The 144,179-nt window shown below is 31.1% G+C and overlaps 10 protein-coding genes, 5 non-coding genes and 1 pseudogene across 17 annotated transcripts in view; 6 read left to right on the top strand and 10 right to left on the bottom strand.

Annotated features, from left to right (window-relative positions):
- The window catches only part of LOC114378069 (probable leucine-rich repeat receptor-like serine/threonine-protein kinase At3g14840), a 13,427-nt gene extending 3,095 nt beyond the window's left edge, over positions 1-10,332 (bottom strand). The window contains exons 1-19 of one of the 2 annotated variants that reach the window (XM_028336586.1): positions 10,039-10,332; positions 9,405-9,576; positions 8,020-8,091; positions 7,865-7,933; positions 5,487-5,558; positions 5,327-5,398; positions 4,973-5,044; positions 4,804-4,875; positions 4,654-4,725; positions 4,509-4,580; positions 4,279-4,350; positions 4,038-4,109; positions 2,726-2,788; positions 2,492-2,557; positions 2,371-2,406; positions 2,226-2,266; positions 977-1,350; positions 664-859; positions 422-568 (exon numbers count right to left, since the gene is read on the bottom strand). In XM_028336586.1, coding sequence (XP_028192387.1) covers positions 422-568; positions 664-859; positions 977-1,350; positions 2,226-2,266; positions 2,371-2,406; positions 2,492-2,557; positions 2,726-2,788; positions 4,038-4,109; positions 4,279-4,350; positions 4,509-4,580; positions 4,654-4,725; positions 4,804-4,875; positions 4,973-5,044; positions 5,327-5,398; positions 5,487-5,558; positions 7,865-7,933; positions 8,020-8,091; positions 9,405-9,576; positions 10,039-10,135 — 1,909 coding nt within the window. In that variant the 5' untranslated portion in view covers positions 10,136-10,332. The remainder of the gene's footprint in view (positions 1-421; positions 569-663; positions 860-976; positions 1,351-2,225; positions 2,267-2,370; positions 2,407-2,491; positions 2,558-2,725; positions 2,789-4,037; positions 4,110-4,278; positions 4,351-4,508; positions 4,581-4,653; positions 4,726-4,803; positions 4,876-4,972; positions 5,045-5,326; positions 5,399-5,486; positions 5,559-7,864; positions 7,934-8,019; positions 8,092-9,404; positions 9,577-10,038) is intronic. The other variant, XM_028336585.1, reaches the window with a different exon arrangement.
- Positions 10,333-12,793: 2,461 nt separating this feature from the next.
- On the top strand, positions 12,794-13,712 carry LOC114379052 (annotated as a pseudogene).
- A 1,133-nt stretch (positions 13,713-14,845) lies between these two features.
- LOC114378068 (probable leucine-rich repeat receptor-like serine/threonine-protein kinase At3g14840) lies at positions 14,846-28,522 on the bottom strand. The gene is made up of 24 exons (XM_028336584.1): positions 28,257-28,522; positions 27,905-28,076; positions 26,988-27,059; positions 26,548-26,616; positions 26,375-26,446; positions 26,186-26,257; positions 25,539-25,610; positions 25,366-25,437; positions 25,190-25,261; positions 25,036-25,107; positions 24,839-24,919; positions 24,332-24,403; positions 23,983-24,048; positions 20,995-21,075; positions 20,875-20,907; positions 20,518-20,567; positions 18,059-18,435; positions 17,535-17,730; positions 17,318-17,443; positions 16,904-17,022; positions 16,569-16,779; positions 16,208-16,445; positions 15,834-15,984; positions 14,846-15,472 (listed from the first exon to the last, which is right to left on the bottom strand). Exons 1-24 carry the CDS (start codon positions 28,354-28,356, stop codon positions 15,074-15,076), a joined length of 3,045 nt encoding a protein of 1,014 aa, XP_028192385.1. The 5' UTR covers positions 28,357-28,522; the 3' UTR covers positions 14,846-15,073.
- Positions 28,523-33,701: 5,179 nt separating this feature from the next.
- Positions 33,702-46,385, top strand: LOC114378174 (probable LRR receptor-like serine/threonine-protein kinase At1g53430). The gene is made up of 24 exons (XM_028336721.1): positions 33,702-33,916; positions 38,620-38,803; positions 39,278-39,349; positions 39,944-40,015; positions 40,443-40,514; positions 40,594-40,665; positions 40,817-40,888; positions 40,980-41,051; positions 41,158-41,229; positions 41,357-41,428; positions 41,507-41,578; positions 42,284-42,355; positions 42,502-42,567; positions 42,720-42,779; positions 42,857-42,895; positions 42,986-43,032; positions 43,203-43,573; positions 43,700-43,895; positions 43,980-44,117; positions 44,465-44,577; positions 44,701-44,911; positions 44,991-45,228; positions 45,412-45,562; positions 45,868-46,385. Exons 1-24 carry the CDS (start codon positions 33,802-33,804, stop codon positions 46,237-46,239), a joined length of 3,021 nt encoding a protein of 1,006 aa, XP_028192522.1. The 5' UTR covers positions 33,702-33,801; the 3' UTR covers positions 46,240-46,385.
- A 10,206-nt stretch (positions 46,386-56,591) lies between these two features.
- TRNAW-CCA lies at positions 56,592-56,665 on the bottom strand. Its single transcript has one exon. It is a non-coding gene; the product is annotated as a tRNA-Trp (tRNA).
- A 3,917-nt stretch (positions 56,666-60,582) lies between these two features.
- On the top strand, positions 60,583-60,654 carry TRNAR-UCU. Its single transcript has one exon. It is a non-coding gene; the product is annotated as a tRNA-Arg (tRNA).
- Positions 60,655-64,176: 3,522 nt separating this feature from the next.
- On the top strand, positions 64,177-76,866 carry LOC114379978 (probable LRR receptor-like serine/threonine-protein kinase At1g53430). The gene is made up of 24 exons (XM_028338839.1): positions 64,177-64,404; positions 69,088-69,274; positions 69,697-69,768; positions 70,354-70,425; positions 70,853-70,924; positions 71,004-71,075; positions 71,227-71,298; positions 71,390-71,461; positions 71,568-71,639; positions 71,767-71,838; positions 71,917-71,988; positions 72,694-72,765; positions 72,913-72,978; positions 73,131-73,190; positions 73,268-73,306; positions 73,397-73,443; positions 73,613-73,983; positions 74,110-74,305; positions 74,390-74,527; positions 74,875-74,987; positions 75,111-75,321; positions 75,401-75,638; positions 75,822-75,972; positions 76,279-76,866. The coding sequence occupies exons 1-24, from the start codon at positions 64,290-64,292 to the stop codon at positions 76,648-76,650; spliced, it is 3,024 nt and encodes a 1,007-aa protein (XP_028194640.1). The 5' UTR covers positions 64,177-64,289; the 3' UTR covers positions 76,651-76,866.
- A 10,142-nt stretch (positions 76,867-87,008) lies between these two features.
- On the bottom strand, positions 87,009-87,082 carry TRNAW-CCA. Its single transcript has one exon. It is a non-coding gene; the product is annotated as a tRNA-Trp (tRNA).
- A 2,771-nt stretch (positions 87,083-89,853) lies between these two features.
- LOC114379979 (ATP-dependent Clp protease proteolytic subunit) lies at positions 89,854-92,239 on the bottom strand. Its single transcript, XM_028338841.1, has 2 exons — positions 91,857-92,239; positions 89,854-91,080 (listed from the first exon to the last, which is right to left on the bottom strand). Exons 1-2 carry the CDS (start codon positions 92,219-92,221, stop codon positions 90,855-90,857), a joined length of 591 nt encoding a protein of 196 aa, XP_028194642.1. The 5' UTR covers positions 92,222-92,239; the 3' UTR covers positions 89,854-90,854.
- Positions 92,240-92,500: 261 nt separating this feature from the next.
- Positions 92,501-92,572, bottom strand: TRNAQ-UUG. Its single transcript has one exon. It is a non-coding gene; the product is annotated as a tRNA-Gln (tRNA).
- Positions 92,573-95,542: 2,970 nt separating this feature from the next.
- Positions 95,543-95,614, top strand: TRNAR-UCU. Its single transcript has one exon. It is a non-coding gene; the product is annotated as a tRNA-Arg (tRNA).
- A 3,534-nt stretch (positions 95,615-99,148) lies between these two features.
- On the top strand, positions 99,149-111,760 carry LOC114380406 (probable LRR receptor-like serine/threonine-protein kinase At1g53440). The gene is made up of 24 exons (XM_028339442.1): positions 99,149-99,364; positions 104,048-104,234; positions 104,657-104,728; positions 105,314-105,385; positions 105,778-105,849; positions 105,929-106,000; positions 106,152-106,223; positions 106,313-106,384; positions 106,491-106,562; positions 106,691-106,762; positions 106,841-106,912; positions 107,618-107,689; positions 107,835-107,900; positions 107,970-108,029; positions 108,107-108,145; positions 108,236-108,282; positions 108,452-108,822; positions 108,950-109,145; positions 109,230-109,367; positions 109,716-109,828; positions 109,952-110,162; positions 110,242-110,479; positions 110,664-110,814; positions 111,124-111,760. The coding sequence occupies exons 1-24, from the start codon at positions 99,250-99,252 to the stop codon at positions 111,493-111,495; spliced, it is 3,024 nt and encodes a 1,007-aa protein (XP_028195243.1). The 5' UTR covers positions 99,149-99,249; the 3' UTR covers positions 111,496-111,760.
- A 2,441-nt stretch (positions 111,761-114,201) lies between these two features.
- Positions 114,202-120,671, bottom strand: LOC114379942. Its single transcript, XM_028338785.1, has 8 exons — positions 120,134-120,671; positions 119,480-120,099; positions 118,176-118,415; positions 117,610-117,699; positions 117,171-117,320; positions 116,927-117,051; positions 115,784-115,913; positions 114,202-114,629 (listed from the first exon to the last, which is right to left on the bottom strand). Exons 2-8 carry the CDS (start codon positions 120,044-120,046, stop codon positions 114,504-114,506), a joined length of 1,428 nt encoding a protein of 475 aa, XP_028194586.1. The 5' UTR covers positions 120,047-120,099; positions 120,134-120,671; the 3' UTR covers positions 114,202-114,503.
- Positions 120,672-122,520: 1,849 nt separating this feature from the next.
- On the bottom strand, positions 122,521-124,580 carry LOC114378115 (protein TIC 20-IV, chloroplastic-like). Its single transcript, XM_028336660.1, has 3 exons — positions 124,248-124,580; positions 123,566-123,651; positions 122,521-123,234 (listed from the first exon to the last, which is right to left on the bottom strand). The coding sequence occupies exons 1-3, from the start codon at positions 124,319-124,321 to the stop codon at positions 122,606-122,608; spliced, it is 789 nt and encodes a 262-aa protein (XP_028192461.1). The 5' UTR covers positions 124,322-124,580; the 3' UTR covers positions 122,521-122,605.
- A 1,519-nt stretch (positions 124,581-126,099) lies between these two features.
- On the bottom strand, positions 126,100-130,405 carry LOC114379308 (BES1/BZR1 homolog protein 4-like). The gene is made up of 3 exons (XM_028337948.1): positions 129,607-130,405; positions 126,811-127,556; positions 126,100-126,490 (listed from the first exon to the last, which is right to left on the bottom strand). Exons 1-3 carry the CDS (start codon positions 129,820-129,822, stop codon positions 126,487-126,489), a joined length of 966 nt encoding a protein of 321 aa, XP_028193749.1. The 5' UTR covers positions 129,823-130,405; the 3' UTR covers positions 126,100-126,486.
- A 9,097-nt stretch (positions 130,406-139,502) lies between these two features.
- LOC114379307 (BES1/BZR1 homolog protein 4-like) lies at positions 139,503-143,550 on the bottom strand. Of its 2 annotated transcripts, XM_028337946.1 has the most exons (3): positions 143,055-143,549; positions 140,006-140,778; positions 139,503-139,894 (listed from the first exon to the last, which is right to left on the bottom strand). In XM_028337946.1, the coding sequence occupies exons 1-3, from the start codon at positions 143,268-143,270 to the stop codon at positions 139,879-139,881; spliced, it is 1,005 nt and encodes a 334-aa protein (XP_028193747.1). In that variant the 5' UTR covers positions 143,271-143,549; the 3' UTR covers positions 139,503-139,878. The 2 variants fall into 2 exon arrangements, with proteins under 2 accessions (XP_028193747.1, XP_028193748.1); XM_028337947.1 differs by lacking the exon at positions 139,503-139,894 and having other exon boundaries at positions 140,002-140,778; positions 143,055-143,550.
- Between the last annotated feature and the right edge of the window lie 629 nt (positions 143,551-144,179).

The raw sequence follows: 144,179 nt of genomic DNA, 5'->3' as shown, positions 1-144,179 counted from the left end.
GAGTGTTACAATTTCCTTAAAATTAATTATACGAATTGGTGAATGATCATCTATCATTTTGTTAAAGATCATCATATAAAATGGTAAATGTGTTAAATGTTACTATATATTAACGTTGTATATCAATTATCAAGTATAAGCATTAACATATCTAGTTAATCCATAGTTTAAATCAGCCCAAATTTGAAAATTGGTAACTATTATTCTTGAGTACAATTAAAACAAGAAAAACAGTTAAGCACTAATAAACAATAATTGACAAAATTATTGTTAAAAATAAAACAAAAAGTACTATGCCCTCCCTTCACCTATAAATTTATGTTACATGCTAGCAAAATCCTAATTAGTGCAAGAAACTTCTTGAAAGTTTGAGCGAAAGAAATTAGTGATGATGGTAGTTATAGAGCCTTTTAGTTCTTACCTCTTTCTAATGAACCTTTCCGTCCTAGACATCCTTTCCACCAAGCTATACCAAATATTATGATGATAACAAGTGCTCCAGTAACTACAATTGCAACAATAAACTGCACAGGCGTGCCATCTCTATTTTCTTCTCGAGGTGTAAAGTCTGTTTCATTATGACAAATTGAATTTGCATATACAATATTAAATCAGATAAGGGTGATAGTCGAAGAAAAATAACTACAAAGAAGTATAACTTACCAGGGTCAACAGATATAGCTGATATAAGAGGACCATGAACTGATCCAAATGGGATACCGGTTGTTCCTTTACCGGCCCATTGCAAGCGAATCTCTAAGGTACTGATATTAACAGTAACATTGAACTTTTTTATGATTGCCTTACCAACTCCTCCGGCTTCTTTTGCAATATTAAAATCCTTCACCACCAACTTTCTCTGCAATACTTCAATACATACACGAATGGTTCATGATGGTTTATAATGATCAAAAGGTATGTAGTTGTTCAATATTAAACATATGGTTGACAAAGGTAAAATGATGAAACCATGCACCTGAATATAGATGTCAAATACACGTCTTCCGAGGCTGCTATACGTTTGATCATCAGTGAACATAATTTCTGCAAAATGAAGACTTACTGTGTAGCTTCCATTTCCCATGCAAAATGCATAATACGTGAGAGAAAGGGCAGAAACACGTGCATCCATATATAGTTCACCATTGTCCATAGCAAGCTTAGTTGTATTAGACCAGGTATAGTAGTCTAAACGACTGCTATCAAAGAAATGACCAGTGTTGCTAAATACCCAATTTGATCCGGTTCGGCGAAATCTTGCTGGTCCAGCTTCTTGTGAATCATCATCATATTTCATGTTTCCATTAGAAATTAACTTTCCACCACAGTTTATATGAAGAGAGTACCAAGCTGGGACAACCATTAAAGGGTTAAGAGTTGATATTGGGAATCCAACACAATAAGAACGTTACATTATGAAAAACAAAAACATTCAAACACATATTACTTTTCCACACTTAAGTATCTAACTCTCAATTTCTTTTTCCTCTTAACAATTAAGGGGAAAACTAGGGAGTCTCATTGGATGATATAAATCTTCGGAATGGGAAACTGGTAGTTTCTTATTACTAATTTTCAATATGATATAACATACAAAAGTTGATGTAAGATCAGTTCTAGACAATTAGAACCAATTTCATGAAAAATAAAATAGGAAGATGGTTAGTGATATGTGATTCACTATTGAAATAAAATAGTAAATTATATTATAAAATTTGTACTCTTGCAAAAGAATAATAAAAAGAAACAAAGAAATATCTCAAGCATGAAACCCATGTACACCAAGTGATATGAAACAGTTTTGGGAGCATCTGCTTAGTTCTACAACCAATACTTGTACATTTTTAACTATATAAATTTTCCAGGATAACAAACGATGGAAAACCCTTTCAGCTGATATAACAAATATCAGAACAAAAAGTACACATCAAATCCAATATTATAAATTAAGACAAAGTCCCTAAGAGTTGTAAGTGGGTTTGAATCTCCTTGTAAATATAATTTATAGGAAATCATTAAAAAATATTTTCAAAGAAGGGGGAATATGAAAAAATGCAGCGTTTACGGTCATCACTGGTGAAATTGTTCAAATAATTGCAAGCATGGTTAGAAATGATTATTTATGGAAAATATCATATCAACATATAATCATAAAATTGAACATGTTCAAATGATAAAGCATTAGCTAGATATCAATGTTAGAAGTTTATAACTTATTAACTTACTTTTAGGACAGTTACTGTTTCCTAAACATGGAATCATTCCCCTGGGAAAATAATGAAGTAGGCGTAAGTCAACATAATCACATTTAACTAGTAAAGGTTATATACGCAGATAAAATTAATTTAGCATGAGTACTATAAAACTTACAAGTTCTTTCCCTTCAAAGATGATGCAAACAAGTTCCTAAGGCACATAGTAAATTGTCAAGGCTCAGATAATATCTCAAAATTCCCAAAAAAGAAAAACATGCAGATGCAAGGATCCTTACACGCTTCCTTGTTGACATGTCAATTGCTCAGGGTTTTCGATCGTTAAATTGTTATATGAAAGATCCCTGTATCAATTTATGCATGTTTTTCAAAACCAAAAATGAAACCAATAATTATATGTAACACTTGTGGCATAGAAGAATCATAAGATTATTCATATGGCAATTTTCCATTCAAAAGATATAATTTAGTTCAATAAATCATATAAGTTGCTCTTCAAGAGGATTACTTACGTGTAGTCTGGCCTATCTATCCAATTGGGCAGTGGTCCAGTAAATAGGTTTCCAGTTAAGTATCTAGGTAAAAACAATATAAAGAAGTCAATTTATTAGAGAACTCATCAACTAATCATAAATCATCAACATGATAAACACCAATAAGCTAAAACCTATTCCTAAATAATTTGGATGGTTCCCAAAGGATGTTATTGACTTATATGGATTGATCATAGGATTCAGAAAGAGTCTAATTGAGTCAAACTTAGTTCAATTCGACTTGGATTAATAAAAAATAACTCAACTTGCAACTTGATTTAGTTTCAATATAAACTTATATTTTTTTTTCGAACTCCATTTAATTCAAACTTGCAAGCAGTTCAGTTCGTTGACTTGAATCCATTTAAAATTATAAATAATTTATATGTTTTTATTCATTTATTTTGTACAATAAAATTAATTAAAATAATTATATCAATTTAATAATGTAAAATATATTATTTAATATTATATATCTAGTTAATTCATGAAATAATTTATTAGAGCTATACGTAGCTCACCTTTTAATTCAAGTTTAGCTTATTTTGTTCTTATATCAAATTCAACGAGTTAAAAGTTGAATTGAGTTTCAAACTATGTTAGAATTGATTCCATTGTGAGACCAAGTTGATCATATAAATAGTTTTTTTAATAGATTATCTTTTTTAATTCATTTTCTTAGTGAAAAGAATGAGTCATGATTCTCCTAAGGTACTCGTAAGAATACAATTATATGTTAATCAGAACTATAAAATAAAATATATTGATTGATAAACAAATTACCTTGAAATGAAAACAGATGTGTAGAGAATTCAAATAGATTTACGTTTCTAAATTTCCAATTATATCTCTACGTGTGTATCTAAAAAAACAATAATGCATTATAAATTTACAAAATTCTTGCCATTTTGTTGCAAATTAAACGAGTCAACCTTGTCTTGGTTAATATAAATCAGACTATTTTCTGCTAGAATCTTTACCAAACTAATTGATTTTAGATGTTTAGTTAGCCATTTCAGTTGAAACCTAAAGTTAAAACTTGCTTTACACGAGTAACAAAGATTTAAAAAAAGGTTTTGTTGATTCATTCGTCTGTTTCCATTTTTCGTGTTAGAATCTTCTACTCATCATTTGATTCATTGGAATTATTGATGGCTTTCTATAAGGTCTTAGGGTAGCACCTGAAATGTAAATCCTCACTAAACTAAAGGCAATAGATAAACTTGAATAATACCACCCAATTATCTAACATTATATGCATATCAAATTGGAAATAAAGAATATTGCTTACAGTAAATTTATATCGTTCAGGCCACCCAAGGTTCTCGGAATTGATCCAGTTAATTTGTTAAAACTGAGATCTCTGAAAAAGGAACAATTCCAGAACAAGTATTATATTAGAGAGAAAAATAATGGCATCGAAACAACAACATGGAAATGTTTAGTCCCTAAAATTTTGTAATGAAAAAAACATGTTGATACTCTTCACCCAAAAGATGAGTATAATTGAAAAGAAAATAAGCATCACTTACAATGATCGTAAAGTAGTCACATTTCCAAGATATTCAGGAGCCATTCCTACAAGATTGCAACTCCTCAATACTCTGTGAAACAATTTAACAACATGTAAATATGTAGCAGCAAAAAGGAATTAACATCTTCTATTTCCTTATTTCTATTTCTCAGAGCATTTCATTGTTGAGGCACTAACACAATGAAATTGAGAAATTCTAGTAATAATCCAAGCATTAATTTAACTCACAGTGTTTGCAAACTTGTCAAGTTTTTAAGCTGGGGAAATAGAGAATCCGGTCCTTTCAAGTCACTAATTCTCCTGCATGGTGAGGATACACGAGAAAATTAAATTTTGAAACCTTGATTGCAATCAAAACACCATGCATACTTACAAGTCAGTGAGGTTGTTTAGGAATGAAATTCCAGAAGGAATTGGTCCACTAAAACCACTCCCTTGCATCACCCTATCACAATTAAAAACCATTCAATAAAAAAACCAATAAATAAATAGATTTAAATTTCATAAGAAGAAAGATACATACAGTCTCTCTAAACTTGTCCAACTTTGCATGAAATTGGGTAAAGTTCCAGAGAATTGATTGTCGCCAAGTCGACTGCATTATAAGAGTGTATGCAACAAGGAAATGTTAGTTTTGCTATGACACATATTATAGTGAAATGAATTGAGTATAATAAAGGAATGAATCTTACAGTTGCTTTAGTCTAGTGAGCCTGGAAAATGTTGCAGGTAAATTTCCGGTAAAATAGTTGGATGTAAGAAGCCTGTAAGTAACATTGAAATTAGAATATAAGGCGTAGGGATTAGGATTATCTAATGAGTACAATGCACTTTTAAAGTGTTTATCAAATAAAAGCAACTCAATAGTAAACGTGTAAATTTGGAAACTATTTTCCCATTAATGAGTATATAAGCACTTTGAATTGAAGAGAACAAACCAAAGGCATAGAATGCAAACAAAATTAATTTTATTTATGAACATAAAATATTTGATTTTCACTAGAAAAAATTAAACCACCAAATAAAACACATAATTAAAGGCTTACAGTCTTTCAAGTCGGGGGAGATTCCCCAGCTCAGGAGGAAGTACTCCAGATAATTGATTGAACTCTAGCACCCTATGCATTTCAAGTTGAAGATTGAGTTAGCAGAAGTTTTCATAAAATCGAAATGGGAAAATTTCTCTGTGGATGACCAGAAACTTACAAACTTTTCAGTGTGGTGATGTTTCCTAATTCTTTTGGGATTGAACCTGTTAGCCGATTTCCAAGAATGGAACTGCCACAATTAAGAAACACGCATAACTAGTTTAACGTTTCATGAAATCAGTAGAAGAACATTTAAAATATAAACATAAAAAATTAAATATGTTTCTAATTCCTATCTTAATATATATAAATCCACTTTTCTTAAACATTTCTTACTTCCTGAACGAGATATTAGTTCTAACCTGCCATATTGAAATTGTAACTCTTCATATTAAGTGCTAACCTTTTCATTCTACCAGCGCTTATTATGTTTGACTTTTGGTACACAAGTTTAATGCCTCTTTAACTACATAGATCTTCCGCTTCAAAATCAGTCTATGCAACCCATGATTAATCTGATATTTCTCCATTTTCCTTCTTTTGATATTTCTTCATTTTCCTTCTTTTGATATTTCTTAATCAGTCTATGCAACCCATGATTAATCTGATATACGGTAAGGTGACGACCCTTTTTCTTCAATTTGATGGAAAACCAATCGTCATTTCGTCTTTGCTGCCAATTAAATTGTGATTAAAATCTGATTTAGGGTCCTCTCCGTACTCATGTTTCCCAGGTTTCTTCCATTTCGACTTAAAAGGTATCATTGACTTACTGATTTCGTGGAAAAAAAATGTGTGCAATCTGTCTTTTCTATCCTCACATTGTCGTTATATGTGATTAAAATTTCTCATTTGATTTGAATCAGTAATGTTCTTTACTCCTCAAAAGGTATTTTTTTTATACTGCTTATGTGATTTTATCTAATTAATATGTCTGTGTGTACTCTCTCCTTTGATCAATAGATGAACCTCTATTAAGTAAAATTGCCTTTAATTATTCTAATACAACAGAGGTCTCATTGAATAATTAAAATGAAGGGATTGGTCTTAGTTTAGAAAAGGATTAATGCAGCAAGGGAACCAAGGATTGGTTCAAACACACTAAGGATTTTATCTACTAATTGATAGGGTAAGAAAAAAAATGAAGGGATTTTTCTTTTTTTTTTTCTTGCTGATTGTTTTTATTTCTAATAATTTTGGTCAACGGTTCACTATAGCTATGGTTTATTTTATTTACGAAGTAATCTTATGATATATTTTATTTTAGTAACTTCATAATATTTTATACTGGACACTCATAGTGGTGATTGATTGGCGGTTGTCAACGGGTCTTTGCTTGCCTTATGGAATCTCATTGCAAATTTGGTTATTTTTACTGAAAAATTATCAGGACCGGTTCAAGACCATTTTTTTTTTTTATTTTGAATTTCTATTACATCTTGAACTTCCACGGTGCCTATTCAGGAAATTGCATTTTCTTTTCTCTTTAAATCATAAAAGTGTTTAATTTCTTAATGACATTTAATTATTTTTTTCATTTTCATTAATTTTATCTTTTTTTGTTTCTGATACAGACAGGTAGAATGTGTTCGTTACAAGGACTCATAAGGAGAGTTGCAGTATTGATTTGATTGGAAAATACTAGTGGAAATTGAGAATTAAATAATTTTCTTTTTAGTCAGTCAAGACTTGCTTGCAACCTGATAAATAAATACCTGAGTATTGAACATGTTCCTTAATTTTTTAGATAAAGGTTTTTAATAAATAGAAATATTAAAGAAATAAAAAAATGGATAGATTTCCCATAAATAATCTCATTAATTAAACCCTTCAATAATTCCTAATAATAATGCAAGCTAACACTGTGATGCTACTAATTTATTTTCTATATATTGGTCTGTTGAGATGTTTTGAATCTTTGATTAATCCGATAGTGTTGTATTTAAGTCCAACATCAATGGTGCTGGGTTTGATGAGCTACTCTTAAAGTTTTTAGATGAAGGTTTTTTTTGATAAAAAAAAATGAGTATCGGGATAGTTCCGATTGACTATTTATAATCATATGTTTCAGACAATTGATAGTGAACTTTTTACTATTTTAATACTTAATATCTTATTTACAAGCCCATCCCACCAGTCCAAATCTAGTAAAATAGAATAATGTTCACTTATAGAAAATAAAAAATCCTCTCCTTTTTTTTTTACATTTTGTTAATGCTTTTTTTTTTTACATTTTGTTAATGTGTTTATATGCTTAAAAAAATAGAATCGTTTTATTCCTTCATTTATGATATATTTACTACACATAACACAATTCCACAGAAGAACTAAAAGGAGAGTTTTTTTGAATCCTATACAATTACTAAAAAATATTTAGCCCATGTAGAATCATATTAGACCCATTGCACCATTTGCCAGAATAATACACTAATGATCATATGTAACAGTAAAATAATCATAGGAAATCAAAGAAAGAATGAGAGAAAGAGAGAGTACATGTTGACAAGATTCATGGAGCCCCATTGCGAAGGGATGGTACCATTAAGGTAGTTGCGGGAGAGGTCACTGTGCCATATTGAAATGAAAGAATCAAAAAAGTAAATAATGATGGTAAGAACATGCAAATTTAGTGTGGGTTCAGAATGACATACATTTCTTGGAGGTAAGGCAATCTCACCAGCTCAGTTGGGAGTGTGCCCGAAAGATTTTGTGACTTAAGAACACTGCATGATAATTATTGATCCAAATGAGAAAACCATGACTATAAACATAGAAATATATATTATAAGTTTGTGTAACATAAAGAAATTTACTTTTTTTCCCTTTTTTAGGAATGTCTCCTCAAATGATTATTGCACATGTGCATTGGGCTTACAACCACATACAGTCAGAAGTTAATGGGCCGTGATGAAACGAATCCGGAAGTTGATATTGGCCCAATACCATTGATATTCACTCTTACAAAGTGGCTGTAACTTTTCTTTTCTTCCAAAAATGTTCTTCGCATCAAATCACATTTCCGTTATAGAATATAAACCATTTTAGATTTTGTATGTGAAAATGTGTTTAAGCTTTTACGTTTGTTTGCACCCCCACACTAGGTACAACAAAAACAGTACAAAATCTGAAACATAATTATGTTTTGGTCTCAGATTTTTTACGTGGAATCCCATTTCCGTTATTAGTTTCAACTTAAAAAATAATTTGAACTAAGAGAGAGTGATGGGTTTGAAGCAAGGGATAAAAAAGTCTTTTCCATGGGTTTTAAAAGTTGTAGGGATTAATAGTAATTTTTATAGAGGTCAATAACAACTCCCAACTTACAATTATGATTGAATAAATCTTACTTTTTTAAGAAACAATCAAGTCTATTTGAATTTTTTTTCTTAAATATGTTTTTTTTCTTGTAAGTTAGCGTTTTTTTGTTTTTTATTCCTATAAATTCATTTTTTTAATTTTAGTTCCTCTAACTTAACATTTTTTCAATTTGGTCCCTATAAAATGTTTTTCTCATTTTTAGTTTTTATAAATTTATATTTTTTAAATTTTAATCAATATAAGATTATAATTTTTTATTTATAGTTCTCATAAGTTAAGTTTGTGTTTATAAGAATCAAAACTAGAAAAACATAAATAAAATATGACTAAAATTGAAAAAATATAAACTTACATAAATTAGAATTAGAAAAATAAACTAACAAACACAAAAAAAATTATAACATAGACAAAAAAACATATTAAAGTTTTTTTTTCTTTTTATTTACTGATAATTTAAATATAGACTGTTTTACATAATTCATCTTAGTATTGGTAAATCTAACGCCTTGCTCCAATATTATTCATTATATATACATATCTGATTTAATCAGAAAATTCGGCCTGTTTTTGGTTTATCTTTAGCACCACTAAAACCAAAACCAAAACCAAGATAAGGAAACAAAAACAAACCAATTGCAAAACTCAGGCTGTAGGTGAGACTCCAAAGCAGGGCTTTAACAAACTCAAAAACACACACACACACAGATCAGAGACTTACATGCTAACAACATGGCAGATACTGGCATTTGCAAGGCAAATGCAGGTGACAGCATTTTCAAATCCCTTCACTTGAACAAATGAAGTCCAATTACTTTGCCCACTGCATGGATCCACACTGAAATCCCAATTCTTCTTCCCAAGTGTCCTACCTATATCTTTCATAACTTGCACTGCATATCAAAACCAAACACCAAATTAATGCCACCCCTATAATGTTCTTTTCTGCATTTTCAAATTGATTTTTCTCACCCGTGTGAGAATTGAGATAGGCCCAATTTAGATAATTTTTTCAATAAACAGTTGTAATCAAATAAAATGAAAAAGTGAAGTCAACTAAGCTCATTTCATAATTTAAAATTAATTTATGCATAAATTAATTTATAGAAATTCTATTATTCAGCTTTTTCAAAAGCTAAACCATTAGGATCAACCTAGTGTTTGTGATAATATATATGCATGGAATTATAGATTTGAATATCAGTATGACTATTTGTATATATAAAACAAAATGTTTTTCCAAAAGTTGATTTTAACTTGTATAAACTAATTTTAATTTTGAAAATTTCATGCAAACATGAACATGACCTTTCTATAATGTGTGTGCATATATAAAGTATGATAATATTATGTACCTTCATCTTCTGGCAGAGTAGCTCCCCTAGCCAAAGAAGAGATCAAACAAAAGGCAAGAAACCAAAGATGGAGATGTGGAGAGGAAGTCATGTTCATGATGATTGCTGGAAGAAGCTTTAGATTTGAAAGCTTACAGAAGATTAATTAAGAAATTAAGCAGCTAGAGATAATGATTATATATAATAATGTTGACAGGTTAAAGAGAAATGCCCACAGAAAGAGATAAATGAGGCCAGCTTGTTTGTGTGAGAGAGATTATGAGTGAATGTGCAGACAAGTCAATTAGATATAAAATATATGAAAGACTAGATAGCCAGCTTGTGTTTAGATATTAATTAAATGTTGAATAGAGAAGACTAAGGTTTCTTGAAACTCATGCTACGTCGCAACTTGAGTTAAAAATAAGAATGTTAATGAAGTATAAAGGAGGTTTCACGTGTAAACCTTGAAATATGTGTTAAGTCAGAATATTCATAGCAATTTAGTTTAAGTTTATCGGCAAGTTGCTTAATTTGATACTAATTATCTTGTCTCTAATTACAAAAGTCGACTTTGTTAGGTTGATTTCAATTTTTAAGTAGTAATAATTTAAAGTTGGTAAACGAAGTCAATGAAGTAAGAAAGGAAACAAATCAAATCAAGGGGAAGGAAAAAAGAGAAGCTGGAGGTCGTGATGATAGAATATTCACTACTAATTAAGATGTTTCTCGCGAAACTAGCTACAACGTCTATAAGCATAAAAGATTGATTATAGTCTTTTTTTTTAAATAGGTTTAAATATTCTCTTATATATATCTAAATTTTATATTTAATATATGTTAAAAAAAATCTGTATTTCTTTAGTTGAGCGATTAAATAGTTGATAATATAATTTGTGAGGATTTAAAGATTATTAATATTTATTTTAAATCAAATTTAAATTTTTTAATGGTTATTGTAAAAAATAATTAAAGAAAAAATAAATAAATAAAAAATTGAGAAAGTCTTCTCCTTCTCCCTCTTCTTTGGCGACCAACCCCTCTTCTGCACCGCTGCCTTCAACAACTCCGCCACTACCGTGGGCTTCCGAGAACTGTTGTGGGGCAGAAACGATGTAGGACGAAGAAGATGACGGTGTTTCTGATGATGAAAGGAAGAAATAGATGGAGGAGAGCAAGGGCGCTTTGGAGAAAATCGTGAACTTTGGATTAGGTTAAGCAATGCAGCAATCCGGGTGCTGCTAAGGGAGGGTTATTAGGATGATTGCGGCTGCTTCTCAACTCTTTGAGTCATGGAAGCCTATGTTGCATGAGCAAGAGGAGATCAATAAGAGGGCCTGTCATGAAAATGAAATTTGTCGCCACTATATGAGTAATCTCCCCTTTCACTTCCACCTAACCTAGAACCTAGCTAGAACCTAGAACCTATAAGAGGTTTAGGATCAAGCTCAACCTCAACTATGGTCTCCTCACAATAATTCTCCAAATCCCACGGTGGGGGCGGAGTGGGGGCCCACATCGGCACTGGCAGAGACGTAGAGAACGTGGGAGTGGTTGAAGGCGCCCACAGGGAGGAAGAGGTGATCATGGAACAAGAGGGAGAAGTAAAAAACATTTCAAATGTATAATTTATTTATTTTCTACTTTAATTGATTCGAAAATATTAAATTTGATTTTAAAACAAATAAAATTTAAAATAAAACTTTTCATATATTAAAAAGGAGATAGAAAGGAAAAATTTATAAAGAATCAAAATTCAGTTATATATTAAAAATGAAAATATATTTAAATTTTTCTAATATTTTGTTGTGGATAAAGCTTAGACTGTTTAGCAATCTTAGTAATAAAATTTAAATAATAAATTATTATAATGGTGCTATGTTCTGACCATCTATGACTCAAATTTAAATAAAATTAAGAATTTTGTGAGCACCTAATCAACATTCAATACAAATAGTAAATGTCTCAACTTAAACAATTAATCTATGAATTGAATTATAGAAAAATCAAATTAATAAACTCAGATAAATAAGAAACTAAATTTGCAATTAAATTTTTATTTTAGTTAAAGAAAACTGTGATTATTTTTTTTTTTGAAAACATGATATTTTCATAATCAAAAGTTATCATATAAATCTTCAAGATATAAAGATCATCAAAATAAATTTTATCTTTCTATTTCAATGAAATTTTCTCTGTAGGCACATTCAAAGAATCAAACCTCGTCAACATGAATAAAAATTTATGTTTGAAGAATTTCATAATATGTAAACATTCTTTCTAAGATAATAAAAATTTAAAAAAATACTTATTTTTTCATAAATCAAACTAATAATTTCTAAAAGGATTTTAAAAATATTTTTCAAAGCTTATCCAAATGCTCCTTTGTTAATTACATTTTGTTAAAGATAAGAGTTTTTTTTATCATTAGATAAGAGAGTTTAAAAATGCAAATTTAAATTTTAAAATTGAATAAGGATAATATATGTTAAGAAGTAAAATTTGGTTACGAATTTTTAAATTAAGAAGAGGATAAATCTTATCCCATCAGTATATTCTTATTCTACCTATAAAAATGGGACATTTGTAAGTACCATGGCGATGATATAAGATAAAGTAACTAGTTGATTAGATCCTACTAACTGATTTTAGGATAGATGAGAAGAGATAAAGGTGAAAGGAAGTTTTATCTTCAGGTTTGCATCAAGGGTTTCTAGATTTAACAAAATCCTAATTATATTAAGAGATCATTGTTCTCATAAGAGAGTTATTAATTATGGGGAAGTTATCGATCAAGTTGCATGATAAGTGCAGGAACCGCAAGGAATCATCATGGCCATTAACAAAATGTTTTCACCATGGTGGTCGAAAAGATGCAACTGTGAGGAACGCACAAGATCAATGGAATGTTGACTTCTCTAATCTCTTCATCGGGCACAAATTTTCTCAGGGTGCTCATAGTCAAATCTATCATGGTATATACAAAGAAGGAACATGTTGCCATTAAATGGGTGAAGCTACAAGACAATGACGAAAGGGGAACTCTCACATCCCTTTTGGAGACACAATTTTTTAGAGAAGTCACACATCTACCTCGTCTCCACCATCAAAATGTTGTGAAGTACGTAGCCGCATGCAAAGACACACATTTTTATTTTATTCTCACGGAGTATCAACAAAAGGGTTCTTTAAGGGTGTATTTGAACAAGTTAGAGCACAAGCCAATTTCTTCGAAGAAGGTGATATCTTTTGCTTTGGATATTGCACATGGAATGGAGTATGTACACGCACAAGGTATCATTCATAGAGACCTTAAACCGGAGAATGTTCTTGTTGATGGGGAGTTGCACCCCAAAATTGCTGATTTTGGCATTTCTTGTGAGGCTTCAAAGTGTGACTCATTGAGGGGTACTTACCGTTGGATGGCACCAGAGATGATCAAAGGAAAACGCTATGGGAGAGAGGTTGATGTGTACAGTTTTGGGCTTATTTTGTGGGAGCTTGTGAGTGGGACAGTGCCATTTGAGGACATGGGCCCATGCCAAGTTGCTGTTGCGGTGGCAAATAGGAATTCAAGGCCCATTATACCTTCGGATTACCCACATATTTTAGTTTGTATAGATGGAACCATGAATGTAGTGCAAAGGCATTGTAGCGAGGATCATAGTCATCTTTTTTTGATGGAAGGATCATAGTCATCTTAGGAATGATTTTCTTAATTTGTTTTATTCAAAAGATTGGTCATGTGTATTAAGTAGTGGCCTGGCTTTTGTAATTTGTAGTACAATCATTATCTAGATATTTATTATTATGTTTACTAGATTTTTTACCCATAAGATGTATGGGAGAAAATACTTTTGGATCGTTTATTTATATTTTTTGTATTTTGAAGATAATAAGAATGTTAAAAATTATTGATAAATACGCATAAGGTAATATGAACAAAATATATCTATTTTATATGGCATGTGTGTTCTTGGAATTTTTATCATAGAGCCTAGTGTTTCACCATCTTCAAACAAGTAAGTGATTTCTATGTCATCAATTCCCCCTTTATGTTTGAAAACGTTATACTATATCCCTCAAACCTTACACTAACACTCCCTACAAGGAGACAAAAGTAATGATTAAAAAATTAAAATAGGTGATGCTTGTATAATTACACTAAACCTAAGAAGGTGTTGTTGTAATTTGCTCAATTTTAGTTATATAAGTAGTGGTCCTGAGCACGATCAAGATGAATGCCCAAGGCCTATTTTTAGAGGGACACCAGAATTTTTTAATTAGTTTATATAAATATTAAAATAAAATTTCAAACAATTTTAAAATTATATAAATAATTTAATATAAAATTAAAATATTTATCAGTAATTTTTTTAAGGAAACAATTACCCGTCATTAGGGAATCAATGGATGATATTTCCAGTCCTCAACAAAAGTTCATGATGCAAAAAAAAAAAAAAAAGTCTACCCACAATTTGAGAAAATGAATAATCAACTTATGTACAATGTTGAGCGGAATAGTGTGATATATTATTACGTATATCTATGATCAATCTTTTTAATAAAAATTAGTTATCAATAAAATTAATAAATATTTCAGACCAATATTATAATAATTAAAAAAAGAATAGTGTGATATATTATTACGGATATCTATGATCTTTGTACTCAGAATTTCTAAAATGTATATATTGGAGAATATGAAGACTTATTTAGGCTTTATAAAAAAAAAATTTAGGGAATGGTTTTCCTAAAATCAAATATTAAAAGAACAAAACATGTGAAGCATGCATCAAAAGAGAGAGAAAGAAAAAAAAAAGTCTAGTTTTAACTCTAAAAATATAGTAAGCACTGGTGAGAAGCGTTAGAACTACTACATATAGACTTGTTTGGTCCCACTAAAACCGCTAAGTAGCTTAGGAGGAAACGGATGTGACTTTGTGATACTTAAATATATAACAGTTATGCATGGAATTGTGCTTTAAGAGGAAAACATGGGAATGAAAGAACAAAGAATAGCACCTAGATATATAGGTACAATTTATACATACTCCTAATTTCTTTTCTCCCAATAGGAAGAATCAACGTGGACAGGATATAGATCTGCAGCTGATGAAGATGAAGCCATCCATGACCCATCAATTGATAAACTATGACTTTCTGTTTGTGTCTCGTTTCTCTCATTTTCTTCTATTTGAAAGTAATATTGTCGCATTGCCTCTAACTTCATTTCATCCATTATCTCAGATGGATCTGAAATAAATTCTGGAATCATAGTTCTTCCTTCTAGTATACTAAGCACCGATGACATGGTGGGCCTAAGGTTTGAAGTGGCATTGGTGCATAGGAGAGCCACTTTGATCATCATCATTACCTCATTTTCATTTAAATTTGAACCTAACCTTCTATCAACTAGCTCCATTAGGTTACCTTTCTCTTTCAATAAATGTGCCTGTTGAACAAAATATAGAAATCGGTTTGATTTGAGAGTACTTCACAATTGAAAAATACTTATAGTTGATCGAGCAGGAAGTATGTCAAAGTGTAAGTTCCTAATTAATTTGAAGATTCTTTAGAGTAGGAAGACATTTTCTATATTTGTGTTTACAAAAGTCTATAATTTTGAAAAAGAACGGAAGACTGTGGTTAGGTTAATTTCTTCATGTTAGTAGATATTATGAAAATCATGTTATGTTTGAATAACATATTGCTTTATTTAAATTTCTAAAGTGATCTTAGATGATACAACATTCACAGCGCAAGTTGAGCATATCATATTTTTTTTTTCCACATAAACAGAGAAAATAAGTTACCCAATCTAGAAGATGCAATGCTTCTTGCTTGGGTCGGTGGATGGTATTGCTCTTTCCAGATACAATTTCCAAGGCAACCACTCCAAAACTATACACATCTGCTTTGTCTGTCAAATAACCATGCATTGCATATTCTGGAGCCATATATCCACTACAAAATTGAAATACAACATCAGATCAAATTCTTCAAATCATATATAGTGCTTAGATTTCACCCAAAATAAAAACAAAGTGCTTAGATGCTTTTTTATTTGAAATATCATAAGTTGTTCAAATTGGATTTGATAATGTTTGTCAATGTTCATTCTTTTTTTCAAATTACTTTTTAATAAAATTCACAAGATAAAAAAGTTTGAGAATTTAAATTAACTCACTAAGTCCCAGCTATTCTTGTGCTTATATGAGTATTGTCCTCCTCATCGAGCTTGGCTAGACCAAAATCAGATATTTTTGGATTTAAGTCTTTGTCTAGTAACACATTAGTGGCCTTAATGTCCCTGTGAACAATTTTTAATCTTGATTCTTCATGTAAGAAAGCCAAACCTCTAGCAATACCAAGGCAGATCTTGTGTCTTGTTGGCCAATCCAATTTTAATCGAGATTCTCCACTACCTTCGTAAAGTAAACAAAAATTAGCTAGATAACAATATCATTTAGTCATATATATGTTAAGATTGAAAACTAAGTCATATCAAAAGCAATCAAATTAATTGATTATGTAAGACAATTGTTTACCAAATAAAGCTTGTGCAAGGCTATTGTTTTCCATATATTCGTATACTAACAACAATTGATCTCCTTCAACGCAACAACCATAAAGTTTAACAAGACAAGGGTGCTGCAAGGCTGAAATCAAGCCTATCTCATTTATAAACTCACGATTTCCTTGCTTTGACCTAGATGAAAGCATCTTGACAGCTATTATCGTGCCATTTGATAAAATGCCCTGCATTTGCAAAATGTTATATAATTTTTATGAATTTCTAAATTATTTAATGATTCATCTACACAATTACCATAGATCAATCACAATAATTATAAGGTGTTATATCTAATATCTTGTAGGATACCTTATAAACAGGACCAAAGCCTCCTTCTCCAATCTTGTTGGAAATATCAAAGTTGTTAGTTGCAACTTTGATTTGGTGCATAGTAAATAAACTCGTTTGCAGATTTAAATCCTGTAACTCTGACAATAGAATAAAACCGAATGAGATGTCTTATGTATCTTGAGAAAATCTTTTGTCATTGATAGTCTTGAAAAAATATACATCATTTTAGTTACCAAAAAATATACTAAGTTGGAATAAAAAAATTATCCATTTTTTCTTTTATCTTTGGTATCATAAGTAGATGACACAAATAAAGATTTAAAAAAAAAACTGAATTATCAAAATTTAATAGAAAGCTAGAATTAAGGGAGAACTAACTAGTAAAATTAAATATATTTTATAGTTGGTTACTTTATTCTAGATAATCATCACCTTTTGCTAATGAATTTCTTTTCCTAATATAAATTCTCCAGCAAAGTACAATTAGGATGACAAGAACAATTGCAGCAACTACTATTCCAACTACAACCCCTGCAGACATGCTGCCACCTGTAGAGTCTATTTCAGCATTGCACAAGAGCAATTAGTGTCATTTGATACTTCAAATGTAAAATTAGAAGAATAAACTCAAAGAGACAAATCAACTAACCACGAGTGACAGATATAGCTGATATAAGAGGACCATATATTGATTTATATGGGATACCATCTGTCCCTTTCCCAGCCCAATAAAAGCGAATCTCTAAAGAGTTATTATTCACATAAGCAGGAAATGGTATTTTAATTTCCTTTCCAACTCCTCCTGCTTCATATGCAATATTGAAATCCTTCCATACCAGTTTTCTCTGCAATATTTCAAATCCAAACCCAAATGGCTTTTCACTTTTATAGTTTTAAATATATGCAGTCTAGATTCTATTGAAAATAATATAGTGACTAGCGAATAATTCTACAAGTCAAAAGCACTATGTAGAGCCAATTTGATCTACTTATGTGATGTGATATTCTATATGTTTACATGTACGTGGCAAATTAAGCTTGGATTTATATAAAAGCCTCACGAATTAAACAATAGAAAACGATTAACCAGTTGGTTAAAACTTAAAGTCTTCATTCTCTATCAAATATGTTGCTGACCAAATTAGAAATATGATTAAATTAACCATACAATACCTGAATGTAAATATCAAATATACGCCTCCCTAGGCTCTTATATGTATCATCATCAGTGAAAGCTATCTCTGCAAAATGGAGCGTGACAGTGTAGTCTCCATTTTCCAGACAAAATCCATAGTAAGTGAGAGAAATGGGGGACACACGCGCGGTCTTATACAAGGCATTATCGGGCATAGAAAGCCTAGTTGTATTTTGTTGGATATAGGTTTCTGAGGCATTGCTATTCAAGAAGTGACCAGTGTTGCTAATTGCCCAGTTTTCTCCCACCTCTTTAGATGTTGATGGTCCTAATGAATCTGAATCGCCATCATATATTATACCTTCACTGCTTGTCTCTCTTGCACCACCACAGTTTATATGGAGAGAGTTTAAGACTGTCACAAAAAAGAAAAAAAATGTCAGATTTCAGAAATCATAAATGTTGTATTGACCAAAAGTTATGTTAGTTTGATAAATTTCTCAACAAATACTTATATAAGAAAAGAAAAGAAAATGAATAAAACTTCTCTTGTACATTAAAAACTAACTTGATAGAGTTAAGATGATTGATTCCACAACAAAATTTTGATAAATATTAAAATATTACATGGAGCTTGCTGCATGTGATTTAATATCTCTCTTGGTGTAAATCTAGTTGGAATTATTTGAGATATTTTGATCTTTGCAAGTTTTCAAACTTCATAAAAAAAAATAGTGTATATGATATGTAAAATGATTAAAATAGTTTTTAAAATTAAAACGTTTGGTAAGATTAAAACATTTACATATTCAAGGAAAAATCAAGTGTCTCACCGTCACACAAATGAAAAGTTTGATATGTTCGCAATTCTTTTACAAAATTCTAGGGTGAAATCTGTTTTCTACAATTAAACATTTGTATTAAAAAAAACAAACTTCACCCTAGAATTTGTCAAAATTGCAAGGTCTACATTCAAGAAGTTTTTAAAATTATTTTAAAGAAAATTAAATCTTTGACAGTAAAAAAAATAAAATAAAAATCAAACTTATTATAAAAGAAATAACATAGCATCGCCACCTAACTAGAAGAGTGGAGAGAAGCTACGAAAATTGAATGCAAAGATTGCAGCTCTAAAATTATTGCACTGCCTGACACATTTAGAACTTGGAAGCACCATCATTTTTCCTAAGCAATTAAGTTCTAATACTTTATTGTATTACTTTGTTGTTGAGCCTTCATATTTTGTTGTTTTGTTTTGCCTATAAAAGGCCACCTCTGCCCTCTGTAATAGTTTGCAATGACATTTTTGAGTGAATATGAAATTGAGAGATTGAATTGGAACTCTCTTCCTCCCTTTGAGTGTGTGTATAGTGCTAACTAAATTTCTTCTTCTTCTCGATCTCTATGTTTTCCGCTGTCTGTGTGGGGTTTCTATTTTGTTATCTCACGCTGATACTTCTCAAATAATATTGCTTATGTTTTCACAAAAATGATTGTGCTAAACTGAACTCTCATTGAAAGTAACTGAATGTCAAACTCATAATAGAAAGTCCTGTAACTACACAAACAGAGTTCATAATAACTTTTTGAATGGGGATAAAAACAACAACTTATTTTTGCCTTTAATTTCACTTTGGCAAGGCTGTTTAAATCCTTACGCTTGTAAGCATGTCTTTAATTTTATACCAACATATATCCACTTTCTTTCATTTTCAATGAAATAAAATGAAAAACATTGCAGTAAAAAAAATTATATTTGCATTAAATGTATTGTTCAACCCTTAACTAAAATTCTCTTAAGAATATTGAATTTCACTTCAACAACTATAAGAAAGACATGAACTATAAATACCAAAAAGTGAAGGATCTAAGGTAGGATTATCTCAAATTAATGCATTGAAGTATATCTTTTGGGTGATTCTTTTAAATGCCAAAATGTGATTATTTTAAATGACATGTCAATTTTTAGTGGTGGGACAAGATTTTGGGCACACTCAAGACAGGTCCTTTGGATCCTGGTTATATCCGCCCTTTCCCATCCTCCCCCACTAAAAATAATTATTATTTTATCATAATATATTTGTATATTCATTTGTCTAATTTTAAATCTAAAACTAATTTTAGTTTCCTTTAAATTGAATATGTCATCAAAATACAATAATTTATAGCATAAACTCAATCTATTACAATAAAAAAAATGTCAAATCTCATAAACATCAAATAAATAAAGAAAATATAATTAATATATCTTTTGGGTTCTAAGTACGAAAGCATCAAGACATGCTCATCCTCGTTTTCATTCTTGTTTGAAAAAGTTGGATAATTCCTAATATTCGATCAAAGTATATATTCTCCGTCAAAGTCAGATAAGTTTGGATAGATATCCATGGATACTGGGATATGCGTTAACGAGTTCATATGCTTAATAATAACAGTTAAATTTAAAAAAAAAAAAAAAAAAAAAAAAAAAAAAAAAAAAAAACTTAGTTATACTTACTTCTAGAACATGCATATTTGTTTGCCATCGGACGACAGGGAAGAGGTCCACTGGAGGAGGAATATTAAGGGGAGAGACCAGACCAAGTTAGCATAAAAACCATGAACCATAAACTTGTTTAAAATTAAAACCAGTTTCAATCCGATTTATGAAAAATCTAAACCAGCCTTTTTGAAAAATATTGGATTGAATTTTAAGTTTAAATAAACTTCAAACTAGCTAGTTTTACTCAAACGGTTTAAGATTTTTAAAAATCCAAATCAAACTTCCACGCACAAAAACTGACAAGGGAACAGAAAAGGACACGTTGTGTGAACTGAGATAAGCTTTCAAGCTTAATGAAAATATAATACTTACTTTTGGCTCATTGGAAAGCTTGCAAACAAGTTCCTATGACATATAAGATATGGTTAACACTTGCACATATAGCTTGATAAAACTACCAAAAGAAGAAAAATGAAATACTTGAATTCTTACACTTCTGTTCCGGTGTGTTGAGCCTGTGGGCATGTTTGTTGCGGGAGGGTTTCATTGCTGAAGTTGTTATATGAAAGATCACTATGCATAAAATGTAAAATTGCTATTAGAAACTAATTGATTAAGATAAAACAAAATGTTGTTGACAAAGCATAGAAACTAGAAAGTGACCAAAAAAGTTATTAACTGGTATAAAAAAAGGTATCAAATTTTTGTGCGCAACAGGTTATGGTGTGACATCACATAAATAACTCAATGAATTGCATGACGATTGATAGTTATGAAGTTGAGCCAATTGGTGCATGATTGTATTTTCATCAAGCTCCCAACAAATGTGTGTTCTTTGATAATTTTTGTCAAGCTCAAAATTAAGTTTTTTTAAATATTTTTTTTCTATTAACAAGTCATTAGTATGAGTATTATTAAATTTGATTTTTTTTTAAAACAAATTATTGAATTTAGAAGAAAGAACCTTATACTCTAAAGATGATTAGTCAGATTCTCTGACAAAAAATAGGATTAATAAAGTCAATAAATACTTTTACTTATCAATAATATAATAATAAAAAAATACATTCTTCTCCTTTAATTATGGGATCAATATAATACACTTTAAACTTGTATTAATTGTTGCAACTTCTAATTGGTGTGTTTTAAACAATAGTTATTACTTTGGTTAGATTTTAAAATAAGTAACATAAATGTGTATTATGCATAGTTTAATTATGAAATGTCATGTGATTTATAGGATTACATCAGTCAATCAAATTTGAATTTTATTCTCATGGCAAATTTTATATTATTATTTTAATTTTTAGTTTAATATTTTATTAAAAGATCATTTTATTGTCGATCTTCCTAATTCAATCCCTAATGTCCACTCTCACGATAGGCTCTTCCAATCTCAATGCCATCCTTTCCTCCTCTCGCGTCCTTTCCTCAATCCTTTTTTGCATTTGCTGTTGTTTAGCTTCCTGCCTCGGATTTTCTCTCTTGGACTTGCTATTTTGTTTTGTTTGAACACTTCTGAATTGGACAATGCAATGCGACTTCACAGTCTTTTTTTTTTTTTTGGCTCTTAAAAGAAAGGAATGAGCAAAGAAGAGAGGGCAAGTATCAGTTATGAAACCTGGTGTTTGGTTAATAAGCTTATCAGTCCAATGGAGAATTTGGAAGTATATTCCCTCAATTTGAATATTAAGACTATAATAGCAAATTAACGAAATATATTTGGCAGATACGTGCTAAATAATCTCTTTCCCATACCATGAAATTATGGGAAAGAGTGATCGAACGGAGATTAAGAAAGGAGACTCAAGTTACTGAGAATCAATTTGATTTCATGCCGGGAAGGTCGACCATGGAAGCGATTTATTTATTACGGCGGGTGATGGAGCAATATCGCATGGCCCAACAAGACTTGCACTTGATTTTTATTGACTTGGAGAAAGCGTATGATAGAGTGCCTAGAGAGATTTTGTGGAAAGCTCTAGAGAAGAAAGGGGTTAGAGTTGCATATATTCGAGCTATCCAAGATATGTATGATAGGGTATCGACTAGTGTTAGGACACAGGGTGGAGAGTCAGACGATTTTCCCATCACAATTGGTTTACATCAAGGGTCAACCCTTAGCCCCTACCTTTTTACCTTAATTTTGGATGTCCTCACGGAACAAATCCAAGAGATAGCGCCGAGATGCATGCTTTTTGCAGATGACATAGTCCTCCTTGGAGAGTCGAGGGAGGAGTTGAATGAGAGGTTGGAAACTTGGAGACGAGCTCTAGAAACACATGGCTTTCGCCTAAGCAGAAGCAAATCGGAGTATATGGAATGTAAGTTCAACAAAAGAAGGAGGGTTTCTAACTCAGAGGTGAAAATAGGAGACCATATTATCCCTCAAGTCACACGGTTTAAATATCTTGGGTCTGTAATACAGGATGATGGGGAAATTGGAGGGGATGTGAATCATCGCATTCAAGCAGGATGGATGAAATGGAGAAAAGCATCGGGGGTGTTATGTGATGCAAAGGTACCGATCAAGCTAAAGGGAAAGTTTTATCGGACTGCGGTAAGACCGGCGATTTTGTACGGAACAGAATGTTGGGCGGTCAAGAGCCAACATGAGAATAAAGTAGGTGTAGCGGAGATGAGGATGTTGCGGTGGATGTGTGGTAAGGCTCGACAGGATAAAATTAGAAACGAAGCTATTAGAGAGAGGGTGGGAGTAGCGCCTATTGTAGAGAAGATGGTGGAAAATAGACTTAGGTGGTTTGGGCATGTAGAGAGAAGACCGGTAGACTCTGTAGTGAGGAGAGTAGACCAGATGGAGAGAAGACAAACAATTCGAGGCAGAGGAAGACCCAAAAAGACTATAAGAGAGGTTATCAAAAAGGATCTCGAAATTAATGGTTTGGATAGAAGTATGATACTTGATAGAACATTATGGCGGAAGTTGATCCATGTAGCCGACCCCACCTAGTGGGATAAGGCGTTGTTGTTGTTGTTGTATAGTTTGTAAAGCAGAGTGTTTTCGGATTTTTGGCAGTATATACGTGTTTAAATGATATTCTCCCCAAGAGATTAATTGGATATTTATGAGGGCAGCATTAAGCTTGGAAGAGCCTATTGTGAGATCGAGTGGAGCATTAGGGATTGAATTAAGAAGATAAGGGATAAAGTGATCTTTTAATAAAATATAAAATTTATTATAATAAGGTCTTTAGATTTTTTTTAATCAAAAAAACAATTCAAATTTAATTGGCTGATGTGATTGAATTATTTATATGAAATTTTATGATTGAATTATGCATAGTACACATTAATATAACTTATTTTAATGTTACATTGAAATAACGGGACGAGAAATTCAACATTTTCAACACGAATCATTAGATAATTAAGCTTAAGCTAATATAGAATCCAAAACTAGGAATATGGAAATTATTTAATTCAACAAAGCATTTAATTAGGGTTTGAAATAAAACTCACATGTATTTACCAGCATCTTCTATCCAGTTGGGTACAGGTCCAGTAAACAAGTTTTCAGTAAAATATCTAAGAGGAACAGTAAAAAATGAAATGATAAATAATAAAGTAAATATTAAAGTACAAAAATTTCAAAATAAATAGAAAACATTTTGAAGTAATGACATGCCAAAATATTACTATTTTGATCATGGAGTGCTATTTAATAGTGTTAGCCAATTTCAGAGACACCAATCCATAATTATCTTCTGTAATAACTTTTTAATTAAGAATAGGAAATAAAGTAAGAAAATATTACATCAAAATAAAAATAAAACTAATTTTGAAACTAATTGACATAAAATTTTCTTACATGTAGGTCAGGCTTGAAAGATTTTTATAGGTTTCCAGAATCTGTCCGCTTAATTTGTTAAAGCTTAGGTCTCTGCAAGAGAAATATTATCTGAAGTTAAGAAATGTTGAATAAAATAAATAATAAAACATTAGTACATGTTTTTTAGTCAACATTAAGATATTTGATGAACATAGCACATGCCCGCATACTATATATGTCTCTTAAATCACTAAAAATAAATCAAAATGAAATAATTTTCATAAACTTACTGATTTAGTTAACCATTCGTTGAACTAAGTCAACTAAGCTACTCTTTTCAATTACTTTTATAAGTTACAATAATCTGGTAGACTATTTCAAATAAATCCAATATTTTAACAAGATCAACGCCAGCAAATTTTACAAATTGAAGTGAAGTTCATATTGAAAACAAAAGTGTGACGAGAGCCCTTAATACCTCAAAATCTTATTATGGGGAGTGAAAGATCTTAATTAGGATGGTTAAAAAACGGTAAAAACACTTACAAAGTTCTCAAATCTTGAATGCTTTTCATGTTCCCAAGATATGGAGGTAAGGTGTCATTAATATTGCAACTCCTTAGTATCCTACGAGATAAAATCAAATTTGTGAATTCTGCAGCAAAATTATGTAAATATCTCTTCATTTTGATGGAGTACTTAAATAAGTGAAAAAGTAACGGAAGCAATTAATTATAACTCACAGCGTTTGCAATTTTGTCATATTATTAATCGGTGGAAAAGTAGAATCAGATCCATTCAAGTCACTGATTCTCCTGCATTTAATGGAAATATACAATAAGCTAAGAAAGCAGTTTAATTTTAAAATCATGTTTACTTTATGAATACTATACTTACAAGTCTGTTAAGTTTTGCAGAAATGAAATTCCAGAATGAATAGGCCCACTTAAACCACTCCCTTGAATTGATCTGTAAAATAACAATACAATTGCCGCAGATATAAAGATGAACAATAGAAGAAGTATAACAACACATGACCGATGCATTTGGGTCCAAAAACAAATGGTTCGTACAGTAAAACAAGATTTGTCCATCTGTGAATAAAATCGGGTATCTTTCCAGAGAAATTATTGTCACTAAGCCGGCTGCACATGTAAAGAATGAAGAGTGTAAATGAAATTCAAAGAAACTAATTAAGGGAAACAAAAAAATTCAAAGTAAAAACACCATAAAATGGGAAGCTTACAGTTCTGTCAATGTTGTAAGTTTCGCCAAAGTTTCAGGCAACTCTCCGGTAAAGTTGTTAGACGTAAGATGCCTGTTGCGACAACATATTTTTAACATGAAAGTGCCAAAGAATTTCTTAATAACATTGATATTTAAGATAAGTAAAAAAAATGGTATGGTGATATTTTTGCCTTTTTGGATACTTTTACAATCTTTTGGTACAGTGAAAACGTTAAAATATTGATATTGTGGAATATAAATAATTTATTTCATTCTAAAAAAGAAAAGCAATTAATAGAAATGCACTCACGGTGGATAAGAATAAAAGTAATATATATATATATATATATATATATATATATATATATATATATAATAGACATACATTAATAATATAAATATTTTTATATTTTCAACTAATAAAAAATTAACTTTTGAAATATATTATAAAATAATTATTGTACAAGTTAACAAGTTTATTATATATAATAATTTATTATCAGATGATAGAGTAAAAAAAATCTTTATCTTATCAAGATATATATTATTTATTCTTTTAGTTTTTTTTTCTATACTTAATTTCGCGCTCCCAACAGGCCAACATCTTGATATTTTAACAGAAAAATTGAATCAAATAAATCAAGTAGGCATAATTGTAGGGCTTACAATCTTTGAATGCTAGAAAGGTTCCCAAGTTCTGGAGGTAGATTTTCAGAAAATTGATTGAATTCCAAGACCCTATTCATTAGTAAGTTATAATGAATATATCGTCAAAATGGAAAGGGGAAATTCTTGATCTAATCTGAATAATCAAAACTCACAATTCACAAACTTTATGTTAAAAAAAGAACTCACAAACTTTCGAGCGTGGTGATGTTTCCTATCTCTTTTGGGATTGGACCAGTTAAGCGATTTCCAAGAAGAGAACTACCATGAAAATGGAAGACAAATTAGATAATGTTACACACAAAAAAAGTAAAATAATAAAGTAGAGCAAAGAAGAAACTAAAGTTGGAGAAATAGAGCACATTTTGCGAAGATTGGAGGAGCCCCATTCGGTAGGTATTGTACCGTTAAGGTAGTTGCGAGTGAGGTCGCTGTATCAAAAATAATCAAAAGATATAAATTATATATAGGATTAACTAAGTTTTCAATTTGTCAAACTTTTTAAAAATCAATTTACATTTCACCCATATCAATCTAGTTTGACCAGTCAATGTTTCTAAACCTTTTAATACTTGAATTTTTAGTTTCTAAACAAAATTTTGAATCTTATTATTTTAATTTATTTAATGTTTCAAAGACTAAAAATCAATTTTAAAAATTAAAAACCTATTTAACCCTTATATATATATATATATATATATATATATATATATATATATATATATATATATATGCAAGTTAGTTGAGTATAAATGAAACAAGTTTATTGTCCTTCATATATAGAAGATTAATTGTTACGTACATTTCTTCGAGGTAAGGCAACCTTATCAGTTCGGGTGGGAGCTTGCCTGGAAGATTTTGTGATTTCAGCAATCTGTCCATTATTTGTTTAACATAAAAATTAGAAAAAAAAAAGTTATAAATAACAGTTTCTTCATATGAGATAATCATGCTTTACTCAAGTGTGGCAGCTAAATCACCGTTTTAGTCTTTAACATTATTTGCACCCCAACAAAGATCAATTAAAAATCACAAGGAAAAAAACAGTTGAAAATACGTCTACCTCAACAGCTAAAGCAATAAAAGGCAAAACAACATCATAAACTCAATTAATTAAGTTATAATAACTCGGTCACCTAGTAATGGAGGAACTAGCTTTTTCTTTTGTTACATAAAATTTAAGTGAGAATGGTGTCCAAGTACAAAGTATGACAAACTTCAAGGTTCAAACGCTTGTAGAAAAACCTATATTTACCTTACCTCAAAAGAAAATTATATATAGGTCTTCAAACCTGTAACTCAAATACAAAACTTTGTTTTGCTTTACTCAACCAATAAAAGAACATGCAAAAAAAATCCAAAAATATATCTATCGAAAAAAATCAATTATTTATTTATTTTATTAGTAAAATTGATTGATTCAGTTCAATTTTTGGTTGATATTTAAAATCAAATCAAACCAATAATATCATAAATCCTTAAAAAATGAAATTTAATAACATTCTCTTTTGTATCTATCCTAATTCAATATGAGAACGAGAGTCTATATATGATAATATATACTTTTTAAAAGTGATTAGTCTTCAAGAAATAATTGTGTGAATGATTTGATATTAAAAGAATTTAATAATTAGTAATTAGTATATAGAAAAAAAATCTAATTACGGTGGTTGGAAAAAAAAAAAAAAAGAACATCACTCAAACGGTAAAGAAACTTACATTGAAACAACATGGCAGAAGTTGTCACCGGGGATAGAGCAATTGCAAGTGACATTGTTCTCTACGGTGTCCACCTTAGGTGTGAACCAGGGATGTTGGCTTGAACATGGGTCTATATCAGTGTCCCATTCCTTCTTACCAAGGATCTTGCCCATATCTTTCAGAGCTTGCACTATACGTATGCAAATTTGAGAGGGTTATCAGCACAGTGCTTAGTAGTTATCTTCCAAACTTTAATTTACCGACACATATATGCATGTCGATCGATATATAGTAGTATTTTTAATTACAAGAATTATGAGAAAAATAAAAAAAAATGGTGTATATACACACACGCACACCATATGCATACCTTCTTCTGGCTGAGTGGTATTGGCTCCAAAAGCAAGTGATGTGAACCATAAGGCAAGGAGTTGAAGGAGGAGAAATTGAGAGGAAGTGACCTTCTTCATGAAGATATTAGGAATGAAAAATAAGTCCAGATCTATTGCATAGACGATAGTGGTAGAGAGTACATGAAGTATATTTGGAATTTGAGGGATGAGGAGAAGTTTAATTGTTTTTGTTAATGAACGCAAAGTGAAGATGACCAAGGCGCTGTTACGAGCAGAACTTTGGAAAAAGGTCCACAAAGAAAAGGGATATAGGATTTAAATCATTAATCAGAAAGGAGGGGTACATATTTTTTAGTCATTGATTATAATTTATTTTTTTAATATTATTGCTTATAATTTTTTTAGTGATTGATTAAAAAAATATTTTTTTAATATTCTCTCACAAAGAAAAAGGTCCACAAAAAAAGTACATACTCTTTTTTTAATATTTTCTTAGTGATTGATTATAATTTATTTAAAAATTAAAAATTTTAATAGATTTTATTTTTCAGTTAATATTTATTTTTCTTAAATTTATTAGAAATTATTTATTTTTAATCAATTTTAATCCATCATAAAAAATATTTAAAAGAGTGTAAAAAGAAAAAGAAAATTACTAACATTATACTTTAAAAAAATAGTTACGATAGACCTAAACAATATTGTCAATCTTGTCGGCTAATTAATGTCTTTTCCGTGGCATTTAATTCGCATGGATGATTTTTATTTGGTGAGAGTGAACGGAGAAAGTACAATAGTTAAAAATAAACTAGCCAGCCAAAGACTTTTCCGAAAGCAAGAAAACCAATGTATGAGACTAGCAAGGTGGCAAAATTTAGAAGAAAGATTTAACAAGGAAAAAGGAAAAAAATTATCTTTGAGATAAACCTACAAATATTTTATAACAGGTTGACAACCTCAACTTTGAGAGACATAAAAAAAAATTATCTTTCACAATTTAAATATATTTTAGGTTCTGATAATCATCAATTTTTTTACTTTATTATAAGATTTCATCTCATCTCCTTTATGTATTAATTCTTTTTTTACTAAAATATCTTTATTAATTTAAATTATAATTAAATGAATAGTATTTTGAATTATCATTTTTCTATCGGAAGATTGAAAATTTTGAATAAACTCTTATCAATATTAAGGATAAAATTTAAAAAATATTATATCTAAAGATAAATTTAATATTAATATCTAAATTAATTAATTTTCTTAATAAGTATAATTTAATAAACTTTTTCTTATAAATAAGGATGAAGGGGTACATAATAATAATAATAATAAGTACGGTTCATTATTATACTTTAAAAAGAACTCGAGTATCTCGTACTTGAATTTTTGATAAAGTATGTAAACTTTGACTTTTATAATTGATCCCTCAAATATTTAACTAAACTTTGGTTTTTATAATTGGTCCCTCGGTTATTTCATTCTGGATCCGTCCCTGCGAGGAATACTGCTGAGTATTCTCAAAGTTGGCTTAGTCAACTTTTTTTTATATATAAAAACCTATTCAAATCCTAAACGTTATAGAGTGTATATACTCTTTTTTATTAAAAGATGAAAATAGTAGTCTCTAAAAAAGTTATATTATAAAATATTTCCAAGTTTATATAGTTGGAACAATTTACCACCAACGATACATAATTGAGCTTCCGCGGGTTCATTAGGTTTTTTCTATGATTTTTCCTTGTTTTGATTTTTCTTTGGCTAACAACCTTAGTTTAATGTGCAGGTCCCTCTAATTTTAGTCAACTTTTTCTTTCTTAAAGCTTTTTCATTTCACTTTCCTTATTTTCTAATTGTATGTAGCAGTTGTTATTTCCACGAACTTCTTTCACTATGGTTGTTGCTAATATATATTTTTTAATAACAAAAACAGAAGTTACAAGGAATAAACCTTTTACTACAGCCGTACCGTGCATGCTGTTAGAACAAAGGAAAATGTGAATGAAAGTTTGAAAAAGAAAAAATTTCAATTCTCATATCGCTCACGATAAATACTTGAATAGTGTTTCACTCCTTATATATACAAAGTTCCTTTCTTCTTTTTTTCTTGCCCTGAAAAGCATTTCCTCAATTTTTCTTTCTCCCTCTCATATTTCAGCCGATGCATAGTGACTTTTTAAGTTAGTGACTTTTTAAGTCATAATTTCGGTGGGTTATAAGAGTGACTTTTTAAGTCATATTTTCGACTTTTTAAGTCTTAATTTCGGTTGGATATAAGAGTGACTTTTTAAGTCATATTTTCGGTTGACTATAATAGTGACTTTTCAAGTCATACTTTTCGGTTGACTATTAGAGTGACTTTTGAAGTCATATTTTTCGGTTGACTTTAGAGTTACTTTTCAAGTCATACAAGAGGGTATAATTCTAGAAAAGATTCCCTCAGTGCAGTGGAATCTTATACAATAATCTGGGTTATTTTATCCTGGGGACGTCGTAGTTGATAGTCTGTTTGCACAATTTTTTGGCAGTGTCACGAAACGTCTTAAAGAAAGCGACATTATTCGTAACTCAACCAATAATTTTTTCGATTTGTCATAAACTATTCTTACAACACATGCCGATTACAATGTTCAAATGTGATTCATGGGAGGGTAGGGAAAGAAAATGAAGCATACGAGTTTAGAATCATAGCCTATAAAAACCATATATTCCTCATGCAGCAATACAGCTACGTACACACTACACAGAACCTTTTTTTTCGTATCATGCTACGATGCAGTATTTGATAATGTAAATGCATTAGCCATTCTTCTGATCAATGCTTTATTCAGTGAAAATATAAATTAAAACAAACGAATTTGCGAGAGTTTTTTAGTATAATTTCATCATATTTTTCATTTAATTGTGTAGAAATTGCACCCAAGTTGTTTTAATATATTTACTTAAGGACACGTTACGTGCATTGAATATTATTGTTACAATTTTCAAATGGTGTTCCCTCAACGCCAAAAGAAATCAAAACCATCCAATAGGTATTAGAACAAAAGAAATCAACGGCGTGGCTGGTTTTGATTTCTCATTGTTTAGTATAATTTCATCATATTTTTCATTTAATTGTGTAGAAATTGCACCCAAGTTGTTTTAATATATTTACTTAAGGACACGTTACGTGCATTGAATATTATTGTTACAATTTTCAAATGGTGTTCCCTCAACGCCAAAAGAAATCAAAACCATCCAATAGGTATTAGAACAAAAGAAATCAACGGCGTGGCTGGTTTTGATTTCTCATTGTTTTGATTTTTTCTTTGGCAGCCAACCTTTAATGTGAGGATCCCTCTCATTAATTTTCTTCGTCTTTTTCTTTTTAAGTTGTCTTCATTTTCCATGGTTTCTTATCGTATATGACAGTTTGTTGTCCCCATAAAAAAAAAATCCTTTTTTTTAGAATTGAACAGAAATAGAAGTTACAAGGAATGAACCTATTATTACAGCACATGCCTATTACTGTTATTTTCAAAATAATGTGATTAATGGGAGGGTGGGGAAAGAAAATGAAGGATGCAACTAGCTTAAGAATCATGGCCCGTGTGCGTAGGCATGCAGCTACTCACGAGCCTTTCTCTATATCATGCTAAGATGCAGTATTTGCTAAGGTAACTATTGTATTGGCCATTCTTCTCATGCTTTATTCTGCCAAAAAAAACAAAATAAGAAAATTTACAATACTTTTTTAGTATAATTTCATCCTAATTTTTCTTTTATTTCTGTAGTTATTGCACACCCAAGATATTTTTATGTTACTTAGGAGTTAGGACAAATTTGGCACATTGTATATAGGACTAAAAGAAATTAATCAATTAAGTGTATCCAAATCTCGGTGAACCTTTATGATATAATTCATTTAATTTTTCTAGTTGTAAAAAAAAGAAAAATTAATCAAAGTCATCCACACGTTTCTAAGTGGTGTCAAATGTCTAAGAGCATCTCCAATCTAGATATCAGGGAAGAAGTTTTTCACTCACTTATATTGGGATCTTATTATGTGGTAGAACTCCGATCTAAAAACTTTAGTAAATTTTTAATTACTCCAATTACGTACAACTCCTTAAAGAACTTAAAATAGGTGGGACATATTATCCAGCCCATATTTTGATGAAAATGCGTACAAAGGATATCCAAACCCATATACAAACATAGGGCAAAAACTAGGGCAATGCCACAGTCACTCCCTATATATTGTTTACTGATAAACTATACAGTAACACTGTATAACCAAAAAAATGCATTAAGATCCCTCCCTCTGTAGCCACTTATTATATATATGTGGCTTCCAAATCCAGCATAACAGATACCAACTGCCACGATCACATCATTCACTTTGAGCATCCACCCTTGATCAGCTATATTCCAGATCGAATCACCATGCTCCTTCAGTGTATGCTATATGCACCACATTTTGATGTATACATCTCAAAAATAAACTTTTAATCCATGAATCAAACTCTGCTAAATGTAAACGAATGAAAATTAGTAAGGCACACGCCGTTCGCAAACGGGGAAGTCAAGTCAAGCGATGACTTTAACAGGACCATTATTTTAATAACATTACTCAGACGGGGAAGTCAAGTCAAGCGATGACTTGAACTCTGGACCATTATAATTTATTCTTTTTTATTTCTCATAAAGTATAACAATATTAATATATAGAAAGCATATTTACTGAAATTGTCATTAATTCATATAGGAATAAAATAAATAAATAAATATTGATCCTTTTAAAGTTGATATTTATTCCTATCATTTTTCTATAAAAACAACTTTGTTCATTGTTAATATTTAATTATGAGTGGTTTCTTTGTCAACAATTTTTTTTTTTTTTTGTGTAGGATATTAATGCACACTCCAACTAAAAAGTAGAGTGTATATATATATATATATATATATATATATATATATATATATATATATATATATATATATATATAACTGTAATAATTATGTGACATTTTTTACTTCAATATAGTTTACAATACTTAATTCTTTACTTCTCGCTTTACTTCTCCTGTCTTTGTAACATTATTTCATAATTTATTTTATGTCTTTTTTATTTCATTTCTCTTCTAATTATGTAAGAAGATTATATAAAAAATAAGAAAAAATATTCAAACCTAAAATTTGATCTTATAAGAATTAAAAACAACATAACTAATGTATTTTCTCAACTAATGAATTAGATCCCTTGACATATATTATTGGTATTTTTTATATTATCAATGATCAATTAAAAATTACTTTACAGATTTTTATTATGAAAATCAACAACTTATTATATATATAATATTTGTGTAATAAATTCAAATAAATAATGTCTTATGTGAGATCCTCTTTTAAATTCTCCTCTTGGCCTTTCTGACTGTATTTAATGTTCAAGCAAAAACATCCCTAGATTCTCATACGTCAGATATTCTTTCCCTCAAACAAAAATAATCTTTAGCAACTCTCTTCTCTCTTTTTGCTACTCCATTCTGAAACTTTCTGATACCGACACACAGCAGGACCATGATGCGGTTTGTGATGTCTTCAAGCTCCAAACGTGTGTCTAAGTGCTTCATTTTTTTGTTCCTGGCTTCCCTACACTTTGGATCCAACGCTCAACTCTTACCACAAGATGAAGGTACTTAATTATTTTCCATTTTATATATTTTTATCTTATGGGTTTTTTATGTGTTAATTATGTCTCTGTGTTGGAAATTTCACTTTTGTAACTTCCGAAACTATAAACTGAAACTGTCTTTTTGCTTTTAACACCAACTTCACAAAGTTTCAACTTTATCCGTTTTAGTGCAAACCCATCTTCCAGAATTTAGTTCTTCAACTTGCATTGTTGCTTCTGTCACAAGATCCATAAGGAAATCGCCAATGTCGTTTTTTTTTTGTTCCCTGCTTCTTCCGTTTACATTTAATTAGTTTTTTTAAGAAGTTCTGCATCTAACTTGGTCAAAAATAAAAATAAATAAATAATTTTCTATTTTTTTAAAAATTTTCTTGGGATTATTTTGGTTCCCGGTGATTGGAAGAGAGAATAAAATGAAAGAAAATTTTGAATTTTTTTTATCTATACCTCAAACTATTTTTTTATTGAACTAAGACTAATTATTCTTGTTTTCTCTTCTACTTATTTTCTTTCTATCATAGAGTAAGGGTTGCTCTCACCTTATATGTTCTATCTTGACACTATCTTTAGTCAATGTGGGACTTGGGTTTTCTAATTCATCCCCTCAAGCCCAACACTCTTTGGATTTGGTGCGTGGTCCTTTTGAATGGATCTAGAATAGACCCTTGATACCAAGAAAAAATCTGGGTCTAACTCAACCCAAAAAGCTAGCTTATATAGTGAAGGTTGTTCTCACTTTATATGTTCTATCTTAACATTATCTCTAGTCAATGTGGAACTTGAGTTTTTTTTAATTGAAGCAAGGGACTTAGATTTTTCTATCTTCTAATTGAAACAAGGGATTTGTATATAAATTCTGGATTTCTTTTGTTGTTGGTGTGACATTTCATGATTTTGGAGTGTTTTTGTGAACTAATGAAATCACACAATTGCTCTTTGCTATACCATGTGTGATGTAAGGTAGCCTCGTCTCTAGAGAACAAAGGGGGCCCATATTCTTTTTATTTTATTATTGGTGAGACCCACCCTTGGTTGCAATTGTATTTTTAATAAATGAGTCATGCTGGTAACTAGTCATAATAAGAATTCAGAATACATATTTTTTACTAAGTGTATTTGATTTTTATTTCTTTAATCAATGTCGCAGCATTGATTAGTATTGTAATATCTGTTATTGTAGCCAACCCAAGGCATGAATCGTACATCTAAGATATAAGATATTTATAGCTTGTATTTTATATTTATTTTATTATTGGAAAGATCGTTTTTTACAATTTCGAAAACCTGGGATTGGTAAGCCTACACAGGTGTGCCCTTGATAGCTGTTTTTGAAAAACGATAAAAGTCCTCTTTGGTTAGGCTGGTGCTTGGAGGAAAATAAGATCAACGTAAGACCCAGAGAAGTGTGGGCTAGTAAAAATCTTAAGTGTTCGGCATAATATCCAGAAAATCGATAAGGATCTTGTATATTTGTTCTTCAAAAAAAAAAAAAAAGAGATTTTGGGTTCATCATATTCTATATTTTTCTAAAATAAGATAACTTACCGTGTTCACTTGAGAAGTACCCTCTATCCATCTAATTTGATCTTTTTCTTCTGCATATCGCTTACTTTTAACCGCTTACTATTAACTGTTATTGATTACTCTTAACTGTACATTTATTTACTTGTTTTAATATAATATAAATCTAACTAGGAGGCACTGCCACCTTTGCTGATTTATATTATTCTTACTATTCATTTTATATTCTTTCACCGTTTATATAGACTTTTCGGTACCTCTTATTTAAATCTAACTAGGAGGCATTGCCCCCTTTGCTTATTTATATTATTCTTACTATTTATTTCATATTCTGTCACCGTTTATATAGGCTTCTCGATACCTCTTTGGTATGAGAGCCTTTACATTAGCTCTGGATAGACATTACGATATAATTAATAATAATAACTCTGATAACAAACTTTCGATAAAATCTTTTGAAGATTTATCTGAAACCTTAGACAACTTAACAAAAATACAAAATTTATTGTTTAACAAAATAAAAACATTAGAAAATAAAATTAACGATATTTTGAATACTCTTAAAACTAAAGACTAACAAATTCGCTTATCTACAAACAAACTCAACAAAATTACAACACAGCTTTCTAAAATTATCTTGGAAAAACAACAAGCCAAACTTCGACTAAATTCGTTTTAGCAAAGCCTAGAAAATGAGGACAATACCATTTACCGGAACCTCACAAACAGTCTCAGGACACAATCCTGTTAATGAATCTATAAATCAACATCCTAGAATCCTAGATAGATTCTTTAGGACAAATTCTCGAACCAGACAACTGGAACAAATAATAGATATAGAATCCAATGTTGATATTGGATCAAATTCTAGGATAGACTCTCTTAATCCTAGACAATTATATAACCTAAATTGACTGACCTCAGATAGAATTAGCTTATACAGATATAGAAGGATTAATGATTTTCATCTTCCTAACGGAAGACATGAGATTATCAGATTAATCTCAGAATAAACAGGACAACAACTCCTTAATACAAATAAAAGATATGTACACCTAGGATTAATTGTCATAGGTGTAAGGTCTCTAACAAGTTCCTTCATAGGAGTTGAAGCTTTTGTAGTGCTCTATGATCAAAAGTTTAGAGATAATAATTCTCTAAGTCATACATCTTTTTTACCAAGTGTATTTGATTTTTATTCCTTTAACCAATGTCGCATCATTGATTAGTATTGTAATATTTATTATTGTAGCCAACTCAAGACATGAATCATGCATATGAGACATAAGATATTTATAGTTTGTATTCTATATTTATTTTATTATTAAGAAGACCGTTTTTTGTAATTGCCTTACAGGACTTTTGAATAAATATTTTTCACTAAGTATTTTATTTTATTCTTTAATCATTATCACATCATTTATTAGCATTTATAATATCTGTAATTGTATCCATCTTCAGGAAATCATATGTAGTTGACATAAGACATTAGTAATTTATGACTGAAATATGTTCACCACATATTACAATTTACAGCTGTGGAGCAAGTCACGAGGATGAAAATTTGTTAAATAAAGTGAGGGCAAATTGGTAATATAAAGGCCATGTGATAGTTGTCTAGATGTCAGAAAGACAGTGTGGCTGATCGTATACGTTCCTTTTTTAGATTTTTGCCCTTTTGGTGTAAGCAGCAGTAAGGATCGCTTAAGCTTTAGGTCCATACAAAATTTATTAGCTTTTATGAAACAAAATAAATCACATTGATAAAAAAAACCCACATATTTTCACAAAAAAAACTAATATATCTCTCTCATTTGAAGGAAAAAAAATCTTAAAATTCACCTTACGTCTCACTAACTCTTGGACGGATCCTGATAGTTTTACAAAGACATGATTTTAATTTTACTTTTATCACTATTTCGGTATGAGAGAAGTTTCGGTGCCTTACTAGTCACCAGCACGCCAACAATTAATAGGGAAATGTCATTTCTACCCACCTGCTCCATTATTAGGGTATCTTTAGGTTGTATTTTTATTTTCTAAAAACTGTTTATATTTTTAAAAGATTAAAATTTTAAAAATATATTTGGTTTGATTTTTTATTTTTTCTTTCGAGAGATAAAAATATTAAAAATATGTTTTCAAAAGAAAATATTTTTTAGATTTATTTAAAATTACATTTTTTGTCATCGTATTTTCATTTTACTAAAATAAGATTATTGGTTTCAATTGAAAATAAGATTTTTTTTTGTTTTTAATTTTTGGTTCGTTTAGAAAAATATTTTCACTAAAAATGTTTTTAAAAATTCAACCAAATACATTTTCATCACCATTTTTATTTCTAGTGAAAATAAAAACAAAAGACAACCAAATCAAATATCCCTTAATTTTTTCCAATCCTATTCACATTTCACATGCGAAAGAGAGTAAAAAGAATTAAATATTTGGCTCATAAAAATCAAGGCTGCAACAGAAGAAAGTAAATTAAAGGAGACAAACAGAAAGTTAAAAAAAAATGTGATAGATGGATTTTGATAAATAGATAGGTGAGTCAAATTGTGTGTCAACACGTTCTAATAGTTCATTATTTTAGGATAAACATGGCATAATTGTTAATGTAATGATTAGTCATATGATTTGTACCCCTAAAACTATATCGATTTCTCCAGCTTAAGGTTTAGTTATCTTTATTGTGGACGGTACGATGATCATGTTTTACTTATTATTGACGGTTTGTTATAATGATACTACTCTAATAGGACTAGATGGATGCTGCATGTGGTTCATATGACAAGTGTTGACAATATAAAATTTGGAAAAAGATTAGCTTTGCATGTATGCAAAGTTCAATTTTTTCTTATATTTATTGCCCGCCTTGTTTGACTTAGTCAAATTAATGGATATAAAGATAGCATCGTGCTCAAATTGTTGAGGCTATTGACTAGAGTTGCAATGGGCCAATGCATATGTTTGCTAATGAAAGCTTTTGACCACAAGAGTTTTGCTAAAGCTTGTGCTTGTTAAAATATGAGTAGGTCACAATCTAGAATTTACCTAAATTGACATAGTATTATTTTACAGTTCTTCTTTTGAAAAGATTATAGATCTTAATACCAGAAATATAAGATGCATGTAGCCTGAGAATAAAACTAATTAATTTATTTGCCTTCTATATGTTGCAGTGAAATTGCTACAAGCAATATCAGACAAGGTAGAGAACCTGAATTGGAAAGTTACACAACATTCTTGCAACGGGGATAGAGGATTTGATAACAGGAACATTTCAAGGGATAAGTCTCAAATCATAAGGAATGTCACGTGTGATTGCTCTTTCAACAATAACACTACTTGCCATGTGACATCAATGTAAGCTTTTTTTCAAACCCCCCTTACTAGTGTCTTCTACAGTTGGATTTTGTGCAACTTAGACAATTTGTTATTGACACCAATAGGCAATAGTGTGAGTTCGTGAAAAAAAAAATTATAATGAAACTAATATGTTTTTTTTAAGGCATAATGAAACTAACATGTGAAAGATGTTACCTTTGGTTACTTTTTTTTTTTTTTTTGAGATGATAATATAGATGTGGAGTATCACCAGTTTTTTTAATGAATAATCTTCTTGAGGGAACATTGATCACCTTTAGTAGAGTCTTTTCTCTCAATTATAATTTTTATTTTTTTATCCATAAAACTTGAACCCGAAATCTTATTTAAGGGGACCAAGCCCAATACGACTTGGACCATTGATCACCTTTGGTTACTTTACATTCATTCGTATTTAATAAATTTAAAAAGAATATTCATTTGAGAATTCTAATTTAACACATTGGCTGACAGTGCGCTCAAGGGTCTCAATATATCTGGACCTATACCCGATGAATTTGGAAATTTAACTCGACTAGAAATACTGTAAGTGGTTATAAATTCTTTTTGTCTCTTACTTTTTTAGTTGTATGTTCATAAATGCTGCTCTGTTATAGAAAATATTGATTAACCATGTCCGTAACTGTTGTAGTCACAAATGAGGGAGTTACTATGCTATCCTTTTGGGTATGCTAATCAGGTGGGATCAATGTTAAGCATTTACTGATACCCAATTTCTTAATAAATAAATGCCAAAAAAATGGTAAAATATAACTAACAATTAATGAAGTAATGAAAAACTCGACCAAATAAGAAAATAAAACTATAAACACTAATCAACTAACCAATGAGGCAATGAGGTCTAGCTGAATTGGTTGAATAGGACACATGAGTTATTATAAACTTTCTGGTACTGTCTTTGATTTCAACCGATAAAAAAAACTATGGATTGTAGAGAAAAGCCCCACCATGCATGCTGTTATACAAATATGAATGGTGAATTGCAATATTTGTAGTGTTATTTTGTCATTAGTAGTATACATTCTAGTTCTTTTTTATGAAAGTCAAAACATTATTAACTTCATGAAATGCAAAGGAATCTACTTTGAAATAACTAACTGAAACTTTTATACTGAGCAGTGATCTCACTTGGAATAATTTCAATGGCTCAATTCCAAAAAGCCTTGGACGCCTCTCATCAGTTGTCAATCTGTAAGTCATCATTACCTATGCATCTGTGTGTTTTCATCTTGCTTGCTCTATTTGTGAGGCATGTTCTTCATTTGTTAACTAAGAACCTTTGCGACTGTCTTTTTTTTTTCCTTCTTGCAATTGAGTTTAGTTTTCATAAATTGTAAGTGCAAAATTTTTTACATTGTTAACCCATTAGAAATCACCCTAAATAAGGCTTTGGTTTTTAAGAGTCAAATGGCGTGGTGTGATCTACGTAGCCGACAACCAACTAGAAATCGCCCAGGATATAGTTTTAAAATACTTATTACAGAAGTCAATAATCTTACCAACAACCTATAATTGGATGATAGTGTAAAATCTTTTATACTGTCATTGCATTTTAATTAAAAAAAATCCTAAATGGGGTTTGCATGATTCCTCACAGTACAATTGCTACATGCTTCAGGTCACTTTTGGGAAATCGACTTACTGGTTCAATTCCCTCAGAAATTGGTGACATGGCTAGTCTGCAAGAACTGTAAGCGTTTGAGAAAACTATGATGCCAATTGATTAAAACTGGAGGTGGAATAATTATATTTGTAATCCATGTTTACAGGAATTTGGAAGATAATCAACTTGAGGGACCTCTTCCCCAGAGCCTTGGAAAAATGAGCAACTTGCTGAGATTGTGAGACTATTTGTTTCATTTTTTTAATTTCATTTGATTTACATACTCAATTTAAATCATTAATTTGTCTCCATATTATCTACAATTTCTTACTGTTTTCTCCACACATCCCTGACTCCTTTTTTTTCACTTTAACTAAATGAATCTACAGACTTCTTTCTGCAAATAATTTCACAGGGATAATACCAGATACATATGGAAATCTAAAGAATCTCACTCAGTTGTAAGTGATTAAATGTGATGCAATTGTTTTCCCTTGGTCTTGATTTTCTGTCTGTTAAATTGTTAAATAACACAACATTTTCTGCAAGCAGTAGGATAGATGGGAGCAGTTTATCTGGGAAAATACCCAGTTTTATTGGGAACTGGACCAAACTTGATAGATTGTGAGTCTAAATTTTGGTTCATCCATGACCTTTTCTCAGTTGAAGAATAAAATAAAGTTATATCATGATTAACTTGCATTGTATTATCTAAGAAAACTTTTTGTAGGGATTTGCAGGGCACATCCTTGGACGGCCCAATTCCTTCTGTCATATCTTACTTGACAAATTTGACAGAATTGTGAGCACTTTGTCCTTTTAAGAGTATTCCAAATTATTACATTTTGTGTGCATTTTACAGTGGTAATGGAATGCAATCTCTTATAATGGAACATTTTCTTTTCATTGATGACACATTTATATATCAGGAGGATATCTGATTTGAAGGGACCAACTATGACATTTCCTAATCTGAAGAATTTGAAAATTTTGCTAAGACTGTGAGTTGAAACCTTCACTGCTCTTACGCGAAGAACTATATAATTCATTTAGGCTTCTATCATATTTCTGTTACTCAGGGAATTGAGGAATTGCTTAATAACTGGTCCCATTCCAAACTACATTGGAGAAATAAAAAGTTTGAAAACCATGTAAGTTGCATCAAAAGTATATAACTAGCTATATATTCTTTAGTTTTTTTATCTACCTGTTTACCAATCTCATTATTATCTATTTAATTTTAGTATACAAAAACACATTCTAATTTTAGTTGGATCATGACGCAATTAAGGATTTAGAAGTCACTCTGTAATAATATGATCCTTTTATCATCTCCATTTCTACAGTATGTGTTTATTTTAATTTTGCACCTATATTGTTAGGTAGCACCTTTTCTCCCTCTATTCTTCATTAGATAAAGTTTATGAGTATGGAATTTCTACATTATAAAGATCAGGATTTAGGAAATAATTTGAATCCAATTAATTTTGTGATTAACACTTCTTTGCCCATCTGGTAATCAACTATTGTTAGATATTTTTCAAGACTTATTTTTGGACACTCTTCATCTGTTTGTGTAATCAATGGGGGCATGTCCTTTAAGGTGATTGTGATTTGTTGTTTAGTTATACCAGTATAATGACAATATAACTACCAAGGATGTGGATATAAATTTTAGTATGCATCAACTGTGCAAATTATTATCTGCAATATTGTGTTTCAAAATGCCAGCAAAAAGAGAAAAAAGTTAAAAATGATTGGAAACTTGAAATTACCTCCATTATATTTTGTTCTTAGAATTTGGAAGTGGCATGTGCCATTACTACATCATAGTCATTTCCTATTTTCTCTTTCAGAGATCTGAGCTCCAACATGTTAACAGGTTCAATCCCAGATTCATTTCAGGATTTGGGAAATCTAAATTACTTGTAAGTGTGTATTTTCATTTGCCAGCAAGAAGATTAACCGACAGGATGTGAATGTTTATATTAATTTGATCTCAAGAATGTTGGTTGCTTTTTCTCAACTTATTTTTTTTCTGATATAATGAGACACATATTCATGATGGATGCAGGTTTCTGACTAACAATTCTCTAAGTGGACCAATTCCTGATTGGATACTGAGCATAAAACAGCAAATGTAAGCATATCTCCTTGAATTTTTTCGACCCCTTTAATTGCATACTTTAGATGCACTTGGTCGAAATTTAGCTTATACTTTTCCTTATGCTTTGTCTTTAGTTAGCACTCATTGAATTATGAAATTTATTCTCACTTTATGTTCTCTGTCAGTGATTTATCTTTGAACAATTTCACAAAGACTTCTGCAAATAATTGCCAAAGGCCGGATCTGTAAGCTTCTTTTTGTATACAAATTATTTAAGCATTTCACCTATGTCAATACTAAGCATGGTATTATCATTGAACAGGAACTTAGCTTCAAGCCTCTCTCGCACAGCAAGCACTTCGTATGTTCCTTCTTGTGGACTAGTTTTAGTTCTATAATGTCAGCTATGAATCATCAGTTGAAACTAATATTATATCTTTATATCTTGTAGAATATCTTGTTTGAAGATGGGCCAACCTTGTTCAGGAAAACCCCAGTGTGAGTGTCTAGACTTAGATAACCATTATTGTTTTTTGAAATTTAGAAATTAGAAGTAACATGTATGAGAACAAGTTTTGTTTTTTTGTTTTTCTTTATTTCCCTGCTTTTTCATTAAGCATATTCATTTTTCTTGATAAATTATTCACTTTCACTGTGTCTCTCTGCAGTTCATTCACTGTTCATAAACTGTGGAGGACCTGAAACAAAGTTTGAGGGCAATGAATATGAAGCTGACCTCAGTCCACTTGGCATTTCAAACTATGTTCCTGGTAATAGTGGCAAATGGGCTTATAGCAGCACTGGAGTATATCTAGGAAATGCAAAAGCTGATTATATAGCAACAAATCAGCTTTCTTTGGATATTAATGGCCCTGATTACTACCACACAGCCCGCATAGCTCCTCTGTATCTTAATTACTATGGCCTTTGTATGCTGAACGGCAATTATAAAGTGAAACTTCATTTTGCTGAGATAGCATTCTCTGATGACCAATCATATTGCAACCTTGGAAAGCGTGTATTCGATGTATCAATTCAAGTGAGTAAATCAAGCAAACAATGTTACATTTTTTTTGTTTCTCCAAAAATTTTACTCATATTTTGTATCTGGTTCTCCAATAACACGAGTTCTAAAGGTCATATTTTCATTACTGTACAATTACAGGGTTTTAAATATCTGAAAGATTTTAACATTGCGAAAGAAGCTGGTGGAGTTGGTAAGGGAATCACTAGGGAGTTTAATGTTAATGTTACAGAAAGCACCTTGGAAATCCACTTATCCTGGGCAGGAAAAGGAACTAATGCCATTCCTATAATAGGTGTATATGGACCTCTCATATCTGCTATCACTGTGACCCCAAGTAAGTAGTTTTCATAATATTGGTGTCCTCTCTTTCAAATACCTTGTCCTTTCATGTTCTGTAAGCATTTCCACTTTGTTGTAGACTTTAAAGTTTATGCACATGGGTTCTCTACTGGAACAATTGTTGGAATTGTTGCTGGGGCATGTGTGATTGTCATATTGATGCTCTTTGCTCTTTGGAAGATGGGTTTCCTTTGTCAGAAAGATCAAACAGACCAAGGTAAGATTGAAGTCCAAATTAAGCAGGCAGTTACAACCCTTATGATTTGGTTTTTGATATTACAAAGTTCAGATTGGTTTGCAGTCAAGCATGATGCATATACATCTATTAGAATCTTGGAATATACTAATAGACATGAATATTTTTATAAATATTAATAGTAGATTATATAACAACTTGAAATTTATTGCAGAGATCTAAATTGTGGTAATTTTAAGGTAACCGAAAATGCACACTTGGTTTCTCAAAAACAATTCTCTGATTTCTCTCTTTCTGTATCTCTATCATCTCTCTTTCTTTTCAATTATACATTTTATTTCTGAGTAGCTACATCTACCTTGTTGCAGAACTTCTAGGTCTGAAAACAGGTTATTTCAGTTTAAGACAAATTAAAGCTGCTACTAATAACTTTGACCCAGCAAATAAGATAGGTGAAGGAGGCTTTGGACCAGTATTCAAGGTAAATTTGATAGATTATAATCATCTTAAGCAGTATGAAGTTTTGAAACATTGGGGTTAAGTCTTTTTATCCCCAATATTTTTAAAAATGAAAACATGGTACTAAAGATACTGCTATTCACAGGGTGTACTATCAGATGGTGCTGTGATTGCTGTTAAGCAGCTCTCCTCCAAATCAAAGCAAGGGAATCGTGAATTCATCAATGAAATAGGCATGATATCTGCTTTGCAGCATCCAAACCTTGTGAAACTTTATGGCTGCTGCATTGAAGGAAACCAGCTGCTGCTAGTATATCAGTACATGGAGAACAATAGTCTTGCTCGTGCACTTTTTGGTAAATGCTTCATGAACATCTTTGGCTGTGTATGCCACTACCAAGTTAAAATCTAACTGAAAAGGTTTTCCTTTTCTAGGTAAAGAACATGAGAGGATGCAATTGGACTGGCCCAGAAGAATGCAAATTTGTCTGGGTATAGCAAAGGGCTTAGCTTATCTTCATGAGGAATCAAGGTTGAAAATAGTGCACAGGGATATTAAGGCAACCAATGTCTTACTTGATAAACATCTGCATGCCAAGATCTCTGACTTTGGTTTAGCCAAACTTGATGAAGAAGAGAATACTCATATCAGCACAAGAATAGCTGGGACAATGTTAGTACTATGCCACAGCATTTCCTGTTTGAATCCTAGACTTTGTTCATCATTAATAGGCTTGCAGTGTTATCCACGATATATCTATAGCTTGCATTTATAATCATTTAAATAATTAAAAAATACACATTTCATTGATTTGGGAAATCACTGACACAAGGGTATTAAATGTTTTCTTATCAGTGGTTACATGGCTCCTGAGTATGCTATGAGGGGTTACTTGACTGACAAAGCAGATGTCTATAGCTTTGGAATTGTAGCTTTAGAGATTGTTAGTGGAAAGAGCAACACAAATTATAGGCCAAAGGAGGAGTTTGTATATCTTTTAGATTGGGTAAGTTACACTTCTGTGTTTTCGATAGATTGAAGTGGGAGCATCTGGGGTGCATAATACACAAATTATCCTGTCATCGCACAAAATTTACCTAGTTCAATATTTTCAAAGTATCTTGCCTTTTTCATCTATATCCAAGTCTTCATGCCATTCATCTCCTACTATAATAAGGATTGAGGATAATTTGATACTTTAAATATAAGTAGGGCTATACTTATCTTTTTTCTTATTTTGTGCTTTCCTTTCTTGTTTCCCTGTTATTGTTTGCTTGAATTTCTAATACTATTTGTTGCATGTCATTGAAGGCCTATGTTCTCCAAGAGCAAGGAAACCTTCTGGAGCTGGTGGATCCAAGTCTTGGTTCAAAGTACTCCTCAGAAGAGGCCATGAGAATGCTGCTGTTAGCACTCTTGTGCACCAATCCTTCTCCCACTCTTAGACCATGTATGTCATCAGTAGTGAGCATGCTTGAGGGAAAAACTCCAATTCAAGCACCAATAATTAAACGCGGTGACAGTGCAGAAGATGTAAGATTTAAAGCCTTTGAGATGCTATCACAAGACAGTCAAACTCATGTCTCTTCTGCATTCTCAGAAGAAAGTATAGAGCAAAGAAGCAAATCAATGGGGGAACCATGGCTTGACTCCTCCATATCACTTCCAAGTAGAATTGATTAGGCTTCAACCGATCAACTTATTAGATATTCCAATTATGTGTGATTTGCAAGTCGGGGAAGTTAACTCATTAAATTTTAATTCATAGTTGCTTGCTATATGTATGGTGGTTTAAAGGCTATTAATGGAGGTTTCCAGGGGTAATTTCATTTGGAATTTTATTAAATGGGGATATTTTTTAATTAATTTTCAAATGAGGTAAGTCATAAATTATTTTACTATTTTTAGGTATGAAATAATAAAAAAATTCATGACTTTGAATTTTTGTCAATAGTGAAGTTTTAAAAAATTTAACTATTTTTATTTATTTTTGTGATTATTTATATAAAATTTTAAATTTTTTTTACTTAAAATTCATTTAATAAAGAATTTTATAATTAATATGTTTAATCCAATTATTTTTATTTTTATTATTAACCATTAATTATTATTTTTAATTAATATTTTCTTAATCAATAATAATTAGATAAAATGAATAATGAATTATTTGTAGATTATTAAATTATATTGTTTAGATTCCTTTTCGTTTCTAAATTTAATAAATAATATTTATTTACAAAATAAAATATAAAATATATTAAATAAAATAGGAGAAAAATGAACTTGCATTAAACACTTAGTGTACACAACAGTATGAAAGAAAAATAGGATGTTAGAAACACTATAAGATGAAATATAACATTATAAAAGAAAAACAAAAAAATATTCATTGTTTTTGTAAATACATTTTTTATATTAATTAAAAAATATATTAAAATAAGAATGTTAGAAGAAACGAGAACTAGAGAAAAATAAATTTATATCAAAGAGTTATCGTACATGATAATATAACAAATTTAAAGTCATAAATTATAAAAATAATAATTTCATTATAATTATTATTTGAACGACTTTAAAGTTGTAAGTTATAAAAAAATATTAATTATATTTATTTTTAATTTTAAAAAATTAAACAATGAAATATAAAATTATATTAAAACAATATTAAAGTTTTAAATTATAAAAAAATATTTTAATTATAATTATTATTTAAATGACTTTAAATTTTTAAGTTATAAAAATATTCATTACAATTATTTTAAATTTTAAAAGAATTAAATAATAAAGTATAAAATTATAATTAAAACGATTCTAAAGTCATTCAAAATTAATTTTAAAAAATAATCACAACTTTAAAGTTGTAGAAATTTTATGACTTTATATAAATAATTTAAAAAATTAAAATCATTGGACTTTATATAAATACTTCTACCTCAACAGCTAAAGCAATAAAAGGCAAAACAACATCATAAACTAAATTAATTAAGTTAATAACTTGGTCACCTAGTAATATATGGAGGAACTAACTTTTTCTTTTCTTACATAAAATTTAAGTGAGAATGGTGTCCAAGTACAAAGTATGACAAACTTCAAGGTTCAAACGCTTGTAGAAAAACCTATATTTACCTTACCTAAAAAAAATTATATATAGGTCTTCAAACCTGTAACTCAAATACAAAACTTTGTTTTGCTTTACTCAACCAATAAAAGAGCATGCAAAAAAAAATCCAAAAATATATCTATCGAAACAAATCAATTATTTATTTATTTATTTATTTTATTGAATATTTTAATAGTAGAATTGATTGATGCAGTTCAATTTTTGATTGGTGTCTAAAATCAAATCAAACCACTAATATAATAAATTCTTAAAAAATGAAATTTAATAACATTCTCCTTTATATCTATCCTAATTCAATATGAGGACGAGTTTATATATGATAATATATACATTTTAAAAGTGATTAGTGTTCAAAAAATAATTGTGTGAATGCTTTGATATTAAAAGAATTTAATAATTAGTAATTAGTATATTTTATTTATTAATTTGATTGTATTATCAACATATAGATACACAAGTAAATATTAAAAAAAAAACTAAGAAACTGGATATTTATATGAAAAAAAAAATCTAATTACGGTGGTTGGAAAAAAAAAAAAGAACATCACTCAAACGGTAAAGAAACTTACATTGAAACAACATGGCAGAAGTTGTCTCCGGGGATAGAGCAATTGCAAGTGACAGTGTTCTCTACGGTGTCCACCTTAGTGTGAACACCAGGGATGTTGCATGAACATGGATCTATATCAGTGTCCCATTCCTTCTTACCAAGGATCTTGCCCATGATTTATTTCCTTCATTTTAGTACTTTTCATCACCTATCGGTAACCCATGATTTATTTCCTTAACACAAAATTAATTTTAAATATTTATTATACCATACAAAGAAAGATTGACTTAACATATTCATTAAAAGATTACATCTATATTTGTGTTTACAAAAGCCTATAATTTTGAAAAAGAACGGAAGATTATGTGGTTAGGCACGTGTGAAGGACAATGATGGCTTCATTTGTACTCCGAAAAGGGCATGTTCACCTTCGGGGAAAAAGGCACGAGACCCAGTCATTCATTCCTTTCGTTTCTAATTTAGACAAATGATAGCTATACACTTTCCCTCTCTCCCACTCTATTTTTAAGATTTTTTTTTTATAATTGATCAATTTTATATAGGTTTTTTTCTTGTTCAATGATTTTTTTCTTCAGCTTTAATAATATTAAATGAGAACCAAAATTCAACAAAATTCATAATTAAAAAAAAATTAATCAATCATACGAGTTTAGAAAATGTTCAAATGTGATTCATGGGAGGGTAGGGAAAGAAAATGAAGCATACGAGTTTAGAATCATAGCCTATAAAAACCATATATTCCTCATGCAGCAATACAGCTACGTACACACTACACAGAACCTTTTTTTTCGTATCATGCTACGATGCAGTATTTGTTAATGTAACTGCATTAGCCATTCTTCTGATCAATGCTTTATTCAGTGAAAAAATAAATTAAAACAAACGAATTTGCGAGATTTTTTAGTATAATTTCATCATATTTTTCATTTAATTGTGTAGATATTGCACCCATGTTGTTTTAATATATTTACTTAAGGACACCCAAATTGTGTAGATATTGCACCCAAGATGGGACATGGAGGTTTTGCATTGATTATAGGGCTTTAAATGCTATCACCATCAAAGATAGTTTTCCTATACCTACTGTAGATGAATTGATAGATGAGTTGTATGGCGCTAGATTTTTCTCCAAATTGGATCTTAGATCTGGCTTTCATTAGATTTTGATGAACAAGGAGGACAGATACAAGACTGCTTTTATGACTCATCAAGGCCATTATGAGTGGCTCGTGATGTCCTTTGGGTTCATTAATGTCCCTTTAACTTTTGAGAGTTTGATGAATGATGTGTTCAGGAGTTTATTGAAGAAATATGTTCTTTGTCTTCTTTGATGACATACTAGTATATAGTCCTACTTGGAATTCTCAAATGCAACATCTAGAATCAGTTTTACAAGTGTTGCGGTATAACCAACTATTTGCTAAGCTGTCTAAATGTGCATTTGGTTTAACTCAAGTTGAATATCTAGGCCATACTGTTTCTGGTGAAGGTGGGGCTATGGATAAAGACAAAGTGCAAGCTGTAATTGATTGGCCAGTTCCTCAGAATCCAAAACAATTAAGTGCTTCTTGGGACTTACTGGTTATTATAGAAGGTTCATAAAGGGTTATGGATCCACAGCTTCTGTACTCACAAATCTTCTTAAGAAAGACAGTTTTACATGGGACCCCACTGCTACTGTAGCTTTTACAACATTAAAACAGGCAATTGCTATGGCTCCTGTATTAGCTTTGCCTAATTTTGCGAAGCCTTTCATTTTGGAAACTGATGCATCAGGAAATGGCATTGGAGCTGTCCTAAGTCAAGAAGGACGCCCCATTGCATTCTTCTCTAAGAAACTCTCATCACGAATGCAGAAACAATCTGCTTATTCTAGAGAATTTTTTGCTATCCCTGAGGCTATCTCCAAACTTAGACATTACTTACTGGGCCATAAATTCATTATTCGAACTAATCAAAAGAGCCTGAAAACACTCACGGAATAAGCCTTGCAAACTCCTGAACAACAGTCCTGGCTACCATATGATTTTACTATTGAATACAAATCAGGGAAAGAGAATATCCCTATTGATGCACTATCCAGGTCATTTTTCATGACTTGGTCAGCTACTGATTCCAGACCAGTGATCCAACCAGTTTCCATATTGCAAACAAGAACCATTATCAGGGGAAATCAACAGGTCAAACAACATCTCATCTTGTGGGAGGGATTGGATTCTTCTAATGCCACATGGGAAGATTAGTCAATTCTAAGTGAGGCTTTTCCAGATTTTAACCTTGAGGACAAGGTTAATTTTGATGGAGGGGGAATTGTAACAAGTGCTAGCAGCAAGGATAAAGATGAAGGGGCAAAAGAGGAAAATAATTTGGCACAAAATGAGTTAGTTACATGTTTGGGAAGGTGGGCCCCCAACAAAAGGAAAAACACACGTGTGAAGAGGTATTGGGTGTGAGTTAGTAGTATAATTAGCTAAGCATGAGAATAGTAGAGGGGGATGTAATGAATTAAGAACCTTTTCTCTCTCTTGTTGGTTCATTTTTCTGTCCATATTTTTCTGCTACTGGTTCCCCTTTAACCATTTTTGCTGTAACGAATTCTGCAATACTACTGGTTCATTTTTCTGATATACATTACACCGTCCCTGCGAGGAATACTGCTGAGTATTCTCAAAGTTGGCTTAGTCAACTTTTTTTTATATATAAAAACCTCTTCAAATTCTAAACGTTATAGAGTGTATATACTCTTTTTTATTAAAAGATGAAAATAGTAGTCTCTAAAAAAGTTATATTATAAAATATTTCCAAATTTATATAGTTGGAACAATTTACCACCAACGATACATAATTGAGCTTCAGCGGGTTCATTAGGTTTTTTCTATGATTTTTCCTTGTTTTGATTTTTCTTTGGCTAACAACCTTAGTTTAATGTGCAGGTCCCTCTAATTTTAGTCAATTTTTTCTTTCTTAAAGCTTTTTCATTTCACTTTCCTTATTTTCTAATTGTATGTGGCAGTTGTTGTTTCCACGAACTTCTTTCACTATGGTTGTTGCTAATATATATTTTTTAATAACAAAAACAGAAGTTACAAGGAATAAACCTTTTACTACAGCCGTACAGCGCATGCCGATTACAATGTTCAAATAGGATTCATGGGAGGGTAGGGAAAGAAAATGAAGCATACGAGTTTAGAATCATAGCCTATAAAAACCATATATTCCTCATGCAGCAATACAGCTACGTACACACTACACAGAACCTTTTTTTTCGTATCATGCTACGATGCAGTATTTATTAATGTAACTGCATTAGCCATTCTTCTGATCAATGCTTTATTCAGTGAAAAAATAAATTAAAACAAACGAATTTGCGAGATTTTTTTAGTATAATTTCATCATATTTTTCATTTAATTGTGTAGATATTGCACCCAAGTTGTTTTAATATATTTACTTAAGGACACGTTTGGTACGTGCATTGAACATTATTGTTACAATTTTCAAATGGTGTTCCCTCAACGCCAAAAGAAATCAAAACCATCCAATAAGTCTTCTAGGTCGGATCAGATCCAAAAGAAATCAACGGCGTGGCTGGTTTTGATTTCTCATTGTTTTGATTTTTTCTTTGGCAGCCAACCTTTAATGTGAGAGGGTCCCTCTCATTAATTTTCTTCGTCTTTTTCTTTTTAAGTTGTCTTCATTTTCCATGCTTTCTTATCGTATATGACAGTTTGTTGTCCCCATAAAAAAAAATCCTTTTTTTTTAAGAATTGAACAGAAATAGAAGTTACAAGGAATGAACCTATTATTACAGCACATGCCTATTACTGTTATGTTCAAAATAATGTGATTAATGGGAGGGTGGGGAAAGAAAATGAAGGATGCAACTAGCTTAAGAATCATGGCCTATGTGAGTAGGCATCCCATGGTTGGGAACTAGTGATTGGTTTCGTCTATAAAGATTTTGGATTTGCTCAAAATGATCAAATTATATCTGGTCTTGTTTCCACTTTTCCAGTCATTTTAGATACAATTTTAAAATATTGGATTTTTCGTTATTTAAATCGCGTATCTCCATCACTTGTAGTGATTTATCATTCAATGAATGATTGACTGACAAAATGATTCACTTATCAAATTTTAATTTAAAGTTTTTTAGCTAAAAAGAAAATAACTTTGCTTTTTCCCTTCTTTTTAACCCCCTTAAATGAAAAAAGGGGTTCCCCGACTTGGATAGGGAACTATGCGAGTGACCTACCTAATCTTATTGTAGAAATTTTCAGGATCAATGATTAGACCATGCAAACTAGAAATGCTTTTTCTTGTATAAAGGAAGGGATTACTCGATCGATTTCCATATCGATCATGATATATATAATAATTCGAGCACCCATTTCAAACGCATATCCAATTTTTGCACAGCAGGGTTATGAAAATCCCCGAGAAGCAACCGGTCGTATTGTCTGTGCCAATTGCCATTTAGCTAATAAGCCAGTGGATATTGAGGTTCCACAAGCGGTACTTCCTGATACTGTATTTGAAGCAGTTGTTCGAATTCCTTATGATATGCAAGTGAAACAAGTTCTTGCTAATGATAAAAAGGGAGCTTTGAATGTGGGGGCTGTTCTTATTTTACCGGAAGGTTTTGAATTGGCACCCCCCGATCGTATTTCGCCTGAGATTAAAGAGAAGATAGGCAATCTGTCTTTTCAAAACTATCGTCCTACAAAAAAATATATTCTTGTGGTAGGCCCTGTTCCTGGTCAAAAATATAAAGAAATCACCTTTCCTATTCTTTCCCCGGATACCACTACTAAGAGAGATGTTCATTTCTTAAAATATCCTATATACGTAGGTGGGAACAGGGGAAGGGGTCAGATTTATCTTGACGGGAGCAAGAGTAATAATAATGTGTATAATGCTACAGCAGCGGGTATGGTAAAAAAAATCATACGAAAAGAAAAAGGGGGATACGAAATAACTATAGTGGATGCATTGGATGGGCGTGAAGTGATTGATATTATACCTCCAGGACCAGAACTTCTTGTTTCAGAAGGTGAATCTATCAAACTTGATCAGCCATTAACAAGTAATCCAAATGTGGGTGGATTTGGTCAGGGGGATGCGGAAATAGTACTTCAAGATCCGTTACGTGTCCAAGGTCTCTTGTTCTTCTTCGCATCTATTATTTTAGCACAAATCTTTTTAGTTCTTAAGAAGAAACAATTTGAGAAGGTTCAATTGTCCGAAATGAATTTCTAGTCCCGCATATTTATCAACATATTAAACTCATAAAAATAACTCAATTTTTTTGTTGATAATTTATGTAATTCTATTCAGTATAATATCAGTATAATAGAATAAAAAAATTATGAAAAGATCTTTGGTTCTGTATAGTCTTTTTATACTATATTTAAAGAGTTACTTGTAACGTAATACAAATAAACTCGAGTATGGATATTGTCAGGAAGACTATTTGACTTTGTTTTTTCAACCCCCCAATAAATTCGAATATTATGGTTATGACACTGTTTTTTTCAGATTTCATTTTTCTATAATAGAGAGTTCTATTATAGAAATTTCGATTGTAAAATACAATAAAATTGGATTCGATACTAAACATAAAATAGATATCTATATAGATAGATAATTTGAAACAAAATCAATTAAAATATGGAAAAGGTACTCTAGGGGGGATTTTTTGTCTTTTCCTAGAGTCCGATTCCTATTCCTTCTTGTTTGTGTCGAAATAGAAATATTCTAAAAATATCAATAAAATAATCTTTTTTAACCCCTTCCTGAAAAATCCTATATCTTAGTTTCTATTTTTTCCAACTTAGAATATTTCTGCCATATAATATTTTATTGCATATAATACGTAGTGAACAAATAAAAAGAGAGGGGGTTGGGGAATTTGATTAAACAAATTGAATTTCTTCAATTAACTTGTAAAAAAAAAAAGAATGAAATGGAGTTTTTTGAAACATCGGAAAAAGTAGTCGTTTATATGAATAAAAAAAGATTAGAATTATTAATAACTCACCTGGGATCCACTCTTTCTTTGACGAATTCGAGTGGATCCCAGGTGAGTTATTACGCTTTCATTTCAAAAAAAAAAACAAATTCTAACACGATTACTACAAAGATGAGCCCAATCCGGAATATGAACCATAAAAGAAAATACCAATTAAACCGATCACAGTAATACCAGTTACAGTACCTATTATCCAAAGAGGAATCCTTCCAGTAGTATCGGCCATTTATCCCACTTTCCTCCACATTTAATCAAGTAGTCAGTCATGCTAAAGACATAAACAGTCATAGATAATTATGAAACGATATCCTTCCGAATGGGATAAAATAATTCCTTATATATTATTTACTATTCCTATTTCTTCTATTAATTGAAGAAATAATTTGAAAATAAAACAGCAAGTACAAAAATGAGTAATAACCCCCAGTAGAGACTGGTACGATTCAATTCAACATTTTGTTCATTTGGGTTTGATTGTGTCGTAGCTCTATAATTCAAATTAGGTTTATCGTTGGATGAACTGCATTGCTGATATTGATCCCAAAAAAGAAACAATGGGTACCGCTAGTCCGTGAACAGCCAACCATCGTACTGTAAAAATTGGATAGGTCCTATCTATGGTCATTGGAGCCTCCTAAAAAGATCTACTAAATTCATCAAGTTGTTCCAAAGGATCAAAACGGCCAGTTATTAATGGAATTCCTTGTCGGCTCTCTGTAAAATATTCGTTTGGGCGGGGGCTTCCAAAAACATCGTAAGCTAGACCCGTGCTGACAAATAACCAACCTGCAATGAATAGGGAGGGTATAGTAATGCTATGAATAATCCAGTATCGGATACTGGTAATAATATCAGCAAAAGAACGTTCTCCTGTGCTTCCAGACATGTTGAACTCCACATATTCTTGTACAGTCAAAAGGGGGATCGATTCCATAAAATCAGTAAGTAGAAATTTACTGAAATGTAATCCTTGTTAGATCGTCCATTTTGTACCAACGGTGTCTTTTGAGTATACCGAATCAGTATAGCTATCCTTCTTCTAACAGAGCAATGAAATTTCACAATCGAAATCTAGGACTAGATAAGTTCTTTCTTCTTTCTTCATTGATTGTCTCGATGTATTCAAAAATCCGATAGAAAATTTTTGGATAGTACATTTTTATAGTAATAGTATAAAATGAAGGTTCTTCACATTTCACATTATTAGTTTCGGACTAAAAACTAAGTATCAATTAAAATCGGAATATGGTAAATTGGTTTCTTAGAATTCATAAAGGAGATTTTATATTTCTAGAATTCAATTAGATGCCAAATCTATAAATATACTTTTTGTGGTTGTTGAAGATATTTTTTCTATTTTCTTCTATATTAATTCAAAATTAAAGAAATTGAAATAACAATTGAAATAACAAAGTTATTTTTCTTTGTTTTTGTTTTAATATTCATTTTTCTTTCTAATAGAAATAGAATTCTATTCTAGAATAATATATAAAATAATACGAAAGATTTTCATTATCATTAGATTAGTTTACTCAATTCATGAGTTGATTAATAAGTCTGTTGATTTGGAATCACAGGATGAGTAGATGTCACAGATGATGAATTTATTTCTAAATTATGTCATTCTATTTCTCTTTTTATTCGTCTGTAATAATTTATTGATGAATCTCCAATTTTCAATTGTATCTTTTAAGTAGTATTTTTTCTTATCTTCTTTTTTCTCTCAAAAATGGAAATTTAGGGAAGTGCTTTATAAACAGATGTATAAAAATAACATATTTCATTTAGCTTCTATATGCTCACTATAACTAGTTATTTCGGTTTTTTACTAGTGGTTTTAATTATAACCTCATCTCTATTTATTGGTCTGAGTAAAATACGACTTATTTGATTTGTAATTTTGAGAGGAATAGTCAATTTTGGAATAAGACATTCTATAGTTCCTTACTGTGTCAATTTACAATTCTCGGTCGTTGAGATTCATGATCAATACAGATTAATGGTTAAGGATAGATATTACCTTTCTTTTTACCTTTCGAACAAATAAAAATGATTGAAGTTTTTCTATTTGGAATCGTGTTAGGTTTAATTCCCATTACTTTGGCTGGATTATTTGTAACTGCATATTTACAATACCGACGAGGTGATCAGTTGGATCTTTGATTAATTAATGTCTCTTTTTTTGCGGATTCCCTATTTTTTTGTTTTAATCCTAATCTACAAGGATTAAATTCAGACTTTTTAATGTTCAATTATTTCAGTGTAATTATCATTCGAAAAATACAAGAATCACGTTCTGTAGGATTTGAATCATCACGCTCTGTAGGATTTGAACCTACGACATCGGGTTTTGGAGACCCGCGTTCTACCGAACTGAACTAAGAGCGCTTTGTTTTCATAAATTATTTTATATGATCCAAATCCATTTTACATGTATATACTATATCAATATATATACATATAGATATTCGGTATGTATGTCCAATTGGAATTCGTCTTCAATTGGTCCCGTTTTATTGCTCATCTCATATAATAAATATATAATACGGAATATCATATGATAAGTAATAGTTAGGGATAGGGATGACAGGATTTGAACCCGTGACATTTTGTACCCAAAACAAACGCGCTACCAAGCTGCGCTACATCCCTTTTCCATTTGTTTCTAGTGTTATTGTAAAGAATCTTTGTCTTGTTTTCCACATTTTTATCTGTTGATATATAGATATATATATAATATATATCTATCATTTTTCTAATTTTCTGCCATTTTTTTTAGTTTCCTATACTATAATATAGAATAGAATATGAAAAAGAAAAAAAAGATTCTAAAGAAATATAACTAATATTCTTTAGAATAATCAAAAAGAATATTAAATTCAAATAAATTTTAGATAGAAAAAAGACTTAAAAAGGAGGATTTGAAATGCGAGATCTAAAAACATATCTTTCCGTGGCACCAGTAGTAAGTACTCTATGGTTCGGGGCTTTGGCGGGTCTCTTGATAGAGATCAATCGTTTTTTTCCAGATGCATTGATATTCCCTTTTTTTTCATTCTAGTTATTGACACGGAAAGGGGTGAAGAAGATTATAGATCCAATTAAGTATTAAATATATGTAATTAATATGTAATTAATCTCCTCTTCTTTATTTCGTCTTTTATTTCTTCTTTTTTTTACAATTGTAATAGAATAAGTTAGGAAAGAGAAAGAATAAGGGTTAATTTGGCCTAATTGAAATTCGGAGTGAAACTCGGGATCTCGTCCAGGCTTCCATGGAATTGAATTAATAATTCAATTCCATTTCTATTAATAAAAGAGTGAAAGCAGAAATTTAAATGGAATGTATAGGGTGGGGGCAACAATATCATAAAAAATACTTAGTTAAAAAAACGAAAATACTGTATTGCAATTGTATTGCAATTCGAAACGAAATATAGTTCGAGATCATTGTATTATTTTTGTACTATATTAATCTTAATCTTAATTGGAACGAAATCTTTCAAAATTGGATTTCTAATTCTTAATTTATATTTTCGTTTTTTTGTTCTTTTCTTTTTCTTAGATTATAATCCGAAAACAAAAGAGTTAAGTGAATTAAAAACCCAAGGGAGGTTCATGGCCAAAGGTAAAGATATCCGAGTAATTGTTATTTTGGAATGTACCGGTTGTGATAAAAAGAGTGTTAATAAGGAATCAACGGGTATTTCTAGATATATAACTAAAAAGAATCGACAGAATACGCCTAGTCGATTGGAATTGAGAAAATTTTGTCCCCGTTGTTGCAAACATACAATTCACGCAGAAATAAAGAAATAGATCAAATTGATCGCTTGTGTGTTACCCTTCGAACCAAAGAACTTAACATGTAAAATGATCTATTTTTCTTATCTATATAGATAGATCTATCTGTATTCTATCATTTACAGTTGAATATATACAAATATCAGTATATAACAACATATATTAAAAAAGTCAGAATAAAAAAACAAATCCTTTATAGTATTTCTTGTAATAAATGTGATTTTTGGAATAGGGATAAATAAACCATGGAAAAATCTAAGCGACTCTTTATGAAATCCAAGCGATCTTTTCGTAGGCGTTTGCCCCCGATCCAATCGGGGGACCGAATTGATTATAAAAACATGGGTTTAATTAGTCGATTTATTAGTGAACAAGGAAAAATATTATCCAGACGCGTAAATAGATTGACCTTAAAACAACAACGATTAATAACAATTGCTATAAAACAAGCTCGTATTTTATCTTCGTTATCTTTTCTTAATAATGAAAAACAATTTGAAAAAAGCGAGTCAACCGCTAGAACTACTACTTTAAGAAAAAAAAATATAGAAATTAAGAATTCTAAATCCAATTTTGAATTGAGATTTGAATGAAATATTGATTGATGTTTTGTTTGAAAATTACGACAATTCAATTTGGGTTTTTATGTTGTAAGAAAAAAGATAATAGGTAACAAAGAATCATTTTTTTTTTATTCAGCGTGGTTGTTTATTTTGATAGCTTTATCATATGATAAAAATTCATATGATAAAGCTATCAAAATAAACAAATTTATATTCTATACCTTCCCGGAGTAAAGTCTAAGGGGATTTTTGGTTTTTATGATATCATTGGCAATCATAAAAAGACAATTCTGTTTTAATATAGCTATTTGTGCAACTATTTTACGATTAAGAAGCAATTGCCCCGTGTATAGATTATATACTAAATTACTATAAATATAATATACTTTAATATTCCCGTGAATTACTGCATTTATTCGACTAATCCATAAACCACGAAAATCTCTTTTTTTCCTATCTCTATCCCGATGAGCCGAAACCAAAGTTTTTATTTTCTGTTGAGTAATCGTTCGAGTAAGTCTTGAATGAGCTCCTCGAAAACTTGATGTAAATAAACGAATTTTTGTCCTTCGTTTCCGAGCTATATATCCTCGTTTAATTCTGGTCATTGAATAATTGAGACTTTGATGAATAACTATTTGATTTTTCAGTTATTCTTTTCTTCTTACTAGTCTATTAATAACAAAAATGGATTCTTCCAATGTATAAAAAAAAAATTCCAATGGCTCTTGCTACTATAACCTCCCCAACCACGATTTTATATATATATATTTTTTTCTAAATATTCAACCTCAAAATAATAAATTGTATTGATACTAGATATCAAAAAACATAGTAAGTAATAGTAAATAAATTAGGACATATATAAAAAATGGGTGGGTTCCATCGTTTCTATGATTTTTTTTAGAAACGGGCAGGTCCTTTCTATACACCGGAGCCTTTCTTTCTTTTCATTTTTTATTAATTTAATTAATGTTATTGTTAACTTGTACAGTTCACACTCTTTGGCTCTACCCATCCAATATTTAGTTTAGTAAGTAGATTTTTTCACAATGAAATCTAAATTATGAAACATAAGTTTTTGGAATTGACAACTTGAGTTCTAAAATTATGAAACATAAGTTTTTGGAATTGGATCTATAATCCGAATTTTTTTGAGTATGACGAAAGGATCTATGGAGAGATATATAGAAAGTTTCTTTCTAATCGTAACTAAATCTTCCATTTTTTTGTATAGTAGAGATTGAAGCAAAATAGCTATTAAACGATTCTTTTAGTTTACTAGAGACATCTACATTTTTTTAGCTCGACAGAAATTTTATGCTTTTCCTAAAGATTCTATTAAATAGAAATAGAGAACGAAGTAACTAGAAAAAAAACAGATTATTATAATACTGCTCTTCTAGAGGGATCATCTAAAAAGCAAGATGTTTTAAACTTATTCATACAAAACAAAAAGGCTGACATAGATGTTATGGGTCAATTTTTTGATTTTCCATCTCTTAATTTTTTCTGTAAAGGAGCCGAATGAAACAAAAGTTTCACGTTCGGTTTTGAATTAGAGACGTTAAATTGAAATCAAAATGATGAATCAACGTCGACTATAACCCCTAGCCTTCCAAGCTAACGATGCGGGTTCGATTCCCGCTACCCGCTTATATTCTCTATTTATTCTATTTGAATCTATCTTTTTTCTTATAGAATGAATCTAGAATTTTAAATGAATTTGTCAATTCTTTTTTTTAATTTCTTAATTTAGTTTTAGGTATTTATTTTAGGTATTTATAACAAATTGAATTTTATTTATTTTCTATAAATTTTCTATATCTTTTCTATATATAGAATATAGAATTCCTATATATAGAATATAGAATTCTTTTATTCTTTAACCTTTTTTAGTTAATAAGGTTAAAGAATAAAAGAAAAAAAAAAATAGAAGCGTCCATTGTCTAATGGATAGGACAGAGGTCTTCTAAACCTTAGGTATAGGTTCAAATCCTATTGGACGCAAATTGTTTGCATATATTTGCATATATATGCAAATATATGCAATTTATACCTTGTCCTTCTATTTTATTTATTCTATTTTTTTTTTCTATTTTCATTCAAATTCATTTTATTTATATATTAATATTATATTCAAATGAAATAAAAAGATATTAAAAGATACTAATTATAAGAATTTGAAAGTGAAATTATAAAGTTATTAAATGATTAATCAATTTTTTTCTACCTGTTCCTGTAGTAAAAAGAGTTCCATCTGTTCTTGAATAGCTTCCTTCAAAAGGACTTCTGCTTCCCCAGTGAATGTCTTGGTAGAAGATATGATTTCTTTGAATTGAGGTTTATTCGTGTTTAAGTAAGCACGTAACTCAACAAGAAATTTCCTTACCTGTCCAATTTCTAATGAATCAAGATAACCATTCGTTCCAGTATAAATAGTTATTATCTGTTCTTCCACGGTAAGAGGAGCTGATTGGGATTGTTTAAGCAACTCGCGCAATCGTTGACCTCTTGCTAATTGATTTTGAGTAGCTTTATCGAGATCAGAAGCGAATTGGGCAAAAGCTTCTAATTCTGCGAATTGTGCTAATTCCAATTTTAATTTACCAGCTACTTGTTTCATGGCTTTAATTTGAGCCGCCGATCCAACTCTGGAAACGGAAATACCTACATTAATAGCGGGTCTGATTCCAGCATTGAATAGATCGGCAGATAAGAATATTTGGCCATCTGTAATGGAAATTACATTAGTAGGAATATAAGCTGAAACATCTCCCGATTGAGTTTCAACTATTGGTAAAGCAGTCATACTTCCTTCGCCTAACTGAGAACTTAATTTAGCGGCTCTTTCCAAAAGACGTGAATGTAAATAAAAAACATCTCCTGGATAAGCTTCGCGACCAGGTGGTCTTCGTAATAGAAGAGACATTTGGCGATAAGCCTGTGCTTGTTTGGAGAGATCGTCATAAATGATTAAAGTGTGACGTTCACGGTACATAAAATATTCAGCCAGAGCTGCTCCTGTATAAGGGGCGAGGTATTGTAATGTAGCTGGAGAATCCGCTGTTTCAGCTACTACAATAGTGTATTCCATTGCTCCTCTTTCTTGTAAGGTATTCACCACTTGAGCCACAGAAGATGCTTTTTGACCAATAGCTACATAAACACATATTACATTTTGTCCCTGTTGATTGAGAATAGTATCTGTGGCTACTGCTGTTTTACCCGTTTGTCTGTCTCCAATAATTAATTCTCGTTGGCCACGTCCTATGGGGATCATCGAATCAATAGCAATAAGTCCTGTTTGGAGAGGCTCATATACGGAACGTCTCGAAATAATACCGGGAGCAGGAGATTCGATTAATCGAGATTCCGAAGCTGAAATTTCTCCTCGACCATCAATTGGTTTAGCCAGGGCATTTATAACACGACCCAAATAAGCCTCACTTACAGGTATCTGAGCAATTCTTCCTGTTGCTTTTACTGAACTTCCCTCTTGTATCATCAAACCATCACCCATTAATACAACACCAACATTTTTGGATTCCAAATTCAAAGCAATGCCTATAGTACCCTCTTCAAATTCCACTAATTCACCCGCCATTACTTCATCAAGACCATAAATACGAGCAATACCGTCGCCTACTTGAAGTACGGTACCCGTATTTACAATTTTTACTTCCGTATTATATTGCTCAATGCGTTCACGGATAATTTTACTAATTTCATCTGCACGAATGGTTACCATGAAAATTTCTTAATTTTATTTTTTTAGAAGAAAAAAATAATGCCTATACTCTATTTTATAATAGAAAGACTAATCAGTTATTTTTTCTTTCATCGTCCCAAACATGCCAATATTAGCACTGACAGTACGTAAATGTAACTCGTTGTTCAAGCAACTCTTTAGAGTTCCTAGAGCTCCCTGTAAGGCTTGTTGTAAAACCCGTTGTCGGACTTGATTAATCACTCTTTGTTGTTCAAAATGAATGGCTTCGTTTTTGTAATTTTCTAATTGTTCCAAAGTCGTATAAATTGAATTAATTAAATTCAATTTTTCTCGTTCGATCTCAGAATAGCCATTCACCCGAAAACGATCTGCTTCCGTTTCGACTTTCCTTAAGCGGGCTTGGGCTTTTTCCAGCTGTTCAATGGCCCCTTCCCGTAATTCTTCTGAGTTTCGAATAGTTCTCAAGATTTTCTGTTTTCGATTATCTAATAAATCACTTAATGAAAGTAGACTCTCTTTCCATTCATTTCAAAATGTCTAGGATCTCTTTTAAGATGCAGTATTTGCTAAGGTAACTATGGTATTAGCCATTCTTCTCATGCTTTATTCTGCGAAAAAAACAAAATAAGAGAATTTACAATACTTTTTTAGTATAATTTCATCCTAATTTTTCTTTTATTTCTGTAGTTATTGCACACCCGAGATATTTTTATGTTACTTAGGAGTTAGGACAAATTTGGCACATTGCATATAGGACTAAAAGAAATTAATCAATTAAGTGTATCCAAATCTTGGTGAACCTTTATGATATAATTCATTTAATTTTTCTAGTTATAAAAAAAAGAGAAATTAATCAAAGTCATCCACACGTTTCTAAGTGGTGTCAAATGTCTAAGAGCATCTCCATTATAGATATCAGGGAAGAAGTTTTTCACTCACTTATATTGGGATCTTATTATGTGGTAGAACTCCGATCTAAAAACTTTAGTAAATTTTTAATTACTCCAATTACGTACAACTCCTTAAAGAACTTAAGGCACACGCCGTTCGCAAACGGGGAAGTCAAGTCAAGCGATGACTTTAACAGGACCATTATTTTAATAACATTACTCAGACGCGGAAATCAAGTCAAGCGATGACTTGAACTCTGGACCATTATAATTTATTCTTTTTTATTTCTCATAAAGTATAACAATATTAATATATAAAAAGCATATTTACTGAAATTGTCATTAATTCATATAGGAATAAAATAAATAAATAAATATTGATCCTTTTAAAGTTGATATTTATTCCTATCATTTTTCTATAAAAACAACTTTGTTCATTGTTAATATTTAATTATGAGTGGTTTCTTTGTCAACAATTTTTTTTTTTTTGTGTAGGATATTAATGCACACTCCAACTAAAAAGTAGAGTATATATATATACATAACTGTAATAATTATGTGACATTTTTTACTTCAATATAGTTTACAATACTTAATTCTTTACTTCTCGCGTTACTTCTCCTGTCTTTGTAACATTATTTCATAATTTATTTTATGTCTTTTTTATTTCATTTCTCTTCTAATTATATAAAAAATAAGTAAAAATATTCAAACCTAAAATTTGATCTTATAAGAATAAAAAACAACATAACTAATGTATTTTCTCAACTAATGAATTAGATCCCTTGACATATATTATTAGTATTTTTTACATTATCAATCAATTAAAAATTATTTTACAAGATGTTTATTATGAAAATCAACAACTTATTATATATATAATATTTGTGTAATAAATTCAAATAAATAATGTCTTATGTGAGATCCTCTTTTAAATTCTACAAAAATAATCTTTAGCAACTCTCTTCTCTGTTTTTGCTACTCCATTCTGAAACTTTCTGATACCGACACACCGCAGGACCATGATGCGGTTTGTGATGTCTTCAAGCTCCAAACGTGTGTCTAAGTGCTTCATTTTTGTGTTCCTGGCTTCCCTACACTTTGGATCCAACGCTCAACTCTTACCACAAGATGAAGGTACTTAATTATTTTCCATTTTATTTTTATCTTATGGGTTTTTATGTGTTAATTATGTGTGTGTTGGAAATTTCACTTTTGTAACTTCCAAAACTATAAACTGAAACTGTCTTTTTGGTTTTAACACCAACTTCACAAAGTTTCAACTTTATCCGTTTTAGTGCAAACCCATCTTCCAGAATTTAGTTCTTCAACTTGCATTGTTGCTTCTGTCACAAGATCCATAAGGAAATCGCCAATGTCGTTTTTTTTTTGTTCCCTGCTTCTTCCGTTTACATTTAATTAGTTTTTTTAAGAAGTTCTGCATCTAACTTGCTCAAAAATAAAAATAAATAAAATTTTTTCTATTTTTTTTAAAATTTTCTGGGATTATTTTGGTTCCCAGTGATTGGAATAGAGAGTAAAATGAAAGAAAATTTTGAATTTCTTTTATCTATACCTCAAATTATTTTTTTATTCAATTAAGACTAATTACTCTTGTTTTTTCTTCTACTTATTCTCTTTTTATAATAGAGTAAGGGTTACTCTCACCTTATATGTTCTATTTTGACATTATTTCTAGTCAATGTGGGACTTGGATTATTTTTTAATTCACCCTCTCACGTCCAATCACTTTATATGATACCAAGAAAAAAATCTAGGTCTAACTCAACCTTAAAAATTAGCTCATAGAGTGAGGGTTGTCCTCACTTTATATGTTCTATCTTGACGCTATCTCTAGTCAATATGGGACTTGAGTTTTTTTTAATTGAAGCAAGAGACTTCTTTCTGAGTATCTGGATTTTTCTATCTTCTAATTGAAACAAGGAATTTGTATATGAATTCTGGATTTCTTTTGTTATTGGTGTGACATTTCATGATTTCGGAGTGTTTTTGTGAATCAATGAAATCACACAATTGCTCTTTGTTATACCATGTGTGATGTAAGGTAGCCTCGTCTATAGAGAACAAAGGGGGCCCATATTCTTTTATTTATTTTATTATTGGTGAGACCCACCCTTGGTTGTAATTGTATTTTTAATAGATGAGTCGTGCTGGTAACTAGTCATAATAAGAATTCAGAATACATATTTTTTTACCAAGTGTATTTGATTTTTATTTCTTTAATCAATGTCGTAGCATTGATTAGTATTGTAATATCTGTTATTGTAGCCAACTCAAGGCATGAATCATGCATTTGAGACATAAGATATTTATAGTTTGTATTCTATATTTAATTTATTATTGGAAAGATCATTTTTTACGATTTCGAAAACCTGGGATTGGTAAGCCTATAAAGGTGTGCCCTTGATAGCTGTTTTTGAAAAACGATAAAAGTCCTCTTTGGTTAGGCGGGTCCTTGGAGGAAAATAAGATCAACGTAAGATCCAAAGAAGTGTGAGTTGGTAAAGATCTTCAGTATTCGGCTTAATATCCAAAAAACCGATAAGGATCTTGTATATTTGTTCTTCAAAAAAAAAAAGATTTTGGGTTCATCATATTCTATATTTTTCTAAAATAAGATAACTTACCGTATCCACTTGAGAAGTATCATCTATCCATCTAATTTGATATTTTTCTTCTGCATATCGCTTACTCTTGACCGCTTACTATTAACTGTTATTGATTACTCTTAATTGTACATTTATTTACTTGTTTTAATATAATATAAATCTAACTAGGAGGCACTGCCACCTTTGCTGATTTATATTATTCTTACTATTTATTTTATATTCTTTCACCGTTTATATAGACTTCTCGGTACCTCTTATTTAAATCTTACTAGGAGGCACTACCACCTTTGCTGATTTATATTATTCTTACTATTTATTTCATATTCTTTCACCTTTTATATAGGCTTCTCGGTACCTCTTTGGTATGAGAGCCTTTACATTAGCTCTGGATAGACATTGTGATGTAATTAATAATAATAACTCTAGTAACAAACTTTCGATAAAGTCTTTTGAAGTTTTATCTGAAACCTTAGACAGCTTAACAAAAATACAACATTTGTTGTTTAACAAAATACAAACATTAGAAAATAAAATTAACGATATTTTGAATACTCTTAAAACAAAAGACCAACAAATTCGTTTATCTACAAACGAACTCAATAAAATTACAACACAGCTTTCTAAACTTGATCTAGGAAAAACAACAAGCCAAACTTCGACTAAATTCGTTTTAGCAAAGCCTAGAAAATGAGGACAACACCATTTATCGAAACCTCACAAATAGTCTCAGGACACAATCCTGTTATTGAATCTATAATTCAACATCCTGGAATCCTAGATAGATTCTTTAGAAGGACAAATTTTCGAACCAACTGGAACAAATAGTAGATATAGAATCCAATGTTGATATTGGATCAAATTCTATGATAGACTCTCTTAATCCTAGACAATTATAAAACCTAAATTGACTGGCCTTAGATAGAATTAGCTTATACAAATACAGAAGGGTTGATGATTTTTATCTCTCTAACGGAAGACATGAGATTATTAGATTAATCTCACAACAAACAAGACGAAAACTCCTTAATACAAATAAAAGATATGTACACCTAGGACTAATTGTCATAGGTGTCACGTATCTAACTAGATCCTTCATAGGAGTTAAAGTTCTTGTAGTGCTCTTTGATCAAAGGTTTAAAGATGATAATTCTCAAGCCATACATATTTTCTATCAAGTGTATTTGATTTTTATTCCTTTAATCAATATCGCAGTATTGATTAATATTGTAATATCAGTTATTATAGTCAACTCAAGGCATGAATCATGCATATGAAACATAAGATATTTATAATTTGTATTCTATATTTATTTTATTATTGGAAAGACCGTTTTACAATTGCTTTACAGGACTTTTGAATAAATATTTTTCACTAAGTATTTTATTTTATTGTTTAATCACTGTCACATCATTGATTAGCATTATAATATCTGTAATTGTATCCATCTTCAGGGAATCATATGTAGTTGAGATAAGACATTAATAATTTATGACTGAAATATGTTCACCACATATTACAATTTACAGCTGTGGAGCAAGTCACGAGGATGAAAATTTGTTAAATAAAGTGAGGGCAAATTGGTAATATAAAGGCCATGTGATAGTTGTCTAGATGTCAGAAAGACAGTGTGGCTGATCGCATCCGTTCCTTTTTTAGATTTTTGCCCTTTTGGTGTAAGCAGCAGTAAGGATCGCTTAAGCTTTAGGTCCATAAAAAATTTATTAGTTTCTATGAAACAAAAAAAATCACATTGATAAAAAAACCCACATATTTTCACAAAAAAAACTAATATATCTCTCTCATTTGAAGTTAAAAAAAAAATCTTAAAATTCACCTTACGTCTCACTAACTCTTGGACGGATCCTGATAGTTTTCCAAAGACATGATTTTAATTTTACTTTTATCACTATTTCGGTATGAGAGAAGTTTCGGTGCCTTACTAGTCACCAGCACGCCAACAATTAATAGAGAAATGTCACTTCTACCCACCTGCTCCATTATTAGGGTATCTTTAGGTTGTATTTTTATTTATTATTTTTATTTTCTAAAAATTGTTTATATTTTTAAAAGATTAAAATTTTAAAAATATATTTGATTTAATTTTTTATTTTTTATTTTTTCTTTCGAGAGATAAAAATATTGAAAATATGTTTTCAAAAGGAAATATTTTTTAGATTTACTTAAAATTGTATTTTTTGTCATCGTATTTTCATTTTACTAAAATGAGATTCTTGGTTTCAACTGAAAATAAGATTTTTTTGTTTTTAATTTTTGGTTCGTTTAGAAAAATATTTTTACTAAAATATTTTCAAAAATCTAACCAAATACATTTTCATCACCATTTTTATTTATAGTAAAAATAAAAACAAAAAACAACCAAATCAAATATCCTTTAATTTTTCCAATCCTATTCACATTTTAGATGCGAAAGAGAGTAAAATGAACTAAATATTTGGCTCATAAAAATCAAGGCTGCAACAGAAGAAAGTAAATTAAAGGAGACAAACAGAAAGTAAAAAAAAAATGTGATAGATGAATTTTGATAAATAGATAGGTGAGTCAAATTGTGTGCCAACACGTTCTAATAGTTCTTTATTTTAGGATAAACATGGCATAATTGTCAATGTAATGATTAGTCATATGATTTGTACCCCTAAAACCATATCGATTTCTCCAGCTTAAGGTTTAGTTATCTTTATTGTGGACGGTACGATGATCATGTTTTACTTATTATTGACGGTTTGTTATAATGATACTACTCTAATAGGACTAGATGGATGCTGCATGGGGTTCATATGACAAGTGTTGACAATAAAAAATTAGGAAAAAGATTAGCTTTGCATGTATGCAAAGTTCAATTTTTTCTTATATTTATTGCCCGCCTTGTTTGACTTAGTCAAATTAATGGATATAAAGATAGCATCGTGCTCAAATTGTTGAGGCTATTGACTAGAGTTGCAATGGGCTTATGCATATGTTTGCTAATGAAAGCTTTTGACCACAAGAGTTTTGCTAAAGCTTGTGCTTGTTAAAATATGAGTAGGTCACAATCTAGAATTTACCTAAATTGACATAGTATTATTTTACAGTTCTTCTTTTGAAAAGATTATAGATCTTAATACCAGAAATATAAGATGCATGTAGCCTGAGAATAAAACTAATTAATTTATTTGCCTTCTATATGTTGCAGTGAAATTGCTACAAGCAATATCAGACAAGGTAGAGAACCTGAATTGGAAAGTTACACAACGTTCTTGCAACGGGGATAGAGGATTTGATAACAGGAACATTTCAAGGGATAATAAGTCTCAAATCATAAGGAATGTCACGTGTGATTGCTCTTTCAACAATAACACTACTTGCCATGTGACAGCAATGTAAGCTTTTTTTCAAACCCTCCCTTACTAGTGTCTTCTACAGTTGGATTTTGTGCAACTTAGACAATTTGTTATTAACACCAATAGGCAATAGTGTGAGTTTGTGAAAAAAAAAATTATAATGAAACTAATATGTTTTTTTTAAGGCATAATGAAACTAACACGTGAAAGATGTTACCTTTGGTTACTTTTTTTTTTTAGATAATAATACTAGTGTGAAGTATCTATCAATTTTTTAAATGATTAATTTTTATTGAAAAACATTAATCACTTATAGTAGAATCTTTTCTCCTAATCATATTTTTTATTTTTCCATCCACTTGGACCATTGGTCACCTTTGGTTACTTTACATTCATTCGTATTTATTAAATTAATAAACAATATTCATTTGAGAATTCTAATTTAACACATTGGCTGACAGTGCGCTCAAGGGTCTCAATATATCTGGACCTATACCCGATGAATTTGGAAATTTAACTCGACTAGAAATACTGTAAGTGGTTATAAATTCTTTTTGTCTCTTACTTTTTTAGTTGTATGTTCACAAATGCTGCACTGTTATAGAAAATATGGATTAACCATGTCCGTAACTGTTGTAGTCACAAATGAGGGAGTTACTATGCTATCCTTTTGGGTATGCTAATCAGGTGGGATCAATGTTAAGCATTTACGGATACCCAATTTCTTAATAAATAAATGCCAAAAAAATGGTAATTATAACTAACCATTAATGAAGTAATGAAAAAGTCGACCAAATAAGAAAATAAAACTATGAACACTAATCAACTAACCAATGAGGTCTAGTTGAATTGGTTGAATAGGACACATGAGTTATTATAAACTTTCTAGTACTGTCTTTGATTTCAACCGATAAAAGAAACTATGGATTGTAGAGTAATGCCCCACCATGCATGCTGTTATACAAATATGAAAGGTGAATTGCAATATTTGTAGTGTTATTTTGTCATTAGTAGTATACATTCTAGTTCTTTTATATGAAAGTCAAAACATTATTAACTTCATGAAATGCAAAGGAATCTACTTTGAAATAACTAACTGAAACTTTTATACTGAGCAGTGATCTCACTTGGAATAATTTCAATGGCTCAATTCCAAAAAGCCTTGGACGCCTCTCATCAGTTGTCAATCTGTAAGTCATCATTACCTATGCATCTGTGTGTTTTCATCTTGCTTGCTCTATTTGTGAGGCATGTTCTTCATTTGTTAACTAAGAACCTTTGCGACTGTCTTTTTTTTTTCCTTCTTGCAATTGAGTTTAGTTTTCATAAATTGTAAGTGCAAAATTTTTTACATTGTTAACCCATTAGAAATCACCCTAGATAAGGCTTTGGTTTTTAAGAGTCAAATGGCGTGGTGTGATCTACGTAGCCGACAACCAACTAGAAATCGCCCAGGATATAGTTTTAAAATACTTATTACAGAAGTCAATAATCTTACCAACAACTTATAATTGGATGATAGTGTAAAATCTTTTATGCTGTCATTGCATTTTAATTAAAAAAAATCCTAAATGGGGTTTGCATGATTCCTCACAGTACAATTGCTACATGCTTCAGGTCACTTTTGGGAAATCGACTTACTGGTTCAATTCCCTCAGAAATTGGTGACATGGCTAGTCTGCAAGAACTGTAAGCGTTTGAGAAAACTATGATGCCAATTGATTAAAACTGGAGGTGGAATAATTATATTTGTAATCCATGTTTACAGGAATTTGGAAGATAATCAACTTGAGGGACCTCTTCCCCAGAGCCTTGGAAAAATGAGCAACTTGCTGAGATTGTGAGACTATTTGTTTCTTTTTTTTAATTTCATTTGATTTACATAATCAATTTAAATCATTAATTTGTCTCCATATTATCTACAATTTCTTACTGTTTTCTCCACACATCCCTAACTCCTTTTTTTTCACTTTAACTAAATGAATCTACAGACTTCTTTCTGCAAATAATTTCACAGGGATAATACCAGATACATATGGAAATCTAAAGAATCTCACTCAGTTGTAAGTGATTTAATGTGATGCAATTTTTTTCCCTTGGTCTTGATTTTCTGTCTGTTAAATTGTTAAATAACACAACATTTTCTGCATGCAGTAGGATAGATGGGAGCAGTTTATCTGGGAAAATACCCAGTTTTATTGGGAACTGGACCAAACTTGATAGATTGTGAGTCTAAATTTTGGTTCATCCATGACCTTTTCTCAGTTGAAGAATAAAATAAAGTTATATCATGATTAACTTGCATTGTATTATCTAAGAAAACTTTTTGTAGGGATTTGCAGGGCACATCCTTGGACGGCCCAATTCCTTCTGTCATATCTTACTTGACAAATTTGACAGAATTGTGAGCACTTTGTCCTTTTAAGAGTATTCCAAATTATTACATTTTGTGTGCATTTTACAGTGGTAATGGAATGCAATCTCTTATAATGGAACATTTTCATTTCATTGATGACACATTTATATATCAGGAGGATATCTGATTTGAAGGGACCAACTATGACATTTCCTAATCTGAAGAATTTGAAACTTTTGCTAAGACTGTGAGTTGAAACCTTCACTGCTCTTACGCGAAGAACTATATAATTCATTTAGGCTTCTATCATATTTCTGTTACTCAGGGAATTGAGGAATTGCTTAATAACTGGTCCCATTCCAAACTACATTGGAGAAATAAAAAGTTTGAAAACCATGTAAGTTGCATCAAAAGTATATAACTAGCTATATATTCTTTAGTTTTTTTATCTACCTGTTTACCAATCTCATTATTATCTATTTAATTTTAGTATACAAAAACACATTCTAATTTTACTTGGATCATGTCGCAATTAAGGATTTAGAAGTCACTCTGTAATAATTTGATCCTTTTATCATCTCCATTTCTACAGTATGTGTTTATTTTAATTTTGCACCTATATTGTTAGGTAGCACCTTTTCTCCCTCTATTCTTCATTAGATAAAGTTTATGAGTATGGAATTTCTACATTATAAAGATCAGGATTTAGGAAATAATTTGAATCCAATTAATTTTGTGATTAACACTTCTTTGCCCATCTGGTAATCAACTATTGTTAGATATTTTTCAAGACTTATTTTTGGACACTCTTCATCTGTTTGTGTAATCAATGGGGGCATGTCCTTTAAGGTGATTGTGATTTGTTGTTTAGTTATACCAGTATAATGACAATATAACTACCAAGGATGTGGATATAAATTTTAGTATGCATCATCTGTGCAAATTATTATCTGCAATATTGTGTTTCAAAATGCCAGCAAAAAGAGAAAAAAGTTAAAAATGATTGGAAACTTGAAATTACCTCCATTACATTTTGTTCTTAGAATTTGGAAGTAGCATGTGCCATTACTACATCATAGTAATTTCCTATTTTCTCTTTCAGAGATCTGAGCTCCAACATGTTAACAGGTTCAATCCCAGATTCATTTCAGGATTTGGGAAATCTAAATTACTTGTAAGTGTGTATTTTCATTTGCCAGCAAGAAGATTAACCGAAAGAATGTGAATGTTTATATTAATTTGATCTCAAGAATGTTGGTTGCTTTTTCTCAACTTATTTTTTTTTCTGATATAATGAGACACATATTCATGATGGATGCAGGTTTCTGACTAACAATTCTCTAAGTGGACCAATTCCTGATTGGATACTGAGCATAAACCAGCAAATGTAATCATATCTCCTTGAATTTTTTCGACCCCTTTAATTGCATACTTTAGATGCACTTGGTCGAAATTTAGCTTATACTTTTCCTTATGCTTAGTCTTTAGTTAGCACTCATTAAATTATGAAATTTATTCTCACCTTATGTTCTCTGTCAGTGATTTATCTTTGAACAATTTCACAAAGACTTCAGCAAATAATTGCCAAAGGCCGGATCTGTAAGCTTCTTTTTGTATGCAAATTATTTAAGCATTTCACCTATGTCAATACTAAGCATGGTATTATCATTGAACAGGAACTTAGCTTCAAGCCTCTCTCGCACAGCAAGCACTTCGTATGTTCCTTCTTGTGGACTAGTTTTAGTTCTATAATATCAGATATGAATCATCAGTTGAAACTAATATTATATCTTTATATCTTGTAGAATACTTTGTTTGAAGATGGGCCAACCTTGTTCAGGAAAACCCCTGTGTGAGTGTCTAGACTTAGATAACCATTATTGTTTTTTGAAATTTAGAAATTAGAAGTAACATGTATGGGAACAAGTTTTGTTTTTTTGTTTTTCTTTATTTCCCTGCTTTTCATTAAGCATATTCATTTTTCTTGATAAATTATTCACTTTCACTGTGTCTCTCTGCAGTTCATTCACTGTTCATAAACTGTGGAGGACCTGAAACAAAGTTTGAGGGCAATGAATATGAAGCTGACCTCAGTCCATATGGCATTTCAAACTATGTTCCTGGTAATAGTGGCAAATGGGCTTATAGCAGCACTGGAGTATATCTAGGAAATGCAAAAGCTGATTATATAGCAACAAATCAGCTATCTTTGGATATTAATGGCCCTGATTACTACCACACAGCCCGCATAGCTCCTCTGTATCTTAATTACTATGGCCTTTGTATGCTGAACGGCAATTATAAAGTGAAACTTCATTTTGCTGAGATAGCATTCTCTGATGACCAATCATATTGCAACCATGGAAAGCGTGTATTCGATGTATCAATTCAAGTGAGTAAATGAAGCAAACAATGCTACATTTTTTTTGTTTCTCCTAAAATTTTACTCATATTTTGTATCTGGTTCTCCAATAACACGAGTTCTAAAGGTCATATTTTCATTACTGTACATTGACAGGGTTTTAAATATCTGAAAGATTTTAACATTGCGAAAGAAGCTGGTGGAGTTGGTAAGGGAATCACTAGGGAGTTTAATGTTAATGTTACAGAAAGCACCTTGGAAATCCACTTATCCTGGGCAGGAAAAGGAACTAATGCCATTCCTATAATAGGTGTATATGGACCTCTCATATCTGCTATCACTGTGACCCCAAGTAAGTAGTTTTCATAATATTGGTGTCCTCTCTTTCAAATACCTTGTCCTTTCATGTTCTGTAAGCATTTCCACTTTGTTGTAGACTTTAAAGTTTATGCACATGGGTTCTCTACTGGAACAATTGTTGGAATTGTTGCTGGGGCATGTGTGATTGTCATATTGATGCTCTTTGCTCTTTGGAAGATGGGTTTCCTTTGTCAGAAAGATCAAACAGACCAAGGTAAGATTGAAGTCCAAATTAAGCAGGCAGTTACAACCCTTATGATTTGGTTTTTGATATTACAAAGTTCAGATTGGTTTGCAGTCAAGCATGATGCATATACATCTATTAGAATCTTGGAATATACTAATAGACATGAATATTTTTATAAATATTAATAGTAGATTATATAACAACTTGAAATTTATTGCAGAGATCTAAATTGTGGTAATTTTAAGGTAACCGAAAATGCACACTTGGTTTCTCAAAAACAATTCTCTGATTTCTCTCTTTCTGTATCTCTATCATCTCTCTTTCTTTTCAATTATACATTTTATTTCTGAGTAGCTACATCTACCTTGTTGCAGAACTTCTAGGTCTGAAAACAGGTTATTTCAGTTTAAGACAAATTAAAGCTGCTACTAATAACTTTGACCCAGCAAATAAGATAGGTGAAGGAGGCTTTGGACCAGTATTCAAGGTAAATTTGATAGATTATAATCATCTTAAGCAGTATGAAGTTTTGAAACATTGGGGTTAAGTCTTTTTATCCCCAATATTTTTAAAAATGAAAACATGGTACTAAAGATACTGCTATTCACAGGGTGTACTATCAGATGGTGCTGTGATTGCTGTTAAGCAGCTCTCCTCCAAATCAAAGCAAGGGAATCGTGAATTCATCAATGAAATAGGCATGATATCTGCTTTGCAGCATCCAAACCTTGTGAAACTTTATGGCTGCTGCATTGAAGGAAACCAGCTGCTGCTAGTATATCAGTACATGGAGAACAATAGTCTTGCTCGTGCACTTTTTGGTAAATGCTTCATGAACATCTTTGGCTGTGTATGCCACTACCAAGTTAAAATCTAACTGAAAAGGTTTTCCTTTTCTAGGTAAAGAACATGAGAGGATGCAATTGGACTGGCCCAGAAGAATGCAAATTTGTCTGGGTATAGCAAAGGGCTTAGCTTATCTTCATGAGGAATCAAGGTTGAAAATAGTGCACAGGGATATTAAGGCAACCAATGTCTTACTTGATAAACATCTGCATGCCAAGATCTCTGACTTTGGTTTAGCCAAACTTGATGAAGAAGAGAATACTCATATCAGCACAAGAATAGCTGGGACAATGTTAGTACTATGCCACAGCATTTCCTGTTTGAATCCTAGACTTTGTTCATCATTAATAGGCTTGCAGTGTTATCCACGATATATCTATAGCTTGCATTTATAATCATTTAAATAATTAAAAAATACACATTTCATTGATTTGTGAAATCACTGACACAAGGGTATTAAATGTTTTCTTATCAGTGGTTACATGGCTCCTGAGTATGCTATGAGGGGTTACTTGACTGACAAAGCAGATGTCTATAGCTTTGGAATTGTAGCTTTAGAGATTGTTAGTGGAAAGAGCAACACAAATTATAGGCCAAAGGAGGAGTTTGTATATCTTTTAGATTGGGTAAGTTACACTTCTGTGTTTTCGATAGATTGAAGTGGGAGCATCTGGGGTGCATAATACACAAATTATCCTGTCATCGTCACAAAATTTACCTAGTTCAATATTTTCAAAGTATCTTGCCTTTTTCATCTATATCCAAGTCTTCATGCCATTCATCTCCTACTATAATAAGGATTGAGGATAATTTGATACTTTAAATATAAGTAGGGCTATACTTATCTTTTTTCTTATTTTGTGCTTTCCTTTCTTGTTTCCCTGTTATTGTTTGCTTGAATTTCTAATACTATTTGTTGCATGTCATTGAAGGCCTATGTTCTCCAAGAGCAAGGAAACCTTCTGGAGCTGGTGGATCCAAGTCTTGGTTCAAAGTACTCCTCAGAAGAGGCCATGAGAATGCTGCTGTTAGCACTCTTGTGCACCAATCCTTCTCCCACTCTTAGACCATGTATGTCATCAGTAGTGAGCATGCTTGAGGGAAAAACTCCAATTCAAGCACCAATAATTAAACGCGGTGACAGTGCAGAAGATGTAAGATTTAAAGCCTTTGAGATGCTATCACAAGACAGTCAAACTCATGTCTCTTCTGCATTCTCAGAAGAAAGTATAGAGCAAAGAAGCAAATCAATGGGGGGACCATGGCTTGACTCCTCCATATCACTTCCAAGTAGAATTGATTAGGCTTCAACCGATCAACTTATTAGATATTCCAATTATGTGTGATTTGCAAGTCGGGGAAGTTAACTCATTAAATTTTAATTCATAGTTGCTTGCTATATGTATGGTGGTTTAAAGGCTATTAATGGAGGTTTCCAACAAAAGGGGTAATTTCATTTGGAATTTTATTAAATGGGGATATTTTTTAATTAATTTTCAAATGAGGTAAGTCATAAATTATTTTACTATTTTTAGGTATGAAATAATAAAAAAATTCATGACTTTGAATTTTTGTCAATAGTGAAGTTTTAAAAAATTTAACTATTTTTATTTATTTTTGTGATTATTTATATAAAATTTTAAATTTTTTTTACTTAAAAGTCATTTAATAAAGAATTTTATAATTAATATGTTTAATCCAATTATTTTTATTTTTATTATTAACCATTAATTATTATTTTTAATTAATATTTTCTTAATCAATAATAATTAGATAAAATGAATAATGAATTATTTGTAGATTATTAAATTATATTGTTTAGATTCCTTTTCGTTTCTAAATTTAATAAATAATATTTATTTACAAAATAAAATATAAAATATATTAAATAAAATAGGAGAAAAATGAACTTGCATTAAACACTTAGTGTACAAAACAGTATGAAAGAAAAATAGGATGTTAGAAACACTATAAGATGAAATATAACATTATAAAAGAAAAACAAAAAAATATTCATTGTTTTTGTAAATACATTTTTTATATTAATTAAAAAATATATTAAAATAAGAATGTTAGAAGAAACGAGAACTAGAGAAAAATAAATTTATATCAAAGAGTTATCGTACATGATAATATAACAAATTTAAAGTCATAAATTATAAAAATAATAATTTCATTATAATTATTATTTGAACGACTTTAAAGTTGTAAGTTATAAAAAAATATTAATTATATTTATTTTTAATTTTAAAAAATTAAACAATGAAATATAAAATTATATTAAAACAATATTAAAGTTTTAAATTATAAAAAAATATTTTAATTATAATTATTATTTAAATGACTTTAAATTTTTAAGTTATAAAAATATTCATTACAATTATTTTAAATTTTAAAAGAATTAAATAATAAAGTATAAAATTATAATTAAAACGATTCTAAAGTCATTCAAAATTAATTTTAAAAAATAATCACAACTTTAAAGTTGTAGAAATTTTATGACTTTATATAAATAATTTAAAAAATTAAAATCATTGGACTTTATATAAATACTTCTACCTCAACAGCTAAAGCAATAAAAGGCAAAACAACATCATAAACTAAATTAATTAAGTTAATAACTTGGTCACCTAGTAATATATGGAGGAACTAACTTTTTCTTTTCTTACATAAAATTTAAGTGAGAATGGTGTCCAAGTACAAAGTATGACAAACTTCAAGGTTCAAACGCTTGTAGAAAAACCTATATTTACCTTACCTAAAAAAAATTATATATAGGTCTTCAAACCTGTAACTCAAATACAAAACTTTGTTTTGCTTTACTCAACCAATAAAAGAGCATGCAAAAAAAAATCCAAAAATATATCTATCGAAACAAATCAATTATTTATTTATTTATTTATTTTATTGAATATTTTAATAGTAGAATTGATTGATGCAGTTCAATTTTTGATTGGTGTCTAAAATCAAATCAAACCACTAATATAATAAATTCTTAAAAAATGAAATTTAATAACATTCTCCTTTATATCTATCCTAATTCAATATGAGGACGAGTTTATATATGATAATATATACATTTTAAAAGTGATTAGTGTTCAAAAAATAATTGTGTGAATGCTTTGATATTAAAAGAATTTAATAATTAGTAATTAGTATATTTTATTTATTAATTTGATTGTATTATCAACATATAGATACACAAGTAAATATTAAAAAAAAAACTAAGAAACTGGATATTTATATGAAAAAAAAAATCTAATTACGGTGGTTGGAAAAAAAAAAAAGAACATCACTCAAACGGTAAAGAAACTTACATTGAAACAACATGGCAGAAGTTGTCTCCGGGGATAGAGCAATTGCAAGTGACAGTGTTCTCTACGGTGTCCACCTTAGTGTGAACACCAGGGATGTTGCATGAACATGGATCTATATCAGTGTCCCATTCCTTCTTACCAAGGATCTTGCCCATGATTTATTTCCTTCATTTTAGTACTTTTCATCACCTATCGGTAACCCATGATTTATTTCCTTAACACAAAATTAATTTTAAATATTTATTATACCATACAAAGAAAGATTGACTTAACATATTCATTAAAAGATTACATCTATATTTGTGTTTACAAAAGCCTATAATTTTGAAAAAGAACGGAAGATTATGTGGTTAGGCACGTGTGAAGGACAATGATGGCTTCATTTGTACTCCGAAAAGGGCATGTTCACCTTCGGGGAAAAAGGCACGAGACCCAGTCATTCATTCCTTTCGTTTCTAATTTAGACAAATGATAGCTATACACTTTCCCTCTCTCCCACTCTATTTTTAAGATTTTTTTTTTATAATTGATCAATTTTATATAGGTTTTTTTCTTGTTCAATGATTTTTTTCTTCAGCTTTAATAATATTAAATGAGAACCAAAATTCAACAAAATTCATAATTAAAAAAAAATTAATCAATCATACGAGTTTAGAAAATGTTCAAATGTGATTCATGGGAGGGTAGGGAAAGAAAATGAAGCATACGAGTTTAGAATCATAGCCTATAAAAACCATATATTCCTCATGCAGCAATACAGCTACGTACACACTACACAGAACCTTTTTTTTCGTATCATGCTACGATGCAGTATTTGTTAATGTAACTGCATTAGCCATTCTTCTGATCAATGCTTTATTCAGTGAAAAAATAAATTAAAACAAACGAATTTGCGAGATTTTTTAGTATAATTTCATCATATTTTTCATTTAATTGTGTAGATATTGCACCCATGTTGTTTTAATATATTTACTTAAGGACACCCAAATTGTGTAGATATTGCACCCAAGATGGGACATGGAGGTTTTGCATTGATTATAGGGCTTTAAATGCTATCACCATCAAAGATAGTTTTCCTATACCTACTGTAGATGAATTGATAGATGAGTTGTATGGCGCTAGATTTTTCTCCAAATTGGATCTTAGATCTGGCTTTCATTAGATTTTGATGAACAAGGAGGACAGATACAAGACTGCTTTTATGACTCATCAAGGCCATTATGAGTGGCTCGTGATGTCCTTTGGGTTCATTAATGTCCCTTTAACTTTTGAGAGTTTGATGAATGATGTGTTCAGGAGTTTATTGAAGAAATATGTTCTTTGTCTTCTTTGATGACATACTAGTATATAGTCCTACTTGGAATTCTCAAATGCAACATCTAGAATCAGTTTTACAAGTGTTGCGGTATAACCAACTATTTGCTAAGCTGTCTAAATGTGCATTTGGTTTAACTCAAGTTGAATATCTAGGCCATACTGTTTCTGGTGAAGGTGGGGCTATGGATAAAGACAAAGTGCAAGCTGTAATTGATTGGCCAGTTCCTCAGAATCCAAAACAATTAAGTGCTTCTTGGGACTTACTGGTTATTATAGAAGGTTCATAAAGGGTTATGGATCCACAGCTTCTGTACTCACAAATCTTCTTAAGAAAGACAGTTTTACATGGGACCCCACTGCTACTGTAGCTTTTACAACATTAAAACAGGCAATTGCTATGGCTCCTGTATTAGCTTTGCCTAATTTTGCGAAGCCTTTCATTTTGGAAACTGATGCATCAGGAAATGGCATTGGAGCTGTCCTAAGTCAAGAAGGACGCCCCATTGCATTCTTCTCTAAGAAACTCTCATCACGAATGCAGAAACAATCTGCTTATTCTAGAGAATTTTTTGCTATCCCTGAGGCTATCTCCAAACTTAGACATTACTTACTGGGCCATAAATTCATTATTCGAACTAATCAAAAGAGCCTGAAAACACTCACGGAATAAGCCTTGCAAACTCCTGAACAACAGTCCTGGCTACCATATGATTTTACTATTGAATACAAATCAGGGAAAGAGAATATCCCTATTGATGCACTATCCAGGTCATTTTTCATGACTTGGTCAGCTACTGATTCCAGACCAGTGATCCAACCAGTTTCCATATTGCAAACAAGAACCATTATCAGGGGAAATCAACAGGTCAAACAACATCTCATCTTGTGGGAGGGATTGGATTCTTCTAATGCCACATGGGAAGATTAGTCAATTCTAAGTGAGGCTTTTCCAGATTTTAACCTTGAGGACAAGGTTAATTTTGATGGAGGGGGAATTGTAACAAGTGCTAGCAGCAAGGATAAAGATGAAGGGGCAAAAGAGGAAAATAATTTGGCACAAAATGAGTTAGTTACATGTTTGGGAAGGTGGGCCCCCAACAAAAGGAAAAACACACGTGTGAAGAGGTATTGGGTGTGAGTTAGTAGTATAATTAGCTAAGCATGAGAATAGTAGAGGGGGATGTAATGAATTAAGAACCTTTTCTCTCTCTTGTTGGTTCATTTTTCTGTCCATATTTTTCTGCTACTGGTTCCCCTTTAACCATTTTTGCTGTAACGAATTCTGCAATACTACTGGTTCATTTTTCTGATATACATTACACCGTCCCTGCGAGGAATACTGCTGAGTATTCTCAAAGTTGGCTTAGTCAACTTTTTTTTATATATAAAAACCTCTTCAAATTCTAAACGTTATAGAGTGTATATACTCTTTTTTATTAAAAGATGAAAATAGTAGTCTCTAAAAAAGTTATATTATAAAATATTTCCAAATTTATATAGTTGGAACAATTTACCACCAACGATACATAATTGAGCTTCAGCGGGTTCATTAGGTTTTTTCTATGATTTTTCCTTGTTTTGATTTTTCTTTGGCTAACAACCTTAGTTTAATGTGCAGGTCCCTCTAATTTTAGTCAATTTTTTCTTTCTTAAAGCTTTTTCATTTCACTTTCCTTATTTTCTAATTGTATGTGGCAGTTGTTGTTTCCACGAACTTCTTTCACTATGGTTGTTGCTAATATATATTTTTTAATAACAAAAACAGAAGTTACAAGGAATAAACCTTTTACTACAGCCGTACAGCGCATGCCGATTACAATGTTCAAATAGGATTCATGGGAGGGTAGGGAAAGAAAATGAAGCATACGAGTTTAGAATCATAGCCTATAAAAACCATATATTCCTCATGCAGCAATACAGCTACGTACACACTACACAGAACCTTTTTTTTCGTATCATGCTACGATGCAGTATTTATTAATGTAACTGCATTAGCCATTCTTCTGATCAATGCTTTATTCAGTGAAAAAATAAATTAAAACAAACGAATTTGCGAGATTTTTTTAGTATAATTTCATCATATTTTTCATTTAATTGTGTAGATATTGCACCCAAGTTGTTTTAATATATTTACTTAAGGACACGTTTGGTACGTGCATTGAACATTATTGTTACAATTTTCAAATGGTGTTCCCTCAACGCCAAAAGAAATCAAAACCATCCAATAAGTCTTCTAGGTCGGATCAGATCCAAAAGAAATCAACGGCGTGGCTGGTTTTGATTTCTCATTGTTTTGATTTTTTCTTTGGCAGCCAACCTTTAATGTGAGAGGGTCCCTCTCATTAATTTTCTTCGTCTTTTTCTTTTTAAGTTGTCTTCATTTTCCATGCTTTCTTATCGTATATGACAGTTTGTTGTCCCCATAAAAAAAAATCCTTTTTTTTTAAGAATTGAACAGAAATAGAAGTTACAAGGAATGAACCTATTATTACAGCACATGCCTATTACTGTTATGTTCAAAATAATGTGATTAATGGGAGGGTGGGGAAAGAAAATGAAGGATGCAACTAGCTTAAGAATCATGGCCTATGTGAGTAGGCATCCCATGGTTGGGAACTAGTGATTGGTTTCGTCTATAAAGATTTTGGATTTGCTCAAAATGATCAAATTATATCTGGTCTTGTTTCCACTTTTCCAGTCATTTTAGATACAATTTTAAAATATTGGATTTTTCGTTATTTAAATCGCGTATCTCCATCACTTGTAGTGATTTATCATTCAATGAATGATTGACTGACAAAATGATTCACTTATCAAATTTTAATTTAAAGTTTTTTAGCTAAAAAGAAAATAACTTTGCTTTTTCCCTTCTTTTTAACCCCCTTAAATGAAAAAAGGGGTTCCCCGACTTGGATAGGGAACTATGCGAGTGACCTACCTAATCTTATTGTAGAAATTTTCAGGATCAATGATTAGACCATGCAAACTAGAAATGCTTTTTCTTGTATAAAGGAAGGGATTACTCGATCGATTTCCATATCGATCATGATATATATAATAATTCGAGCACCCATTTCAAACGCATATCCAATTTTTGCACAGCAGGGTTATGAAAATCCCCGAGAAGCAACCGGTCGTATTGTCTGTGCCAATTGCCATTTAGCTAATAAGCCAGTGGATATTGAGGTTCCACAAGCGGTACTTCCTGATACTGTATTTGAAGCAGTTGTTCGAATTCCTTATGATATGCAAGTGAAACAAGTTCTTGCTAATGATAAAAAGGGAGCTTTGAATGTGGGGGCTGTTCTTATTTTACCGGAAGGTTTTGAATTGGCACCCCCCGATCGTATTTCGCCTGAGATTAAAGAGAAGATAGGCAATCTGTCTTTTCAAAACTATCGTCCTACAAAAAAAAATATTCTTGTGGTAGGCCCTGTTCCTGGTCAAAAATATAAAGAAATCACCTTTCCTATTCTTTCCCCGGATACCACTACTAAGAGAGATGTTCATTTCTTAAAATATCCTATATACGTAGGTGGGAACAGGGGAAGGGGTCAGATTTATCTTGACGGGAGCAAGAGTAATAATAATGTGTATAATGCTACAGCAGCGGGTATGGTAAAAAAAATCATACGAAAAGAAAAAGGGGGATACGAAATAACTATAGTGGATGCATTGGATGGGCGTGAAGTGATTGATATTATACCTCCAGGACCAGAACTTCTTGTTTCAGAAGGTGAATCTATCAAACTTGATCAGCCATTAACAAGTAATCCAAATGTGGGTGGATTTGGTCAGGGGGATGCGGAAATAGTACTTCAAGATCCGTTACGTGTCCAAGGTCTCTTGTTCTTCTTCGCATCTATTATTTTAGCACAAATCTTTTTAGTTCTTAAGAAGAAACAATTTGAGAAGGTTCAATTGTCCGAAATGAATTTCTAGTCCCGCATATTTATCAACATATTAAACTCATAAAAATAACTCAATTTTTTTGTTGATAATTTATGTAATTCTATTCAGTATAATATCAGTATAATAGAATAAAAAAATTATGAAAAGATCTTTGGTTCTGTATAGTCTTTTTATACTATATTTAAAGAGTTACTTGTAACGTAATACAAATAAACTCGAGTATGGATATTGTCAGGAAGACTATTTGACTTTGTTTTTTCAACCCCCCAATAAATTCGAATATTATGGTTATGACACTGTTTTTTTCAGATTTCATTTTTCTATAATAGAGAGTTCTATTATAGAAATTTCGATTGTAAAATACAATAAAATTGGATTCGATACTAAACATAAAATAGATATCTATATAGATAGATAATTTGAAACAAAATCAATTAAAATATGGAAAAGGTACTCTAGGGGGGATTTTTTGTCTTTTCCTAGAGTCCGATTCCTATTCCTTCTTGTTTGTGTCGAAATAGAAATATTCTAAAAATATCAATAAAATAATCTTTTTTAACCCCTTCCTGAAAAATCCTATATCTTAGTTTCTATTTTTTCCAACTTAGAATATTTCTGCCATATAATATTTTATTGCATATAATACGTAGTGAACAAATAAAAAGAGAGGGGGTTGGGGAATTTGATTAAACAAATTGAATTTCTTCAATTAACTTGTAAAAAAAAAAAGAATGAAATGGAGTTTTTTGAAACATCGGAAAAAGTAGTCGTTTATATGAATAAAAAAAGATTAGAATTATTAATAACTCACCTGGGATCCACTCTTTCTTTGACGAATTCGAGTGGATCCCAGGTGAGTTATTACGCTTTCATTTCAAAAAAAAAAACAAATTCTAACACGATTACTACAAAGATGAGCCCAATCCGGAATATGAACCATAAAAGAAAATACCAATTAAACCGATCACAGTAATACCAGTTACAGTACCTATTATCCAAAGAGGAATCCTTCCAGTAGTATCGGCCATTTATCCCACTTTCCTCCACATTTAATCAAGTAGTCAGTCATGCTAAAGACATAAACAGTCATAGATAATTATGAAACGATATCCTTCCGAATGGGATAAAATAATTCCTTATATATTATTTACTATTCCTATTTCTTCTATTAATTGAAGAAATAATTTGAAAATAAAACAGCAAGTACAAAAATGAGTAATAACCCCCAGTAGAGACTGGTACGATTCAATTCAACATTTTGTTCATTTGGGTTTGATTGTGTCGTAGCTCTATAATTCAAATTAGGTTTATCGTTGGATGAACTGCATTGCTGATATTGATCCCAAAAAAGAAACAATGGGTACCGCTAGTCCGTGAACAGCCAACCATCGTACTGTAAAAATTGGATAGGTCCTATCTATGGTCATTGGAGCCTCCTAAAAAGATCTACTAAATTCATCAAGTTGTTCCAAAGGATCAAAACGGCCAGTTATTAATGGAATTCCTTGTCGGCTCTCTGTAAAATATTCGTTTGGGCGGGGGCTTCCAAAAACATCGTAAGCTAGACCCGTGCTGACAAATAACCAACCTGCAATGAATAGGGAGGGTATAGTAATGCTATGAATAATCCAGTATCGGATACTGGTAATAATATCAGCAAAAGAACGTTCTCCTGTGCTTCCAGACATGTTGAACTCCACATATTCTTGTACAGTCAAAAGGGGGATCGATTCCATAAAATCAGTAAGTAGAAATTTACTGAAATGTAATCCTTGTTAGATCGTCCATTTTGTACCAACGGTGTCTTTTGAGTATACCGAATCAGTATAGCTATCCTTCTTCTAACAGAGCAATGAAATTTCACAATCGAAATCTAGGACTAGATAAGTTCTTTCTTCTTTCTTCATTGATTGTCTCGATGTATTCAAAAATCCGATAGAAAATTTTTGGATAGTACATTTTTATAGTAATAGTATAAAATGAAGGTTCTTCACATTTCACATTATTAGTTTCGGACTAAAAACTAAGTATCAATTAAAATCGGAATATGGTAAATTGGTTTCTTAGAATTCATAAAGGAGATTTTATATTTCTAGAATTCAATTAGATGCCAAATCTATAAATATACTTTTTGTGGTTGTTGAAGATATTTTTTCTATTTTCTTCTATATTAATTCAAAATTAAAGAAATTGAAATAACAATTGAAATAACAAAGTTATTTTTCTTTGTTTTTGTTTTAATATTCATTTTTCTTTCTAATAGAAATAGAATTCTATTCTAGAATAATATATAAAATAATACGAAAGATTTTCATTATCATTAGATTAGTTTACTCAATTCATGAGTTGATTAATAAGTCTGTTGATTTGGAATCACAGGATGAGTAGATGTCACAGATGATGAATTTATTTCTAAATTATGTCATTCTATTTCTCTTTTTATTCGTCTGTAATAATTTATTGATGAATCTCCAATTTTCAATTGTATCTTTTAAGTAGTATTTTTTCTTATCTTCTTTTTTCTCTCAAAAATGGAAATTTAGGGAAGTGCTTTATAAACAGATGTATAAAAATAACATATTTCATTTAGCTTCTATATGCTCACTATAACTAGTTATTTCGGTTTTTTACTAGTGGTTTTAATTATAACCTCATCTCTATTTATTGGTCTGAGTAAAATACGACTTATTTGATTTGTAATTTTGAGAGGAATAGTCAATTTTGGAATAAGACATTCTATAGTTCCTTACTGTGTCAATTTACAATTCTCGGTCGTTGAGATTCATGATCAATACAGATTAATGGTTAAGGATAGATATTACCTTTCTTTTTACCTTTCGAACAAATAAAAATGATTGAAGTTTTTCTATTTGGAATCGTGTTAGGTTTAATTCCCATTACTTTGGCTGGATTATTTGTAACTGCATATTTACAATACCGACGAGGTGATCAGTTGGATCTTTGATTAATTAATGTCTCTTTTTTTGCGGATTCCCTATTTTTTTGTTTTAATCCTAATCTACAAGGATTAAATTCAGACTTTTTAATGTTCAATTATTTCAGTGTAATTATCATTCGAAAAATACAAGAATCACGTTCTGTAGGATTTGAATCATCACGCTCTGTAGGATTTGAACCTACGACATCGGGTTTTGGAGACCCGCGTTCTACCGAACTGAACTAAGAGCGCTTTGTTTTCATAAATTATTTTATATGATCCAAATCCATTTTACATGTATATACTATATCAATATATATACATATAGATATTCGGTATGTATGTCCAATTGGAATTCGTCTTCAATTGGTCCCGTTTTATTGCTCATCTCATATAATAAATATATAATACGGAATATAATACGGAATATCATATGATAAGTAATAGTTAGGGATAGGGATGACAGGATTTGAACCCGTGACATTTTGTACCCAAAACAAACGCGCTACCAAGCTGCGCTACATCCCTTTTCCATTTGTTTCTAGTGTTATTGTAAAGAATCTTTGTTTTGTTTTCCACATTTTTATCTGTTGATATATAGATATATATATAATATATATCTATCATTTCTCTAATTTTCTGCCATTTTTTTTAGTTTCCTATACTATAATATAGAATAGAATATGAAAAAGAAAAAAAAGATTCTAAAGAAATATAACTAATATTCTTTAGAATAATCAAAAAGAATATTAAATTCAAATAAATTTTAGATAGAAAAAAGACTTAAAAAGGAGGATTTGAAATGCGAGATCTAAAAACATATCTTTCCGTGGCACCAGTAGTAAGTACTCTATGGTTCGGGGCTTTGGCGGGTCTCTTGATAGAGATCAATCGTTTTTTTCCAGATGCATTGATATTCCCTTTTTTTTCATTCTAGTTATTGACACGGAAAGGGGTGAAGAAGATTATAGATCCAATTAAGTATTAAATATATGTAATTAATATGTAATTAATCTCCTCTTCTTTATTTCGTCTTTTATTTCTTCTTTTTTTTACAATTGTAATAGAATAAGTTAGGAAAGAGAAAGAATAAGGGTTAATTTGGCCTAATTGAAATTCGGAGTGAAACTCGGGATCTCGTCCAGGCTTCCATGGAATTGAATTAATAATTCAATTCCATTTCTATTAATAAAAGAGTGAAAGCAGAAATTTAAATGGAATGTATAGGGTGGGGGCAACAATATCATAAAAAATACTTAGTTAAAAAAACGAAAATACTGTATTGCAATTGTATTGCAATTCGAAACGAAATATAGTTCGAGATCATTGTATTATTTTTGTACTATATTAATCTTAATCTTAATTGGAACGAAATCTTTCAAAATTGGATTTCTAATTCTTAATTTATATTTTCGTTTTTTCGTTCTTTTCTTTTTCTTAGATTATAATCCGAAAACAAAAGAGTTAAGTGAATTAAAAACCCAAGGGAGGTTCATGGCCAAAGGTAAAGATATCTGAGTAATTGTTATTTTGGAATGTACCGGTTGTGATAAAAAGAGTGTTAATAAGGAATCAACGGATATTTCTAGATATATAACTAAAAAGAATCGACAGAATACGCCTAGTCGATTGGAATTGAGAAAATTTTGTCCCCGTTGTTGCAAACATACAATTCACGCAGAAATAAAGAAATAGATCAAATTGATCGCTTGTGTGTTACCCTTCGAACCAAAGAACTTAACATGTAAAATGATCTATTTTTCTTATCTATATAGATAGATCTATCTGTATTCTATCATTTACAGTTGAATATATACAAATATCAGTATATAACAACATATATTAAAAAAGTCAGAATAAAAAAACAAATCCTTTATAGTATTTCTTGTAATAAATGTGATTTTTGGAATAGGGATAAATAAACCATGGAAAAATCTAAGCGACTCTTTATGAAATCCAAGCGATCTTTTTGTAGGCGTTTGCCCCCGATCCAATCGGGGGACCGAATTGATTATAAAAACATGGGTTTAATTAGTCGATTTATTAGTGAACAAGGAAAAATATTATCCAGACGCGTAAATAGATTGACCTTAAAACAACAACGATTAATAACAATTGCTATAAAACAAGCTCGTATTTTATCTTCGTTACCTTTTCTTAATAATGAAAAACAATTTGAAAAAAGCGAGTCAACCGCTAGAACTACTACTTTAAGAAAAAAAAAATATAGAAATTAAGAATTCTAAATCCAATTTTGAATTGAGATTTGAATGAAATATTGATTGATGTTTTGTTTGAAAATTACGACAATTCAATTTGGGTTTTTATGTTGTAAGAAAAAAGATAATAGGTAACAAAGAATCATTTTTTTTTATTCAGCGTGGTTGTTTATTTTGATAGCTTTATCATATGATAAAAATTCATATGATAAAGCTATCAAAATAAACAAATTTATATTCTATACCTTCCCGGAGTAAAGTCTAAGGGGATTTTTGGTTTTTATGATATCATTGGCAATCATAAAAAGACAATTCTGTTTTAATATAGCTATTTGTGCAACTATTTTACGATTAAGAAGCAATTGCCCCGTGTATAGATTATATACTAAATTACTATAAATATAATATACTTTAATATTCCCGCGAATTACTGCATTTATTCGACTAATCCATAAACCACGAAAATCTCTTTTTTTCCTATCTCTATCCCGATGAGCCGAAACCAAAGCTTTTATTTTCTGTTGAGTAATCGTTCGAGTAAGTCTTGAATGAGCTCCTCGAAAACTTGATGTAAATAAACGAATTTTTGTCCTTCGTTTCCGAGCTATATATCCTCGTTTAATTCTGGTCATTGAATAATTGAGACTTTGATGAATAACTATTTGATTTTTCAGTTATTCTTTTCTTCTTACTAGTCTATTAATAACAAAAATGGATTCTTCCAATGTATAAAAAAAAAATTCCAATGGCTCTTGCTACTATAACCTCCCCAACCACGATTTTATATATATATTTTTTTTTTCGAAATATTCAACCTCAAAATAATAAATTGTATTGATACTAGATATCAAAAAACATAGTAAGTAATAGTAAATAAATTAGGACATATATAAAAAATGGGTGGGTTCCATCGTTTCTATGATTTTTTTTAGAAACGGGCAGGTCCTTTCTATACACCGGAGCCTTTCTTTCTTTTCATTTTTTATTAATTTAATTAATGTTATTGTTAACTTGTACAGTTCACACTCTTTGGCTCTACCCATCCAATATTTAGTTTAGTAAGTAGATTTTTTCACAATGAAATCTAGTTATACAGTAACGGTATTTAATTATGAAAATTTGCTGGGTAGCTGACCTTCTTATTCCGTTCGTCCAAAATCCATCAAAATTCATTCATTAAGGACATACTTTATCTTTAATTGAAATAGTATTTTCTCCGCTTAACGGGTAACTTTATATTTGTTTTGTTACCGATGGGAAAGTCCTTCTCATCTTAAATTGTAAATTAAGACTATTGGGTTTGCACCAATCGAAACCATAAATTTGATACAAGATAGAAGAATGTAAAGAATGTATATATATAAGTTAAGATAGTCTGAATGGGAAAACTACATTCACACTATCTTAACCGATCAACAATACTGAAAAAATGAAATTGGTTTTTTCTTCTTAGTATATGATCTGAACGAGTCGCACATACACCCTGGTACACGTTCCTCGGCGCTGAGGGCATCCCCGAAGAGCTGGGGATTTTGTGACGTTTCGGATTGGCTGTCTTGTGTTTCTAATAAGTTGTTTCATAGTTGGCATAGTAAGTTGTAATATATATATATAATGAGCTGGTTTAGATCTATCCTAACCGTGAATTACTTAGATTCTATATTACTTATATTCTATTAATAGATTAACTAATAGATATTAATAGATTAACTAATAGAGATATTATATTAAAATGAAAGTAAGAAGATTCAAAAATGAAATTTCAAATCCTGTATTTTTTTAGAATAATCCTTGCCACTTATTTTTTATTCAACGGCTACAAGATCTACAATTCCGTGAGCTTGGGCTTCTGCTGCTGACATAAAAACATCCCTTTCCATGTCTTCGGATATAACCCATAAAGGTTTGCCCGTTCTTTGTACATAAACCCTTGTGATAGTTTCACGCATTTTCAGTAGCTCTTCCGCTTCCAGGATAAATTCTCCCGTTTGTGCCTCATAAAAAGAACTAGCGGGTTGGTGGATCATTACCCTGATTTTATAACTTAATAAGTATTTCCCTTATCTTGATAAAGATTTTGATAATGATTTCTCCTATATTGGTAAAGATTATCCTTATTCCCAAATAAAGGTAAAAGGGATAAATACAAATAAGAAAATAAAAAAATGGGCAAAAATAATATTAAATAACCGTACAAGCATTTTCTGCGTATTGATGCATACGGCTTTTCCATCCCTGCAATTCATTTTTTTCCTCTACTATGGATAGAGTATTTTCTTTGATGAATTTTTTTCTACGTTTACGAATTTATTTTTTTTTCATCAAAGAAAAACGAAGTACAAAATCTACCGGGTCTTTTGGATCCAGATCCTTAATTAATAAACAATCCAATAACCAACTTTCTTTTTTATTTTTTGAATCGCTTTAATTAAAAATACTACGATGGTTCCATTGTTTTTTATATCATTTTGTTATTCAACAATCCGAAAGTTTCTTTTTTTTTTTCATATGTTATGTTTTCTTCTAATTAAAATAAAAATTGTTAAAAGTTTTCTGGTATGAAAAAAAAAACAAAAAGTCTGTGACACTAAAATTAAACTAGGTTCCTGATAGATCAGATAAAATTGTAAATACCCTCTTTTTCATACTACTCTTTCTATATATAATCGAATGATTTAAAAAACAAAAATTTGCATATGGAATTCACAATACCATGCTATTATTACTTATAAAATGTTTTTATTAACTGTTTTTATGGCGAAGGTATAGTCTTTATATATATTCTCAAATAAAAGAATCATTGGCGCCAAGCGTGAGGGAATGCTAAACGTTTGGTAATTTCTCCTCCTGCCAAAAGAAAGGATCCCATTGAAGCGGCTAATCCCATACATACTGTCTGTACATCTGGTTGTACAAATTGCATAGTATCATAAATAGCTATTCCGGGTATTACCCACCCCCCCGGAGAATTTATAAACAGATACAAATCTTTATTCTCTTCTTCTATACTAAGATATACCATAAGACTAATTAGTTGATTCGATATTTCACTATCAACCTCTTGACCTAAAAAAAGTAATCTTTCTCGATAAAGTCGATTGATTAGGATTCCATTTTTTTCCTTAAGAGCCGTACATGCACCTTTTGATGCATACAGTTCACCAAAAATCATATAAGCAAAAAAGAAAAATGGGAATTTAAAAATATTAGAAAAAAAGAAAAAAAAATTGAAAAAATTATAAAATTATAATAGATATATATAATGAAATGATTACATTAAAACAATTTTTATACAAAAAAGAAAGTAACAAAAACTCGACTTGTTTTTGAATCCACATATTCGAAAGCAAGTCGATTTAGATTAGAGACGAATAATTCAAAAAGGGGGATAATTTTAATTCTGATATACAATCTGTATTCCAATATGATATACATCATGAATGGATATGCTCTGGGACGGAAGGATTCGAACCTCCGAATAGCGGGACCAAAACCCGTTGCCTTACCACTTGGCCACGCCCCATTTTCGATTTTATACTAATAAACACTATTATTTATATTGGTTGTTCGTCAATTCCAGTTCAAAAATTTCTATAGAAAAATTTGTTGCTAGTATTTTTATATGCGTATCTACATATCTATCTATATCTATCTAGATATAGATAGGATAAGACTCAATTTATTGATCATTACGTACAATTCTATTAAGATATTGTATAGAAGTGTGATTTATTCTATTTTTTTATTTCAGAATAAAAAAAGATTTTGAACTAGATAAGTTCAAATCAAAGAAGGATTTTGGAGGGTTTTATCTTATTTTATTCATTTTTTTTTAGTTTTATTCATAAATTAATATTAATTTCTTTTCCTTTTTATTGTATTTTATATATATATATAAAATACAATAAAAATGAAAATTCTAATTAAAAAAAAACAAAAATAATTTATATTTTCTTAAAGAACAAAATGTTTGTTATGCTTAATATCTTTAATTTGGTCTGTATTTGTATTCACTCCGTCCTTTATTCAAGTAGTTTTTTCTCGGCGAAATTGCCCGAAGCCTACGCTTTCTTGAATCCAATTGTGGATATTATGCCAGTAATACCCTTACTCTTTTTTCTTTTAGCTTTTGTTTGGCAAGCTGCTGTAAGTTTTCGATGATATCTGTAATTTGAGTAATGTCTTAAAAAAAATTAAGAATTTATCAGAAAACTAAAATTCGAACATTTTAACAATTTAAAAGATCAAATAAGTCTTACAGTGTGAATTATCGATTCCAATATTGAAATTTTTGGATATATACGAAAAAATACGGACCATCTCATCATCTACGTTTTGCCAATTGAGAAATCCTAATCCTATTATTCGATTTGAACCCATCACCAATAGAATACCTAGATTATAGATATGAAAGAATATTTTTGGTAAAAGTAATTATTGATAATTTGTAATAAAAGACTCGACTCTTACTACAAATCCATTTTCGAAACTTATCTTATATATCTCCTCACAAAAATTTAATTTTTTAGAAACTTAGTATTAAAAGAAACAAAATTTGTTGTAATATAAGAGAATCTATTCTCTTTCTTTGTCGTTTTTTAATTATCTTGGAGATTTTATAATGCTTACTCTAAAACTATTTGTTTACACGGTAGTGATATTCTTCGTTTCTCTTTTCATCTTCGGATTCCTATCTAACGATCCAGGACGTAATCCAGGGCGTGAAGAATAAGAAAAAGGTGGATTCTGTGTTTTTCTTGCTTGTGCTGGATTTTAAAATATTTTTAGGATTTTCTTTATTTTAACATCTTTAACTAGTAAATAAAAAAAAATCAAACAAACAAGGAAAACAAAGAAGTTCAACAAAAAATATCAAATTATCAACGGAAAGAGAGGGATTCGAACCCTCGGTACAAAAATTTGTACAACGGATTAGCAATCCGACGCTTTAGTCCACTCAGCCATCTCTCCCCAATTGAAAAATAGAATTACTTTGTTTATGTTATATCACATAAACAAGAAGAGCAAAAAATGGAGCTTGAAAAAAAAAGACTTCTTTTTATCTTATTTTTTATCTTATCTCTTTTTTTTCTATTTGATTTCGATTCATTATTATATTCTATATTCTTCTATTTTTTAGTTTCCTTTTTTCTTTTTCTACAGCCAAAGAGCCCGGCCAGTACCTAGTCGGGCTCTTTTTATTCCCATGAATATTGAATAACAATGATTTATTTGAATTGAATGTACTTTATTCGAAAAAAAAATACCTTCAGCAAAAACAAAATCCAAAAATGTAATTCACCCCGTTTTTCAAATTTCATTAGAAGATACTCTAATTAAACATGTCAATACTCGAATTATTAGAATATTGAATATTATGCCCCTCTATTTCTTTATTGATTTTGTCTGATTGCTTTGTTCGACAAAAGATACAATAATTGTATTGTAGCGGGTATAGTTTAGTGGTAAAAGTGCGATTCGTTCCATGGACCCCTAAATAGTTAAGGGATCCCCCGTTTGATTCATATTCCGATCAAAAACTTTATTTCTTACTTAAAGGGAATCCTTTATACCCTCAATGAATGATTTGGGGTATAATATACATTATCGTAATTTGTATACAAGAAGAATCAATTCTAAATTGACAACTTGAGTTCTAAAATTATGAAACATAAGTTTTTGGAATTGGATCTATAATCCGAATTTTTTTGAGTATGACGAAAGGATCTATGGAGAGATATATAGAAAGTTTCTTTCTAATCGTAACTAAATCTTCCATTTTTTTGTATAGTAGAGATTGAAGCAAAATAGCTATTAAACGATTCTTTTAGTTTACTAGAGACATCTACATTTTTTTAGCTCGACAGAAATTTTATGCTTTTCCTAAAGATTCTATTAAATAGAAATAGAGAACGAAGTAACTAGAAAAAAAACATAGATTATTATAATACTGCTCTTCTAGAGGGATCATCTAAAAAGCAAGATGTTTTAAACTTATTCATACAAAACAAAAAGGCTGACATAGATGTTATGGGTCAATTTTTGGATTTTCCATCTCTTAATTTTTTCTGTAAAGGAGCCGAATGAAACAAAAGTTTCACGTTCGGTTTTGAATTAGAGACGTTAAATTGAAATCAAAATGATGAATCAACGTCGACTATAACCCCTAGCCTTCCAAGCTAACGATGCGGGTTCGATTCCCGCTACCCGCTTATATTCTCTATTTATTCTATTTGAATCTATCTTTTTTTTTATAGAATGAATCTAGAATTTTAAATGAATTTGTCAATTCTTTTTTTTAATTTCTTAATTTAGTTTTAGGTATTTATTTTAGGTATTTATAACAAATTGAATTTTATTTATTTTCTATAAATTTTCTATATCTTTTCTATATATAGAATATAGAATTCCTATATATAGAATATAGAATTCTTTTATTCTTTAACCTTTTTTAGTTAATAAGGTTAAAGAATAAAAGAAAAAAAAAATAGATGCGTCCATTGTCTAATGGATAGGACAGAGGTCTTCTAAACCTTAGGTATAGGTTCAAATCCTATTGGACGCAAATTGTTTGCATATATTTGCATATATATGCAAATATATGCAATTTATACCTTGTCCTTCTATTTTATTTATTCTATTTTTTTTTTCTATTTTCATTCAAATTCATTTTATTTATATATTAATATTATATTCAAATGAAATAAAAAGATATTAAAAGATACTAATTATAAGAATTTGAAAGTGAAATTATAAAGTTATTAAATGATTAATCAATTTTTTTCTACCTGTTCCTGTAGTAAAAAGAGTTCCATCTGTTCTTGAATAGCTTCCTTCAAAAGGACTTCTGCTTCCCCAGTGAATGTCTTGGTAGAAGATATGATTTCTTTGAATTGAGGTTTATTCGTGTTTAAGTAAGCACGTAACTCAACAAGAAATTTCCTTACCTGTCCAATTTCTAATGAATCAAGATAACCATTCGTTCCAGTATAAATAGTTATTATCTGTTCTTCCACGGTAAGAGGAGCTGATTGGGATTGTTTAAGCAACTCGCGCAATCGTTGACCTCTTGCTAATTGATTTTGAGTAGCTTTATCGAGATCAGAAGCGAATTGGGCAAAAGCTTCTAATTCTGCGAATTGTGCTAATTCCAATTTTAATTTACCAGCTACTTGTTTCATGGCTTTAATTTGAGCCGCCGATCCAACTCTGGAAACGGAAATACCTACATTAATAGCGGGTCTGATTCCAGCATTGAATAGATCGGCAGATAAGAATATTTGGCCATCTGTAATGGAAATTACATTAGTAGGAATATAAGCTGAAACATCTCCCGATTGAGTTTCAACTATTGGTAAAGCAGTCATACTTCCTTCGCCTAACTGAGAACTTAATTTAGCGGCTCTTTCCAAAAGACGTGAATGTAAATAAAAAACATCTCCTGGATAAGCTTCGCGACCAGGTGGTCTTCGTAATAGAAGAGACATTTGGCGATAAGCCTGTGCTTGTTTGGAGAGATCGTCATAAATGATTAAAGTGTGACGTTCACGGTACATAAAATATTCAGCCAGAGCTGCTCCTGTATAAGGGGCGAGGTATTGTAATGTAGCTGGAGAATCCGCTGTTTCAGCTACTACAATAGTGTATTCCATTGCTCCTCTTTCTTGTAAGGTATTCACCACTTGAGCCACAGAAGATGCTTTTTGACCAATAGCTACATAAACACATATTACATTTTGTCCCTGTTGATTGAGAATAGTATCTGTGGCTACTGCTGTTTTACCCGTTTGTCTGTCTCCAATAATTAATTCTCGTTGGCCACGTCCTATGGGGATCATCGAATCAATAGCAATAAGTCCTGTTTGGAGAGGCTCATATACGGAACGTCTCGAAATAATACCGGGAGCAGGAGATTCGATTAATCGAGATTCCGAAGCTGAAATTTCTCCTCGACCATCAATTGGTTTAGCCAGGGCATTTATAACACGACCCAAATAAGCCTCACTTACAGGTATCTGAGCAATTCTTCCTGTTGCTTTTACTGAACTTCCCTCTTGTATCATCAAACCATCACCCATTAATACAACACCAACATTTTTGGATTCCAAATTCAAAGCAATGCCTATAGTACCCTCTTCAAATTCCACTAATTCACCCGCCATTACTTCATCAAGACCATAAATACGAGCAATACCGTCGCCTACTTGAAGTACGGTACCCGTATTTACAATTTTTACTTCCGTATTATATTGCTCAATGCGTTCACGGATAATTTTACTAATTTCATCTGCACGAATGGTTACCATGAAAATTTCTTAATTTTATTTTTTTAGAAGAAAAAAATAATGCCTATACTCTATTTTATAATAGAAAGACTAATCAGTTATTTTTTCTTTCATCGTCCCAAACATGCCAATATTAGCACTGACAGTACGTAAATGTAACTCGTTGTTCAAGCAACTCTTTAGAGTTCCTAGAGCTCCCTGTAAGGCTTGTTGTAAAACCCGTTGTCGGACTTGATTAATCACTCTTTGTTGTTCAAAATGAATGGCTTCGTTTTTGTAATTTTCTAATTGTTCCAAAGTCGTATAAATTGAATTAATTAAATTCAATTTTTCTCGTTCGATCTCAGAATAGCCATTCACCCGAAAACGATCTGCTTCCGTTTCGACTTTCCTTAAGCGGGCTTGGGCTTTTTCCAGCTGTTCAATGGCCCCTTCCCGTAATTCTTCTGAGTTTCGAATAGTTCTCAAGATTTTCTGTTTTCGATTATCTAATAAATCACTTAATGAAAGTAGACTCTCTTTCCATTCATTTCAAAATGTCTAGGATCTCTTTTAAGATGCAGTATTTGCTAAGGTAACTATGGTATTAGCCATTCTTCTCATGCTTTATTCTGCGAAAAAAACAAAATAAGAGAATTTACAATACTTTTTTAGTATAATTTCATCCTAATTTTTCTTTTATTTCTGTAGTTATTGCACACCCGAGATATTTTTATGTTACTTAGGAGTTAGGACAAATTTGGCACATTGCATATAGGACTAAAAGAAATTAATCAATTAAGTGTATCCAAATCTTGGTGAACCTTTATGATATAATTCATTTAATTTTTCTAGTTATAAAAAAAAGAGAAATTAATCAAAGTCATCCACACGTTTCTAAGTGGTGTCAAATGTCTAAGAGCATCTCCATTATAGATATCAGGGAAGAAGTTTTTCACTCACTTATATTGGGATCTTATTATGTGGTAGAACTCCGATCTAAAAACTTTAGTAAATTTTTAATTACTCCAATTACGTACAACTCCTTAAAGAACTTAAGGCACACGCCGTTCGCAAACGGGGAAGTCAAGTCAAGCGATGACTTTAACAGGACCATTATTTTAATAACATTACTCAGACGCGGAAATCAAGTCAAGCGATGACTTGAACTCTGGACCATTATAATTTATTCTTTTTTATTTCTCATAAAGTATAACAATATTAATATATAAAAAGCATATTTACTGAAATTGTCATTAATTCATATAGGAATAAAATAAATAAATAAATATTGATCCTTTTAAAGTTGATATTTATTCCTATCATTTTTCTATAAAAACAACTTTGTTCATTGTTAATATTTAATTATGAGTGGTTTCTTTGTCAACAATTTTTTTTTTTTTGTGTAGGATATTAATGCACACTCCAACTAAAAAGTAGAGTATATATATATACATAACTGTAATAATTATGTGACATTTTTTACTTCAATATAGTTTACAATACTTAATTCTTTACTTCTCGCGTTACTTCTCCTGTCTTTGTAACATTATTTCATAATTTATTTTATGTCTTTTTTATTTCATTTCTCTTCTAATTATATAAAAAATAAGTAAAAATATTCAAACCTAAAATTTGATCTTATAAGAATAAAAAACAACATAACTAATGTATTTTCTCAACTAATGAATTAGATCCCTTGACATATATTATTAGTATTTTTTACATTATCAATCAATTAAAAATTATTTTACAAGATGTTTATTATGAAAATCAACAACTTATTATATATATAATATTTGTGTAATAAATTCAAATAAATAATGTCTTATGTGAGATCCTCTTTTAAATTCTACAAAAATAATCTTTAGCAACTCTCTTCTCTGTTTTTGCTACTCCATTCTGAAACTTTCTGATACCGACACACCGCAGGACCATGATGCGGTTTGTGATGTCTTCAAGCTCCAAACGTGTGTCTAAGTGCTTCATTTTTGTGTTCCTGGCTTCCCTACACTTTGGATCCAACGCTCAACTCTTACCACAAGATGAAGGTACTTAATTATTTTCCATTTTATTTTTATCTTATGGGTTTTTATGTGTTAATTATGTGTGTGTTGGAAATTTCACTTTTGTAACTTCCAAAACTATAAACTGAAACTGTCTTTTTGGTTTTAACACCAACTTCACAAAGTTTCAACTTTATCCGTTTTAGTGCAAACCCATCTTCCAGAATTTAGTTCTTCAACTTGCATTGTTGCTTCTGTCACAAGATCCATAAGGAAATCGCCAATGTCGTTTTTTTTTTGTTCCCTGCTTCTTCCGTTTACATTTAATTAGTTTTTTTAAGAAGTTCTGCATCTAACTTGCTCAAAAATAAAAATAAATAAAATTTTTTCTATTTTTTTTAAAATTTTCTGGGATTATTTTGGTTCCCAGTGATTGGAATAGAGAGTAAAATGAAAGAAAATTTTGAATTTCTTTTATCTATACCTCAAATTATTTTTTTATTCAATTAAGACTAATTACTCTTGTTTTTTCTTCTACTTATTCTCTTTTTATAATAGAGTAAGGGTTACTCTCACCTTATATGTTCTATTTTGACATTATTTCTAGTCAATGTGGGACTTGGATTATTTTTTAATTCACCCTCTCACGTCCAATCACTTTATATGATACCAAGAAAAAAATCTAGGTCTAACTCAACCTTAAAAATTAGCTCATAGAGTGAGGGTTGTCCTCACTTTATATGTTCTATCTTGACGCTATCTCTAGTCAATATGGGACTTGAGTTTTTTTTAATTGAAGCAAGAGACTTCTTTCTGAGTATCTGGATTTTTCTATCTTCTAATTGAAACAAGGAATTTGTATATGAATTCTGGATTTCTTTTGTTATTGGTGTGACATTTCATGATTTCGGAGTGTTTTTGTGAATCAATGAAATCACACAATTGCTCTTTGTTATACCATGTGTGATGTAAGGTAGCCTCGTCTATAGAGAACAAAGGGGGCCCATATTCTTTTATTTATTTTATTATTGGTGAGACCCACCCTTGGTTGTAATTGTATTTTTAATAGATGAGTCGTGCTGGTAACTAGTCATAATAAGAATTCAGAATACATATTTTTTTACCAAGTGTATTTGATTTTTATTTCTTTAATCAATGTCGTAGCATTGATTAGTATTGTAATATCTGTTATTGTAGCCAACTCAAGGCATGAATCATGCATTTGAGACATAAGATATTTATAGTTTGTATTCTATATTTAATTTATTATTGGAAAGATCATTTTTTACGATTTCGAAAACCTGGGATTGGTAAGCCTATAAAGGTGTGCCCTTGATAGCTGTTTTTGAAAAACGATAAAAGTCCTCTTTGGTTAGGCGGGTCCTTGGAGGAAAATAAGATCAACGTAAGATCCAAAGAAGTGTGAGTTGGTAAAGATCTTCAGTATTCGGCTTAATATCCAAAAAACCGATAAGAATCTTGTATATTTGTTCTTCAAAAAAAAAAAGATTTTGGGTTCATCATATTCTATATTTTTCTAAAATAAGATAACTTACCGTATCCACTTGAGAAGTATCATCTATCCATCTAATTTGATCTTTTTCTTCTGCATATCGCTTACTCTTGACCGCTTACTATTAACTGTTATTGATTACTCTTAATTGTACATTTATTTACTTGTTTTAATATAATATAAATCTAACTAGGAGGCACTGCCACCTTTGCTGATTTATATTATTCTTACTATTTATTTTATATTCTTTCACCGTTTATATAGACTTCTCGGTACCTCTTATTTAAATCTTACTAGGAGGCACTACCACCTTTGCTGATTTATATTATTCTTACTATTTATTTCATATTCTTTCACCTTTTATATAGGCTTCTCGGTACCTCTTTGGTATGAGAGCCTTTACATTAGCTCTGGATAGACATTGTGATGTAATTAATAATAATAACTCTAGTAACAAACTTTCGATAAAGTCTTTTGAAGTTTTATCTGAAACCTTAGACAGCTTAACAAAAATACAACATTTGTTGTTTAACAAAATACAAACATTAGAAAATAAAATTAACGATATTTTGAATACTCTTAAAACAAAAGACCAACAAATTCGTTTATCTACAAACGAACTCAATAAAATTACAACACAGCTTTCTAAACTTGATCTAGGAAAAACAACAAGCCAAACTTCGACTAAATTCGTTTTAGCAAAGCCTAGAAAATGAGGACAACACCATTTATCGAAACCTCACAAATAGTCTCAGGACACAATCCTGTTATTGAATCTATAATTCAACATCCTGGAATCCTAGATAGATTCTTTAGAAGGACAAATTTTCGAACCAACTGGAACAAATAGTAGATATAGAATCCAATGTTGATATTGGATCAAATTCTATGATAGACTCTCTTAATCCTAGACAATTATAAAACCTAAATTGACTGGCCTTAGATAGAATTAGCTTATACAAATACAGAAGGGTTGATGATTTTTATCTCTCTAACGGAAGACATGAGATTATTAGATTAATCTCACAACAAACAAGACGAAAACTCCTTAATACAAATAAAAGATATGTACACCTAGGACTAATTGTCATAGGTGTCACGTATCTAACTAGATCCTTCATAGGAGTTAAAGTTCTTGTAGTGCTCTTTGATCAAAGGTTTAAAGATGATAATTCTCAAGCCATACATATTTTCTATCAAGTGTATTTGATTTTTATTCCTTTAATCAATATCGCAGTATTGATTAATATTGTAATATCAGTTATTATAGTCAACTCAAGGCATGAATCATGCATATGAAACATAAGATATTTATAATTTGTATTCTATATTTATTTTATTATTGGAAAGACCGTTTTACAATTGCTTTACAGGACTTTTGAATAAATATTTTTCACTAAGTATTTTATTTTATTGTTTAATCACTGTCACATCATTGATTAGCATTATAATATCTGTAATTGTATCCATCTTCAGGGAATCATATGTAGTTGAGATAAGACATTAATAATTTATGACTGAAATATGTTCACCACATATTACAATTTACAGCTGTGGAGCAAGTCACGAGGATGAAAATTTGTTAAATAAAGTGAGGGCAAATTGGTAATATAAAGGCCATGTGATAGTTGTCTAGATGTCAGAAAGACAGTGTGGCTGATCGCATCCGTTCCTTTTTTAGATTTTTGCCCTTTTGGTGTAAGCAGCAGTAAGGATCGCTTAAGCTTTAGGTCCATAAAAAATTTATTAGTTTCTATGAAACAAAAAAAATCACATTGATAAAAAAACCCACATATTTTCACAAAAAAAACTAATATATCTCTCTCATTTGAAGTTAAAAAAAAAATCTTAAAATTCACCTTACGTCTCACTAACTCTTGGACGGATCCTGATAGTTTTCCAAAGACATGATTTTAATTTTACTTTTATCACTATTTCGGTATGAGAGAAGTTTCGGTGCCTTACTAGTCACCAGCACGCCAACAATTAATAGAGAAATGTCACTTCTACCCACCTGCTCCATTATTAGGGTATCTTTAGGTTGTATTTTTATTTATTATTTTTATTTTCTAAAAATTGTTTATATTTTTAAAAGATTAAAATTTTAAAAATATATTTGATTTAATTTTTTATTTTTTATTTTTTCTTTCGAGAGATAAAAATATTGAAAATATGTTTTCAAAAGGAAATATTTTTTAGATTTACTTAAAATTGTATTTTTTGTCATCGTATTTTCATTTTACTAAAATGAGATTCTTGGTTTCAACTGAAAATAAGATTTTTTTGTTTTTAATTTTTGGTTCGTTTAGAAAAATATTTTTACTAAAATATTTTCAAAAATCTAACCAAATACATTTTCATCACCATTTTTATTTATAGTAAAAATAAAAACAAAAAACAACCAAATCAAATATCCTTTAATTTTTCCAATCCTATTCACATTTTAGATGCGAAAGAGAGTAAAATGAACTAAATATTTGGCTCATAAAAATCAAGGCTGCAACAGAAGAAAGTAAATTAAAGGAGACAAACAGAAAGTAAAAAAAAAATGTGATAGATGAATTTTGATAAATAGATAGGTGAGTCAAATTGTGTGCCAACACGTTCTAATAGTTCTTTATTTTAGGATAAACATGGCATAATTGTCAATGTAATGATTAGTCATATGATTTGTACCCCTAAAACCATATCGATTTCTCCAGCTTAAGGTTTAGTTATCTTTATTGTGGACGGTACGATGATCATGTTTTACTTATTATTGACGGTTTGTTATAATGATACTACTCTAATAGGACTAGATGGATGCTGCATGGGGTTCATATGACAAGTGTTGACAATAAAAAATTAGGAAAAAGATTAGCTTTGCATGTATGCAAAGTTCAATTTTTTCTTATATTTATTGCCCGCCTTGTTTGACTTAGTCAAATTAATGGATATAAAGATAGCATCGTGCTCAAATTGTTGAGGCTATTGACTAGAGTTGCAATGGGCTTATGCATATGTTTGCTAATGAAAGCTTTTGACCACAAGAGTTTTGCTAAAGCTTGTGCTTGTTAAAATATGAGTAGGTCACAATCTAGAATTTACCTAAATTGACATAGTATTATTTTACAGTTCTTCTTTTGAAAAGATTATAGATCTTAATACCAGAAATATAAGATGCATGTAGCCTGAGAATAAAACTAATTAATTTATTTGCCTTCTATATGTTGCAGTGAAATTGCTACAAGCAATATCAGACAAGGTAGAGAACCTGAATTGGAAAGTTACACAACGTTCTTGCAACGGGGATAGAGGATTTGATAACAGGAACATTTCAAGGGATAATAAGTCTCAAATCATAAGGAATGTCACGTGTGATTGCTCTTTCAACAATAACACTACTTGCCATGTGACAGCAATGTAAGCTTTTTTTCAAACCCTCCCTTACTAGTGTCTTCTACAGTTGGATTTTGTGCAACTTAGACAATTTGTTATTAACACCAATAGGCAATAGTGTGAGTTTGTGAAAAAAAAAATTATAATGAAACTAATATGTTTTTTTTAAGGCATAATGAAACTAACACGTGAAAGATGTTACCTTTGGTTACTTTTTTTTTTTAGATAATAATACTAGTGTGAAGTATCTATCAATTTTTTAAATGATTAATTTTTATTGAAAAACATTAATCACTTATAGTAGAATCTTTTCTCCTAATCATATTTTTTATTTTTCCATCCACTTGGACCATTGGTCACCTTTGGTTACTTTACATTCATTCGTATTTATTAAATTAATAAACAATATTCATTTGAGAATTCTAATTTAACACATTGGCTGACAGTGCGCTCAAGGGTCTCAATATATCTGGACCTATACCCGATGAATTTGGAAATTTAACTCGACTAGAAATACTGTAAGTGGTTATAAATTCTTTTTGTCTCTTACTTTTTTAGTTGTATGTTCACAAATGCTGCACTGTTATAGAAAATATGGATTAACCATGTCCGTAACTGTTGTAGTCACAAATGAGGGAGTTACTATGCTATCCTTTTGGGTATGCTAATCAGGTGGGATCAATGTTAAGCATTTACGGATACCCAATTTCTTAATAAATAAATGCCAAAAAAATGGTAATTATAACTAACCATTAATGAAGTAATGAAAAAGTCGACCAAATAAGAAAATAAAACTATGAACACTAATCAACTAACCAATGAGGTCTAGTTGAATTGGTTGAATAGGACACATGAGTTATTATAAACTTTCTAGTACTGTCTTTGATTTCAACCGATAAAAGAAACTATGGATTGTAGAGTAATGCCCCACCATGCATGCTGTTATACAAATATGAAAGGTGAATTGCAATATTTGTAGTGTTATTTTGTCATTAGTAGTATACATTCTAGTTCTTTTATATGAAAGTCAAAACATTATTAACTTCATGAAATGCAAAGGAATCTACTTTGAAATAACTAACTGAAACTTTTATACTGAGCAGTGATCTCACTTGGAATAATTTCAATGGCTCAATTCCAAAAAGCCTTGGACGCCTCTCATCAGTTGTCACTCTGTAAGTCATCATTACCTATGCATCTGTGTGTTTTCATCTTGCTTGCTCTATTTGTGAGGCATGTTCTTCATTTGTTAACTAAGAACCTTTGCAACTGTCTTTTTTTTTTCCTTCTTGATATTGAGTTTAGTTTTCATAAATTGTAAGTGTAAAATTTTTTACATTGTTAACCCATTAGAAATCACCCTAGATAAGGCTTTGGTTTTTAAGAATCAAATGGCGTGGTGTGATCTACGTAGCCGACGACCAACTAGAAGTCAATAATCTTACCAACAACCTATTATTGAATGATAGTGTAAAATCTGTTATACTATCATTACATTTTAATTAAAAAAAAAAATCCTAAATGGGGTTTGCATGATTCCTCACAGTACAATTGCTACATGCTTCAGGAACCTTTTGGGAAATCGACTTACTGGTTCAATTCCCTCAGAAATTGGTGACATGGCTAGTCTGCAAGAACTGTAAGCGTTTGAGAAAACTATGATGCCAATTGATTAAAACTGGAGGTGGAATAATTATATTTGTAATCCATGTTTACAGGATCTTGGAAGATAATCAACTTGAGGGACCTCTTCCCCCGAGCCTTGGAAAAATGAGCAACTTGCTGAGATTGTGAGACTATTTGTTTCATTTTTTTAATTTCATTTGATTTACATAATCAATTTAAATCATTAAATTGTCTCCATATTATCTACAATTTCATACTGTTTTCTCCACACATCCCTAACTCCTTTTTTTTCACTTTAACTAAATGAATCTACAGACTTCTTTGTGCAAATAATTTCACAGGGATAATACCAGAAACATATGGAAATCTAAAGAATCTCACTCAGTTGTAAGTGATTTAATGTGATGCAATTTTTTTCCGTTTGTCTTTATTTTATGTTTGTTAAATTGTGAAATAACAACATTTTCTGCATGCAGTAGGATAGATGGAAACAGTTTATCTGGGAAAATACCCAGTTTTATTGGGAACTGGACCAAACTTGATAGATTGTGAGTCTAAATTTTGGTTCATCCATGACCTTTTCTCTGTTGAAGAATAAAATAAAGTTATATCATGATTAACTTGCATTGTATTATCTAAGAAAACTTTTTGTAGGGATTTGCAGGGCACATCCTTGGACGGCCCAATTCCTTCTGTCATATCTTACTTGACAAATTTGACAGAATTGTGAGCACTTTGTCCTTTTAAGAGTATTCCAAAATTATTACATTTTGTGTGCATTTTACAATCGTAATGGAATGCAATCTCTTATAGTGGAACATCTTCTTTTCATTGATGAAACATTTATATATCAGGAGGATATCTGATTTGAAGGGACCAACTATGACATTTCCTAATCTGAAGAATTTGAAACTTTTGCTAAAACTGTGAGTTGAAACCTTAACTGCTCTTACGCGAAGAACTATATAATTCATTTAGGCTTCTATCATATTTCTGTTACTCAGGGAATTGAGGAATTGCTTAATAACTGGTCCCATTCCAAACTACATTGGAGAAATAGAAAGTTTGAAAATCATGTAAGTTGCATCAAGAGTATATAACTAGCTATATATTCTTTAGTTTTTTTATCTACCTGTTTACCAATCTCATTATTATCTATTTAATTTTAGTATACAAAAACACATTCTAATTTTAGTTGAATCATGACACAATTAAGGATTTAGAAGTCACTCTGTAATAATTTGATCATTTTATCATCTCCATTTCTACAGTATGTGTTTATTTTAATTTTGCACCTATATTGTTAGGTAGCACCTTTTCTCCATCTATTCTTCATTAGATAAAGTTTATGAGTATTGAATTTCTACATTATAAAGATCAGGATTTAGGAAATAATTTGAATCCAATTAATTTTGTGATTAACACTTCTTTGCCCCTCTGGTAATCAACTATTGTTAGATATTTTTCAAGACTTATTTTTGGACACTCTTCATCTGTTTGTGTAATCATTGGGGGCATTTCCTTTAAGGTGATTGTGATTTGTTGGTTAGTTATACCAGTATAATGACAATATAACTACCAAGAATGTGGATATAAATTTTAGTATGCATCATCTGTGCAAATTATTATCTGCAATATTGTGTTTCAAAATGCCAGCAAAAAGAGAAAAAAAATAAAAATTATTGGAAACTTGATATTACCTCCATTATATTTTGTTGTTAGAATTTGGAAGTGGCATGTGCCATTACTACATCATAGTAATTTCCTATTTTCTCTTTCAGAGATCTGAGCTCCAACATGTTAACAGGTTCAATCCCAGATTCATTTCAGGATTTGGGAAATCTAAATTACTTGTAAGTGTGTATTTTCATTTGCCAGCAAGAAGATTAGCCGAAAGGATGTGAATGTTTATATTAATTTGATCTCAAGAATGTTGGTTGCTTTTTCTCAACTTATTTTTTTCTGATATAATGAGACATATATTCATGATGGATGCAGGTTTCTGACAAACAATTCTCTAAGTGGACCAATTCCTGATTGGATACTGAGCATAAAAAAGCATATGTAAGCATATCTCTTTAGTTAGCACTCATTGAATTATGAAATTTATTCTCACTTTATGTTCTCTTTCAGTGATTTATCTTTGAACAATTTCACAAAGACTTCTGCAAATATTTGCCAAATGCTGGATGTGTAAGCTTCTTTTTGTCTACAAATTATTTAAGCATTTCACCTATGCCAATAATAAGCATGGTATTATCATTGAACAGGAACTTAGCTTCAAGCCTCTCTCGCACAGCAAACACTTCGTATGTTCCTTCTTGTGGACTAGTTTTAGTTCTATAATATCAGCTATGAATCATCAGTTGAAACTAATATTATATCTTTATATCTTGTAGAATATCTTGTTTGAAGATTGGCCAACCTTGTTCAGGAAAACCCCAGTGTGAGTGTCTAGACTTAGATAACCAACATTGTTTTTTGAAATTTTGAAATTTGAAGTAACATGTATGAGAACAAGTTTTGTTTTTTGTTTTTCTTTATTTCCCTGCTTTTTCATTAAGCATATTCATTTTTCTTGATAAATTATTCGCTTTCACTGTGTCTCTCTCCAGTTCATTCACTGTTCATAAACTGTGGAGGACCTGAAACAAAGTTTGAGGGCAATGAATATGAAGCTGACCTCAGTCCATTTGGCATTTCAAACTATGTTCCTGGTAATAGTGGCAAATGGGCTTATAGCAGCACTGGAGTATATCTAGGAAATGATAAAGCTGATTATATAGCAACAAATCAGTTTTCTTTGGATATTAATGGCCCTGATTACTACCACACAGCCCGCATAGCTCCTCTGTATCTTAATTACTATGGCCTTTGTATGCTGAACGGCAATTATAAAGTGAAACTTCATTTTGCTGAGATAGCATTCTCTGATGACCACTCATATAGCAACCTTGGAAAGCGTGTATTTGATGTATCAATTCAAGTGAGTAAATGAAGCAAACAATGTTACATTTTTTTTGTTTCTCCTAAAATTTTACTCATATTTTGTATCTGGTTCTCCAATAACACGAGTTCTAAAGTTCGATATTTTCATTACTGTACATTGACAGGGTTTTAAATATTTGAAAGATTTTAACATTGCGAAAGAAGCTGGGGGAGTTGGTAAGGGAATCACTAGGGAGTTTAATGTTAATGTTACAGAAAGCACCTTGGAAATCCACTTATCCTGGGCAGGGAAAGGAACTAATGCCATTCCTATAAGAGGTGTATATGGACCTCTCATATCTGCTATCACTGTGACCCCAAGTAAGTAGTTTTCATAATATTGGTGTCCTCTCTTTCAAATACCTTGTCCTTTCATGTTCTGTAAGCATTTCCACTTTGCTGTAGACTTTAAAGTTTATGCACATGGGTTCTCTACTGGAACAATTGTTGGAATTGTAGCTGGGGCATGTGTGATTGTCATATTGATGCTCTTTGCTCTTTGGAAGATGGGTTTCCTTTGTCAGAAAGATCAAACAGACCAAGGTAAGATTAAAGTCCAAATTAAGCAGGCAGTTACAACCCTTTTGATTTGGTTTTTGATATTACAAAGTTCAGATTGGTTTGCAGTCAAGCATGATGCATATACATCTATTAGAATCTTGGAATATACTAATAGACATGAATTTTTTTTATAAATATTAATAGTAGATTATATAACAACTTGAAATTTATTGCCGAGATCTAAATTGTGGTAATTTTAAGGTAACAGAAAATGCACACTTGGTTTCTCAAAAACAATTCTCTGATTTCTCTCTTTCTGTATCTCTATCACCTCTCTTTCTTTTCAATTATACATTTTATTTCTGAGTAGCTACATCTACCTTGTTGCAGAACTTCTAGGTCTGAAAACAGGTTATTTCAGTTTAAGACAAATTAAAGCTGCTACTAATAACTTTGACCCAGCAAATAAGATAGGTGAAGGAGGCTTTGGACCAGTATTCAAGGTAAATTTGATAGATTATAATCATCTTATGCAGTATGAAGTTTTGAAACATTGGGGTTAAGTCTTTTTATCCCCAATATTTTTTAAAATGAAAACATGGTACTAAAGATACTGCTATTCACAGGGTGTACTATCAGATGGTGCTGTGATTGCTGTTAAGCAGCTCTCCTCCAAATCAAAGCAAGGGAATCGTGAATTCATCAATGAAATAGGCATGATATCTGCTTTGCAGCATCCAAACCTTGTGAAACTTTATGGCTGTTGCATTGAAGGAAACCAGCTGCTGCTAGTATATCAGTACATGGAGAACAATAGTCTTGCTCGTGCACTTTTTGGTAAATGCTTCATGAACATCTTTGGCTGTGTATGCCGCTACCAAGTTAAAATCTAACTGAAAAGGTTTTCCTTTTCTAGGTAAAGAACATGAGAGGATGCAATTGGACTGGCCCAGAAGAATGCAAATTTGTCTGGGTATTGCAAAGGGCTTAGCTTATCTTCATGAGGAATCAAGGTTGAAAATAGTGCACAGGGATATTAAGGCAACCAATGTCTTACTTGATAAACATCTGCATGCCAAGATCTCTGACTTTGGTTTAGCCAAACTTGATGAAGAAGAGAATACTCATATCAGCACAAAAGTTGCTGGGACAATGTTAGTACTATGCCACAGCATTTCCTGTTTGAATCCTAGACTTTGTTCATCATTAATAGGCTTGCAGTGTTATCCACAATATATCTATAGCTTGCATTTATAATCATTTAAATAAAAAAAAAAATACACATTTCATTGATTTGTGAAATCACTGACACAAGGGTATTAAATGTTTTCTTATCAGTGGTTACATGGCTCCTGAGTATGCTATGAGGGGTTACTTGACTGACAAAGCAGATGTCTATAGCTTTGGAATTGTAGCTTTAGAGATTGTTAGTGGAAAGAGCAACACAAATTATAGGCCAAAGGAGGAGTTTGTATATCTTTTAGATTGGGTAAGTTACACTTTTGTGTTTTCGATAGATTGAAGTGGGAGCATCTGGGGTGCATAATACACAAATTATCCTGTCATCGTCACAAAATATACCTAGTTCAATATTTTCAAAGTATCTTGCCTTTTTCATCTATATCCAAGTCTTCATGCCATTCATCTCCTACTACAATAAGGATTGAGGATAATTTGATACTTTAAATATAAGTAGGCATAATATACTTATCTTTTTTCTTATTTTGTGCTTTCCTTTCTTGTTTCCCCGTTATTGTTTGCTTGAATTTCTAATACTATTTGTTGCATGTCATTGAAGGCCTATGTTCTCCAAGAGCAAGGAAACCTTCTGGAGCTGGTGGATCCAAGTCTTGGTTCAAAGTACTCCTCAGAAGAGGCCATGAGAATGCTGCAGTTAGCACTCTTGTGCACCAATCCTTCTCCCACTCTTAGACCATGTATGTCATCAGTAGTGAGCATGCTTGATGGAAAAACTCCAATTCAAGCACCAATTATTAAACGCGGTGACAGTGCAGAAGATGTAAGATTTAAAGCCTTTGAGATGCTATCACAAGACAGTCAAACTCAAGTCTCTTCTGCATTCTCAGAAGATAGTATAGAGCAAAGAAGCAAATCAATGGGGGGGCCATGGCTTGACTCCTCCATATCACTTCCAAGTAGAATTGATTAGGCTTCAACCGATCAACTTCTTAGATTTTCCAATTATGTGTGATTTGCAAGTAGGGGAAGTTAACTCATTAAATTTTAATTCATAGTTGCTTGCTATATGTATGTATGGTGGTTTAAAGGCTATTAATGGGGGTTTCAATTTCATTTGGAATTTTATTAAATGGGGATATTTTTGAATTAATTTTCAAATGTGGTAAGTCATAAATTATTTTACTATTTTTAGGTATGAAATAATAAAAAAATTCATGACTTTGATTTTTTTTCAATAGTGAAGTTGTAAAAAATTTAACGATTTTTATTTTTTTTTGTGATTATTTATATAAAATCATAATTTTTTTTTACTTTAAAGTCGTTTAATAATTTTATAATTATTATTTGAATGACTTTAAATTTTTGAGTTATAAAAAATATTAATTACAATTATTTTAAATTTTTAAAAGAATTAAATAATAAAATATAAAATTATAATTAAAACGATTCTAAAGTCATTCAAAATTAATTTTAAAAAATAATCACAACTTTAAAGGTGTGGAAATTTTATGACTTTATATAAATAATTAAAAAAATTAAATTCATTGGACTTTTTACAACTTCATTATAAAAAAAATAAGAATCAAAGTCTCAATTCTTTTAACAATTTCATATTCAGTGAAGTAATGTACGATTTACCCTATCCCATTTAATAAATTTCAAATAGAATTTCCCTTTTGGTCGAAACCCCCAATTAATGTGTTAATCTTAAGAATATTACATTCAACTTAAGTTTCAAAGTGCCAACAACATTGATTTCTGAGGCATAACTCAGTGATGTCAGATAGGAAGGTTTAATTTGCATCATACAAAACCATCAGATGTTTTTGGGTGAATATTATTGTTTATTAGACTTCGATGAATTGTAAGGCTTGGAGATAGGATCACAGCCTTAAAATTTAACATCGAAATTCAACAAATAATAAATGAAGAAAAAGTTTATGCCAAACTGAAAACAGTTATTGCCTTAAAGTATGAATTCCTAGAGATTTTTCTACGGATGTAAACTTATTTTCATGGTTTGTTAAGAACATGCTACAGCCTTGCCAGAAACTGTCAAAACTTTAGCCAATAGTCTCTATGATCCCAACGATAGATGATAGTTAAATAAACCCACAGGTTAATCTTCAAGCTTTATTCAGGTGACAATTGACTGGTTCTTTTTTAATGTCTGATTTAAAAGCTATGAGCACGGCAAGACCGACGAAGATCAAGGGATCTTATACCAAAATTCATATCTAATTTTCCCATCATTTGAAGGAAAAATTGATTGAGAAGCTGCACTTCTCTTACAAAGGAAAGATCCTCCACAATTAAATAACTATTAGAATGTGAATATTAATACTAATCTAAGAAAAATAACAACTAGAAGTACTCCCACAACTCAAGAAAAAATAACGAGAAGTAGTCTCACAACTCAATTTGAATCTAACTTTTAGAAGTTATATACCCGTAAAATAATTAGACATTAATTCAATAAGCAGTAAACCACGATCCAATATGACAAAACTAATACACTGCCAAAATAGGGTTTTCTATTCACATAAAGACAAAGCTTTGTTGTTGGTAACATCAACTCTTAGAACAAGACCAGAGTTCCCCACATTTCCATTCCACTTTGATCTGCCAATCTGTAACACTATTAAAAGTAAGACAAACCATTTTATGATACATAAGCACTATCCTTGAACTTTGGATTATAGTTATAAACTGGTGCTGATAAAAGTTTACAATGGTAATAAAGCATCAATATAGATAAATATTGCAATGTCCTGACACCCTTTTGGGTGTGATATTACTAATCTGCACTTAAATGCAAACTTTTACCTAACCACAGGGTAATTAAGCAACATCTTATGATTAGTGAACTGACATTTCCCTCTTTTTGATATAACAGTCATTTTGTGCTTAAGCAAAAATAATGTTAAGCCAATAGTGAATTATAACACGCAGACTCCTTTTGATATAAACATGTTTGTACAGCATTAGGAAACATCCAAAATAAGTCCCGCATAATTCAAGAACAAGTTATGCTCATTCAGAAACAACTTACAGATACTGAAGTTTATCCAAATGATGTAACCTAGTCAAATTATTATTTAAAGATAATAATTAATTATATTATTATATTTAATTACAGATACTGATTTATTAAATGCTTTTTTATATGATATTTGTAATTAATTTTATTTCTAATTTTATATCTTGTATTTGAATAATAGAACTGAGTTTAAATTTGTAATTTTCAGTTATATTCATTGAAATTGAAATTTCAAAATGGAAACTCAAATGGTCAAAAACCACGAAGTCTACTATGTTGCATTTAAAGTTAAACCACTTAAGTTGTATGGCAGAAGCCTACTTTGTTAGAATAGAATCCTGACTATCTCTTCAAACCAAATTGACAATTGACAAAGGAATGCAACGAAATATGAATAATACTTCACTAATAATCATGAAGAAAGAAATCAAAGTTTGATTTAAGGCGTTTTATTTAAGGCGTTTGGTATGATAGACGAAGATCAAGGAACCTTACCACCAAAATTCATGTCTAAATTTCTCATTTCATGGAAAAATTGCTTGAGAAGTTGAAGTTCTCTTACAAAGGGAAGATCCTCCCCAATTAATAACACTATTAGAATATGAATATTAATACTAATCTACGAAATATAAAAACTAGACGTAAATAACAAGTACTCTCACAACACAATTTGAATCTAACTTTTACAAATTACGCCTTCAAAATAATTAGAAATTCAATAAGTACACCAGGCTCCAAAATGATTTGGGATGTACCATAGAAAATGACAAGACTAAAACTAATACACTACCAGAATAGGATTTTCTATTCACATAAAAAGACTAAGCTTTGTTGTTAGGAGTTTTTTTTTTAATTTCCTGCAAGTACTGTCAAGGAACCAAACCTATGTACACTTCATGCAAAATATAAAACTGATGATACCAAACACCAGAATGCTATCAAAACTCAATGCCACTATTTATCTGAACGGAGAAGGAAGGGCGCCCAACGGTGGAGAGAGGAACATCAACTCTTAGAACTAGACCCGAGTTCCCCACATTTCCATTCCACTTTGATCTTCCAATCTGTAAAAAAGACAAACCATTTAGATTATGATACATAAGCACTCTCCTTCCACAATGATCTTTGGAAATAATAGTCAACTATTAGTGCTGATAAAAGTCTACAATGGTAATAAAGCATGAAATAATAGTCAACAATTAGTGCTGATAAAAGTCTACAATGGTAATAAAGCATGAAATAATCAATATAGATAAATATTAGTGATCCTATTCAGAGATTTCCAGCTGGTGTAGTAACTAAAAAATAAGAACTTAAAAAGGTTAAAGTATGCCAATTTTATATACCTACTAGTCTACTACTACATATTAGACATTTAGACTCACGTTGGATGCCTTTTTACTTCCTTTTTTTCTTCGTTATCAGCTGAATAGTATGTTAAAAAGTATAGAAATTACTTCCTACTTTTGTTACTCATAAAAAGATAGCAAATAGTCACAATACAATTCTAATTATATATCTATGCCCTCAGGGCTATTTTGAATTTAAAGTCAGCTATTTTCTAAAAAAAACCACCAACATAAACTAAATAATATTTCATATCTCATTTCCAATATTTTCACCCAAATAAAAACCCAAGAAAAATTACAACTGGATTATAACAAATTCCATTGTTATTGTTAGTATGTACTTGAACAAAACAGTTAGAAAATAGCTGACTTTAAATTCAAAATAGCCCTGGGGGCATAGATATATAATTAGAATTGTATTGTGACTATTTGCTATCTTTTTATGAGTAACAAAAGTAGGAAGTAATTTCTATACTTTTTAACATACTATTCAGCTGATAACAAAGAAAAAAAAGGAAGTAAAAAGGCATCCAACTTTTTGGTAAATCATGCCATGTCCTGCCCTGGACCCTTTGGGTGTGATACTAATGTGCGATTCAATGTCACCTTGGCCCTAACCACAAGGTAATTCCACTGGGTTTCAAATCCTACAGGGCTCAGTTAGCCAACTAAGCAACACCTTGTGATTAGTGAACTGACATTTCCCCGATCAACTGATAACAGTCATTTTATGATTAATGAACAACATTAAGAATTATAACACGCAGACTCCTTATGCTATCATAAACATGTTTTTCGACATTAGAAAACATCCAAAATAACACTTGCATAATTCAAGAACAAGTTATGCTTATTCAGAAACAACTTACAGATACTGAAGCAAAGGCAGAAGGATATGTCATGAAAGCACATCCACAAATTAGATTAAGTTTCTCTTTAACTGAATGAATGAGTTCTGCCCGCAACCCTGGATTGCTTCCACCAACAGTAGGACACACACTAACCACATATAGAATATCAAAACAGATCAGGGTGTGTGAATGAAATTGAAAATATAAGTTAATGAGAGAATTGGAGGCAATAATGAAGTACACCAAAAGATTAGTTACATTTGTATTATAGATGCATTAGATATATTAGACATAATTAGACTGGCATAATTTGCAGGGCCAATAGCTTTTTTTCTGAAAAGCTCAAGCCCTCTCAGTAAGATTTTGATCAAAAGCTATTTGAACAAAAATAAACTAATCCAAAACACTATTATGTTTCCAGAATAAAACAACAATAGTCTAATCCCATCAAGTAAAATCAGTTAGATCGGTCACACAACATCATTGGACCCGATTAAAAACCAAATACTCAAGGAATAATTCACTATAAAATCCCTTTTAATTATTTCTGTCCATGTCCTTCTTGGTCTCCCTCTACCCCTTTACACAGGGATGAAAACCATTTGATCGATTATGTTATTACAATATTTGAAACAAATAGTTTTCCAAGCAGAGGCAAAACAAATACAACAAAAACACAGTTCAGAAAACTAGAAGTTACATTACACATCCAAATTTCTCAATTGTGAACTACATCTTAAATTAAAGAATAGAGCATGGCAGGTCACATAGTCCAATGCTTCTTAATCAGGATTAAAATCAAGAAAACACAGCTACAAAAGCTTCTTTTTTTCTCATGAATGAAACCATCAAATTACACTACATTTATTTAAAGAGTGAACTATGCTTTCAAACTTTAGTGTACTACTCGAACACAATGTTTGAATTTTTAAGCATAAAATTTGTCCATACTCTAGAGTAAACAATTTTATCTAGACTGGAGAAGTTCATTCTAAATTCAAAGCAGGTAGACAAGCAAGCAATCATCACATATAGACAACATCAACTAAGTGAAGCAGCACAAATATTTTCTCCAGGATAACCTTGCGAAAGTGTCTTCGCAACCCCAATAATAATCACAGCACCACCATTCATTTCCCCTGCCACTAAGTAACATCTTACCTGAATTGAACAGATGGCCTCACCATTAGACCAGATCGCTTCCAGGCCAAGGCTTGAGCAAGACCCAAAGAAAATGATTTGTCAGGCCATTGTACCATTGGTGTGATTCTTGTTCCCCACTTATTCTAAAAAAGTAGAAGAGTAACCAATATTAGTTCCAGTGCACAAGGAAAACAGTTCAAACTAACATATTGTGAACTTCAAACATCATTTCATCAAAGCCTTCAATAACTTGGATTCTAACCTTGCACGAAAAGCTGAATCTCATTTCCCCAGGATATTGACCCTGAGCTTGAAGAAGACCTCCATAAACAGGAAGGAAAGCACTGGTACTTAGACCCTCTCCAGATACGTAGGTTAGTTGCCCATTAGGGAATTGAAGATCCACAAATGACTGCATGCAGAAAGAGGGGAAAAAATGATGATAGGAAATTTATTTCAGGGTAGAAATCATCATGGCACTGTATAAAAACTTAAAATTAGAACAAATATTTTTAGAGGCATCATGACAACATAGTGCGTGTTTGGAAAAAATTAGAAACCGTGGATCATATTGTCTCTCTCCACATCCAGTACACAAAATACGCAGAAGCTAAGAAGAGTAGTTTCTGCTTTTCACGTCCATTATGTGCATCTATTGTGCAGGACGCTGATCCAAACATATAGATAATCTATCAACTTACACAAGCTAGGGGATTCAGGCAAAGCATGGACATTAACAGCCACCTTCTGTGTTTTGACCACACTGCTGGACAAAGAGAATGCATTCCATTCTGACAAAAAAAAATTATCACGTAAGCTAATAAAAAGCTAAATTTGGGTAGGGAGCACTACACAAAACATCCACATGCAATATAACTCTGAAGATGGAAACTAAATACGCAATTCTAAACAATAATTAAATCATTTTACCAAGTATGAAAGAGTAATTTCAACAAGAAAACAAAGGCATACAAACTATACTGTAAATTGCTGCTGCCTAAAAAATACATAAATTATTATAATGTTCAAGATGAATACTTATACTAGCATGGGCATCATTTCAGCATACTTTACCATAGCTTCGAAAGGAAAGCTGATTAACAACTCAATGAGCAAATAGTGTTCAATGATCAAATGCATATGAACATGCTTACACAGTTGCTTTCAAGGATAAAACACAATGTCAATGGACATGCTTTATTCACCTTCCCTATATATTACCAATTTTGTGGCAAAGTCCAATTAGCCAGCTGAACCTCATCTTTACCTTTCTATCATAGCCATACCACAGCAAGTGCTGCTTTGACAAATGAACAGGCAAGAGGAGAGTTGAATCACGGATAAAGAGAAGAGGTCCAAGCTGAACCAGGAAAAGAGATGAATTTTCATTTCTAGACGCAGAACCACCATGTGATGCCTCTACTCTCCACAAATCTCCCCTTGCAACTAAAGAACCTTCCACTTCTTGAGTTCTACTATCATAAGTTGATGTAAAATTTATGATTCCCTGTACATGAAAAAATATAACCAGTAAATGAAATAGATAGAGGAACGAATCAACAGAGTGAGGAAAGAGAATTTAGCCACACAAAATACAGATTCCAGAGCTTGCACATCTTTTACATATGTTTCAAAATAAATGTTGAAAACAAGAAATCTTTCTAACCAATCAAAATTTTAAAAGCTAGTTGGCATATCAAATCATGAAGGAATTCAATAATAGTGTCTGTTCCACAATGTAGATCATTTTTCAAGAGATTCTAATTCTAATTGAACATCACAATCAATAGTACTGTTGATATGCTCTATTGCTAATTTGATCAATGTCATAAACAAATATTAATTTACTCTGAACTAGTAAGAGCAAGTACTCACTATTAAAAAATTTACAAGTTTTATGCTGCATATATTTGGGGGAATTGTGGGCATTGGAAAGAAAATAAATTTCCAGGTACATATTTTACAAATGATAAAGTAAGAAAGCATTTGTTCAACGCTTCCTCTTTTCTTTCTGTAAAATACGACTTGTGCAACTATACTAAGGCCCCAAGATGCCAATGGACATCACCCATCATGAATGAATCCCAACAAGAAAACTGAAGCAATGAACAGAAAACAACTCCAATGCAAAAAGCTAACAATCCTCTGTGGTTTCCTCTTATATTAACATAAATAAAAACATAACAAAGACAAGGACAGGCCCTCCTCAAAATAATATTCAACACCGCAATTCCACCATCAAAGGCACAATCTAATCAGGATGGCTAGTTGATCTAAAACAGAATAAACTTTTAGAGATAAAAACTGTTTCTTCTGCACCTGAACACCAATATTGCACAGTAAACCATTGCAGACAATTACTTCAATAGCTCTTTTACAATAATAAATCCTCTCTTCCCATTACACAACAACTGTTTATCTCTCTCCATCAATAAGCAAGCAATTGAACAGCAACAGTTATCACTTCCAAATCTAACAGTCAATAAGCAAATTAACAATAACAAGCCTATAATACAAAACCACAGCATATACAAAGCAAAACCAACCAACACCAACACCAAGAATGTTTACCTGTCGCCTGCCCAGAAGACCAATAGACCCAAGGTTAAACCCTCCACCACCCTCTTCCTCCGCGCTTCCACCACCACTGCCACTAACACTCTCAGCAAACCCACGATTCTTCAACCTCTCACTAAGCAATCCCAAATCCTCCTGCACAGCAACCACAACCCCTCCTCTCTGCCACCCCTTATCCCCACCCTCCACCCTCACTGAACTCTCCTCGTGCTTGAATGGCATCGGCACCGGCAACGACCGGAAAAACTGCTGAACCAGCCCGTTCAAGCTGGCACCGAAATCCGCCCCGGCCTGACCGATCCGATTCCCGATGTCAAAAATCGCTGACACGCCATTAATCCCGTACTCCTGGGTCGCCAAAGCGAAATCCCTCTTCCCAAAGTTCTGCGAAGGGAACTCCAGATCGAAGAGCTTCGATGTCGGAGGGTTCGGCCACGCGAATTGCGGAGGGCTCATATGCGTGTGAATCAAACCGCTAAAACCCTGGGCAAGACGGTCAGCTAGGTCCTGCCCGTGACGCTGCACCTCTTCCCATGCCTCAAACGACCTTTCCACAGACATTTTCTTCTTCTTCTTCAACAACAAAACTCACTACCTATCCATAAGACCTAGGGCTTCACCTATACTCGCAAATCTAATTAGAAGAAAACGAATCAAAGCGTCAACAACTGAATCTGAATCTAAGACTTTCTTATCTGAAATAAAACGAGACAAGAACCGATTCTTTTTCAACACAACTCACAAACTATTCCCAAGGTCTAGGGGTTTGGGTTTGGGTTTTACTTGCAAACCTAATTAAAAAAAAAAAAAAAAGAAATCAAAGCTGGCAATAACTGAATCTGAATAGTTAATTAATCTTACTACAACAAATCAAAACTACAAAAACTGATTCTTATTAAAATTGAGGTAAAGAATTAAAAAAATCAACGAATCAAAGCGATAATAAGGGAATATTGAAAAGAGGGTGATGAATTGGAATATTATGGAGGCTGCTGCAAAGGTGATGTGGTGTGCTGAGAACTGAAGTACTTGAAGGAAATGAGAAATGGAAAAGGAGCACGCGGGTTTGGTTTAACGACACGTTGCGTAGGATTTGGTCTTTGTGTTGTGGATGAGGAGGACCAAGATTTTACTTGAATGGAAAAAAAAAAAGGATTCAAGTGATGAAAGTGATGAATGATAACGATGAATGAAAAATTATAAAACAAAAAATCAGCCAATGAGAACACGTGAATTCTCGACACATTACGTTTGGCCACACCACAAAACCAAAGTGAATCTCTTCATTTCAGAGATTTTGTTTTATTATGTAAATTTGTGTTATTTTAATTTGATTTTTATAAAAAAATTGCTTGTTTTTAGTTTTTCTTATAAATTTGTATTCTTTTTTTTAATTTTGATTCTTATAAGTATTGTGAAATGAAAAAAATAATATTAAAGGAACTAAAATTAAAAAAAAAAACACAAGTTTACTAGGATTAAAAAAAAGACCAAAATTAAAGAAACATAAATTTATAGAAATTAAACATGAAAAAAATTATAGAGATTAAAATAAAAAAAAAAGTGCAAAATTATAAGAACTATATTTTCAATGGTTTGAGTGAGAATTGGGGAGGATATTTTAATTTGCTTATAATGCAATTAATTATACACTTTTAGTATATTTTAGGATAATACTAAACAGTTATTTTTCACAAAAGGGAAACGAGGAACAGAAGAATGTGGTGGACTGTTAAGATGACAGAGGTAAATGGCTGTGGGTTCACTAAATTCATTGGCGTAGCTACTGCATATGTACCAGAGCGGTGGGGAGCATATGAAGGGCTTCTTTTAGCATAATTGCATGGAACTGGAACTACATATGGATTCAGAGGAGTTATAAGATTGGTTTATGATTAAAAGAAAAAGGGAGAAAAAAAGATTATTAGTTTAAATTTTTCTAACTAAAAAGTTAATAACTAATATTTATCCAATATGAATTTAGAAGCGGATGTCCGAAACATAAGAGATATCAAGAGTACTAATGCAACTGGGAGGACTGGGTTATGGATTTATGAATTATGATCAACCTCCTATTCAGTTAAACCAGTTGTTAATTATGATGTTTTGAGAGTTCTTGCTTCTCGTTAATTTCCTTTTAATCTTTGTTTTCTTGGGCCTAGGTTCCTTTGTCAACCAAAATAAATAACTGGCACTTGTAATCTAAAAAAAAAAATTTGAATTTATAAATTTCATGTTAACTTAGTCCTTATGATTAAGGTGAGAATTAAAAATTAATATTGAGTTATTAATATTTATAGATTCCCAAAACCCATCATGTATATAATATATAGATCGAGAATGTTAACTAATCTAAATGAAAAGTAATTGATTTTCATAAAAAAGAGAGTAATATTTAACAAATCTAAATCTTAATAATAGAAAAGGTAGCATCTTTCTCTTATTATCTTTTACCTTATTTCCTTCCCCTAAATTTCCAGAAATAAATGGCACTTGGAGACAAAGAAATAGAGAAGAAAGAAATCTAATAAGAAGAGGAATGCTAGTTGAGATATTTGAAAGCAGAGAAAAAGGAATGTTGATGAAACGATATACAGTCATACAGAAAAAAACGAGATTTGTCGAACTCTCGAGATATTTTCAGTCATGTGGGTTGGCCTTTTTAACTTTCAGGAATGTTGATGAAACGATATACAGTCATAGTCATACAGTCATACATCATTATTTGGTTTTGTGAAGAAGTAATGTTTGAATAGTAAACAAATGAGGTAATACATGTTTCATCATGATTATCACTTTCATGAATTACCATGATTTATAGATATACAGAAATAGAAATTATAATATATAAAATGAATCTCAAAAATAATTTGAGGTATTTTAAATTATTTAATCAAGTTACATTTTGATACTTTCACATATGTTTTTCATTAAATTGAAGTAAAATACCAATGTCAACACCCCAAACACAAATACCAACCTTTCAAGTTTAAGCAAAGGCAGGGGAAAGATATCAACAAAAACTCAATTAAATAGAGACAATCCTTCATTCAACTGCAAAACCACTAGTATAGTACATATGCTCTTGACCACATCCTAAAATGGCCGTTGAAACCCTCATTAACTAAATAGAGAATGAATAAAAGCTGATTCACTAAGTAGAGGGATACTCACAAATGTACCCAGAAGTGCACACCTTATGCACCTTATTATTACAAAAATATATGTCAACGCCACACCAGCCCAGTAATACATCCCCAAAGTTCCCTTGAAGTGTATAAGTGGCAGGAAATTGCTTGAAATCCACACTATCTGCAGAGCATGTTCCAGTAGCATTCCCATCATTAAATGGAATCTGAAGATAAGGGGCAAGTCCTTGTTTTTTACCACCCATACAATAGCCACATTGCAATATAGCATAGGGAACCAGTTTGGTAATCGGTTGACAGCTCCTGGGATATAAAAAACCAAATTCCGAAACAATGGAAATTTCTCAAGGATAGGTTCTAGATAAAACCCAGCTGCAGATATCTGCAATGCTAACAGATAGGGAACACAGGATAAAGTCCTCCACCACCATTCTGGCTTCTCAGCATTTGATGGGATTCGGAAACCAGATGAATGATATATAAATGCTTGTCGGATTGTAGTATTGGATTTTCGAGACATAGGAAGTTTGAGTGAGAGGTGAGCTTCTTTATCAGCAAATAGTGGAGATGAAGCAGCATTGAGTTGGATAGCTGATTTTCCTGATATAAAGAATTTGGGGGTTAAACGACTAGAAACAATTTTTAAGCACTTGAACTAAACAATACATGCAATTTGAAAAAGGTATTGCATTTTGATGACATGGTGAATAAGATGTCTTAGCATTGAAATAAACAAAATGTTGTGAGGAGATTATTGCCAAAATCAGCATACAAGTTTCAAATGTCACCTCTCATTTCCATATTCAAATGGCAAATATTTTTTACAGAGGTCTATTGTTTTATTAAAAATCAAATTAATTGAGCTATTTAAATATTAAAATTACATAGAAGATGCTTAAAAAAAGGGTTGGGGAGCAAGATGCTAACTGACCAAGAGAATTGCCTGCAAAAGCTGTGATGGCATGATTCTTTTTCCTGTTGATTATAGTATATCTTTCTGGAATCAAATCTTTATTCCTAGTTTAAAACCAAATACAAAGAAAATGTTAGTTCCAAATGCAAATGGAGTAAAATCAAGGGAGACCATGATATAACAACACCAACTCATCAGTTTTGAAGCATGCGACAAAAGTCTCTCTAACATGCCATAGTTACTACAAAAAGCTTAACAATGTTCCCTGATTTTCAAATTCGTCATTATTATAAGCTCCTTTATAAGCTATAACAGGGATTAAGCTAAAGAGTGCACTCTGAAATTCAAAATTTATTCTAAATCAGCACAACACCTACCAAATCAAATCCTCCACCCTTTAGAAGCATCTTTTTTTTCAAATTAAAAAGTACAAACAATGACATGTGAGATAATGCCTCCACTACCCAAATGACTAAGGGGGCCTCAACAATCACGGGCAGCGAGAAACCACCACCAGAACTCAACAATTAATAAGTCAAGGGGACCTCACAATACAAGTTATACAGAAGATGGAAAACATGACAAGGATAGGATCCCCTTGTGGGTGTAATATAAGTCAACAACAACAACAATAAATACACAACAGCATATCTATGAGATGAGAGGAAAAATAAAAGTAAGGGGTGGGATACAACAATACCTTGTGAAACGGAGAGAAGGGGAAGTGGGAGGAACGCGGAAAAAAGAGTGGCTTGCTGCAAATTGAGGTGTCATTTTCTCTCTTCTTTACCAGAAAGGCAACACGAGCACACTGCACACTCTTAACAGCATTTGTTAGGTTAGTTACAAGGGAGTTAGTTAGGTTAGTTAACTTTCGGTTAACTTTCAGTTATAACAGCTTTATGTTTCCCATATACACATGTATATAATCTTCCGCCATTGATGAGCTGCAGCTGATCATTTCACTCATTGTTTCAGTTTTCCTTTCATATGATACCTTATTTCGTTATTACACACGTAGTGAAGTGAATGAGTGAAATGCTTGTTGGCTTCTTATTATAATTATCGTCCTAATTGTTTTACATAAAACATTAATAAATAAATAAATAATAATAATAATAATAATTTTTATAAAATTATATTTATAATTATTAATTTATTTTTAGTTTTTATTGTGCATCATTAATATTATAAAAAATTAATTTTAAATCAAAAAATTAAAATGATAATTCTTTTAAAATTTATTCTTTTACATGACGATTATTATGAGATGAAAAAAATATTTTTTATGAGTTATAAAAAATTATTGTTTGTGTCTTTATCAGAACTAGGAAAAAAATACACACTCTATGTTTCTTCATATTTGTAAAAGATAAAAAATGGAGGTTAAATAGCAGTAAGTAGATTATGAAATGCAATTCTTGGAGGACACGAGTGGGTTCAAATCTAGAAATAATACTTTTGCCAATGCAAGAAATGATCATCTTTCCTACCTTTGCAAATCCTTTTAACATTGGGTACATTAGTTTTATGTACCCAAAAAATTAAGAGAAAGTATAATAAGAAAGAGTAGAAAAACTAACTAAATATTAAGGTAGTGAAAGGGAAATAATGGTTTATTATAAGGAGAAAATAAGGCGCAAAATTGTATACACCAAAATGTCATACCTCTTGTAATAAAAAAGAAAAACTCAAAACAAAAATTCACAAAGGTGCCAAATTCAATCTTAAATGCAAGATGTCTTGTCAATCCGTGGGACTCATTGTTATTTATACTAAAGCACACTCACAACAAAATATTGCACTCACTTTGCACATTTAACATTATTTTCTATTTTTTTGGTTATTTTTTGGACAGTAAAAGTTTGGTGACCCCTTCATGTAGCAGTCTTGGAATTTAAAATTTTGGATTCTATGATGAAGATTCTAGTTGTATTCTTGCATAGAAGACTTTGGAATTAGAAGCTTTGGCTTCTTAGCTTTTTGCATGGTAGACTTTGGAGAAAGCTTGATTCTTTGTTTTGAGATTACCATTGTCGTGTCTTCAAGTCTAAAATGCTATCGTTTAATTATATTTTAGACTAGTGTTATGTTCTAGTTTTGAGGTGTCACATAACAACTTGATCAGTCAAACATCATGCAGTAGTACTGTTCATTGTATTGCAATTAATGTTTGGGGGTTTGATGAGACTTCATCAAGTTTCATGTTGAGCTAACCTCTCTTCCCCATCTTTCTTGACACTCTTGTGTTGAAGTGACAAATGCTAAGGTTGCCATTATCTTTTACTTCTCTTATAAGAACAAAAACTCTTTAGTAGTTTGCGCTTTTACCCAGCTCTTTGTTGACCCATTCTTATTTATTCGTCATTTTTTTATCAGAGATATTAAATTTGTTCCACCAATTAACAACATTGATCTAATACAAATAATGAAGATTTATTTCAGTGGAGAGTTTTATCGAATCATAATTTCATGGAAACATGTACAAATGTCACCCATATGCAGAGGAATGTGATAACTCATGACTTGTTTCTTAAAACAAGCACAAAAAATAACTCATGTCAATAAAATCGGACCATTCCATCAAATTTCCACAAGGGGTTTTTGCCATTGAGTTAGGTTGCAATCTGTGGAGTTCTGTCAGTGGCAAACCAAGCCAATCCATACAATGTATACTGATGTTTCCAATAATTAAGGTTTAACAACACGTACAACGATGAAATGAATGGGTTGCAAATCCACTCCACATCTAAATAAACATGTATATTACTGGAGAACTATAGAATGAAAAGGGAAAGTCACCAAAATAAAAATAAATAAAAGGATAAAAGAAAACAACTGCTTGCACTCACCACCTCACTTACCTTCTAACATATCTACTGATCAAAACCAACAAAAGTCAATGTTTACATTATCACATTCAATTCATATTTGTGACTTCATCTGCCAAGAAGTAAAAAAGATCATGTCAAAAGGGGGAGAAAAATATTTTAAAGAAAAGAGTTGAATTTCTCTACACTAGGCATGATAAGTGTACGGGGAGACTAAATCGGTCTCCACCCCGCCCGATTACCATGTCTACTACTCTACGGTGACAATGTAAAGGTTTTTAGACTGTCAACTACTAACAAATTATGCTAAGTATGACTTTTAAGAAAGATTAAAAAAACCACATATGACAATTTCTGATTGGTTAATAGTAATAAAATCCTTTACACTATCAGTGAAGAAATTCAATTGATCATGTAATAATGCTGGAGTACCTGGTCTTTGAGTTACCAAGTGTGAGTTCAAGATCATCTGATCCAAATTCCTCATGGATCCTTTCTCCTTCCCAAGGCTTGACAAGCCCCAACACGTTGCTTCCAAATGCAAATTCATCCGAAACGGCATCAGACATAGGAATGTCAGCATTCTGATAAGAGCCCGGTGGAACAGCAGGAGAGCATGTTCCACTCTGAGCCGGAGTCCACATTGGCGAACCTCTGGAGGGCAAAGCATGTTCCTTGAAGGCAAAAGGGTTTGAGGAGACCAAGCTGAATGTTGGTGAGGTTGGACTAACATGAGGAAGCTTGATCCCAGCAAACCATTCAGGGTCAACAACCTGGCGGCCGGGGCTGGGAGGACTAGAAGATGGCAGGAATGAGTAGTGCTGCTGTCTGGTCCATCCGGGCCCTGGCCGCGCAGACTGCTCGTCCCACTCAGCATTGATTCGTGGCGTTCTGGCGGTTGGAGAGCTCAGAGGAGGCGTCACAGGAGCACTGATGGAGCCACTGTGGAGGTAGAGGTGGGGAAGCTTGGGAGAGGATGCTGAAGATGAAGCAGTGGAGAGGTTCTTGAGCCATGGAATGAGGGAGTTGCCATCAGGATTGGGAATTTTGTAGTAAGGGGATGATGAGCCAGGGCTTGGATTGTAGGAAGCACATGGACTTGGATGGTAAGATGAGCAAGGGCTTGCTGCTGCTGATGATCCACCAACTATCTCCATGCCCTCTGAAGGCTTGCATCCCTAATTGTACACAAAATATATTTTCATTAACTGATCATAATATGTGGCATGTAATAGGATTTCCATCACCAAAATCTTTTCAAATATAACAAATAAATCATTAGTAAGACACTCTAATAAACTCCTTCATGTTGGTTCCAGTAAATATGTGGATTTTTTGGTAGATTTTATTCCCAAATCAGTGGAAACTCAGATTAACTTCAACCAATAAAAAAAATGTGTTGAAAAGAAGTAAAAGCACGAGTTATTTGACTCAGCATGTTCTCAGTATATTGTTGCTATCAAATCTAACCAACATGGCATAACTATAATTTATTGAATAACTCACTTTCATCCAACTTAAGTAGCTATAATTTATCGAATAGAACAATTGTCTCTCTCCTATTTATGTTGTGTACTCGTTACAATGTAATCTCTTTTTTCTCATTAAGTCAAATATCTAAGAATATTGTTTAATAAACTTCAAATATAAATCTTTTTATTGAAAAACAGAAAATTATGTTATTTATGATTTTTTTTATGTTATCTTATGATTTATAAGATAAATCCTCTTTTAATTTCTTAACCAATGTGCTAAAGTTACTAGTTAGTAAGACCCTTAAAACAATATTAATACTAATTAACAGTTTTTAATGTATATTCTAATTATAATAGTAGTACTACTATTTAGTTATTTATTACTGTGCATCAATGAATATAAGTATATACAATGTATATTTTTTATTTCAGGTAATACTATTATAACTTCTGGTGTTTGTCTTTTATTTCTATCCATAAAAAATAAAAAAGCTTCTTCTCTGATTGAGAGAAGGAAAAACTACAAAAGAAGGGTGAATCATATTCATGAGGCAAAAGAAACTCCAAAATGGAATCCTACGTGGGCACGCTGTCTGAAAAAGTCAAAAAGCTAATGCTACCATGCCACACAGCAACACGGACATTACAAAGGCAAAGCAAAGCAAGATATCAGACAAACACACCAACCACGGGAACACCTAAGCTGCCAAATTTACCCTCTCCATTTTACCAAAATGCCACTTGCCAGGTTCATTTCATGCAGTGATTGGAGCACCCACTGAGGGCATTTTCGTCCACTGAAAATCCAAAAGACTAAAAACAAAAAATTGTCCTGGTTTCTCAGGTGACCCTCAGTCAAGAAAGAGAACGAATCTTTTGATGCTTCACTAAAATGCCAGGACCACTGCATACCGGATCCACCGTACACAGCCAATATACATATATAAAATTAATATTTTAAATAAATTTGCTATGATTATATTATATTATAACAGTTGATTAACAGCTATGATTAAAATAAAATAGCATACTCATTAAAAAAATGAGCATTTATTTATAAATAATGAATTACTATATGATAAAAAATAATTATTTTCTTGTTTCAAAAAAATGGAAGAACAAGTATTACAGCCTAAAATAGATAAAAAATTTCAGACTCTGAATAGCGGATAGGAAGTCAAACCTGCTATCAATGATCGATCATGTCTAAGATCTCATCTTCTTCCCGTTAATTATATTCTAACGGTTAAATAATTATTTTTCATTACATATATTAGAAAAAGAAAAAATATCGCTAAAATATATTTATTACACAAAAAAAAAACAACTTATTATAATAAAGTTTTAATGAATTAAAAGCATTTTAAAAACTTAAACTATTATATTACAAAACAAAACTATTTAATATTTTTCAAATCACTAACATAAAATGCTAACAAGTGTCATGCAATTAAACATGATTTTTTAATAAAAAAAAATATAATATTTAAATTAGCAAATAATTCATCTTATTTTAATTAAATTTTTATTTATTAATAAATGTACTTTAAATATTTGTCAATACCATCTTAAAAACATTTTTGGTTCTTTAAGACTAGAAATATTTTTTTTACAAGAGATAATCCTACTTCAACCAAATAAAATCATTGTGTTACTACATTCCTCTGCAGAAAATTACTAAAATTAAAGTAGCTAAAATTGTGAGTGAAAAGAAAAATAAAAAATAAAAAAGGAAGAATTGGAGTTAATGTACCTTGCGGTAAGTGGTTCCATCGGGTTCAACGGTCCAACCAGCTTTGTTGCAGAGAGCTTTGAGGACTTCATTGTTGTCGCAGTGTTTTGGGAGTTTGAAGTTCCCATACATCCTCAGACCCGCGAAGATCTTCGCCGCTATGGCTCTTCTTCTCCTCTCTCTCTTCTTGTTGTTCTCTCTCTCCTTCCACGTGGGTAGCCTCGTCCCCGACGTCATCGATCTCAAGCCTCAAAAGGGTCCTCCTCAAACCTCCCAAAGAACACAACTTTGGACCAGATTCGACCCAACAACGTTGAATAGCCTTCTGGGTCGATCACAAATTGAAAAGGGTGTGTGTAAGAAGGTGGTGTTATAAGAAGAGTGTGGAGAAGATGGTTGGAAGTGGCAAAGTTAGCACATTTGGTGGATTTGGAAGGTGGCTTTGTGGCCGGAGAGTGGTCGGAGATCGGAGGAGATCTGGGTAATGGGAAATGGTTTTGATGAGAGTGTGTGTTTGTGTTTGTGTGAGAGAGAAAGGGAGAAGAAGAAGAAACAAAAAAAGAAAAGAGTGAGAAGGCACTTGATTAGCCAAATTTGCGGATCAAATTCATGATCATGGCGTTTAGATTTTTATAAAGAGAGAAAGAGTGAGATTTTAGAATCCAAAAAACATGCCACCACCACCACCAGCAACCTAACCTTTTTCCCCCACTTTCTCTTCCTTTCTTCCTTGTTTATGGCAGTGAGCAGTGAGTGTTGATTTGTGAGAGTCTTCACACTTGTGTTGTGAAGTAGTATCAATCTATGATGACTTTGATTTGGTTTGCCTTTTTTTACTTTTTTATTTTTTTTCTACTCTTTTCTAAATTTTAGCCGAGTTGGTTACTTTCCGTTAAATGTAAGAGGGAATGTTGAAGTTTCTTTTTTCTCTTTTAAAATTTGTATTGACTATTTAATTTATTTTTTTATATATGTCAAAAATTATATTATCATTAAACACGTGGATTAATAATAAGTATAAAATTATTCTAACTTAAATAAGAGATCTTGAATTTGAGCCGTCCCCAATTAAAAATATATATTGTTAAGATAAAAAAAAAATATATAATTATCTAATAATTTGTGGTTATGTAATATCTATAACAATTATAAAAATGATACTATCTTTTTTACCTCGACATTTTTTAGATTTTTTTTGTCTGGTCTTTCAATTGACATTATAAAGGTTAAAATAAAAACTTTAATCATTTACTTATATCTTTGTTTTAGATTAATCTCTTAAGTTTAAAAGTTTAACTTTAGTCCTAGAGGGATGTGTTCTAAACATGTTGGAATTTCATGACAACCTCTGGTGAGGAGTGAGACTTGCAATCATCTAAACATACACTCTCACATCAAAGTCAAAGAATGTAAAAGATCTATAAAATGAGTTTAGATTCATACTTGTATACATGAAATGTCTTATATAGTAATAGTTAACAGGTGAAGCAATTGAATAGTTGTTGTGGGCCATGAACCACGTGACAAGCTCAAAGAGGATCCATAACAAATCCTAAAGTATTTATGTTAGATTAATGGTCCTTGCATCAATTTATTAACATGGTGATATATGATAAATTGTGAGAGATGTTAGTCATATGTCACATTGATAAAAATAGATATTTAAGGTGGCACCAACAATATCCTATCAATTTTGAGTAACATGACAAATGTAAATATGAGGTAGTATCTCTCACAATTATGTGTTATCAAATCAGTCATGTTAGTGTAATAAATTAATAAAATGATCAATTTAATCTAAGGGATCCAAATAAAACTTTTTAAATTTAAAACAACCAAACTAAAAAAAATGTTAATATTTAACCTGCAGTAAAAAAATTAATTTAACCTATTATAAATCTTCTCCCAATTATGTTTCAAAATCTCTTACTTCAATTATTTCTCTCACACACTAAACTACTCTATATAAAAAAAAAACATGGACAAAAACTACACTAACTATACATATAAAGTCCAATTCCAACAAATAAAAATGTGAACACAGAAGCATAATAGTACTTATCTTTCTACTAGTATTAAATAATACAATATAAATGTAAAATAAAAATGGGATGATAAAGTAAAAATAATCATGCATCAAAACGAATTTCTTTTTCAACTAAGAATATCTTTTTGAAATGGCATCATATGGGCTTTGATAAAAGTGAGTTACTAATAGTCAAAGCAGTGCTAACTTTTATTTTTGTTCCTGCCTTCAAAAGTTAACCCTAAAAAACATAGAAGTGTGGAGCATGATATTTAACCTACCCCTTTTTTTGCCATAGCCATGTGGGTCTTATTAATGAAAGTTCAGCAACTGGGTTCAATTAATGCAACCTTTTCCCTACATCGGCCAGGGATTATATTATGGAGAAAAATCTTTGTTGTGTAAAATGGATTTCCACTTGTGACATTTTCTCTTTAGATTAGTATATCCTCCCTCTTCTTCCATACCATATATTATATCTCTTTTGTAATTAACAAAACAAAGTGCTATTATCAAGTTAGATGAAATTTTCAAATAAAATTCGCTTTAGAATTTTTTTAACATAAATATAATATATATATATATATATATATATATATATAATTTTATTCTATGAAGTGATGTTACGTGATATTTTTATATTTATTTTTTTAAAATAATTTAATTAATGTAGATTTTATATTTATTTTATTTTATTTCTAATAAAATCTTAAATCAATTATCGTTCTTCAAAACCGTATAAATTATTTATTAACATATCTAATAATATACATTTATCAAAATTTAAACTAAACAATTAATAATATATTAAAAATTTAAATAATATAAAAAAATTACTCTATAAACTATATATTGTAAATTTAATATTTGTGAAAAAAAAGTAAAAATTAAGCTATTTTTTTAGAAGTTAGCGAGTTACACGTAAGTGTATTTTAAGAAAATTTAAAATTATAACATATTAATTTATTCCTTTTAAAAAATAAGTAGGTATAAGTTAATAAATTCTATAAGTATTTGTTAATATAAATCCACTTACTTCAGAAAAAGTAAGTTAACAAGTTACATAGATGTATTTTAAGAAAAATCATAGTTATAATTTGTTAAGTTAGCAAACTTTGTATATATTTACTAACATACAAACTTTATACATATTTACTAACATACACCTACTTAATTTTTATAAGAAATAAATTAGCAAGTTATACTTAAGTGTATTTTAAGAAAATTTATAATTATAATTTATTAACTTACTCCTTTTAAAAAAATAAGTGGATATAAGTTAGCAAACTATATATATATATAAAGCTAACGGAAAATAAGAGAAACCAAAAAAGTGGGGAAAAAAACCTAGGAGACTAGAAAGAAAGGGAATAATGGATGGGGATTATTTGATCTTTACACACCCTTAATGTACTAAAGATTGGACATGTAATATATAAAGTTTACAGTAAGAAATTAGAAAGTTGAAGAGATGAAAGAGTTAATAGTATATAAACTTTATCTTCAATTGTCAATTGTGAATGAGAAAGGGGTAATTCGGTGCTGCCACAAAATGAATCCTTTCAGGACATGGACCAATTTCTTTTTACATGTCTTCTTTCCCACCAACCGTGGTACCTTTAATTAGTGTTTGGAGAAGAACACGCATGGCCTACAACACAGAAAAGAGGCAATTTTCATTGCGCAGATGGAAAAAAATAATACAAAGATATCTGGAAGAAAAATTGCAAAAGAAAAGAACCAAAAAGACCAGTTAATAATATAGTCAATTTTTTTGTTAAAGTAAATATTTATTCCATTTTCATTAACCTTTATTCAACCGATACCATATGCTTGCTTTGAAATCTAGAAGTCAATTATGATACTGAAAAGATGTTAAGGATAGAGCTATACCAAATGGGTTAAGGATAGAGCCAATGTCACACCAATGAAAAGATTGGTTATAATGAACGCTATGGGGCTTATATTATGCATCTGTTTGGTTTAGATATAAACCAACACAAGCGTGAAAAAAATAAATGTTCATATGAATTTGACTTCCCAATAGATGATTATAAGAAGGATTTTTTTTCCTTCTGCTGACCACCAGTTGGTGTGTTGAGTGAAAATGGAAACGAACACACATTTAGTTGATGGCCTCGGGATTTCTTATGAAGTATGTGAAGTCAAAATGTTAAAGAATTAGTATAATAACTCATTATATATGTTTAATTACATGACATTTAAGACATTCCATAAGAACTTGGCAAATCAGTTATTGGCTTTCGGCACACGAATATCTTAATTCATACCTAGTAATTTTACAAAAGAGAATAATGTAAATCACAACAGACAATTTGGATTTGATTTTGTTTAAGAAAAAATTAATTAAATTTGAAAAACACAATAAAAAATATTTTTGGAATTTTTTTTAGAGAATAAAAAAACAAGAATGTAAAATAAACCAAATAGGAAAGTGTTAGGGTTCATTCTATTTTACCTTGAATTCTCAATATGAGTTTTAATTCAATTTGACTTCTTACTTTGTTTACCGAAATTTTTAATTTATTATTTAAAACATAATTTCCTAGGCAATTTAAAGAGAAACAAACACTAAGTTAAGAAATCTATAGCGGTACCAAGCATCTAATAATTATTCTTAGCTTAACATATGTTTGTAGAACAAATTTTCATTTATTAAAGATAAAAATAATCTCTTTAACGGCAATGAAGTCTTAAGAGGCACTAAGGAAAAAAAAAATTATAAATGCAAAGAACAAAATCAAACTTTCATTAAAAGACACAATTTAGAAATCCATATGGTACACAAAAATTCACTTAACCCCAACAAAGAGGGGTTTAGGACATAGAGAAACAATAAATTGTCACCTATCTTTATTAGAAATCCTAGTTTTTTATATTAAAAAAGTATAAACTTTAGTTATTTTATTTTTGGATTGATGCCACCTGTTGGGATCAAGGTTATAGTGAAAGATAATTGCTTGAACATTTTGGTAAGATCAAAGAACATTAGTTGACAAATGTATATATGTTTTAGATTTGAATTTGCTAGTTAATGATAAGGATCGAATTTGAGTAGTAGATTACTCGTCAAATCAAAACAGAAATACTAGTACAAGAAACCATTGTTAACAAATTGTCAAAGGCATAGAATTTAGATTTTTTTTTTATTGTGGCATAGATTTAGATTTATTGGCTATAAGTTGATGCTTTTTTCGAGTTTACGCAATTGAAGAAGTCTTTAATGGTTACAAGACCTTTTTTCTTTAAGAAGAATGGTTACAAGACTTGATTTTCGTGAGATTCAACTTTTATAAGGGTCTAAGTTGGAACTCATTATTGATTTTGTTTTTCATGGATGTTAAAAGTTTTTTAATATAATTCTTATTATTATTCTTTGATAATCTGACATACATATAAAAATGCCATTTCACATGGAATGATTACTAATTTATATATATATATGGTTGTCACATCATCATAAAATAATTAAATAAATATTTTAAAAAATAAATTTATAAGAAAAAACCAATAAAATATTTAGAAGGCTTAAATTAAATTTAGTCATGCCTACAGTAATTAAAAACTTATTTAAGTATTTAATATTTAATAATATAATTAAGTGTGATAATTTGATCATCCAATTATAAATACACCACAAGATATAAACCTAGCCTTTCAATAGTTTTTCACATCAAAGTACGAATTATTATGTTATGTAATTTTTCTTATACCCAATTAGTCCATTGATAAAATTAAAAAAATACATTAAAGACCATATTTTATAAGCTTTATAATTAAAAAAAAAAACACAACTTATAATACGCTCAAAGTTTCCAATAAAAATTAGTCATTATTTTTTGTGAGGTTACTTCATTTCAATATCATGGGTAGAAAAAAAAACACTAAAATGATAACATTTACATGTTTAAAATGGATATTCATTCCTAAAAAAAATTGGAGACCAAATGAAATATGAAAGGTGCACGTGTTAGAGTTCGGCGCACGTGATAAAAACGGACCGTTATCTACGTTGATGATGTGTGGGGTGCAAAGCAATGAAGGATAAAGGTCGAATGATGATAATTATTATCTATTGATATATTTTTTTGTGCTTAATATTTATCTATTGATAATTTGATATATTGTTGTGGGGAGAATATATGCACTATGGAGGGTCCTCAATCCAATCCAAGAGCCTCTTTCACGTTGATCCCACCTTTCTATGTCGACCCCTACCATTGTTTCATTTCTAGTCTACCAAATTTTCTCTAACATTCTAGTGCATGGTGTTAAACTGAGTTTGGTCTATAATAAACTTACTCCAGAAACCTATATATAAATAAGCGAAGTTTGGAGTAAAATTTTGAATTATAGACTTAAAATGAACCAATTAAATCGATCCTACTAAAAGCATGTTTGGATACCCTTCCAAAATCCTTAAATGTAATTTGCTCACAACAAGACCTTTGTATTTTTTCCGTTTAGGTGCCTCGCAATTTGTGCAAACAAGATTTTGACGACAAAACAAACATAAACTAAATGGATTGGGTTAGACCTATAGAATGTAAGCATGAAAGCAATTGAACCAATTGAGTATGATATTATTTATTACTTTGATTTTATTTATTGTGAAAATTATATAAATTTAATTTTTTTTTTAAATGGTCATTAGGCTAGGCTGACGCAAAAAATTTGCAACTCATAAAAATTTGACCTGACCTAGGTCAGCTCAGTTTCACACCTTGATCTAATAGAGGCACATGTATTTACCACCTCTTTAGTGTGTGTTTAGTGCATGTTAAAAAAATTGATAATTTTATATTATAAAAAAGTTAGAAAAATCTGAATCTTAAAGTTTGAGTTTTGATAAGGGAATGTGCAATGAGCTTTTAGGCCATATTCATTACTTATAAGGATGTTTGAAGTTAAGTAACGTTGTTTAACAAAATTTATTATTGGAGCACATGACTTGACATTACTTATTCAAATACGTTTGTTTATATAAATAATGTTGTTTAAAAAAATTTTAAAAATAAAAAAATATTCTTTTTTATATTATGAATGAGAGAAATTAGCATATATTATAGTATTCCATAAAGTTAAGTTAAACATTCACTTTTAACAATCTAAACGTTAGAATTAATTTTTATGTAGAATACTTAAATTTATGTGACAATGTATTGTACATACTTATAAAAATTAGATAATCTATTTAAGTAATGAACCATGTGGATGCTCTGATGGCTTTACTAGTTTTCTTCTTCCTCCATGATTGAACTTCTACTTATAAAATATAAGGTTGATTTGATAGTTAAAAAAAAGGAAAAAAGTTATAGATTTAATCTTTCCTTTTGTTAATAAAAAAACTAACAAATCAACAATTAACATTGATAAAAAAAATTCAGTTTCTACTTTTGTATCCATGAAATTTTTTACCAACGAAAATTTGTATTAAAATTTTGCGTGAATACTTAACTTTAAGTTATTTTAAAAATTTTATATAATATAAATAGGATATTAATTTATTTAATGGAAATGATATTTTATTTTATTGATGATAAGTAAAATTTATTTATGGAAAAACATTGTTTTCAATTTGAATAATATTTCACATCATTAAAATTAAACTATAATTTATATTATGATATTTTTAATATTAATATTTGTTTATTTTATACTAAATATCATGTTATTAATGTTATTCGTTATATGTAAATATAGTTGAATAGTTTATAATTATTATTTATGAAACATTTATAATATTAGTAATATCAATATTTTAAATAATAATGACTCTTTCAATCTTAGCAACGGATCATTGAGCAGTCTGGGAAAATATTATAACTTTCAGATATGGGAATCTACAAGACTTGTGGTGGAAAGAAATGAACACTCTTTGATGGATTCTTATATATCCTTGTTTGTTCCCTTGCCACCTCCACCCTCTTCTCCTACGATCTCTCTGCAACCAATGAATGATAGATCCCTGGAATGAACTCCTTCAAAAACTACTCTAACGACATCTTCAGAAAACCAGTGAATGATTTCCGTCGATACAACGCTCTTTCCTTCTCTAACTCTCTCTACATCAACAATGGACCCCTTGGAAGTTATTGCCATTAAAATCATTGGGTAGGATTCACTTCCAGTGAAAACTATGATAAATGAAAACCCAGATGAAAAACAAGGAAAAAGATTACATATTTAAACATTTCAAAAGCTATGAAAATTGAAATTGATGTCTTCTCTATTATACCGACGGCCATGTCCTAGCGACGCGCGTGAGAGTGAGAACAAAGGCTGTAGAGAGAGATGCATTGGTGGCTTCCGGCGAGAGAGAGAGAGATCCACTTCAAACACGGGTTAGTTTGTGGCTCATTGCGGAGGTGGATGGTTCAACGTGAATGAACAGTGGTGGCTAGGGAGAGATAGAGTGGGGGGATATAGTCTGGTGTATAAGCCTCATAGTATAACCTATTGACATAGATTAATCTAACGCTTAAACTTTATTGTCCATAATGGACCATGTATCAAGTGGTTCACCTTAGCCTTTACCACTAGTAATATGCTCTTTTCTTTCTTTCCTCCTCTTCATGTATCATAGCCTCATTACATATAAAGCCTGTTGAATACCTCATGTGGTTGCCCAGTAGATATTATGGAAGTATGGAGTGAATTTTGTTTTTTGTTTATTTTTATTTCTTCTCTAAATTATGAAATTGAAAAGCTTCACTACCCATGTATGTTTTTCTCTATTGTATGTTCCTTTTTCTCTATTGGCCTCACCATATATCCTTGCTCCTTTTAATTACTACATGAAAATGACAGTCACACTCAAGAAAAAAGGAAAAGCACTTCCTGCACAAAGTGAATTTGATCTCATGCAAAACCCTGTTCAATTCTGATCTATTATTGACTAGAAGCACGATAGGAGTAAGCACTTTGCTTTTTTTTTTTAATTTAATTTTAATTGGCCAGTTAGTGAGAGCTTTTCGGTGACAATGAGTGTGTGAAGGACATTGCTCTTTCACTCTAGGAAGGGCTGCCACTCAAATTGGCGTAGTTAGATTAGAGCAAGTATTGACTGGAACCAAAAATGGCTGCTATCAAAGATCAGGGTCAAAGGATAGCAAAAATTGTTCGAAAAATAGACCCATCCTAAGAGGACAGAGCCATATTCCCGTTTCAGGGAAATCTCTGATAAGGTAGTTAAGTATTGTATTGTAGCTCACTGCTCCACCCGTGATCATTATAAACTAGTACTAAAATTTTACATTTCATTTAAGGAAAGTTCAACGACACCTAAATGGCTAAATTATAAAATGCATTTGAAATATTTACTTTGAGTAATATGAATTATTTGTTTAGAATAGGTCCCCTTAAAAAGGGGTTCATAAGGGGGTGGTCTACCCAGTTATATAAGCACTTATCATATTCATGAATTACCCCGAAAGGTCCCCTTAAAAACCGGTTCATAAGAATGTGGTCTACCCAGCTATATAAGCACTTATCATATTCATGAATTACCCGATGTGGGACTATTCTTAACAGACCTTTAGATTATTTTTGTTGCCAATTCCATCTATAGTTGCATATTTTTTTTCATGTTTAATATTTAATTTGTAAAAAAAATGAAATGAACCTTAATTTGACAACTATAAAATTTAAAATACCATTAAAATTAAATTCTAACTCATTTATAATGTGATTTTAACATACAAATATTTTTTTTTATTGATTTAGAATAGAAAGATACCGGTAGCAAAGCAATCATATTTATTTTATCAAAGTCTACAAAAAAATGATAAGCACGCCTACAAAATGATAAAATCTGTCGCCATATGGGGAGAAACAAAATCATAAAAACATAAAAGTGAGAGAAGAGATATTTTGTAGGCCCATTCAGTTGGAATTTGCATAACTTTCTTGATCATTCAGTTACAGTTGAAATCGAGTAATTTTTCCCTTTCAATATCAAACCAAGCCAATCCATACATGTATATGATCTTTCCCAGAGTATTAAAAGTTTTAACAAGACATTGACCACATGAAATGGTTGAAAACCACCCGAGACCTAGCTAAGGCTGTATATATAACTTAGGAACCAATAAAACCTAAGAGAAAATAAAAGAATAAAATAAACTGCTATTTTTTTCTGGTATGTAAAGAGCAACTACTTGCTGCTCATCTTAATTCCCTCCTCTAGCCTTTTCTACAGAATAAACAGAGTCAAAGTTCTTGTCGTTGAAGGGACCATTGACTATTCACTTATGGAGTAGCCTGCAAAAAGAACAAATTTAGGTTCAAATTTTGTTTCAAAAGACATGAAATTCCAACAGATAAAAAAAATATGCATAATTTTTGCCCTGTTTCATCAAATATTCTTGCTACCTGGTTTTTGAGCTCCCAAGAGTGAGCTCAAGATCATCTGTTCCGAAAGAAGCTTCATGGATCCTCTCCCCTTTCCAGGCATTCACTAAAACTGATGAGCTGCTTCCAAAGGCAAATTCATCTGAAACTGCTTCAGCCATTGGAATGTCAGAAGTGTTTTCAGAGCCTGCAGCTACAGCTGGAGAACATGTTCCACTTGCCCCTGGTGTCGTCCACATGCGGGAACCGCTGCCACCCATAGCATCTTCCTTGAAGCCAAATGGGTTGGAAGAGACCAGGCTGAAGGTTGGAGAAGTTGGTGTTAGTCCTACCTGAGGAATCCTGATCTTGGAAAACCAATCTGTTTCAGCAACCTGGCGACCGGGGCTAGGAGGAGTTGAAGAGGGCAGGAAGGTGTATGCAGGTCCGCCCCACGCTGCCGGACGAGTGGACAGATCCTCCCAGTCAGCGTTGATTCGGGGCTTTCGAGACGATGGAGAGCTGATTGGAGGAGTGACAGGAGCGCTGATGGAGCCGTTTGGAATGTACAGCTGCGGAAGCTTGGAAGAGGATGCTGATGATGATCCTGATGAAAGGTTTTTGAGCCATGGAATGAGAGAATTTCCATCAGCATTGTGGTTTGGAGGATAGGGGGATGCACGAGGGCTCGGTAAGCAAGAAGAGCCTGGACTAGGGTTGTAGGAAGCACAAGGACTTGGATGGTAAGATGAGCACGGGCTTGCTGCTGCAGAACCACCTACTATGTCCATGCGTTCAACAGGAGGCTTGCATCCCTTCATATAAAAAATCTTTTTGTTAATAATTCAGAGTCAACATATACAATAACAAGTCTCCAAATGACTAACATTTGTAAAACCAAGATATTTTTACCAACTAGATGGATCCACTGGCTATAAACAACAATGTAGCCTTTTTCCATTCAACAAGGCATCAATTCTGTCCTTAAATCTCTGTTTCACACATATAAATGTATTACACGGGACTAATTTGAAAAGCAACTGCTTATTATTGGACCTTGTAGCACCCTTACTATAAGCCAGTGGCATGAAACCCATAAACAATCAAGAAAACAAGCCTATCCAACAAAAGTAATTTTAAATCATGAAGTAAATTTTTTCAGTGGAAAATTATACCATTGCTTAAATTCCACCAGTTAAGGTATAAAAATAAATATAGATGATGGAGAGAATTAACTAACTAGCGATAAAAGCAAAAACGTTGTCGGGCAGGATGCTCGTTTGTTAGTGTAATTTGCTTTCTTTTCTCTGTTTGTTATTTTCCCATGTTACAAAAAAAAAAAAAAAAAACAAAAACGTTGGTGACTAACATCTTCTTAGCTAGCTAGAGAACAATCACGGCATGGAAACAAAGAAACGGACTTAGATGGTTTATAAATGGTCCACTAATAATTATACATTTGTGGTAACTAGGAAACTAAGAGTTGATATCTCTACATAAGGGAATGAGGTTCTTTTCTTTTAAATGAATCAGTGCATTTTATTAAACTTGCATCAACAAAAACAACAACCAACCAACAGATCACTTACTAGAAACAGATATCAAGCCATCTTTACAAATATTCCTACAGCTGTCAGAGTTGGAAAACGTTTACTCTTTACATCAATTTTGCCTAATCCAACACGTCAAATTTTGTCTGTCTTCAATTAAAACCATTTTGCAACCTAAAACTCATCACAAAAGTGTTCTTACTTCTCAGAATATCAATATGATCTCACTTTTATGGTAATGTGCATTAAATTAAAAGTATAGTATAATCCAACTAGATATCAATTCTGTAGGCAGCATCTAATACAGCATTTAAAACTTAGAACTGACTTAATAAGTTACCTCCTAAGTATTGAAAAAAGTTGCTTGCTTTCTTTTATATGAAATTGGATTGCTTGCCATTCTCATTAATTTTTGTATCCACTTTTACCAAAGATAGAATAAGCCCCTTTACACACACGTACTCACCCACCCCTCTTTTTTCCAAAAAATATATATATATATATAAAAAAATTGTAACGCAACCCAAATACAGAGCACAAACAAATCTGGTGAATCAAAACATACCGTCTCTCCAAATAGTGTGAGAGCGTCATCAACATAAAGGTACTGCATAAAAATAAATAAACGCAACCGCACCCCCTAAGAAAGAAGAAAAAATCACGAGAACTGAGTAAAAAAGGTACCCTCCAGATCAGAGAGTACACCGCAATGTCTGCAAAAGCTTCTGTCATGTTACAACAACAAGCACAACAAGCAGACACCTAAAAACACACGAAATTACCCATTTACCCCTACCAATTCCCAGAATTCCGGCATTCCAGGCCCAGCTAAGAAACTTTTGGCAATTCCATTGCCCATTACCCCCCAAAACCATAATAACGGCCATTTTCTTTCTCTTTTTTTTCTCCCCCTCGAGATCTATGCCCCCCCTGAGGTTTCTCTCGAGGATTATCATTATGACTCATCAAAACACCACCACGGAGATACAGAGAATCTTTTCACGCCCCAAAGTAAAAAACGCAGATCTAACCCCCCCACACCACACACACAATTCACAACCAAAAAGACAACACACATTCACATTTCACACAACACACACAGCAGCAATAATTTTAATAATAATAATAATAGAATCAGACAGCATCACTCTTTCCGTAACTCCCTGCGCCTTTCACGTCCTTTTGATTCCCACCACCAACAGTAGCATGTGCCATGCCATTAAACTAAACCAAAATGACACCGTATATACACGCCACCAAAAACAATCCACATTAAAAAAAAAAAAAACTAGCAAATTCAGTAAAAAAATCCAAATTCATAAAAAAATCAAGCCAAATTTCTCAAATTGCACATCAAAACATAGATTCAGTTCAATTCACAACTAAATCTTCATCTGAATTATTTCGCGAATTATCGAGGTGAAACTCCGAAATTCGGATGACAGAAAAAAAAAAAAAAAAATATATATATATATATATATATATATATATATATATATATATATAATTGTATCTAAGTTTCGTCCTCAAATTTATAATACCTTGCGATAGGTGGTGCCGTCGGCTTCGACGGTCCAGCCGGCTTCGTTGCAGAGAGCCTTGAGAACTTCGTTGTTGTCGCAGTGCTTCGGGAGCTTGTAGTTTCCGTACATTCTGAGGCCGGAGAAGATCTTCGCCGCGATAGCTCTCCTCCGCCTCTCCCGCCTCTTGTTGTTCTCCCGCTCCTTCCACGTCGGCTGCCTCGCGCCGGACGTCATTCTCTTCTGGCCGGAAAAATCAAAGAAGCTCCAAAAACAACAAAAAGAGAGAAACAAACACACGCGCGAACACGAAGGTTAATTAGAAAGAAACAGAGCGCGAGTAAGCGAATTATCGAGGAAAGGAAATCGTTTATGTTAGTGTTTTTATAAGCTGAGGTAAAACGACGTCGGATTTGAGAAGTTTGGGATTGTGATCTGAGCAGATCTAGGCGAGTGAGGCGGGGTGGTGGCCGGAAAAGAGAGGAAGTGGGTTTGTGTTGGGTGTGCAGAATGGGGAGAAGGTGGACTTAATACGTTGAGGGAGAGGGAATTGGGCTTGCTTTTGGGGCTTATTTACGGATGTGCCACTGGATTTAGATAGAGAGAGAATGTGAAATGTATTAGTATGGGGGAGTGGGATTTTCGTACGTGCGTGACTCGACTACGTGTTAAGGTTGACTGCCTTCTGTAATCTGCATGCCAGTCTAGTAAACTAAACGAATTTGTCGGGGAATCTTACTAAGAATTTAAATTAAATTTAAAAAGTGCAAATGTTAACAAGTTTTTTAAGAATATTCAAAATTTAAAATAAAAATATTTTTATTGAAAAATAAAAAAATTATGTTATTAATTATTTTTTTACGTTTTTTTATCATTTATACCGTAAATGTTTTTTCTGTTAAATTTTTAATCAATATTCTAAGAATATTAGTTAATAAAATTTATTAAAAATTAATCACGGGCATTTATTTTTTTTGGATTTCATAAGCTGATAGGAATTTGATTCATTATTTGTGTATATACAAAAGACTGTATCGAAATATATAAATTTACTTTAATAATGTCTACGTCTTCATATTAATCTAATTGCTTATTGCTAAGGGGAGACAAAGACAAGGTTTAAACTGTAAGTAAGACTCTGATTAA

This window comes from Glycine soja, chromosome 12 (genome assembly GCF_004193775.1).
Source record: "Glycine soja cultivar W05 chromosome 12, ASM419377v2, whole genome shotgun sequence".
NCBI lineage: Eukaryota > Viridiplantae > Streptophyta > Magnoliopsida > Fabales > Fabaceae > Glycine > Glycine soja.
This window is presented reverse-complemented; position numbering and strand designations above follow the sequence as displayed.

Excerpts from the sequence above, each read along its gene's own strand:
- LOC114378115 (XM_028336660.1), bottom strand. The coding sequence starts at position 124,321 with ATGACACCTCAATTTGCAGCAAGCCACTCTTTTTTCCGCGTTCCTCCC. Across the intron at positions 123,652-124,247 it reads CCTTCTCTCCGTTTCACAAG|GAATAAAGATTTGATTCCAG; the intron begins GTATTGTTGTAT and ends GTTTTAAACTAG. Across the intron at positions 123,235-123,565 it reads TTTTGCAGGCAATTCTCTTG|GAAAATCAGCTATCCAACTC; the intron begins GTCAGTTAGCAT and ends TCTTTATATCAG.
- LOC114379979 (XM_028338841.1), bottom strand. The coding sequence starts at position 92,221 with ATGATTTTTGGTGAACTGTATGCATCAAAAGGTGCATGTACGGCTCTT. Across the intron at positions 91,081-91,856 it reads TTAGCATTCCCTCACGCTTG|GGTAATGATCCACCAACCCG; the intron begins GCGCCAATGATT and ends TTATAAAATCAG.
- LOC114379978 (XM_028338839.1), top strand. The coding sequence starts at position 64,290 with ATGATGCGGTTTGTGATGTCTTCAAGCTCCAAACGTGTGTCTAAGTGC. Across the intron at positions 64,405-69,087 it reads ACTCTTACCACAAGATGAAG|TGAAATTGCTACAAGCAATA; the intron begins GTACTTAATTAT and ends TATATGTTGCAG. Across the intron at positions 71,299-71,389 it reads CTAAAGAATCTCACTCAGTT|TAGGATAGATGGGAGCAGTT; the intron begins GTAAGTGATTTA and ends TTCTGCATGCAG.
- LOC114379307 (XM_028337946.1), bottom strand. The coding sequence starts at position 143,270 with ATGACGTCCGGCGCGAGGCAGCCGACGTGGAAGGAGCGGGAGAACAAC. Across the intron at positions 140,779-143,054 it reads ACGGCACCACCTATCGCAAG|GGATGCAAGCCTCCTGTTGA; the intron begins GTATTATAAATT and ends TTTTATATGAAG.
- LOC114379942 (XM_028338785.1), bottom strand. The coding sequence starts at position 120,046 with ATGTCTGTGGAAAGGTCGTTTGAGGCATGGGAAGAGGTGCAGCGTCAC. Across the intron at positions 117,700-118,175 it reads GGTATGGCTATGATAGAAAG|AATGGAATGCATTCTCTTTG; the intron begins GTAAAGATGAGG and ends TTTTTTTGTCAG. Across the intron at positions 117,052-117,170 it reads GATTCAGCTTTTCGTGCAAG|AATAAGTGGGGAACAAGAAT; the intron begins GTTAGAATCCAA and ends CTACTTTTTTAG.
- LOC114378068 (XM_028336584.1), bottom strand. The coding sequence starts at position 28,356 with ATGAAGAAGGTCACTTCCTCTCAATTTCTCCTCCTTCAACTCCTTGCC. Across the intron at positions 27,060-27,904 it reads TTCTGCCATGTTGTTTCAAT|ATTGCTGAAATCACAAAATC; the intron begins GTAAGTTTCTTT and ends AATAATGGACAG. Across the intron at positions 24,049-24,331 it reads CTTTCAAGCCTGACCTACAT|ATATTTTACTGAAAACTTGT; the intron begins GTAAGAAAATTT and ends TGTTCCTCTTAG.
- LOC114380406 (XM_028339442.1), top strand. The coding sequence starts at position 99,250 with ATGATGCGGTTTGTGATGTCTTCAAGCTCCAAACGTGTGTCTAAGTGC. Across the intron at positions 104,235-104,656 it reads ACTTGCCATGTGACAGCAAT|TGCGCTCAAGGGTCTCAATA; the intron begins GTAAGCTTTTTT and ends ATTGGCTGACAG. Across the intron at positions 108,283-108,451 it reads TTGTTCAGGAAAACCCCAGT|TTCATTCACTGTTCATAAAC; the intron begins GTGAGTGTCTAG and ends GTCTCTCTCCAG.
- LOC114378174 (XM_028336721.1), top strand. The coding sequence starts at position 33,802 with ATGATGCGGTTTGTGATGTCTTCAAGCTCCAAACGTGTGTCTAAGTGC. Across the intron at positions 43,033-43,202 it reads TTGTTCAGGAAAACCCCAGT|TTCATTCACTGTTCATAAAC; the intron begins GTGAGTGTCTAG and ends GTCTCTCTGCAG. Across the intron at positions 45,563-45,867 it reads TTGTATATCTTTTAGATTGG|GCCTATGTTCTCCAAGAGCA; the intron begins GTAAGTTACACT and ends ATGTCATTGAAG.
- LOC114379308 (XM_028337948.1), bottom strand. The coding sequence starts at position 129,822 with ATGACGTCGGGGACGAGGCTACCCACGTGGAAGGAGAGAGAGAACAAC. Across the intron at positions 127,557-129,606 it reads ATGGAACCACTTACCGCAAG|GGATGCAAGCCTTCAGAGGG; the intron begins GTACATTAACTC and ends GTGTACAATTAG.